At 41.6% G+C, this 144,179-nt stretch overlaps 1 protein-coding gene across 1 annotated transcript; it reads left to right on the forward strand.

The window, feature by feature from the left end:
• The first annotated feature begins 8,906 nt into the window (after positions 1 to 8,906).
• RUNX3 (RUNX family transcription factor 3) lies at positions 8,907 to 116,109 on the forward strand. The gene is made up of 7 exons (XM_069972509.1): positions 8,907 to 9,010; positions 9,252 to 9,358; positions 70,158 to 70,402; positions 74,743 to 74,899; positions 88,495 to 88,599; positions 103,516 to 103,683; positions 114,831 to 116,109. Exons 2-7 carry the CDS (start codon positions 9,301 to 9,303, stop codon positions 115,346 to 115,348), a joined length of 1,251 nt encoding a protein of 416 aa, XP_069828610.1. The 5' UTR covers positions 8,907 to 9,010; positions 9,252 to 9,300; the 3' UTR covers positions 115,349 to 116,109.
• The last annotated feature ends 28,070 nt before the right edge of the window (positions 116,110 to 144,179 follow it).

The raw sequence follows: 144,179 nt of genomic DNA on the forward strand, positions 1-144,179 counted from the left end.
TGACATGTCAGTTGTTTGTGGCGCCGCTAGGGGTCCCGGCCGGAGCGTATACTATGTGTATACGCTCCGGCTGGGATCCCATACACGGCAAAGTAACATATCTTTCCGTAATAATCATCCATTCATTCCAATCATCGTCCATTGTACAACGGCCCTGGTTTTATGAAAAGATGCGATGTGTGAACCTAGCCTTAGGCTATATTCACACAGTATTGTTGCTCAGTGTTTTGGTCCTCATATTGCAACCAAAACCAGGAGTGGATTGAAAACACAGAAAGGCTATGTTCACACACTGTTGAAGTTTAGTTGATGGCTGTCATTTAATGGCAAATAATTGGTGTTATCTTAGAACACTGGCTGTTGTTACGAAACAATAGCCATTATTTGTCATAAAATGAAGGCCATCCACTCAATTTCAACCGTGTGTGAACATAGCCTTTCTGTGTTTTCAATCCACTCCTGGTTTTGGTTGCAATATTAGGACCAAAATACTGAGCAAAAAATTGTGTGTGAACCCAGCCTTATACCTGATACTTTACCATGACCTCTACCGTTGGAAATAATCAGTAGGGCTCCATAAACATGAGATCATTGACTGATTACTCTGAAATCGGCAATTTCAACCTGCTTTTATCTCAAGTACTGTTATAGGGCTAGCTTACGCAAGGAATTGTACCCAAAATTATCCATCAGTTAGAATCTGTACACTTGGAGGACTTTTATTAAAGACGCTCGCCTGGCGTGTAATTGTGTAAAATAGCGGCTAATAATGATGATGATCACTCAGACACTCTTCAACCAGTTATTTTTAAGTTTTACTGTCCTCTAGTCACAGTTCTTTGAAGACAAGTTTCCACACACTCTAAATGCAGTGACGCTGTGAGGGACTGTGAGAAAGGAAAACACTACGCTTGCTTTCCAGTAAATTAATGCATATACTGAGCTGACTTCATACAAGATGTCAACTGCTCTTAGGAGGATGGCAGACAGGTACCATTGCTTGTTTCAGTTTCATATTTAACCATATGAATGATACATTTTTTGCTTATTAAATACAGATAACGTGTGAGGACCTAATCTCATATTACTTTCAGACAAACTATATGTAAATATTATGTTGATTTAATAAAACAATAATATAATAGGTAATTGACTTTGCAATAATCTATTAAACAAAAAAAAGAAAACATACTTCCACTTTTTGGAAAGAGTAAATTTATCAAATTGCCCTCTTTGCCAGAAGTTTCCTCCAGCACGGGCTTCATTCAGTCATTAACATCAACTGGGAAAAATATTTCTCACATGTTCATGGATAACCTTTATGCTGGATGATTTTTAAGGCTATGTTCACACTACGTATATTGCAACAACGGCCGTGATTAATACGAAAATATATGAAAAGTTGCCGCCTATGGAATCCCAGGCAGAGTGTATACACAGGATATACACTCCGGCCAGGATCCCTAGCGGCGCCACGAAAAAATGACATGTCAGTTTTCTGCGGCCGCTATTCATTAAATAGCGGCCACAGAAAACCCTGTCAGTGCACACTGTGGAGCTAGCAGCTCCGGCCGCACGCTCCATAATGTGCAGTATTGAGTTCTGATGCGGGCACTCACGGGTGCACCCGCATCAGAACTAAGCGGCGCTAAAGATTATATTTTCTGAGAGCGGCCGTTCCTTGACCTGGCCGGGTCACGGAACAGCTAGTCTCTTACAAGGTCTCTTTCCAGTCTGACACAGTGCTCTCTGCTGCCACCTCTATCCATGTCAGGAACTGTCCAGAGCAGGAGAGTTTTTTATGGTGATTTTCTACTACTCTGGACAGTTTCTGACATGGACAGAGGTGGCAGCAGAGAGCACTGTGTCAGACTGGAAAGAAACAACACTTTCTGCAAGACATACAGCAGCTGATAAGTAAAGGGAGACTTGATTGGTATCTTGTATAAGTAAATGGAATTGTGGACTGTTTCATAGAAACCTGTTGGTAGGGCTTTGGAGTTTCAGGAGCCATAAAGAGAGTGCTAAGACCCAAATGTGCCCCCCGAATCATAGTGTGCATTATATAATGTGCTAATATGCCATCTCAGCTCTAATAATAGGGAGCGTTACAAATGGGGGGTCTGTCTTTTGGGGTATGTTCACACTGAGTTAACGCAGGGGGAATTGGTTCGCCAGCCTCTTTGTCAATGGGATGCCTCGCGCGCCTCTGCTCTCCGCCGCTCTCTACTGAAAGAATTTACATGTCAATTCTTTGAGCGGAGAGCGGCGGAGAACGGAGGCACATGGAGCATCCCATTCAGACACAGAGGCAGATGGGATTCCGAGTGGAGTCACACCCAAACTGAGGACAAGCAAGATGCTGTTTCTGGAAGAAAGAGATCACACTTTTCTTGGCCTGCTAACGCCTTTGAAAAGAGAAATCCTGTGAACTTGAAAAAGGAGGGGGGGCAGGAAAATAATAAACAAAGTACCCATCCCTGTGCCCCACAGTGCCGCTCCCAGGTCCTGTTGACAATTGCCGGACACCTGCAGCTCTTCCAGCTGCAGAGTCATGTACCCAGGGATCAATTGTCTGCTCAGCCAATCAGTGACTGGGGAAGAACACTGCCCCAGTCACTGATTAGCTGAGCGGGCAATCGCTTAGCCAGTCCATGACGCTGCAGCTTAAAGAGTTGGGTATGTGACGTGTGGATTCCAGCTGAAAAGGGCAGCTAGCAGTGAGACCCAGGAGTGGCAATACAAAGGTACGGGGATGGATAAGTCTATTTTGCTTATTTCCCGCACCACCCTGCCTTCCTCCCTTTTTTCAAATTCACAGGACTTCTCCTTTAACTATATTCTAAGAAACTAAACATACCACATATTTTATACCTTTTGAAAAATAACATTCGCACAGATTAGAGTAAGTTTTATCCTAAACAAGGCATTCTGTGGGCTGTTATATTTGTTAGACTTGATACTCAGAAACCGAAAGAGAGGGTGTTACACCTCATCTACTTTCAGTCAGTTAGAAGAAGCATAATAGCAAAACTCTCCCCCGAGTTTTTAAAAAATGCAACAGGTAACAACAAGAACTAAGGAATCATTCACACTACCATAGTTATGATTCACTTTACATTATTGAACACTAAATTAATGGGGGGGGGATAACAATGGGGTGGGGGGATGGCAAACAGTATGAGGGATTAACTATGAGGGGACATCCAGTACAGAGGGTCTAACTACAGAGTAGGAGGGCATACAATATGGGGGGTATGGGCATAAATTAAAAATAAAAAGTGTGGGCCTACTTACCGGGGTGACGTACAGTAGGGGGGCAAACTATGGAGGCAAACAGTATGGGTCCTATCTACAGAGGGGGGGAGACAAACTACTGGGGGGACATAGAGTATACGGGTCTAGCTAGAGGGGAGAATGACATACAGAATGGAGACATAACCACTGTGGGGACGTACAACTTGAAGGCCTAACTATAAAGAAGGGAGGCATAATGTATGGGGCCCTAACTACCGGGTGGGCATAAATAAGGGGCCTAACTATCAGGGGGCACACAGCATGGGGGCTTAGTTACAGAGGGGGCAAAAACAGAATGGGGGCCCAACCACTGGGTGTACAGATATTGGGACTAACTGCGGAGGAGGGACATGCAGAATTGGCTCCTTACTACTGGGGGGCAGACAGATAGCCTGGCTGCTGGTGAGTAATAGAGCATGGGGCCAAATTACAGAGAAGGGACAAACAAAATTGTGTCTTTACTACAGGGGGATACAGTATTAGAGACAAACTATGGAAGGCAGATAGTATGAGGTCCTATTCCTGGAGGCTCCAGTCTGTGCATTCACTGCTGATGTCAATGATGATGGCGAATGCAGGAGGCCCACCTGGAACATGGAACTGGAAAATTTAGGTTGTCTAGGGATTTAAACAAAATGGACTGTTCAATAACTTTCTAATTTTAGTAACTTTCTAAATCATTTTTTTCCCATCATTGAGTTCCCCATTAAGGCTATGTTCCCACACAGTATTTTTGCTCAGTATTTTGGACAGTATTTTGCAACCAAAACCAGGACTGGATTCAAAACACAGACAGGTTATGTTAACACACTGTTGAAATCGAGTGGATGATTGTCATTTAATTGTCGTTATTTTAAAACAACGGCCGTCGTTTTAAAATAATGGCAGTTATTTGCCATTAAAGGCAAATTTTTTATTTTATTTTAAAATCCAGCATAGGCAGGGTGGAATATCATAAGGAACAGCTACTTACCTCTCTGCGAATTGCTGTGCCAGAAGGTCCGGGACCCCCACCTGGAGGCATTTTCTGATAATGTCGTGTTCTTATAACATTACGTCTTGAGGGAAAATGCCTGATCTGGCTGATGAATGCCCCATCAGCCAATCAGTGACTACAGCAGTGTCCCGCCCCAGTCACTGATTGGCTGAGAGGGACATACATCAACTGGGTCGTGATGTGGAAGAGGGGAGAGCGGGAGAGTGCTAGCAGGTGCCCTTGGAGCGGGACGCAGTGCAGGCACAGTTGAAGTGAATATTTGTTGCCCCGTCGGACTTTTCCTCAAAATTACGGATATCCACTCAATTTTTACAGTGTGTGAACATAGCCTTTCTGTGTTTTTAATCTACTCCTGGTTTTGGTTGCAAAATACTGACTAAAATACTGAAACACAATTAAAAAATATATATATATATTATTTTTTTTTAACATGGATTGTACTCTTTTTATTGGGCTGGAATGAAAGACGGGTTAACCTAACAAAACCATAGGGTTTAAAATAATTTTAAAATGAAAGCTACACTTTAAATGAAATATATTTTAAGACATGATAACAAGAGAATAGTGTTGTGCTATAACCATATAATATACAAATACTGTACATATGTAACTGTTATATGATATGATTTCTTAGATGGTACAGTCTGACATTTTTGTGGATAGAAAGCTGAGTTTGGTTTGTAGCCTCTGAAATTCTTCTGTGTCTTACCCATCACAAGTCAGACCTCAAATCTATCTCTGGTGGCTCTTAACCCAACTTGGAACCACACTTCACACTTTGAAGAGCAACATATAAACCTCAGGTTTAGGTTATGAAAGATTTTTTCACTACCACTTCTTTCTACAACTGCGAGACTTATTAAAAGGACGCAGATGTGTGCTACAAAAACTAAAAGTTTGAACACAATATAGTTGCTTATGCTACACTTACATACAAATCAAAATGTACTTTTTTCTTGTAGTTTATATTTGTATATATAGCGCTTAACCGAGCTTGATGAACATGCCACATTTATTCACGAGCCTGTAAAAGTGGTTGACATGATACCAGAAAACCCCCAAATCCCAGATGTAATGAGCAGACCTTCACACATGCAGGACACAACTTATGAATGTCAACCACTTTATTAGAACAATAGGTTTGAGGGACGTCAATGTAACTCCTTGTAGTGCAAAGGGCTTTATCCTCATCCTAAAATTTAGGGTCCACTTACACAGAAAGATTGTCTGGCAGATATTTGAAGCCAAAGCCAGAAACAGACTATAAACAGAGATCAGGTCATAAAGGAAATTCCTGGCATTGGCTTTAAATCTTTGGCAGATAATCTGTCAGATAATCTTTCTGTGTAAATGGACCCTAGCTTGACATTTGTCACCTAGCACCTTCAACTGTCAGTATATACAGTGAGTGCACTTACTAAGGCCATGTTCACACTACGCATGAGACCAGCCGTTCCGTGACCTGGCCGGGTCACTGAACGGCCGGTCTCTGCCCGGATCATCCTGGCCGGTACTTAAGTACCGGCTGAATGATCTTTCCCGCCGCAGGGTTCTGCTGTGGGCGCATCAGCGCGAGTCAGCATCAGAACCTCCCACAGCACACAATGAAGCAAGCGGCCAGAGCCGCTCGCTTTATTGTGTGAACTGACAGGGTTTCCTATGGCCGAACTTCATTGAATTGCGGCCGCAGAAAACTGACATGTCAGTTATTTGCGGGTCCGCACGGGATCCCGGCCGGAGCGTATACTGTGTGTAAACGCTCCAGGCGGGATCCCATAGAAATGTTCCACACTGCATAAAGTACGGCCGTTGTTGCCGTAGTGTGAACATAGCCTAATACTGTACGCTGAACTATTTTACTACAAAGTGGCCAGCCCCTATAAAATATGTCCCAAAAGCTCTTTTAAATGTAGCTTAAAAATTATCAAAATATATTCAATAAAAAAAAATCTTTACAAGTTTTAATTTAACTATGTGTGTGGGTGGTAGGCCCATCCTGAAACCCTATTTTGCCAGGTCTGTGTCTGGAATAACCTTCATAAATGTGGGCCTTTACCTCTGGCTGTCAGGACATTGAAAAAGAGATTTTACAAGAACAGACAAACAGGTTGTGAAGAAGTCAGTGTTGTCTGACATAACATGTGGGTTTAGTCAACCTCAGATCCATATCATTCAGTCGAAAGTTGGAAAATGTAAATTTAAAAAAAAAACGTCAATCAGCTAGTCAATCATTCAATTTCTGCCATGGACAGTAGTGGATGTTGGTGGATCAGCGTCGTAAACTAAATTTTCTCCCAGGACACCTGTGTACATTGGTAAAAAAAAAAAAAAACACCCAGTGAATTATTGAAGGAGAAGTCCGGCCAAAATTTTTATTAAAGTATTGTATTGCCCCCCCAAAAGGTATACAAATCACCAATATACACTTATTGAGGGAAATGCTTATAAAGTGCTTTTTTCCCTGCACTTACTACTGCATCGAGGCTTCACTTCCTGGATAAAACGGTGATGTCACGACCCGACTCCCAGAGCTGTGCGGGCTGTGGCTGCTGGAGAGGATGATGGCAGGGGGACACTGAGGGACACAGGGCACTGGAGGGACACTGAGCATCCCTCTGTCATCATCCTCTCCAGCAGCCACAGCCCGCACAGCTCTGGAAGTCGGGTCGTGACATCACCATTTTATCCAGGAAGTGACATCACCATTTTATCCAGGAAGTGACATCACCATGTTATCCAGGAAGTGACATCACCATGTTATCCAGAAAGTGAAGCCTCAATGCAGTAGTAAGTGCAGGGAAAAAAGCACTTTATAAGCATTTCCCGTAATAAGTGTATAATGGTGATTGTATAACTTTTGGGGGGCAATACAATACTTTAATAAAACATTTCGACAGACTTCTCTAAGATGGACACTGTGTGTTCGCTATTGCAGCCACCATGTTTAGCAAATTTGCGAAGCGAATCTGACAAGTTCGCAAATCGCAACGAGGTGAATTAAACACCCAATTTGCTGCAATCTGAATTTATCAGATTTGCCTCGCTCATCCCTATATATAGATATATAATCTGTTATGTCTGGTGTTGCATAGCATAAAGCATCTGCATTTTATATTTATATTCATATTTATGTGGCTTGTTCACTGTGGCTATATACTCATTGGGTATAGTGCAATATTATATCTTAGATTCTATGGAGTGTTGATATCTTCTCTAAAGTTTACAGTCCGTGGGCTTGTCATAACACTACAAAGTTACGGTTGGGGGGGATTTATCACATTCTGCACTAAAATAGCAATTTTTCTGCCTGCTACAATCTTGCACAAACACTTTGTGATTCGTTCCTTACACTTTGTGCCGCACTCGCTGAGTGCAGTAGTGGATTATAATAGGTCCTGTTCGGGTGGTAGCCCGGGGCCCTAAGCTCCTGGGGGGCCCATGGCCACCCAAACAGACTTATTCTTTCAGTGGGGTATTGTCCCTGGCTACAGTTCTCCCATGATTTGCAAAAAATTTTACTGCAATTTTGCACAGATCAGGGCAGCATGACATTATCTATGCTGTACTATGAACATTACGCTAGTGCTACCATATGTACAGGGTGGAGAGGGGGGCCCAGACTTGGTGAACAGCCCGGGGCCTATGGTAAAGTTAATCCGCCCCTGGCTGAGTGGGCAGAGGGTGGCATAAAGGGGGCATAACAGGAGGCTAGCTCAGAGCTAGCATAGATTTTAGAACAGCCTACACCATTGCCTGATATCAGAAGCATGTGCCTCACAATAACTCTATATTATTATTTAAGGGGCACGCACCTCTCAATAAATTAGGGATTAATATTATTATTAGCTGAAGAAGACATGGGGGAGATTTATCAAATGTGGTGTAAACTGGCTCTGTGGCCTCTAGCAACCAATCAGATTCCACATTTTATTTTCCAAAGAGTCTGTGAGAAATAAAAGGTGGAATCTGATTGGTTGCTAGGGGCAACTGAGCCAGTTTCACTTTACACCATGTCTAATAAATCTCCTCCAATATATATATACAAATATAATCAATATATATATATATATATAATCAAAATTCAACTAACTCCTGATGTTAGTGGCAAATTGTGCTGGTCAGTCATTAGCATTGTGCGGCCATGTCTATTTTTTTTCTCTCCATTGAGTATATATATATATATATATATATATATATATATATATATATACATGCCATCTACATACAGCACATTCATACATTCATATTGACATTCTGTATAATACAGGTAATCCTCGCCCAGTTCTATACAAAGATATAGTACACAGTACTGCATTCATATAATACATACAACCTACATAAAGTAAAGATTTTAATAAAGTCTCTCCATCAGACCTTCACATAGGTTGTAGTCTCATTTAGAAAGCAGTATTACGTATAGTACTAGTGAATTCTTCCTCCACACGCGGTGAGTCAGCTCAGCCCCAATGAAAAAGACTGAAGAGAAAGCCACAGACACTGTACAGAGAGTTGTAGACATCAAAGATCAGGTGATCGTCCCATTTCTGCTCAGTAAATGACTGTGTTGTCTTTTTTTCTTCAGTTGACTCTTTGAGGCCTTCTACACACAACCACACGACCACAGTCAGCGCAACGTCGAAATCTTAACACTGTTCAAACCTTCAGCACCACATCTAATATTATCAAACCAACCTATTTGTTTGCGGGGAAAAAAAGGTAGTGTTACTTTATATGCTTCTCAGACGAGACCATTTGCCTCCTGCCTCTCTATTTCTCTCTATGCTTAAATATCCATGTCGTTCTTGTGTTATATTCTGTGGAAAGAAAAAAAATCATGCTGCAAATTAGTGGTTGCACATTCCTGCGGCCATCCAAACTCCGAGACACTCATTGTATTTGGGGAACTGCCTCTTATATTCTATTGAATTTATTTTTTTTCCCCTCTTCTTTCTGCCAGTTCAATCTAAACCACAAGGAATAAACTCGCCTTCAAGTAGGCCACCAGCATGGAGTCCAGTCATCCCTTTGACCAGTTTGCTGCATTTACCAATGGCTTTTTCCGTGGTGAGTTGTATTCTTTTTTTTTTTTTTTTTTTTTTTACATCTAAATAGCCGCATAGCTTTGTACAAGATTATTACCAGATGCATTCATTTTTCCTCTATATACTGTGGGGTCTGAAGTTCTTTACTAGAACCATGCCAGACTGAGGTTTAGGAAGTGGTTGGAACATAAGTCCAGGAAAAGTAAAGCAATGTCTTTGTTTCTACGTTTTTCTGCAGTGCCTTGTATTCCTTTAGTCTGTTTATTTCCTATAGACAACGTCTTCAAGCTGAAATTTTTTTGCATGCTTAATCTCAGCAGTAATGAAACTGCCTTATCGATGATAGAACTGGATGTATGGGAAAGTCTTTAGAACACAGAAATGGTAGCGGCTAAAATAATACCAGAATTGAGCAAAAAAAGCAGGGGGATATTTCTTACTTTCCACGGCTTATCTGCTCATTTTCTTGTGGTATCAATCAATGTTTTTGGCTAATGTTAACCTAACGGGATTTATTCTAATCAATCTTACTTGATATATTACCTAAATAATTCTAAAACTAGATGTACAGTTAAAAAAAAAAAAAAAAATATATATATATATATATATATATATATATATATATATATTTTTTTTTTATTTTTTTTTTTTTTACTTTTCATTAAGTAAATTAAAATGGTGAGTGTATAGCAATGGATATTGTTCAGTTAATCCATGAGAATTATCTGACTTGTCTGGGGGATCAGAAAGATATTTTTTCCCATTTGGTAATTCTTCTTCAGGGAGGTTTTCTTTCACTTTCTTGCGAATCATACGGTTAAGCACGAGGGACGATGGATTTGACACATCTTTTTTCTAAGCTAGTAATCGAGTAATAAATCTGTCGGAGCATAAATCAGTGTAAATAATTTTCAGGCTATGTTCACACTCTGTACAAACATTGGCCGATCCACCGTAAACGGCTGTTGTTTAACACTACCTACGGCCATGACCATGATCATGAATTCCGGACGTAGGTAATGTTAAACAGTGGCTGTTCACGGCAGAATGGTTGTTGTTTGTGCAGCATGTGACTATAGCCTCAAACTGACTAAAATGATGGCACTTTTTCTATATCAGGGCTTTTGTAGAATATAGCTATGTTCACACTAAGTAAAAAAAAAAAGGGGGGGGGGAAGGTGTCCGCTTTTTATTTTTAAAATAAGGTCCGTTATCGTATTTTATTTGACCTCAATGGAATACATTGAAGTCAATGGAATGATTGGTGCCCAATGCACACAGTGTATGAAATAACGGACATTGTATCAGCGGACGTCACTATAATGATCATGAAAATTATTCTCGGACATCTTTTCAAAACAATGGACGTTATTTTTTACAAGGAAACTATGTGAAGATAGCCTCGAGATACTTTTTTTCTTATTTGTGACTTTTTGAAAAAATTACCTTCATAAACATGTCTAAATCCAAGACCAAGCAGTAAGTCACGCCATTTACATGAATAGTATGTGGCACAGCAGATGAGGTACTTTGCGTAAAATGTAAACAAAAGTTAGAAATATGATCATAAATGTGAACATTTCTTTAACTAGTCCGTCTTCTATGCACAAAAACTCTGCTTGACAACATCAAGTTATTCACTTTCGGGGGGGGGGGGGGGGGGGAAACCTTTATCTTTAACCACCCATGTGGTCGGCTTCTAAGGGTTCAAATGTGTCAAAATGCAACACAGGTCTGTCAAGTTGTGGGAAGTGCAGTATGTGAACTAGGTTAGTTAGGGTAGGTTTGCATTTTCCTATGCTTTTTGAATGGGTCTATTCATCCACATGAATGGAACCTAAAAAAAAAAAAAAAAAAAACAGAATAGACGCAAGTGGAGCACCCTTCTGTTTAAATAAGTCACCATAGATTGTAATGTGCACATTTTAACATATGTTCATGTAAAAAAGTGCGAGCCACTTTTTTTCTTGTTTAAAATTTCAGTAAGTTAACATAAAAGAAGCTGAAGAAGAACTGATGATAAAAGGACACATTGAAATAATAGGACATTTTCATGATGCGTCCATGCATCACACAAACAAAGTGGGCAGACAGCTCTAAGGGCAGATGTGAATATAGCTATACCCCCTTTAAGCATTAATGTTTAGTTCCAGTTATAGGTTTGTACAAATATCAGCATTTGATATTACTAAGAACAACATTTAGTCAGCAAGGCTGTGACTTCCTATGGTTAATTTTTATCTGCGACCTATAAAAGATTTCAACTTAGGAAATTGCTGTAGATTGGGGCATTTTATTAATTGGTTAAAATGATTAAAAAAAACTAAATGTTGTGTGGTATATTTTTAGTTTTTTTTATGTTTGGTGATTGGATGCTTCTTACCATGAGATCCTGTATTGCCTCTGTGGTGCAGAATTTCTTTACAAAACGCATTGTATCTACTTGGTTGCAACTACTTTAATCAACATATGAGCTCTACTTAAAGGGACAGTGAGTAACCGATCACAGCTCAGTATAATGAAAGTTGAGCTGTGATTGGTTGTTGTTGGCAATGTACACTAGGTTCTATTTTACACAGTTTGATAAATCTGGGCCTATATGTCTCCTGGGCCTAATAGATGTCTAATAGTGTCCGCAGCCTGGAACAAGAATTGCAGCTGACATATTCCTTTTAGGGTGCCTTCACACATGCCGACTCGCAGCAAAAAACTCGCTGCGAGTTTCTGCTACGAGCCAAAGTCCTGGAAGGCCCCTATCACTACATACAAGCAGTAGTCTGAAAGACCGCTGCGTGTATGTAATGCAGCTGCCCCCTTAACCCCTTCGGCTCCCGCACCGCTGTCTCCATACATTACCTGGCTCTGGCTGCACGAGGTCCCGGCGTCTTGCTCTGCCGCCCAGCCAATCAGTGTTTTGCCTAGCCGCAGCCACTGATAGGCTGGGCGGCAGAGCAGGACCCCGGGACCCCGTGCAGCCAGAGCCAGGTAATGTATGGAGACAGCAGTGCGGGATCGGTGCGGGAGCCGAAGGGGTTAAGGGGACAGCTGCATTACATACATGCAGCGGTCTTTCAGACCACTGCTTGTATGTAGTGATAGGGGCCTTCCAGGACCTTGGCTTGTAGCAGAAACTCGCAGCAAGTTTTTTACTGCGAGTCGGTATGTGTAAAGGCACCCTTAAAGTAGAAGTCAGGATGTTTTGAAAATCCGGCAGCCAGTAGGGGCAGGAGGGAATTTGATTACAAGTATAAACTTACCTCTCCCCGTGTCTGCGGTGAGCAACGAGACTGGCCTTGGGACCCCCACTGGGCTCCGGGATCTCCGTTGCTTACAAGTCATGACCTGGCTGATGGACTGGCCACTTAGCCATGAAGGGACGCCACTCCAGTCGCTGATTGGCTGAGCAGCTAGTTCATCAGCTGTGACAGGCCTTTTCCCCAGAGTCGTGACATCATCACAACTCGGGGGAAAATGCTTTCCAATGGAGGTCCCAAGACCAGTACAGCTGCTCACTGCGGGCACGGGGAGAGGTAAGTTAGTACTTGTAATCAAATTCCCCCTTGCCCCTGCCGGCTGCCATATTTTCAAAACAGAAGGACTTCTCCTTTAGGTACCTTCCTTTTTACCTCAAGGCTATGTTTACACACTGTCATTTTTCAGGACGGCCATCAATTTGATAATTACAGTTACAAATATTGATCATGATTATTATTCATGGCTGTAATTATAAAAACAGGGCTGTCTTTTGCTGTCAAAATGACAGCTGCACAGGTCTGTGTGTGATCAAAGCCCTAAACTAAACTGCAGTTTGCACCTGAACTACTAATTTTTCAGGGTCATTTCACAGTATTTTTCTAAACATTGTATATTTCAGATTTCCCCTCTGCATGTTCTGGAAAACAATATGCAATTAACTGAAATAATTTTTATCCTTGTTCAATAGAGATTAGTAGTTTTTGCTTCTGTAATGGTTCTATGACAAGTTTTTGTGGTGTCTGGCTTAAGGTAATACCTTGGCCTATGCAAAAGAAGAGCCTCACCCAAGAGTCTCAAAACACAGGACCTGCCAGATATCCCTCCGGGAAGGAGCCAGCCAAGGGGTGGCTCCTGTAGGGAAACCACCATATTAAGTGGCCCTGTAAGTCAAAGGTATTTATCCACATACAGCTGTTTCAGGGTATTGCCCCTCATCAGTGTGGAGCAGGATTCTGGCTAGGTGGGAGCATAGCCATATAGCCATAAAGCCATAAAAGAAACAGATCACTGATCTCGGGGGGACCAGCCAAACGATAACACTGCCGGTTGCTGGTTATAGCAATCAATGCAGGGAAATCCTAGATGCATTTCTCCCTGGGAAACATGAATATGCAAAAGAAGAGCCTGTGGAGCCTCACGCAAGAGTCTCAAAACACAGGACTAGCCAGATATCCCTCCGGGAAGGACACAGCCAAGGGGTGGCTCCTGTAGGGAAACCACCAAAACCACAATATTAAGTGGCCCTTTAAGTCAATGTAATGACAAGGGAAAAACTAAGGCCAGGTCAGTGCTTGTCAGGAGGGCTTTCAGTTAAAGGGAAATTTGCTAAACCTGGGAGGCCACCTGGTGCTGCAAATAATGACAGCTCACGGGGCCCAGTGTATTGCAGGAGCAGGCCATGGGGCCCCCTGATGCGGTGGGCCCAATAGCACCCGCTATGGCTGCTACAGTGGTAGTTACGTCCCTGGGTAGTCTCCACCAGTAGCCAGGTCCCCCTTTTAGGTAGTTTCCCCAACAGCCAGGTGACCCCTGTAGCCAGCTAGTGACCATTTCCCCCTTCCTGGTGTAGATTGTCACCCCAGATGGTTGTATCCTCCCCCCCCCCCCCCCTTTACCGGGTTCTAGAAACTCCCCTGGCATGGATATTGATGGGGAAAATATCACCCAGACAGCTGTATGTTTGTCACAAAATGATCTGCCAAATAAATTTATATTAGATTTCTTAAGTAAGCCCAGCATTGCAGCAATTCAGTTATATATGTGACCTAGAAAGACACTGAATACGTGTGGAATTTATTAGGACAGTGATGGAGATGATTAAGAATGTAATATGGTCAGTGTTACATAAGTAATGGATTGCATTTGTCTTAACACTTGACATATCTTGCAAGCAGAAAAGTATGAGTGCTTATAGTTTAGAAAATATTTCTACTGAAATTTCTGCTCCAGAGATGAGTTCTCAGGTCCTGAATATAAAGCTTGTATACTACTCTGTTTTTCTCAATACAGCACGGTTATGCATATATTCCAGGTTGACAGTGTCACAAAGGTGTCTGTGACGCTGTCTGCACCCGCCTTGCTCTTCGGCCACCTCACCCTACCCAACACACACACACCGCACACACAATGTTTAAGCTTTTGGGGTGTTTCATTTTTACACCATTAATTTTTTCTTATCTAATAGTGCTCTACATTAAAGTTTATGGAAAAACAACCATTGAAAGCACAGAAAGCCTATGTTCACACAATGTTGAAATTGAGCGAATGGCCCTCATTTAATGGCAAATAGTTACCCTTCAAGACAGAGCCCTTTGATGCACGGATGTCCGGGTCAAATTAATGCAATGTCCCTGGTTTTTATTAATGTCATATTGGTGTAAGAGAAAAATTTTGATCGCTTTTTTATGAATTTTTTTTCTGATATATAATTTATTAAAATCAGCTATCCTTGAGTCTGGTTTTTTTTTTTTTTTTTGTTTGGGGGGGGGGGGTTTACGCCGTTTGCCGTGCGGGAACAATAATGTTATATTTTAAAATATAATAGATCGGGCAATTTCGCATGCTATGATGATATGTAATATGTAAATATGTTTATTTTTAATATTTTAATTTTTATAATGGGCAAGGGGGTATGTAAAACTTTTATTGTGAGGGGGGGTTTATAAGGGTTTTTTTAATGCTTTTTAAAACATTTTTTATTACACTTTTTTTCACTGTAAAAAAATGCAATCAATAGATTGCATATACCAATCTATGCTATGCCATAGCATAGCATAAATCAGTGTTATCGGCAAACTATGCATAGAGCCTGTCTGAAAGCAGACTCTATGCATGGATGGCCGATACGACAGGACAGAGGTAAGTGACTTACCCCTGTCTGTCGGCACAAGGGATCGGAATCCCGGTCACTCAGTGAAAGAAGCTTGTTCTGTCACGGTGTACCTTAAAAGCCGCGATCACTATAGAGGAGGTTAAGGGGTTATTGAGATGCAGCTGCCGGATTGCAGCTGCCTCTTATTATCTCCGGCCCCGGACACACTGATGTGTGCGGGACCGCTCTCACTGCAGCTGTCCAGCACACATCAGTAAGCCCCTGAAGTCAGGAAGGTATATATATATTTCTACAGCATGGGGTATGTGCAGTAGGAACGCATATATACAGATTGCTGACGGGAATGGCATTTTTTTAAAATAACAGCAATTATTTGCCGCTAAATGATGGCCATTTGCTCAATTTGAACAGTGTGTGAACAGAGCCATTCTGTGTTTTTAATCCACTTCTGGTTTTGGTTGCAAGATACTGAGCAAAAATACTGTTGAGAACATAGCCTAAATGTTAACCTCCCTTTCATCGAGGGTTAAGGGGAGATCACAGGCTACAGGAGACTGGTACCCACCTCCTAGATGCCATGGTTGCTATTGACAGATGACAGTGTAATACACAGTGTTGGAAAGAAGGTTATAGGAAGCAATTCTGGTTGGGTGGGGGTAAAGCTCTGGTGACTTAGAGACCCGTTCCCAAGCATCTTTATAATTATGATTCCTCTGTAAGGGCCACTTCACACAGAGTAAAACTGGCGGAATTCCACAGTAGAATTCTCCACCGCACAATTCCGCCAGCCTCCGTGTCATACAGGTTGTCTATGGGAGGCTTGCGCGCCTCCTCTCTCTGCACGGAAGAATGGACATGCCAATTCTTCTGAGCAGAGAGGAACGGAGAGAGGAGGCGCGCAAGCCTCCCATAGACTGCCAATATGACACAAAGGCTGGCGGAATTCTGCGAGTTTTACTCCATGTGAACTCAGCCTTACACTACAGTGTTTCAGAGTGAATCATACACCAGTGTAATAGGAGATCCTGTTTTATGTTCATGAAATTGATAACAGGTTCCCTTTTTCCCCAAAATAAATAAATAAATATATACATATATATATATATATATATATATATATATATATATATATAGATAGATATATAGATAGATAGATAGAAAACCTGGAGCCATAAATAATATGAGCACAGTCTGGTGATTGTTACATACCGTATTTTGCTATTATTATATAAAATATTTCAAAGGATTTCAAGGGGAATTCCAGATATTTGAAGAGATGATTGAGTGTCAATGTATTACAAAACCAGGCATCATTTCAGCACTGCCATAGGTTACAATGACTCTGGTTTCCCCCCTGATAAGCAGGCATCTGCTGGAACATATTTGTCTTGTGCTTATCTCAGTAACATACATGGATGGGCTATATTGCCATGTTAACATATTTATGCTAATTCCATATAACAGCACATGGACCCCACGTGTAGTCCAACAGTACTAGTTGTTATCAAATCCTACTTACATATGCATGTTATTGGCATATTGATAGCAGGGATTTTAACACTTGGGGGGACATTTATTAAGACCGGCATACTCGTACGCCGATCCTAAATTAGGCCCCACCCCTTTTCCCCAGTCTGAATTTACCATGAGACGCACGCCTCCTCCCAGTCCTGATTTACCATGATTTACACCTGCTAACAGATGTAAATCATGGCAGAAATCTACACCTGCTCTGAAGTAGGTGTAGATTGCTGCACCCGCCATTCAGGTCCTGCATGTGCCTTTTAGTAAATCTGGCGAAGTGAATGAGGGTGGGGCCTAATTTAAGACTGGCGTACAAGTACAGCATCTTGATAAATTTCTCCCAATGATTAAATATAACATATCTCTTTCACTTAATATGCAAAATCCTTTAAAGGGGTATTAGAAGTTGTATAATTATTCATAAAGTGTTCAGCCTGGAGCATAACAACCATACTTACCTTCTTGCTTCTGCCATGCTCCCAATATTTAGCACTTCTTTAGCTGAAGCAGGACACCTCCGTGGCCACTGATTGGCTGAGTGACAATGTATACATGCACCAAAACAAAAGCATTGTGCAATGGAACAGAGTAGTAAGGGGAGCAAGGAAACCTTTGTATAATTGTTATACACCAGGCTGAGCACATTTTTTAAATAATAATGCGACCTAGAATATCCCTTAACGAAGTGTTTCCCAATGTTTTCAAGCATGCACTACTTTTATTGCAGTGTCTACAAATGTTTAGTCAATTACCCCAAGAGTTAGGGCCATATTACATGGTCCGATCAGTAAAGTAAATGAACGACAATCTGCTAGATTGGCACTCATTTACTGAGCCTATTACACATCTCAACCATCGTGCAGCATGGCTGCACGGACATCATTAGCGATGTTTGTGCAGCCCTTGCAGTGTAAAATAATAAAATATATACATACCTCTCCATGCTTCATGTTGTCCCGCAGTCACCAGGAGAAATGCAGAGCCAGTCTCTGAAGTGACAGGTCACCCAGCCAATCACTGGCCGTGGTACTGTCATGTCATGGCTGAGAGGCCTGTCACTTCAGTGACCGGCTCTGCAGGCGGAAGCCAGGAAGAGTCCAGACAGGTATGTATAAACGTTATTATTTTCTTTACAGAATTGTCAGCCATCTTAGTCATTTTAAGTCAAGACCAAAAGACATGATCAGCCGATCGCCCATCATCGGCTGATCATTGTCTTTATTACACAGAGTGATAAGCTGCCGATTCGGCTTGATTAGGCAAATTATCACTCCATTTAACAGGACCCTTACAGAGAATTGAATTCCCTCAGTCCTTAGATTGGTTTATATCTCACAGAAATGTTTTATTGATCAGCCTCTTATAACAATTTCTAGATTTCCATAAAGTAAAAAATTATGTTGAAACTAGCTCTTCACATCTCGAATCATGCTTATATAACATTTACACTAGATAATCTGTATGCTAAGGTTAAAAAGCTGACATTGTGGTTGGGAAACCCCAATCTATGATGCCATTCAAAGATGCATACAGCATGTCATACACCTTGTAAAGCCTGAAATAATTTAACCCGATATTTTACCCTAGTAGAATCGAACATAGAGCATAGAATAAATTCCTCATTCTGCATTTATATTTGGTTCTTTTAATCCATAAATCCACTTTTTTTTTTTTTACTGCTTCTTAACTGTAGTTTTGGGTGTGTTCGTTTTTTGGGGCCAAATATTAATTTGAGATCTATAGCCGAATCTAAAATGCTTTAACACACAAAGAATTTTTGCTATGGACATTTTTGTGGCCATTCTTGCCATTTTCTCAAAACACAGAATACTCATATTTTTTGTATTTCTCTATAGGACTTGACAAACACCAGAAACAAAAAAAATCACTTTTAAATGTTGTAAAATAAAAAGCACTAAAATGCTTTTTAAAATGGCATAAAAACATTTTTTCCCATATGCGTTACAAAATGCTGCAGAGAGAGTGTGCTCTTAAAAGCCTTACATTCAGCTGGCTAATGACATGGGACACAGAGAAGAGATCACGAAAGTTCAAGGCTCTATAGGCACAGAATCTCATTTTGACTATATTTTATTCATAATTCCATATGCTTCTTATAAACCATTTACAGCACAAATCTTTATTAGCAAGAATATTTTGGATTTTTTTTTTTTTACAGCTCAGTGCAGGACACTAACACAACCTCCATGCAAATGAAGATAAAAGGCCCAATTACGTGGCCAATTATCCGCCCAAACAGGCAGATATCGCCCCATACCATCACTCGTCAATTGATAGTTCACTTTAGACTTGTAAAAAAAATAATCTGCCGTCAGCTGCACTTTCTGCTGTGTAGTTGGAGATGCTGTCGCAAAGAGTCTTAAAGGGGTTATCCAGTGGTGTCCAGATGCAGCCTCTCCAGTGTCCCCTGCTGACTGTAGCTCCGCATCCTTCGAGACAAACTTGTCTCTGGAGTGACAGCCGGATCAGCTAATCACTGGTCTTGGCACTATCCCTTCTCAGTCAGTGATTGGCAGAATGGGCTGGAGATAGCTAAAGACACCAAAGACCTGAAGGTGGACACAGAGGGAACGTGGCCTTTTTTTTTAATATATATGTGCAGACACCATCGTTCTGAACTTGTTACAAACTTTGCAAAAAGGTTGGTTTGGTTTGCAATTTTTTGCAAAGTTCGGAAGGAATCTCAGTTCGGGAAGTTCGGTTCACTCATCTCTAGTACAAAGCCTTGCTAGATCTGATTTTCAGTGCCCAGTATCTGAAACTGCATAATAACAGTATGGTAAATGTTTTATTAAAGTATTGTAATGCCCCCTAAAAGTTATACAAATCACCAATATACACTTATTACGGGAAATGCTTATAAAGTGCTTTTTTCCCTGCACTTACTACTGCATCAAGGCTTCACTTCCTGGATAACATGGTGACGTCACTTCCTGGAGAACATGGTGATGTCACTTCCTGAATAACATGGTGATGTCACGACCGGACTCCCAGAGCTGTGGCTGCTGGAGAGGATGATGGCAGAGGGATACTCAGTGTCCCTCCAGTGCCCTGTGTCCCTCAGTGTCCCCCTGCCATCATCCTCTCCAGCAGCCACAGCCTGCACAGCTCTGGGAGTCGGGTCGTGACATCACCATGTTATTGCAGTAGTAAGTGCAGGGAAAAAAGCACTTTATAAGCATTTCCCGTAATGGCTATGGTCACACAACGTTTTTTCAGCTCTGTTTAAAATGACATCCGTTATTTGAGTGTAAAATAACGGACGTCATGTTGTTGTCTGGCCTTCCCTTAGTGCAATGACTGGTGTTTGCACATTATTTTAGTTTGGGATTACTAATTGCCCTTCGGGTGTGGCTTAATTGAAAAAAAGTCCATTGAATTTAATAGTAAAAAAGGAGAAAGAACGGGGGAAAAAGAAAAACCGTGTGAACAACTAATAAAAGCGTCTGCTGTTTGCAAAAGACGTCCGAAAATAACGATCATGTTCATTATTTTGACGTCCGCGGTAAAAGCGTCCGTTATTCAATACATTGTGTGCATTGGACGCCCGTCTTCCCATTGACTTCAATGCATTGCCATTGCAGTCAGTTAAAGCGCGGCAAAAACAGACGTTTTTTTTAAATATCAAAATCGAGCATCTTTTCTTTAATTTTGACGTTGTGTGAACATAGCCAATAAGTGTATATTGTTGATTTGTATAACTTTTGGGGGGCGATACATTTCCGACGGACTTCTCCTTTAAGTGTTTTTGAACTCTATACTTATCTAATTGTACAATATGCTGTCTGATGAAAAATTATCAGTGGATTCGTCTTGGCTCAGATTTGAAGTGTCTGTTTGTATATGTCCCACATAATTGGGGTTTGTGGATCACCTTATTGTTTGTTTTTTCCTGTGTACTTATTGGAGAAAGGGATTCCATTATGATGTTTATCGTTTAGTTTTATTGTACACGGCCTGAGATCTTTCCATTTAACCCCTTACATTTAGAGCTCATTCCGTTTAATATTTTTCACGGTATAATCAGTAAAGCTGTCAGGACATTTATGTAAAAATCTCTGCAGACTGATACTTGTGACTTTATACTCAGCTCAGAGAAGTCGATATTCTGACTCTCCGTGATTAAATTTCTGAGAGCAGCAGAGAATGAAAAATATCTAGGATTGTGAAGATATGGGAAATTATCCAAACAGCCACTAGTGCGGCGGTAAAGAATTATTGACAGAATAACACACATTACAAAGTTATACAACTTAGTAATGTATGTTTTGTCTGTGAATGGCCCCCTTCCCAGTGTCCCACCACCCCCACCCGTGTACCCGGAAGTGTGGTGCGCTATACATACCTGTCACGTGCCGACTCGTCTCCGATCTTCAGTCTGCGATGTCATCTTCGGACGCGGACGCGTCATCAGCTACTCAGCCGCGATTGGCTGAGCCAAACTGTGCTCAGCCAATTGCGGCTGAGCATCTGATGACGCTGAAGAGGGCGGCCGGCACTCAGGACGCTCGGAGGGATTCGGCCCGGCCGTCCGAAGACGACATCACAGACTGAAGATCGGAGACAAGTCGACACGTGACAGGTATGTATAGCGCACCACACTTCCGGGTACACTGGTGGGGGTGGTGGATTTACGCCCTATTGCCGGTAAGGGCGTTCAGAGCGGGGCCGCGCGGCGACCCCGCTGTGAACCCCGACGGTCCTAGGTGCCGCTTGTAGCCCGGGACCGCAGGTATTAACGGGCACGGTCCGATCGCCGTGCCCGCTAATACAGTAATCAGATGCTGCTGTCAAACATGACAGCTGCATCCGAATCCCGGATTCAGCTTATCCCTGGGGTCTAGTGGCGGAGATCGCTCCCCCAGGACGTTATCCCGGAGGAGCGATCTCCCTGTCTGATGCCGGCCGGGGACTCGTCCAAGATGGCGCCGTCCCCGGCTCGGCACTCGTTTGTTTCCGGCTGCAGCAGCCGAAAGCAAACGAGTGCCGATCTCATGGATCTCTGCAGCATGTCTATGCTGCAGAGATCTCTATGAGAGATCAAAGCACTTATACTAGAAGTCCCCTAGGGGGGCTTCTAGTATAAGTGTAAAAGTAAAAAAAAAAGTGTTGTTGTCAATAAAAAGCCCCCTCCCCTAATAAAAGTCAGAATCACCCCCCTTTTCCCAGGTTATAAATAAAAGTAAATAAATAAATAAACAAACATGTTTGCTATCGCCGCGTGCGTAATCCCCCGAACTATTAATTAATCACATTCCTGATCTCGCACGGTAAACGGCGTCAGCAAAAAAAAAATCCCAAAGTAAAAAATTGCGCATTTTTGGTCGCATCAAATCCAGAAAAATTGTAATAAAAAGCGATCAAAAAGTCGTATATGCGCAATCAAGGTACCGATAGAAAGAAAACATCATGGCGCAAAAAATTACACCTGACACAGCCCCATAGACCAAAGGATAAAAGCGTTATAAGCCTGGGAATGGAGCGTTTTTAAGTGACATATATTTGTTGACAATGGTTTGAATTTTTTACAGGCCATAAGATACAATATAAGTTATACATGTTACATATCATTGTAATCGTAACGACTTGAGAAACATATATAATAAGTCAGTTTTACCCCAGGACCAATGGCGTAAAAACACATTTCACATTTCAATTTCACCACACATTTATTTTTTTTCTGGTTTCGCCGTGTACTTTATGCAAAAATTCAGCCTGTCATTGCAAATTACAATTAGTGACGCAAAAAATAAGGGCTCATGTGGGTTTCTAGGTGGAAAAATGCAACTGCTATGGCCTTGGAGGAAAAAACGAAAACGCAAAAATCGAAATTGGCTGTCTTTAAGGGGTTAATAATCAAATTACAGAAGAACATTGTCAAACTGTAACTTGCAAAGAGATTGAGATTTAAATAAAGACATACATCAATTCATTTCTCATCCTTAGAAGCTTCATAAAACTGCTCATGATGTGTTATATATATATATACCCACCATAGGTGTCAAACAGAGATGCTGAGATACAGTCAGAAAATCACTAGTATTATTATTATGAGTACTACCTGCTGTTTCCCACATGAAATATGTATGAGGTCAGAGATCAAAGCTAATGTCCAGTGGCGTAGCTATAAGGGTCGCAGGGGTCGCCATGGCGACCGGGCCCCTACGCTAGGGGGGCCCGCACGGCCCCCCTTGCCACTTCCTCCTGTGCTCCCCCAATCCGGGGGGGCCGCGGCAGGGGATATGCCCCCCGGCCCGGTCCCCCCCGTGCAGTTAAATAGCCGCGGCCGCCGGACCTCTTACAGTTCAGTGAGCTTCCAGGATGCCGGCCCTGGCCGGAAGCTCACTGATGCAGGACCGCAGCGTCGGGACTTCTCCTCCTCCTCGGCAGCTGTCAGCCGCCGTGCAGTAGAGAGGAGAAATCCGGGTGCCGCGGTCCAGCATCAGTGAGCTTCCGTCCGGGGCCGGCATCCCGGAAGCTCACTGAACTGAAGAGAAGCCGCCAGGCCTGAGGGAGATCAAGGATCCAGGTGAGGTGAGTTTATTTAGTTTTTCGTTTAGTTTTTTTCATTTTTTACATAAATGTTGCGATGTGGGGGGCTGCACAAGGGGTCTATCCTGGGGGGGGGGCTGCACAAGGGGTCTATACTGGGTTGGGGGCTGCACAAGGGGTCTATACTGGGTGGGGGGCTGCACAAGGGGTCTATACTGGGTGGGGGGCTGCACAAGGGGTCTATACTGGGTGGGGGGCTGCACAAGGGGTCTATACTGGGTGGGGGGCTGCACAAGGGGTCTATACTGGGGGGGCTGCACAAGGGGTCTATACTGGGGGGGGCTGCACAAGGAGTCTATACTGGGGGGGCTGCACAAGGGGTCTATACTGGGGGGGGGTCTGCACAAGGGGTCTATACTGGGGGGCTGCACAAGGTGTCTATACTGGGGGGGCTGCACAAGGGGTCTATACTGGGGGGGCTGCACAAGGGGTCTATACTGAGGGGGCTGCACAAGGGGTCTATACTGGGGGGGCTGCACAAGGGGTCTATACTGGGGGGCTGCACAAGGGGTCTATACTGGGGGTGCTGCACAAGGGGTCTATACTGGGGGGGCTGCACAAGGGGTCTATACTATGAGGGGGGCTGCACAAGGGGTCTATACTATGGGAGGGGGGCTACACAGGGGGTCTATACTATGGGGGGGCTACACAGGGGGTCTATATCTACATTATCTGTACTCAGAGATATCATTGTGTTATCTGTGGTGTTACATAGGACTGCAGGTGACATCTACTGCATTATCTGTACTCAGAGATATCACTGTGTTATCTGTGGTGTTACATAGGACTGCAGGTGACATCTACTACATTATCTGTACTCAGAGGGATATCACTGTGTTATCTGTGGTGTTACATAGGACTGCAGGGGACATCTACTACATTATTTGTACTCAGAGATATCACTGTGTTATCTGTGTTGTTACATAGGACTGCAGGTGACTACTACATTATCTGTACTCAGAGATATCACTGTGTTATCTGTGTTGTTACATAGGACTGCAGGTGACAGCTACTACATTATCTGTACTCAGAGGGATATCATTGTGTTATCTGTGGTGTTACATAGGACTGCAGGTGACATCTACTACATTATCTGTACTCAGAGGGATATCACTGTGTTATCTGTGGTGTTATATAGGACTGCAGGTAACATCTACTGCATTATTTGTACTCAGAGATATCACTGTTATCTGTGGTGTTACATAGGACTGCAGGTGACTACTACATTATCTGTACTCAGAGATATCACTGCGTTATCTGTGGTGTTACATAGGACTGCAGGTGACTACTACATTATCTGTACTCAGAGGGATAGCACTGTGTTATCTGTGGTGTTACATAGGACTGCAGGTGATATCAGGTGACTTCTCCAGGTTGCAGAAGTTCAAACTTCATTGTGCCCTGCTGATAGTTTATTATGGGAGTTTTGCAGCATTTGGCTCTTCAGGTTGCAGCACTACAACCCCCATCATATCCAACTGGCAGTTCATGATGAGAGTTGTAGTTTTTCAGCTGGAGAGTCAAAGATTGGAATACAATGATTAGACAATGACACAGTACAGTCCATTAATGATAGGGGGCAGTAGTGCAGTACATGAGGTGGAGGCAGTGACAGGGCAAAATCATTTATAGGGGGAAAAAGTTAAATTTTTATGCCATGCGCCAAAACTGTCATGCTATTCGTATTGTACAGAGGGGAAGGAAAGAAGATGGGCTGCCACCATTACCTATGACAAATGGTGGAACATGTGGATGACTAGCAAGTGATGTGTACAGTAGAAGCCTATTAAGAGACTCGGTGGCCAGAGGGAAAACTGCAAGATTTAAAGGTGTTCTCCAGCTCTAAAAAAAAAAAAAAACTGAGATTGGACATTGGATCAGCTTTTAGACGAAGTGAAAAATCGCTTAAAAAATCGTTATTGCAATTGCTTTAAGATCGTTTAAGCCCATCTCACACATAGGGTGAATCTATGACGACTGTTTACACGAAGCAATCTACGAATTTTTAGCTAACATCCAATGACGATTTAAGAACATGATTAATGATCACAATGAAAGATTTCTTGCTCGTCGCTTGATCGTTCGCTGTGTTCAGGGGCGGTCTTGGCATTTCTGGGGCCCCAAGCGAAGTTATGTCTGGGCCCCCCCCCCCCTCAACACGCGCTCAACAACAATAGACCGCTGTGTGCTGCCCCCAGTAGTATATACCCCTTGTGCACTACCGCCAGTAATATATACTCCTCATGTGCTGCCCCCAATAGTATATACCCCTTGTGTCCTGCACCCCAGTAGTATATAACCCTTGTGTGCTTCCCCCAGTAGTATATAGACCCCTGTGTGTTCCCCCAGTTATATATAGCCCCCCGTGTGCTTCCCAAGAAGTATATAGACCTCCTGTGTGCTGCCCCAGTTGTATATAGACCCCTGTGTGCTGCCCCCAGTCGTATATACCCACTGTGTGCTGCCCCCAGTTGTATATACCCCCTGTGTGCTCCCTCAGGGGTATTTAGCCCCCCTGTATGCTCCCTCAGGGGTATTTAGCCCCCCTGTGTGCTCCCACACTTGGATATAGACCTCCTGTGTGCTCCCCCACTTGGATATAGACCCCTGTGTGCTCCTCCAGTTGTATATAAACCCTCTGTGTGGTTCCCCCAGGAGTATATAGACCCCCTGTGTGCCCCACCAGTATTATATAGACCGCTTGTGTGCTGCCCCAGTAGTATACAGACCCCTGTGTGCTCCCCCAGTTATATATAGACCCCCTGTGTGCTGCCCCCAGCAGTATATAGACCACCTGTGTGCCTCACCAGTAGTATATAGCCCCCCTGTATGTTCCCCCAGTAGTATATAGACCCCCTGTGTGCCCCACCAGTAGTATATAGACCCCTGTGTGCTCCACCAGTAGTATATAGACCCCCTGTGTGCTCCCCCAGTAGTATATAGCCCCCCATGTGCTCCCCCACTTGGATATAGACCTCCTGTGTGCTCTCCAAGTTGTATATAGACCCCATTCTGCTGCCCCAAGTAGTATATAGACCCCCTGTGTGCTGCCCCAGTAGTATATAGACCCCTCTGTGAAGCCCCAGTAGTCTATATCCCCCCTGTGTGCTCCCCAGTTATATATAGCCCCCCGTGTGTGCTCCACCTGTTATATTGCCCCCCCTGTGTGCTCCCCCTATTTACATAGACCCCCGATGTGCGCTCCCCCAGTTAAACAGACCCCTGTGTGCTCCCCCTCCCATATAGTATATAACACAATAAAACAAACACTTATACTCACCTGTGTCCAGGTGTCTCCTCTTCTCTTCAATCTTGTGGCCGCAGGAAGGGTTTTCCCTGCGATCACAAGAGGCCGCACTCCCCTTGTCCTGGCGCCGATGCTCCAGTGATGTCACTGGAGCGCAGGCACCACAAGGACAAAGCGGCCACTTGTGACTGCAGGGAAAACACTTTCTGCAGCCACAAGAGTGACTGACAGGAAGGGAGCCAATGTCTCCCGCCCTGTCAGTGCTGCTGCAAGTAACTATGAGCGCTCATTATGAGTGCTCATAGTTACAGTTCAGATGGCAGCAGCGAGCTGGGCAGATGCCCTGTCCAGCCATCTTGAGCACAAGAGCAGGGCGTGGGGGCCCCCTTGGATGTTGGGGGCCCCAAGCGATCGCTTGGGGTGCTTGGTGCCAAAGACCGCCACTGGCTGTGTTTACACGAGCCAGTTATCGCTCTAATGCGATCGTTATTGTGAAAATTCGAACGATAATCATTCCGCTACGTAGTATGGTAGTTTTGGTGGTCTCTTTACTGGAGCCCCCCTTTGATAGGTTTTCCTGACAAATGCTACAGTACATCTGTCAGACTATGAGAGGCAATAACCCCTTCTAAAAGGCCTCACTCATTTTATTTTTTATAACAGTGGCATGTGTGATGCAGAAATTAAAAATTTAACCCCTTTAAACCTGTAAACAAGGGTAAGATCTGAGCTGCTCTTTTATGCTGGATGACATCACAATTGCAGTAATGTAAAATGAAAAAGTCCTGTTTATTATGTAGCAGCAAGAGGGGGAGAAAAGGTTAGAAAATGCCCTAATAACTAAAGGTAAACTTTCTCTTTAGTGTGGTCTGTCTCCCCAGTGTGCTGTGCCAGGTACATGTCCTAGTGCAGCAGATTAACCCTTTATAAGCAGCTATATCCTAGTCTAGCAATTTAACCCTTTGCAAATTCCCTCTGAGAAAAACCATAAAACTTTTTAATGATACACATTTGAGAATTTCATTGGATGGTGGATTTGGTAATTTATTACCAGTAAGCATATTAAGAGTACTGATCATAAGGCTCCAATAGGAAAAAAAACTATTTGTGATCAGGGGATCACAACCAATAAAGACATACTGACAGTTTTACTTTTTGTTGGACATGGCAGCCCCCCCCCCCCCCTTAATAAAGAGGGAACATGTTTTTAGTACATCATCAAAGAACTTCATACAGCCATAACATATTAAGTTTTATTAAAAAAATTTGAAAATGCAAATTACATTTTGTAGTTTATGAGAGCAAATTTCCTTTCATACTAAGACTTTATGGCAACTGTGAATTGTAAAATGTGTTAATTAACCAAAGTATAAAGCTATGAATTTATGAGTCTCTGAGCCTGAGCTAACTATATGAATTATATGTACAATAAGGAAAGAGTTCATGGAAAGATATAGTCTGAGAATGCTAACTATGAATGCTTAGGAAACTATGCTATGATTGCCTTAAAATAAATACATTTTCTTAAAAAACAAATGTATATAAACTGTGAGTTGGAAGCCATTCATTAAAGAGGTATTCCCATATAAAGTAATATAGTTAGACTCGATAGATAGATAGATAGATAGACAGATAGATAGATACTAAATATAGTATACATGTACAGTAATACCTCGGTTCCTGAACACCTCGGAATTTGAAAAATTCGGTATTCGAACTAAATTTCCCCCTGATGTTTTGCTCAGTACTCGAACATTGCTCGGTATCCGAACAAAACCAGGGAGATAACTGTAAGCTGAACTGATGTTCAGCTGTAAGAGGCAGGAGCGGGCGGCTATTCAAACTTGCCGCCGTGCTCCTGCTCCTCTCAGCTGTGGGGGACACCCTGTAAAGAAGAGGGGATTCCCCTCATTATAATGGGATACCCCACTTCTTTACAGGGTGTTCCCCACAGCTTAGAGGAGCAGGAGCACGGCGGCAAGTTTGAATAGACGTCCGCTCCTGCCTCTCAGTGCGGGGACGCCCTGTAAAAAAGCTGGCCGCACTGCTCCGTGCACTGACCTGTCTCCACATCCCCCCGCATGCCCGGAGCACTTCCTATACACTTCCCTAGCCTGTACACTTCTATAGCCTGCGGCGCTCCCATGCTGTTGCGCCTGCAGCTCCGCTCACTGGCTTCTTAGCATCTTGCTCCTGCTGCTCACAACCGCCTCTGCAGGGTGAAGGAGAGTCTGCAGAGGTGGCGGGGAGCAGCGGGAGCAAGAAGCTAAGAAGCCAGTGAGCAGAGTAGCAGGCGCAACAGCACGAGAGCGCCACAGGCTATAGAAGTGTACAGGCTGGGGAAGCGTATAGGAAGTGCTCCGGGCCGGCGCGCGGGGGGGGGGGGGGGGGCGGTGGAATGTGAAGACAGGTCAGTGCAGGGAGCAGTGCGGCCAGCTTCTTTACAGGGCGTCCCTGCAACAGTGAGAGGCAGGAGCGGGCGGCTGTTCAAACATCATAATGAGGGGAATCCCCGCTTCTTTACAGGGTGTCCCCCGCAGCTGAGAGGAGCAGGAGCATGGCGGCAAGTTTAAATAGCCGCCCGCTCCTGCCTCTCACTGTTGCGGGGAACATGGAGCGTCTTTACGCTCTGTGGGCTGGGTGCTCTGCACCTGACTCACGGAGTGTAAGAACCAATTAATTACATTAACATTGTTCCCTATGGGAACTTACAGCTCGGTTCTGGAACTGCTTGTTTCTGAAACAGCCTTCCAGAACCGATTATGTTCGAGAAAACCACTGTATAAAGTATATACACTATGGGGAAGATTTATCAAACTGGTGTAAAGTGGAATTGTCATAGTTGCCCCTAGCAACCAATCAGATTCCAGATTCAGATTCCAGATTTTTCAAAGCATTTGTGAGGAAGGAAAAGTAGAATCTGATTGGTTGCTAGGAGCAAATAAGACAATTCTACTTTACACCAGTTTGATAAGTCTCCCCCTATATCTCTATAAAATGCATCTACATTTGCATCTACATCTTCAACCCCCCCTCCCATGGGTATGGGAGGTGGGACCATAATGTAAGCAATGCTGACTATCCAATGAGCACTAGCGGGTCGGCTAGGCTGGCCAGGCTGAGTGATGTGGTGGCCTGAAGCATTGGGCCACCATTACAGGTGGATTGACACACATGCACTGGTCACATCTGATGGGAAATGTAAATGGGCAGCTATCCCCCCAAGATAGTTAGTAATCCTGCCCTTCTACCCCAGCATTTTCTACTGTGATCCCTTTGTACCCAGTCTAAGCCTGTTTTCCCTGACCATGACTAATTTTGTACCACGCTCCAATCTGTGTTTTCTGACCTTGGCTTGTTTATATGATTTTGTCTTTGTCATTTTGACCCCTTGGCTTATTATCTGACTCATTTCTGTTCTGATTTGTGGATTAGCTGTTTTGGCTTGTTGTGACGTGAACTGTTGACTTTTCTTCCCTGACAGCTCCAGTGTAGAGTGTAGAGACTGTGACCCAGTTGTGGTCTGCCACCTAGGGCAGTATGTTAAGTAGGGAGCGGTAGAGGGCTGGAATCTATTTAGTGTTTGCAGTTCCTCTTCTGACGTGAATACATTAAAGGGTATCTATCTTTAAACAAACTTCTGACATGTCATAGCAAAATGTCAGAGGTTTATATCGGTCGGGGTCTGGATGCTGAGGCCCCCACCAATTTTTAAAACGAAGGGGCAGACTCTCGCAGCAGCACGGGCTCTGCTTCTTCATCTTTGTCTGAGAGGTAAAATAGCAGTCCACGGAAATATACTAGGGATCCATAAGGCTCCATTATAATTCCATGGACTACAATTTTAGGTGTCAGACGGAGATGAAGAGGCAGAGTGCGCAGTTTGCCCCTTCATTCTAATGATCGTCAGGGGGTCTCAGCACCCAGGCTCTAGTCAGACCACACATAGAATATTATGTACAAATTTAGGTATCTGTATATAAGATAGATATGGATGAACACAGGTGTAGTGGAGGGCAACAAAGCTAACTAAGGGAATGCGTGCGGACTGCAGTTTACAAACACATTATTAAACTTTAGTTGATTATTCCATTTGGGGAAAAAATTACTTAAAGGGGGTATTCCCATCTTTACACTTTATGCCCTATACACAGTATCCAAGAAATTGGCCATGACTAAAAGATTGTGGGTGGTCCAACCATGATCTTGGGGTTGGGGATCCCAAAGTACCCACTGGATCACTGCTTTATTTATTCTTTATGGAGCCACTTTCGTCTACCTTTGACGGCTTGGCACAAAATAAATGAAAGGCCTTGTTAAGATGGGGGATACCCCTTTAAGGATAATCTTATTATGTTCAAATGTATGACCTGTAACTATGACAAAAGGATATCCTCTACATCTAGAAGAAAGGTCTTACTATCACCTTACAGAAGGGAACTGTTTACTGTGAGGAGGAGCTCTTTTCCACATTACAATGTGATGGTTGATTCATATATGTTGATACAAGGCCTGAATATCTTTCTTTAAAAATATCATACAACAAATTATTGGTACACTGTAAACAGCAAAACAGGCAGCAAAACAGTGTAAACCCACAAAGTGTGTAACATCCCTTTTAGGTGAGTTTCCCATGCTCTAGCACCACATTTCTTTCAGTAACATGAAAAGAAATTTGCATGGAAACTTTCCAGAACTTTTCAGTACAGAATCTGGTTTGAACACCTCATCCAAACCAGAAAGTGTGAACAGGCCCCAGTGTTGTCTAACTGCTGATCTAACCTCTGATTTATTCATACAATATATAGCCAATTTACCTTTGATGAACCTTTGATTAACTTTTTGATGCCCTGCCGACACTGAAAAGGGCTTTTATGTCAAAGTGAAAGCACCTATGCAGAGTAATTTCATTCCCAATGGTTGAAAGCAATGACACGCTGGTGGAGCATATACTTGCCTCCTAGGGTCCTATAAGACAAAATGATTTTTAGCGATTAATGATTAACAAGAATCGATCGCAAAAAAAGACTTTATTGTTAAGCTGAAATTGTTTACCATAACACACAGCTACAATCGCTACTATGATCGTAAACTCCATCTGATCCCAGCAAATGAAGGAACGATGTGGAATTACACTGAAAGATAAGTGATGATTTTGAGGTCAGCTCTAAATCAACGATCAACCTCACATGAACGATTTTTCGATTGTTGCCCGAATACATACGGAATGATTGTCGTTTAATTTTGAACAATATAATGATTTCCACACGATAATTGTCCTGTGTAATAGATCCCTTAGGCGGGAAAATGTACTGTGCAGTATGATATAATAATAATGTACATACATAATAGTGCTATATAAATAAATATGATTCCTTTTGTGAGTAAATTATCCAATTGTTAAAGCGAATGTACCATCACATACATTCGCTTTAACATGACCCACGGATAGTTCGGCGCCGTTGCCGCAATCAATTTTTTGAACCACTGGACGGTTCCAGTGGATAGAATGGCGGTGTACACTGGAACGGGCCACGGTTCAAAAAATGGACCGCGTCACCGACTTCCCTGCGCTGGCGCCGATCTATCCATGGGTCATGTAAAAGTGAATGAACCTGATGGTTAATTCGCTTTAATAGCTTGTGCTTACATTGGGTTTCATGGTGATATTTATGGTACAATTAAAAAAAATGTTTGCACAGAAACATGTCCTACCTCTTTACATAGACCCCATAGAACCTTTACAAAGTCTTTAGTCTAATACCTTTAATTACAAGTAATACTGTTCACATAACCCCTTAATAAACCTGCCATATAAAGACTGACCAAAGACTCCAATATAGGCCCAGATTTACTATTTGACTGTAAGCTATCAGGATCGGGATCGGAATCTCTGGGTGGTAGCTACGAAAGCTCACTATATCTGTGTCTTACTCCGCATGCAGATACAGCGAAGAAGTACCCTGTCCAACATTCATTCTCATAGATTGCAGGAACCTCTGTCCTTCAGCCGTCACCACTCACAAACCCCGACTTGACGCCTGTTTCTACCGGATTCCTGCATCATCAGGAAATACCTGCTCAGCCAGTCAGTGACTGCAACGGTGTTCAGCCCCAGTCACTGACTGGCTGACTGGGCATTTCTGAGCTGCGTTGCGGAGGCATAGAGACAGGTAAGTATAGCTTCTTTACATTTCCCCAGAGCACTTCTTTAAGAAACTCAGACGTAGTATCCCACCTATAGGACACTTGTGGTACAGTATATCCGGTTAGATTGGAATATCCCTTTAGTCATCAGGAATCTGAGGTTTAATGGCAGGTAGGAAATGGCCAGCCTGAAACTTATTATCTACTCTGAATTGTGTTTCACTGACTCGAATGTGGGATAAAAACTACAAGGTACATTATTTAACCAAGGCACAAAAGATAAGAGATTTATTGCTGTCCATTCAGGAACATCAGGCTATTCTCAGAAGTAACCACATGGTAAGATCCAGACAGCCACGACAGACAGATAAACTTATGCCTTTCAGAAAGGGGAAACAGAAAAATGTGCATGGTAGAGATAAAGAAAAAATCTTCACCACAACTTGAAGCTCGTCACGCAAGGCTGATAACCACTCTCGTTTTGTCTGCCGAAGTTCTGCATTTCTTAAGTCCTCAAGTCTACAACAACTTTCTTTCACAAAATGACAAAACGATGTGTCTGGGTTCCAGAAACAGTCAACTTGTCTGTCACATTACAGTGTCGAAGCTGAGTTAAGCAGGAATCTCCTGTCTAGCCACAAAATATATTTTTCTTACAGCAGACAATGCAATCCCGGCATGTACGAAAACTATGATTGCTGTGAGAAGTTATATACCTTGTTGTGAGTGGTAAATACAGTCCCTGGTCATTAAATAGGGGGTACCATAGTCTTGAGTAGAGATGTGCGAAGCAGCCGGAAATTTGTTTCACGAGCTTCAAAAATTTTGGGTCAAACTTGGTAAGATTCGCGAGTTCAATCTTAAAAGGGTATTCCACTCAAACATAACTTTTGATATGTTGCTGCCCCTGGCAAGACGAACAATTCCTTCCATACTTGTTATTATCTATTCAGTCTACTTCCTCTAGTTCTGAGCTGCTGAAGACACAAAAATCTGTGTGTGAGCCTTTCTCTTTGTCTCCCCCTCCTCCCTTCTGAGACAGCTGATGTAAACAAGTCCCTGGCAGGCTTTATCTGCAACATTGTAGCTTCTTTGTAATGCTGGAAGGGTTATTCTGAGGTCAAGTTGCTAATGAAATCAAAGTGATAAACCCTCCCAGCATTACAAAAAAGCTACAATGTTGCAGATAAAGCCTGACAGGGACTTGTGTACATTGGCTGTCTCAGAAGGGAGAGGGGAATGAGGGAAAGACAGAGAGAAAAGCTCACACACACACACACAGATTTTTTTCTTCAGCAGAAAGCAGCAGCTCAAAACTGGGGGAAGAAGATAGATACAGTATAGAAGGAATTGTTAGTCTTACCATAGGCAGCAACATATGAAAAGTTATGTTTGAGTAGAATACCCCTTTAAGGAATTTCATTAAACAGTCAAAACTATAGTAGCTCTAATACTGGGACTATTACAGAAGAGCCAAGTTGTTAAAGCAGGTTGTTGTAAAAGTGTCAAAAATCGGAAAATCACAATTTAAAAAATGTCAATCAGCCAGTCAGTCATCCAATTTCCGCCATTCTCCTCTCTGTCCCTATATCTCTCTGTTAGTCTCTCCCTGCTCTGCTGTAACTGCCTGCTGCCATCCTGCTCTCTCCTCCACACACAGCCGACTGGCCGCCTCCATAAATGAACCTCCTTATATAGGGGGGAGGTGCTGACATCACAGAGGGGCCTGCAGCTGATTGGAAGCGCGCTAGGGATTATGGTTAATCTCTTTCTCCCACCCAGTGACACTCCAGACAGCATGTGCAGCCACCATTTTGTTTCTTTGCGAATTAACAAATTATCGAATCAGCGGGAATTTGCTTCGCTTATCTCTAGTCTTGAGTTTACTTTAGGTATAGTATTTGAGTAATTGCTATTTGACTTTCAAACATTAGAATAAAATGTAGATAGATGCCCTTGCTTTTGGATAATCTAATATATAGTATAGGGTTTTTACATTTAATTACTACAGAGGCTAGGTGTTTTTAACAGAATTTGATAGAATATCAGTTATGCAGGCTGGTTAAAAGTCAGGTTAAAATTGTAAGGGGTTATCCAGTGTTAGAAAAACATGGCTACTTTCTTTTAGAGACAATACGACTCTTGTCTCTAGTTCAGGTGTGGTTTCCAGTTAAGCTCCATTCAGTTCAATGGAACTGAGTTGCAAACCCCACCTAAACTCCCCAAGAGTTGTGGTGTCTCTGGAAGAAAGAGACAAAGTTTTCCTATGGCAGGATAAGCCCTTGAATGTTGGCTTTGAGGGGTCAGAAAATGCTGCACAATACAGCTTGGTGGGTGGTAAGAGTTCCGACCTACATACCCCCCGGCGATCTCCATATCGGCCCATGGCTCCTTTTTTTAAAAATAGAGTCACGGATATGGCTTGTGACCCGCGGCTTTATTCACTCCTATGGAGCCATTAGAAAGAGCCAAGTGCTTTACTTGTCTCTCTCTGGAGGCCCCATAGAGAATGAATGGAGCCGCCAAAGAGACAAGATCTTCTCTTTCCGATGGCTTCATGGGAGTGAATAGAGCTGCGAGTCATGTGCCATACCCGCAGCTCTATTCAAAACAAAGAAGCCTGGTCCTGTGCATTACTGAAACTGCCAAACAAGAAGTGCCTCTGAGAAGTAAAGTATCCTTCCATTTAGAAAATTCTACTGAACAGAGTGTTTCTCCCTTGCTCTGCCTAATGAACCCCTTCTGCATTAAATGAGCCCCCAGTATTATAAATGTCATTTGGTGGTGATGGTGGGGGGGGGGGGGTCCTGCTGCAAGTTTTGCATTTGGGGATCTTTGGAGCGTCATGTCATGCCTTTGTTCACGTTAATTCGGCCATATTTGTTTTAATGCCAATGAAAGGTTGATCTTTTATAAGTCATTTACACAGCTCAACCCTCCACATAGGTCTTTTTTAGTTAACATTTCTGAGTTATGCAGCAAAGAAATCATCCAAACCATTCAGCATTTGGAAGACATTAGCGCGGTGCCAACACTATAACTAATTACCTGCTTTGCTTGGCATTAAGGAGAGAGAGGGAAATTGCGGGTTGTTTTCCAAATATTGACAACCAACCACAAGACTTTTAATTCAGTACACTGTAATAATCACTCTCTTCCTCTAATAGTGAAAGAAGGAATGGAGAGCATGGCAAGGAATACAGAATATACCGTCCGGGCTTTCTACATAAAGCTTCTATTGCATCTGTCAGTGAATACAATTAGTTTACAATAGTACATATATTACATGGCATTTTTATTATTTTTATAACCTTACAAGTTTTAATCAAATACTAAATAAAACTACTGAATAAACATACCTCCAACCATAAAATAGCCTTGCATCATCTCCCTTACTACATCACTTAAAAACAGAAGTATCCTGAAGAGTTTGGCCATTCTAAGGCCAGGTACACATTATGTATGACACCAGCCAGAAATAACCGGTGTTATTTCTGGTGAATTGAAGATTTATGCTCCATTTTGTGAACTGACATGTTCTGTGTGGCCGATAATTCAATGAATAAATATACTATGTTTATACGCTCCAGCCGGGATTCCATTCATTCAAATACAACATATGTTTAGCATAAATCGTGGCTATTGTTGCAAATTGCAACAACGGCCGTGACTTATGCTAAACATATGTTGTGTAAATATGGCTTAAGGCCTTATTCACACGTCAGTATATTTTTGCTGACTGAAATTTGCATCCGCATTTTGGCATCCACAATCTGCTAAAAACCATCCATAGTGCACATCCAGGCCCGCTTCTGCCATGAGGCGGAATGAGCCTTCCGCCTCAGGCGGCAGATTTTGTGGTCCGGCAGGGGGCGGCATTATGTCCCCCCTGCTGTCATTTTAGTTACAGTAAGTATCACTGAACAAAAATGACAGCGGACACTCACCTTTCCCTTCGCCCGTGCTCTCCACATCCCGTCAGGTCTTGTGACGGCACCCTGCAGCTGTCATCAACCTCCAGGCTGTGGTGAGTGCCTGGGATCAGTGGGGAACGCGCTGGGGCGATCGGGTCGTGCGGGGCCACTGGGGGGTTGTTGCGGTTTGATGCGATGCGGGTGGCGCATCAAAGCGCAACACACACACACACACCCCGGCGGCCCCACGTGACCCGATCGCCCCACTAACTCACCACAGCCTGGAGGTCCATGACAGCTGCAGGGTGACGTCGCGGGACCTGATGGGATGTGGAGACATTGGAGAGCGCGGGCCGGCTGTGACGTGGGACAGGTGAGCGGCTGGCTGCGAGGGGGGGCGATGTCGGCCGTCACTGAGGGGGCGGCAGCCTGAGGTGTGCCTCAGGCAGCAGAGACCCCAGAATCGGCCCTGTGCACATCTGTAGCATCCGTGTGTTTTTTTGCTGATATGCAGAAATTGTACAGTGTTTTGAAATAGTTGTGTTCTGTTTGGCATTTTTGGCGGACAGTTGGCGGATGGTTTGCAGATCGTATAGACTACAATAGATTTCTATGGGGATTTGTGCTGCAATTGCGGTCCACACTACAACATGTCCTATTTTTTTTGTGGAATGCAAATGTGGAGACAAACAATGCGGACGTGTGAATAGCCCTATTAAAAGCAATGTGATCTATCTTTGCCAACAACTGCAGATCCACAAATGCAGACACCTTTTGCGGATTTGTGAATGAGGCGTAAGACATCATTCACAAAGTAAATTACAAATCTGTGTTGTATGGATCCATATTACACTGCCAACTATGCGTTATTTACTATAACTTTGTATGCCTCTTATTTTGGCATCATGAAATTTTTATACACCTAACAGCATGCTATATTACAAAGATTTGGTTACTTTTCAAAGGCACCATCTGACAGCATGAACTGTGCATAAGGGTCTGTATGTACTGCCAGAATGGATCTCTACAACCAACAAGGCTGTGTGCATCCTAAAGTAAAAGGGGTACTCTGGCCCAGGGGTATTTTTAAGCTATGGCCGTGGAGGGGGTGGTTATGGACATCAGAGGTCACCGGGTCCCGGATCACGCCGCCCGGTAGACCCGTCCCGCGGCCGCTTCCTGTTGTGAGCTGCCGCATAAGACGTGACATCTCAAGGCAGCTCAGCCATTCATCGGCCGAGGCGGGACTCCGCTATGAATTAATTAGGACTGGCACGTAGGGAATTGAAGATTATGCCCACAACAGAAAGTTCCCTTTTACACATGCACTACTCCCGCCAGGCCAAGTCAATACCTGAGAATGCGGCATTTGATTTCCGGTAGCTGAGAAGTTGGATGCAGCCCTAAGGCTGTCTGGAAAACAGGGGTACAGCCATAAGCAATAGGCTGTAACCATATTTCCCAGGACTCCCTAGGGCTGCATCCAACTTCTTCTGCCACAGGTAATCAAGGTATAAAATACCCTTTTAAAAACTTATACAAATTTAAGTACTTACATTTTTTAAGGATGCGCAGTTGCTTTAATTATTTTTGTTAGAATTTCACCTTAGGTTTCTCGGTTTCACTTTTTTTTTTTACCAGTACAATATTTTTCGTTCTTTACAAATGAGTGGTTTATGTTAAAATTCCTACAACTTCCCACCCACAATGAGTCGCAAATTATAAGTTGCTAATGGAATGCTTTGGCTCAAATGACCACATGAGGTTTCCTCTAGTTGCTTTGTCAGGGAATTTACTTAATACAAGAAGGCTTCGTGGGGTAAGACCTCTACTAGATCTTTCCAACTGAACCAAAACTATAGGAAGTCTGTGGTATAGTCATCATAGCTAAATAGCTTTTTTTTTTCTTCTATGCACTATGATGTGACATAGGCAAACTTTGATGTCATGTCTGTACTTATCAATACTTGTTCCTGCCTACTTTGATGTGCTATCCTAGGCGGCAGACCCCAACTGGGCGATGGTCCCTACACCGCTATGTGCATGGTCAATTAGGGAGAGAAGTCAGCAGTCCATGTCAGCAATAACTGGGAACATATCAGCCACACATCAGAACCAAAAGACATGTCAGATGCCAAAGCCAAGGGTCAAAACTGAGAGAGCAAATAGAGGACAAAATCAGAGCCGAGATTAGAAACGTTACACAAGCCAAGGTCAAAAACACAGACAGGAGCAGAGTACAAAGGTTGTGACAGGAGCAAGGTCATGGAAAAAGCCAAGGGTTAGTGTGGTACTTGGCCAGTAGTCTTGATGTTGTTTGTCGTGACACCAGCACTGTAGTAGTGCACAGGTGTGATGTTGGTACCTGCTTTGGGTCAGTTTATGACCCCAAATGGTTGAGAACCTCAACACTTGTTGCGGGTCCCTTGGGCACTTGTCATGACAAGCTGGAGTGGTAGGAGACCCACCCGGGATGTCGGTACCACCACTCACAGAAAAGGGGAAAAATAACCCAAGCTAAACATTGGTGTACGTGTGGGTGCAGGTGCAAACAGAGTCCTGTGTGTTTCGTATAAAAATAGAACAGTTTACTGAATGGAATTGCCAGGGAACAGTATGTGGTGGGCTGCTCGGCTGGTGATGTAAGTTTGTTATGACGCCAGTGCTAGGTCAGCACACAGGTGTGATGTTGGTAGCTGTTTTGTATATGGCCGGTTTATATCCCCAAATGATCAGTAACCTCCGGGTTTGTTGTGGGCCCCTTGGGCTCCTGTCACGGCAACCTTGAGTGGCATTTGACCCACCCAGGATGTAGGTACCGCCACCCACAGAGAAGGGGGAAAATAACGTAAGGTGTGGTGTGTGCATAGGTGCAGGTGCAGACAGAGGAAGCAGAGTCCTGTGCGCTTTGTATAAAAATATAACAGTTTACTGTAGAACTTGGCAAATAAACAGGAGTGCAAATCTTAACACAGACTCAAGTGCTGACTTAGTGCTTCAGAAGTGCTTGGAAAGAGTAGGAGCTTTGGTAGAAGTAGTAGTAGTGCTTTGCAGAGGTAGAAAGAGGAGAGGAGTTTGCCAGAGGAGCCCTTGCCCAGTGTAGATTCTGTACTCTGCCAAAACTGTAGTCTAGATATATAAGTAGTGAAGTGATCCTCGTACTCACATTTAGACCTATGTCTGACCGCCTTCTGCCCTGCAGTTGCGATCTACTAAGGTAGTATGAGTCCCAGTCGTCGGTTATCTGGGGGTGGCAAGGGGCCCGAGTGTTCCCAGTCTACCTGAACTGCGCAGTAGGATACGTAGACCTTTTAAATACTGGTAGCTTTGTCCTACTGGGGGTCAGCTCCTCTTGGTTGAGGAGTCTGCCCTGAACTTTTTTTAGAGGTTCCAGGTGTGGGCTAGGGTATTTCTTGGTGGATGCTCTCCTGTACAGTAACTTAGCACTGCAGCATAGAAATAGTGGTTGCTTGTCTTGAAATTGTCTTTAGTTGCATGAGTCCTTGGTCCCTGTCAGGGGTACTGGAAAAAGCCAGGCCCTGGCTTAACTTCTGCAGCAATGTGGTTTGCTGTCTCCTCTTTCACTAGAAACTGACTAGAGACTGACTAAACTTATTTCCTCCACCAGTGTAACTCCTCCTACAGGGGTACTATCTAAATTCTCCTGTGAGTGGTGGGAATGAGTGTGTGTAGAGGGAGGGAGAAGAGGATAAGATAGAGAAGAAAGAGCACCTACCAGTGTCCAACACATGGTACAGAAACACTAAACCCATGACCTTTAGCTGTGCAAAAAATTAATACATATAAGGAATACTGACACCTAGTGGGGAAACAAGATGTACTATATCCACCACTTAACCTGAGTGTGAACTTTAGGACAGGTACACAAGAAAAACACCAATGGTGGGACACCACAAGTACACTCAATACAGATAGTACAAATCTTGACAAACTTGGTTGCTGACAATAGAGTAGAATCAGGGCTTTTTGGAATAGGTGCTTTAAAAAGTAAGTGCTTTGTAACGGTAGAGAGAAGAGGAGAGGTTTTGCCAAAGGAGCACTGCCCAACGTAGATCCTGTGCTCTGCTGGAACTGAAGTGTAAATAGAGGTAGATAAGTGATACTTGTACTCACGTTTACACTAAGTCTGACTGCCTTCTGCCCCCTAGGAGCCCCAGTCATCGGTTATCTGGTTGTCGCAGACTTCCAAGGTTACCCGGTTGTCTTGCACTGCGCGGTAGGATTCGTAAACCTTTACTTTTGGTAGCTTTGTCCCACTGGGGTCGATTTTGCTTACTTTTGGGAGATCGCCCTGCACTTTTTTGAGAGGTTCCTGGTGTGGGCTAGGCTGGTCGTAGGTGGTCTGACTTTTTACACCTAGAATATATTTGCTTCCTTTTTTTCAGATGGTAATATTTTATTCTGGAAACAACCACTGGTCTGGGTCTTATCTCTTCTCTATTGCTTATTACTTGCTATAGATTAATGTATAGTTATTTTAATAGTATTTTAGGTTATTGCCTGTTTCGGCTGTAAAAGTCCAGTCACTACATGTTGGCAGATCTGAGGCATAAAAGATAGTTTGTTATTTTGTTCTGTTATGATAGTATACTATATAATTACACTGTGTATTGCTGATTGTACAACACGCAAAAAAAAAGCCCAGTGCCAGACCACACTACTAGCTCAGCATTTCTATATTCATTTATGGGGTCTCAATATGTTATATCTTCAAAGGCTTGAGAAAACCTATATACAGACTCAGTCCTTTGTGTGGTTCTCCAAACGTTTAACAATAGAGTATGTAATTTAAAGCAAAGATATTTTATTTCATCTAGTGACCTGCTTCTGGATGTAGCCATGGTGGTCCATATAGCTAGTGATTTTGTTGGACATTGACAGGGACAGATTTGCTTTTAGACAAAGAAGACTTTTGACTTTTGGAATTCCTGTAGGAAGGTCTGCTGAAGTAGAAATGGTTGCTGAGGGTCTAGGCATTCAGACTCCCTACCTTATTATTAGATATGGCTGCCTTTTCTGTTTCACTGCAGGAGAGGATTTACACTGTTAGTGAGCTGGGGAGTGAATCGGTTGGCGGAGTGCTTCTCTTTTCTCTATATTAGGGTATGTTCACACTGAGTAAAACAGGCGGAAAGTTCCGCTGCGGAATCCCGCCTGTCTCAGTGTGCCATAGCCCGTCTATGGGAGAGTGTGCGCTCCACCGCAGGCGCTGCTCTCCGCTCAAAGAAGTGACATGTCACTTCTTTGAGCGGAGAGCGGCGGCAGAGGCGGAGTGCCCGCCCTCTCATTCACTCACATCGGGACACTGAGCACGGGGGGATCTCTCCACTGCGGAAATTAGCTGTATTTGCTCAGTGTGAACATACCCTAACGATGGGTCAGAGGTTTTCACATAACTCTGGAACACTGCACATGAGTAGCAGCAATACTTATGTTCCTGAACTCACGATTATCCAGACTTAGTAAAGCATAGCTGTTTTTTTCCAGAAATAGCACCACTCTAGTTCTCAGTGTTGCAGCTCAGTTCCATTAAACTAAATGGAGTTAAGTTGTAATACCATACAGAAACTAAGGACATGGGTAGTGCAGTGCTTTTTAGAAGACAGTAGTTATGTTTTTCTAGTCCTGGATCACCCTTTTAATGAATTTAGGAAAATAAAGACATGCTGGTGGTTTAACCCCTTAACGACAAAGGGCGTATATTTACGCCCTATTGCCGGTAAGAGTGTTCAGAGCGGGGCCGTGCGGCGACCCCGCTCTGAACTGCCGCGATCCCGGGTGATGCATGTAGCCCGGGACCGCGGGTATTAGCGGACACGGTCCAAACGCTGATTACCGGATGTAGCACTTCCCTGGTGTCTAGTGTCGGAGATCGTTACCCCGGGACGTTGTCCCGGAGGAGCGATCTCCGTGACTGATGCAGGCCGGGGTCCGCTCCAAGATGGCGCCGACCCCGGCTCAGCACTCGTTTGTTTTCGGCTGCAGCAGCCGAAAGCAAATGAGTGCCAATCTCATTGATCTTTGCTGTATAACTATACAGCAAAGATCTCAATGAGAGATCAGAGTGCATATACTAGAAGTCCCCCAGGGGGGCTTCTAGTATATGTGTAAAAAAAAATAAAAAAAGTGTTGTTGTCAATCAAAAGCCCCCTCCCCTAACAAAAATCTGAATCACCCCCCTTTTCCCAGGTTATAAATAAAAGTAAATAAATAAACATGTTTGCCATCGCCGCGTGCGTAATCGCCCTAACTATTAATTAATCACATTACTGATCTCGCACGGTAAACGGCGTCAGCGCCAAAAAATCCCAAAGTGCAAAATTGCGCATTTTTGGTCGCATCAAATCCAGAAAAATTGTAATAAAAAGCGATCAAAAAGTCGTATATGCGCAATCAAGGTACCGATAGAAAGTTAACATCATGGTGCAAAAAATGACACCTCACACAGCCCGATAGACCAAAGGATAAAAGCGTTATAAGCCTGGGAATGGAGCCATTTTAAGGAACATATATTTGTTAACAATGGTTTGAATTTTTTCCAGGCCATCAGATGCAATAAAAGGTACACGTTACATATCGCTGTAATCGTAACAACTTGAGGAACATGGATAACAAGTCAGTTGTACCCCAGGGCGAACGGCGTAAAAACACATACCCCCCAAATAAACAAAATGCGGGGTTTTTTTCAATTTCACCACACATTTATTTTTTTTCTGGTTTTGCAGTGTACTTTATGCAAAAATTCAGCCTGTCATTGCAAAGTACAATTAGTGACGCAAGAAATAAGGGCTCATGTGGGTCTCTAGGTGGAAAAAACACAAGGAGGAAAAAACGAAAACACAAAAATCGAAATTGGCTCTGTCTTTAAGGGGTTAATGTCCCAAAGCATAGCGATAGACTCAACTTACTTTTGCTGCACAATAGCTACACAAATTTTCATAAAGCTTAGTGTGAGACAAGAAACATTTGCAGAGAATTCACAAGCCTCACCTGTGGTCATAGCCCATGCCAATTTTTTTTCCTTAAATGGAATCTGTCAGTAGATTTGTGCTGCCGTTATTTAAGGCAGTAACAAACTAGTGACAGAAATACTCAACAGAGCAATGTATTACTTAAATCATTCTGTTCAGCCATTCTCTAATGTGCAAGAGAATGGGCTTTATGCTGCACCCCTCCCTCCACCTCCCAGCTGCTGATTGACAGCTATCTGCCTATACACAGTATATATCCACAGCATAGGAAGACAACTGCCAATCAGCGGCTGGTGGGCAGAGTGTACTGGTGCTCATGAATATCTAGGAGTACAGAGTATTATTCTTGTTATTTAGGAGGATATCTCTGAATCAGCTGCACAGACCATTTTAGTGATACGTCATTCTGTTCAGCTTCTCTGTCGCTACTTTATGCTACCCTTAGATAAGGCAGAATAAACCTACTTATAGAGTCTCTTTGAAATCCCTCTCCTGAAACCAGTGGAACATTAAAACAAGCACTAAATAATTACATAGGGTTTGTAAACCACAAATTGCTACAGCCTGAGAATGGCCTTTGCAGCACACAAAGAGCCTCATTTAGTAAGATTGTCTCAGTTTCAACAACCCTACACATCAACGCATTACCTTTCTAAGTCGTCAGATTTATTAATGTGTCTTATGTCCTTAGTAAATCTAGCGGGTTTTTCACATAACAAAACTAAAACCCGACCATCCCACCACAGTAGGAGTCGCCAGTTTTCAGAATTGAAACCCTGGTAAAAATGTTATGGTTTGTTTGATAAATATGTTGGTTATAATGGGTTTAAAAGGACACACCCACTATTCTTCGGGGGGGGGGGGGGGGAGGGGGAGGGGGGTTAAAGATAAACAATGCGTAAGTCAAGTTTTTGGCATTTTTGTGTTGCACACCATTATTAGACAAGGCAGAATAGTAGGCAGGGAAAAATGGACAAAAAAAACAAAATTTTTCTGACAGAAAAATATCAGTAAATCCCCCTGAAATTAAAAATTGTTTGTTTTTTTTGTTTTTCAAATTTACTGTGCAGATCATTTTCTTCCAGTTTCGCAGCATTTTTTATAGGAAAAGTAAGTTGGTCATTGCATAGCGCAATTGGTGTCTCAAAAAACAAGGGCTCATGTGGGTCTGTATGTGAAAAAATGCAAGCGATATGACCTTTTACACGAGGAGGAAAAACGAATGTGCAAAAATTAAAAATGGCCCGGTCCTTGAGGGGTTAAACTTTGGATACCTTATATTTTACATAGGATCCCAGAGACATTATGGCCTATGACTAAAAGAACTTCAAATTTTTGGAATCAATAAATAAGGCACATAATACAGTTTGATGAACTTGTACCCAGGGCCGGACTGGGGCTGAAAAGCAGCCCTGGCACACAAACCCCACCAGCCCACATATATATTCCCCACACACCTATTGCACTATGTTGAGCAGAATTTTTTTTAGCTTTACTACTGTCACATTATTTTCTTACATATGTAAAGTATTACTCCCTGCAGACTATAGAAGAGTATACAGCAGTGATATCCCATAGCAGGTGTACACAGATGCTGAGAGTATACAGCAGTGGTCAGACAGTCACAGGTAGAATACAGAGCCATTACAGAGGATCTTTCCCCACTCCTGTCATTGTGCTGTTCCCCTATCCGACGCCTAAATAAATTATCTCAGTCTGCTGACTAAATGGAGTTCACAGACGCTGAAATAAATTCATAACCTGGACCCCAAAAAAATGTATGACACAGGCCTAAAATGCATACCCCAACATGTAACTTCACACCCCAGGCCACATTAACTTATACTGCAAACACCAAAGGAAACACAGATCCAAGACTGCCTCTCCCCACACAGCTCAATCCCCTCAACCTCCAATCTCTCGAGTGCACCTCCTCCGTACTCCTCCATTCTCTATAGTGTGCACCACCTCCGTACTCCTCCATTCTCTATAGTGTGCACCACCTCCGTACTCCTCCATTCTCTATAGTGTGCACCACCTCTGTACTCCTCCATTCTCTATAGTGTGCACCCCCTCTGTACTCCTCCATTCTCTATAGTGTGCACCCCCTCGTACTCCTCCATTCTCTATAGTGTGCACCCCCTCCGTACTCCTCCATTCTCTATAGTGTGCACCCCCTCCGTACTCCTCCATTCTCTATAGTGTGCACCTCCTCCAGGTAACAGAGGGGACACAACCAGAGTGACACTGCCAGGAGCCACACTGTGTGACAATGTGAGTGCGATGTGCTGCATCACCGGCTCTCACACACACCTGTCCTAGCTGATCTGCCTCTTTCTTGCACAGTAAACGCTTAGGGGAAGATTTATGAAAGGGTGTAAATATACACCTGGTGTAAACTGCCCACAGCAACCAATCACAGCTCAGCTTCCAGCTCTGGTAAAATATAAGAGGAGCTGTTATTGGTTGCTGTGGGCAGTTTACACCACGTGTATATTTACATCCTTCTTCTATCTCCCATATTTTTCACTTCAAGTCCGATCTGTGCCCCATATATTTGATTAAAGCCCCTCTATGCTCCAATTACTAGTGTCCCCCCACAGTGCCCCCACCAGAGAAAAAAACAAACAAACAACTCTCCTGTGACCCGTTCCTGCAGCTCCTCTCCCGGCAGCGCGTGTCTTTTCTCTATCAGGCATCAGTGTGACTTCTGGTGCTGCATGGTTTTGCTGATGGCTTTGTAGTCCTAGTCCTACACACTACTTACCCCACCTGACCCCTCCCCCCTACACACACACTAGAATCCCCTGCTGTGCTCCGATATAATAATAAGGCCACCTGTGCAGTGCCCCAATAGTAATAATCCCCCCTGTGCTCTGTCCCATAGTAGTTATCCCCCCTGTGCTGTCCCCATAGTACTCCCCCTGTTCTGCACCCCCATAGTAATCCCCCCGTGCTGCACCCCCACAGTAATCCCCCTGTGCTCTGCTCCATAATACAGCCCCCATTCCCCCCCCCCCACCCCGCATTGCCAAACAAAGACATTATACTCACCTTATTCTGAAATACAGCGGGTCCTTCTCTCTTCTGATCTCCTCGCAGGCCGTATCCTCCCAATAAACTTGCGGTCCCGTGGGCTGTGGGTGGGCGGCACTATCGTCAGTCTGAGCATGAAGTTTCGGAGGGGCGGCCGCTGACAGGGGCACACTAATTAAGATCCCCCCCCACACTTACACACTACCCTACCTGCCCCCCCCCCACACACACACACACTCACACATTAGCCCACCTGACAAATCCCCCCACACTCACTACCCCACCTGACACTCCACACACACTCACACACTACCCCACCACACTCACACACTACCCCACCTGACAAATCCCCCCCACACACTCACACTATCCCACCTGACAAATCCCCCCCACACACACTATGCCACCTGCCAAATCCCCCCACACACACTCACACTCTCCCACCTGACAAATCCCCCCCACACACACTATGCCACCTGCCAAATCCCCCCCCACACACTCACACTCTCCCACCTGACAAATCCCCCCCCCACACACACTATGCCACCTGCCAAATCCCCCCCCACACACTCACACTCTCCCACCTGACAAATCCCCCCACACACACACTATGCCACCTGCCAAATCCCCCCCCCACACACTCACACTCTCCCACCTGACAAATCCCCCCCACACACACTCACACTATCCCACCTGACAAATCCCCCCCCCACACACACTATGCCACCTGCCAAATCCCCCACACACACACTCACACTATGCCACCTGCCAAATCCCCCCCCACACACTCACACTATGCCACCTGCCAAATCCCCCCCCCACACACTCACACTCTCCCACCTGACAAATCCCCCCCACACACACACTATGCCACCTGCCAAATCCCCCCCCACACACTCACACTCTCCCACCTGACAAATCCCCCCCCACACACACTATGCCACCTGCCAAATCCCCCCCCACACACTCACACTCTCCCACCTGACAAATCCCCCCCACACACACTCACACTATCCCACCTGACAAATCCCCCCCCCCCACACACACTATGCCACCTGCCAAATCCCCCCCCCACACACTCACACTATGCCACCTGCCAAATCCCCCCCCACACACTCACACGCTTTTTTCCGTGCGGCCCGCTCCTCCCACCGCAGCCCGCTTTTTTCCGTGAGGCCCGCTCCTTCCACCGCAGCTTGTCCCGTCCTGGCCCGCTCCTTTCACCGCAGCCCGTCCCTGCTCCTGGCGTGCTCAACCAATCAATGTGGAACAGGAGCGTGGGGCCGCTGCGACTGGCTGTTGTGCATGTACAACGCGTGCGCCACAGCCAGTCGCAGCGGCCCCACGCTCCTGCTCCAAGTTGATTGGATGAGCACGTCAGGAGCAGGGGCGGGCTGCGGTGGAAGGAGCGGGCCAGGACGGGACGGGCTGCGGTGGAAGGAGCGGGCCGGGAGGAGAGGAGCTGGCTGCGCGGTGGGAGGAGCGGGCCGCATCGGTGATTTTTTTTTTTTTTTTATTGTGCAACCCGGGCGGCCCACGGACTGGTAATCCGGCCAGCCCAGCGGGCATTTGCCCGGCTTGCCAGATTACCAGTCCGGGCCTGCTTGTACCTGAAGGTTTATTTTACATTAAAGGGGTATTCCACTCAAACATAACTTATCATATGTTGCTGTCCATGGTGAGACTAACAATTCCTTCCATACTTGTTATTATCTATTCAGTCTCCTTCCCACAGTTCTGAGCTGCTGCTTTCTGGTGAAGAAACAAAAACTGTGCATGAGCTTTTCTCTCTGTTTCCCCCTTCTTATACATCCCTTCCAAGAAGGCTGATGTAAACAAGTCATTGGCAGGCTTTATCTGCAACATTGTAACTTCTAAGTAATGCCGGGGGGAATCTCTGTTAGAAGCAATGGTTCTATGGAAGAATACAGTCTTACAGAATCCAACAGACGTCAGGACAGTAACCCCCTAGAAGAGAGCCAGAGGGTCTGATCACTAGGGACGAGCGAACTTCGCTCAATTGCTATGCCTGCGATCCTGGGTGCATAGTTGGGCTCCCGGGAATCTGCGGGCAGGATCTTCCAGGGAATGTATCTTGAATTCCCTGGAAGATCCCGGCCGCAGATTTCCGGGAGCGCAATTATGCACCCAGGATCACAGGCATCGCGCTGGAGTGAGCGGCTTTCGGAACGAAAGTCCGAAAGTTCCGCTCATCTCTACTGATCACCAGTTAGACTAAGTTAGACTTAGTTGCACTAAGCACCGGTGAGAAGTTACCTACTGTGTGTTTTTGTATTGGACCAAAGTTTCCTAAGTAAAGTATCAACTATTGCTCAATCTGCACCCTCACACCTCACTATTGTTCTACCAAAGGACCGGTACTGTGTGTCCGGGGGTGGGCACTGCCACTCTTGGCCACTGTGACAAGGTTACCCCAAAACACCACAGGCCACCAGCTGCCACAACACCTGCTCACAGCACCCGGGTCACGGCATTATTATGACTCCACATTAGATTCTTTACTATTCATACAGATTGATAGAAAACACTCCAATTTTTCCGAAGGTTCAAGAAGATTTGTGAACTGTAACAAGTAATTTATGAAACTTGACAGTAAAAGGTTTATAACTTTTGGGAAAGAAATTTGTGAAAAACACTTAGACACTTAGATGGACGTAGATTTGGGTTTGTGACTTAGTTTCTGAGATTTGTTATTTTTTTTTTAATTCTTTGTGGTTTCATTTCTTGCATAAAGCAAAAGGATGTGGTGATCTTCTGACTGCTTAGTCCAAGCATTAGGATAAGTGATGAGATCTTTAGGCGGGCATCTTGTCACAGTGAGAATGTAGTTAGTATCATACTACCTAATCGTGGTCAAAGTGTGAAAGGGGTAGAGAGGTGTTTTTCCAAAGATTAGTGTTGTAGACATCAATGTTTATTTAATGTGAACTCACCACATGCCACTTCTTTCTTTGTCTTGGTATTCTAGCGGATGGAGATACCACCCAGTTTATACCAGTGATTACCAGTGGGATATATTGCATACATTGTTTGAGAAGTTTATATTGCTGCTTTAGGTAAAAAAAAAAAAAAATTATATATATATATATATATATATATATATATATATATATAGTATACTGTATATATATTAAAGGGTTAGGTGACAATTATTATTATTATTATTTTTATTTTTTTATTTTTTTTTTTCAAATCAACTGGTACCAGCAAGTACCAGATATTTGTAATTTACTTCTATTAAAAATCAGCTTATCAGCTGCTGTATGTCCTGCAGGAAGTGGTGTATTCTTTTCAGTCTGACACAGTGCTCTCTGCTGCCACCTCTGTCCATCACAGGAGCTGTCAGAGCAGCAGCAAATCCCCATAGAAAACCTCTCCTGCTCTGGACAGTTCCTATCACGGACAGAGGTGGCAGCAGAGAGCACTGTGCCAGACACACCATTTTCAGCAGGACATACAGCAGCTGATAAGTACTGAAAGACTTGAGGTTTTCTTAATAAAAGTAAATTACAAATCTCTGGTACTTTCGGGTACCAGTTGATTGTGACCTACCCTATGAATGTGCAAACTAATACTTTCATTGTATTTTATGGACTGAAGGACTGGTTGAATCTCCTACACTTGAGTCTAGTATAAAGGACTTGTTGACCAATATTATATAGAATTAAGAACAAATTGAAAACAAAATATACTGACATAATCACCATGAAATAAAAGGACCTGGGTAGTTTTGAAAAGTTAAAGGGGAACTCCAGCAGGAAAAAAAACCTCTCACATCAACAGGTGTCAGTAAGTGCCAGAGATTTGTAATTTACTTCTATAAAAGAATTTCAAGTATTCCACTACTTATCAGCTGCTGTAAGTCCTGCAGTGGTGTATTCTTTCCAGTTTGGAGAGCAGGTGAAGTTTTCTAAGAGGATCTCCTACTCTCCTGGACAGTTCCTGTAACAGACAAAGGTGGCAGCAGAGAGCACTATGTCAGACTGGAAAGAATACACCACTTCCTGCAGGACATACAGCAGCTAATAAGTACTGGAATATTTTTAACTAGTTGATTTGAAAGAAGTTCGCTGGAGTACCCCTTTAAGTATTTCGAAAGTGCACTAAAGAATCATCTTTTTTATGGTCGGACAGCAACTTAAAAAGAAAAACCAAACATCGATAACCACACCAAAACTTATGTTTGCCTTTTAAATCAGATAATAAAAATGCTACAAATAGGCCTTCTACAGAGCCTGGTGCAAGTACCAGGACAAATGCCTGTCCCGGGGGCCTGTGATATTATTTGGAACTCTGTAATATAAGCTCAGAAGACAACTGCGACCACAAAGTCACATATGTCTATGCATATAAAAAATAGGAAGAATGCTCCAGACTAGCCAATTTCCTTGAAAGGACCAGCTATTTAGGAAGGAACTGAAAATACTGAGTATGTTCCTTATTTTAAAACATTGTGCTTTGTATTGAGAATTACACTACTGCCAGGGTGCACAGCGATTGGCTGTGATGCCACATCACATTGGTTGATCTATTTAATGGATCTGCCATTGCAGTGTACTGGAACCCCATTTTGTGTGCTGCTGAAGTGTGTATATGTAAGGCGGCTTTGTTCTTATCTTTATAAGTAGTCTCATGGGTATTCTGTGTCATGTGTATAGACCAAACTGCATTTCTGTGTACTTTACTGTGGTTTCTATTCAGTGACAGCCAGCATATGGTGACGGAATGTCTGTATTCTGCATGTACAAGTCTACCACCTGTTTGTTGGAGCTGGTCTGCCTGGGTTCCTCCTCTCTATAAGCCTATCAGGGCCTTGCTAACGTCGCCTCATTCTCCTGACCCAATGGGCTCACTAGTTAGCTCAGGCTTCTCTTCACCAAAAGGATACAAGCCCCTTTGAGTCTATATGTAGAGGTGGAGATGGCTCAGAGTAGTCCAGTGTAGCTGTGGAGGAGTATAGACTACTGCGCTTTCTTGTGTTCCTTAGCTCCTGTAGCATGCATAGCTAATTCATCAAGGCTGGGTTCACACTATGTATATTTCAGTCTGTATTGTGGTCCTCATATTGCAACCAAAACCAGGAGTGGATTAAAAACACAGAAAGGATCTGTTCACACAATGTTGAAATTGAGTGGATGGCCGCCATATAACAGTAAATAACGGCCATTATTTCAATATAACAGCCGTTGTTTTAAAATAACAGCAAATATTTGCCATTAAATGGCGGCCATCCACTCAATTTCAACATTGTGTGATCATAGCCTTTCTGTGTTTTTAATCCACTCCTGGTTTTGGTTGCAATATGAGGACCACAATACTGACTGAAATATACGTAGTGTGAACCCAGCCCAAAGATGCAACTACCACTAAGGGATCCAGCCAGTTCACCCTTGTTGGGGGGTGAATGATGTATAAGTTTGTCTGTTTGTGTCTGTGTCTTTCTCTTACTTTCTTTCTCTGCTGGCCAGCAAAACCTCTTTCTATCCACTGTTATTTCTGCAGACAGACAAGGGCAGCATTTCCCACCAGCACACACATCCACCAGCATACAAACAGCATCACAGCTTACCAGGAGGAACCAGAGGGGAGGGGTGCTGGGTTTTTATGGAGCACTGAGCTGATTACTGCCAGGTGAGGCTGAGCTGGAGCTATGCAGCTATACTGGGTTTTGTATTCCTGGTTATTTTGTATATTTCTATGCTATTTATTTTCACATTATGTATTATAATTTTATGCTGTGTAAGAAAAGGACAAGTTTGTAGCACTTTTATGTTTGAATCTAGACTGATGTGTATATTTCTTTAAGAGTGTTGCATTTTGGGTAAATTGGGTATAAAGACACCTGGAATCCCTAGGTTTAGAGAGTCTGGCTCAAAGTATGTGAGCTGGGAAAGCAGGGTGCTGCTTGATACCAAGGCAGCTGCAACGAACTCTGATTTGCTGTATATTATTTGTTTTGTTATTTTGCTTAAAATAAAGAAGGAGATTTTTTTTTTTTTTTGCTATGACTGAGCGACATTGCTTCTTTTTGTGACCTCAACAAATCCCACACCTCAACAACCCTACAAGGGTCATTGTCTCTACTGGAGTCCTGCTATCCATAATAGTACTACAAGGTCCAGCCAGGGGAGGAGAAGCTGCCTCTTGCCGAAGGGCATCCCTGCTCCAACCAAGTCCTGTTTCATAGTATTGCCAAGGACAGCTCCAATCAGCTTGCAAGTTGACACTAAATACTCCTGGATGCACCCCACAGGTGTTGTGTCACAGTAATGTTGAATTCTCCATGAGTACTGGTTTACCCAATATCCAATAGTCCAATACTTACTGGACAGTGCCCCTCAAATAGTCACCCTGCTTCATCTGCCCACCCTAGTTGGAGACTGTATATCTGTAAACTCAAAGGGGGCCATTTATCATGCCAAAAAGATGTATTTTTCGGCAGAAAATGGCCAGATGCGAATAAATTTATTCGCAAATGGCCGTTTCGCAAATAAATTTCCACATCTGGCCATTTTCACCAGGAGGGCGGTGACTCTGGGTCCTCTTAATTCATAATTTTACTCGCCGAAAAATGATAAGGAAACCTACACCAGCTCTCAGCTGGCATAGGTTTCCTCGGCGCACACAATGGTGCGCACAGGATTTATGTAAAGGCAGTGCATCTCTACATAAATCAGCGTACTGTTGGCACTGCGGGGACATTTTTAAGCCCGGCGCAGAACACGCCAGACTTAATAAATGTCCCCCAAAGTCTTTGTAAACCCCCAGTCAACCTGTGTACCGCAGAGGCACTCTATCTTAAAGGGGGAAAACCTGACAGACCCGCTCCCAAGCTTTATCACCTTGCGTATAAGGACTGTGAATGGGTATGGAAAGCTCAAGGCTTGAACACACTTCATACCACCACATTGCTTGTGCACATGTTCGGCACAAAGGGTTGAGGGGTAATTATGTGATTCAAGGATTTCTCAACAACCGCCACAAAAAAATGTGCAACACATATATACACATACAAATATTTCAACAGGAAAAACGCGGTGGTCTGTGGGAAGTTTCACAAAGGGTGTTTTTCATAAAAACTATTAGATGGTTCAGTGGGGGACCCAAAGACATTACAGGAGGACCCTGGAGGAGTGTGTTAAAAATATGAATGTCTGGAGTACCCCTTTAAGTCTTTCCAGATATGCTTTATGCCACACACCCTCCACCATTTTTGTAGCCCGTCCTTGGACCCGTTCTATTTTATCTATATATATTTTTTGAGGTGAGGTCTCCAGAACTGGACACAGTATTCCAGATGTGGTCTCACTAGATCTCTATACAGCAGGATCAATCTCCCTCTTCCTACTGGTTATACCTCTAGCTATACAGCCCAGCATACCAATAATTACTGAACTGAAGTTTCCATTTTTAGTAAAGCTAAATCATTTTTATATTCCTGACAACTCCAGGAACACCTAACTCTATTGCACAGTTTTGTGTCGTCATCATCAGCAAACAGACAAATCTTACCTACTAACCTTCTCCTATGTCACTTACGAACATATTAAAAAGAATAGGACCCAGAACAGACCCTTGTGGACACCACTTGTAACCAATCTCTTCTCGGAATATACACCATTAACAACCACCCTCTGATATCTATCTTCTGATCTGCCATGCTTGGTTGGATCTATTAGGTTGTTGATTTTTAGATTTAGAAGAGTTTCCATCATTTTTTCCACTACAGATGTTAAGCTAACTGGCCTGTAGTTACTAGGCTCATTTCTACTCCTCTTCTTGTGGATGGGTATAACATTGGCTGTTCTCCAATCACTAGGAACATCTCTTGTTAGGAGGGATTGGTTATACAGATCTGTCAGGAGGGATTGGTTATACAGATCTGTCAGGGAGGCAGAAATCACAGCTCCCAGTTTTTTAATAACTCTGGGGAATCTGGGAAGAAGGTTGGAGAAGAGAAATGTTAGGAAATATTTCGGTCTACCTGCTGTTTTACAAACTTTATGGCAAATTGCCCATTTTAAGTGAAAATATACACATAAAGTCTAGTAGATACAGTAGGTACAAAGTGTATGCAAACTCTATGTGGTTTCTACTGATTGCTGGAATGCAAGCAGCATAGCAGCTGTGACCATATAAAACAGCCATAATATTTATAAGCCTCCAGACATCTATCATATAGGTAGCACCAGTAAAGATGTTCATATTTTTACTACTCTACATGTCTGATTGTAACTTAAGGTTATGACAGTGCCAATTTATGAAGAGTCTGGGATGATCTTTACTAGTGTATGCAAGAGATTGGGTTAGGACTGTGCCACATGCAGTCCACAAGTGCATACGCTTACAACTGTGAATTAGTATATACTTTATGATATGGATGTTAACCTTGTTTCACAGGTGTCGTTGTTGCAGTTAGTAAAAAGGCACTTTAATTTCTTGTAAAAAAAATTTTTCATCTTCTCATGGTTTGGGTTCACAAACAATGTGGTTTTCCACTGTTTCAAGAAAAAGAAGCTGCTACAGCTGTGGAGAACAGCTGTTACTCATTATATAAAGGAGCCACTATATAAAGGGGTATAGGAATAGATAACAGTTTAGTTTGTATGGCTATGTTCACACAACGTTTTTTCAGCTCCGTTTAAAATGACGTCCGTTAGTTTGAGTCTAAAATAACGGACGTCACTTAGCAGCCTTGCCTTCCCTTAGTGCAATGACTGGTGTTTGCACGTTATTTTAGTTTAGATTACTAATTGGACTTTGGGTGCGGCTTAATTGAAAAGTCCATTGAATTTAATAGTAAAAATGGAGAAAGAACAGTGACAAAAGGAAAAGTGTGTGTGAACTATAAATGAAGAACGGCCGCTGTTTGCAAAAGACGTCCGAAAATAATGATCGTGTTCATTATTTTGACGGCTGCGGCAAAAACGTCCGTTATTCAATACACTGTGTGTATTGGATGTCCGTCTTTCCTTAACCCCTTAAAGACAGAGCCAATTTCGATTTTTGCATTTTCGGTTTTTCCTCCTTGTGCTTAAAAGGCCATAGCACTTGCATTTTTCCACCTAGAGACTCACATGAGCCCTTATTTTTTGTGTCACTAATTGTACTTTGCAATGACAGGCTGAATTTTTGCATAAAGTACACTGCGAAACCAGAAAAAAATTCAAAGTGTGGTGAAATTGAAAAAAAAAACACATTTTGTTTATTTGGGGGAAATGTGTTTTTACGCCATTCGCCCTGGGGTAAAACTGACTTGTTATATATGTTCCTCAAGTCGTTACGATTAAAACGATATATAACATGTATAACTTATATTGTATCTGATGGCCTGTTTAAAATTCAAACCATTGTCAACAAATATACGTCACTTAAAATCGCTCCATTCCCAGGCTTATAGCACTTTTATCCTTTGGTCTATGGGGCTGTGTGAGGTGTCATTTTTTGCGCCATGATGTGTACTTTCTATCGATACCTTGATTGCGCATATACGACTTTTTGATCGCTTTTTAATACAATTTTTCTGGAGTTGATGCAACCAAAAATGCTCAATTTTGCACTTTGGGATTTTTTTTGCGCTGACGCCGTTTACCGTGCGAGATCAGGAATGGGATTAATTAATAGTTCGGGCGATTACGCACTCGGCGATACCAAACATGTTTATTTATTTATTTATTTACTTTTATTTATAACCTGGGAAAAGGGGGGTGATTCAGACTTTTATTAGGGGAGGGGGCTTTTTATTAACAATGACACTTTTTTTTTACTTTTACACTTATACTAGAAGCCCCCCTAGGGGACTTCTAGTATAAGTGCACTGATCTCTCATAGAGATCTCTGCAGCATAGATATGCTGCAGAGATCCATGAGATCGGCACTCGTTTGCTTTCGGCTGCTGCAGCAGGAACTAAACGAGTGCCGAGCCGGGGACGGCGCCATCTTGGAGCGGTCCCCGGCCGGCTTCAGAAACGGAGATCGCTCCTCCGGGATAACATCCTGGAGAAGCGATCTCCTCCACTAGACACCAGGGAACGGCTGAATCCGGTAATCGGATGCAGCTGTCATGTTTGACAGCTGCATCTGATTACTGTATTAGCAGGCACGGCGATCGGACCGTGCCCGTTAATACCTGCGGTCCCGGGCTACAAGCGGCACCCGGGACCGCCACAGTTCAGAGCGGAGTCGCCGCGCGGCCCCGCTCTGAACGTCCTTAACGGCAACAGGGCATTGCAGTCAGTTAAGGACTGCAAGGATGTTTTTTTAAATATAAAAAACTCTCCGCCTTTATAATATTTTTGACGTTGTGTGAACATAGCCTGTTAGTGTGATCATAATGTATAATTGAGTCATTCAGGCTGTTGGGAAACACTGTGTACACCCTTCATACTAAAGCACAGTGTTACCCACTCACAACCACTAAGTAGGCTCACATGTCTGCATTACTCTGTTCCTTAGAATATTCTGAAGCACTTCCCGTTTAATGGGAAAACCCCACTGTTGATTGCCAAACCTCTGTCTATGTGTGCTGTATCTCTCTGTCTCGATATTTAGTTTGTCCAGCTAGATACCTGCATATAACATAGATACAGATCCAACATTAAAGGGGTATTCTGTCCCAACTAACATAGTTATACTTGTAGAACTCTTCAAGGTAAATATTTTTGCAAATGCATTCATTTAGCAAACTTGTTTTCCTCTGATATGCTGCTCTTTCCCTCCCATTGTTAATACAGTAGCTCATAGTCTAGGTTGCCGACCAACATTCCGGACTAAAAGTAGTGGTCTGTGACTAAACACATCATGACATAGCAGTAGGTCTATGAAACAGAGCTGAGCTCACTCCACTGACTGTGAGGACTGGCTGTTATTAGCAGCTAGAGGGGAGTGAAGCGAATATGGCGAATCAAGATTCGCAGTGAATCGTGCTGTCAATTTGCTTAATTCTGCGAAGCTAATTCCCGACAATTCGTTAAAAAAAAAATGGCAGCTGCACATGCTTTCTGAAGCTGCACTGGGTGGGAGAAAGGGATTAACCATAATCCCTAGCACCCATCCATTCAGCTGCAGGCCCTTCTGTGATGTCAGCACCTCTCCTCCCCTCTATATAAGTTGTTTCGGTAACGGAGGTGACCAGCCGGCTGTGTGTGGAGGAGAGAGCAGGATGGCACCAGGCAGTTACAGCAGAGCAGGGAGAGACTAACAGAGCGATTTTGGAACAGAGAGAAGAGGAAAAGAGGAGAAAGGGATAGGACAGAAGGGCTGATTGTGGGTGATGTCAGCACCTCCCCCTCTATATAAGGAGGTTCGGTAACGGAGGTTGCCAATCGGCTGTGTGTGGAGGAGAGAGCAGGATGGCAGCAGACAGTTAGAGCAGAGCAGGGAGAGACTAACAGAGTGATATAGGGACAGAGAGGAGAGGAATTGCAGAAATTGGATGATTGACTTTTTTTAAATTATAATTTTCCAATTTTTGACACTTACAACAACAACAACATGCTTTAACAAATTCATCCTTCTGTAATAGTCTTAGTATTGTAGCTACTATAGTTTGTCTGTTTTAATGAAAGTCATTAAGATTTGCGAAGTTTGACAGAAAACTTGCGAAGCTGCTGCTTCGCTCAGCTCTATTAGCAGCCAACATCACAGTCAATGACAGACAATAGAAATCACACTGCTGTCTGCCATAAACCCCATAAATTCTGCAATCTAAAGAAATTGCAGTTTTAGTGTGTCAGTGACAGGAGTGGCACCTGTCACTGACCGATCGGCTTTCGATCGCTTTCCCTGACAGCTGGAGGTCTCAAATTTACCTACATGCTGCATCAAGATAACATGTCAGTTTTACCATAAAGTTAACTGCCCAAAAATTAAAAACCCTCAAATATTGCATTACTGATTTTATTTTATAATTTTACCCAACAATTATTTTTTTTTTTCATTTGTTCTATATTTTTTTTAAATTAAAGTTATAATAACGATTCCACAAAAAAATAAGACCCCATACAGCTTGGCACATGGAAATTTACACAGAGAGTTATGGCCCCTAGAAGGCAAAGGGGAAAAAGAAATTGCAAAAAAGTTTAAAATTGGCTGCGTCCACAAGGCCAAAATAGTCTGCGTCATTAAAAGTTTAAATTTACATGAAAATATCATCATTTAATTTTCTAAATATATTCAGAAGAAAGAAGGAAAAACTTATTGTTTAGCAACAAGAAAATGTGAAGAAGATGGGGGGTGGGGAATCATCTCAAGGATTTCCATGGATTATTTGCTTTCTGAGGATACATTTATCCTTAAAGGGATGTATCTCACCAGTCCTCTGCTTTTATAGAAATCTGTAGGTTCTTAATTCTCAATCCAAATCTTTTACAGGACAGTGTCATTTCATGGGAAACAAACATCAATAATATATTAGAGGGCAAAGAACCAGCATTGTACAGTACTTAAATGCTTTACAGAAAGCAGTGGAACTGTGAATTATTAATACAAAATCTGCTTTGCTGGAGTATTTTTACAAATTACATGAAAAACAGGGAGTGATATTAACTCTTACAGTATACCATTATTACAGCTCGCATGTATATTTCACTAATGGTTCAATAGACAGTCATTTAACATCAAGCAATAGACATTAATGGGATTATCGGAGGTAACCACTCAGGGTGGCTTGTGTTGTAGTGCTATTTATCTACTGAAATCCATGTTGTGTTATTTGACAGGTCCCAGAGACATCCCAATATGACATCTGTGAATGTCTAGAAGCTTGGAAATCCCAGATTCCCACGCTGATAGGGTTACAGTGATCTCTAAAGCCCTCAAAGTGCTAAAGAGAAAAGCCACTGGAAATCTCCAGCACAAAGCGCGTGCGGCTGCCATACCACTGTGCCACATGCCCACCAGGACTGGTGTGATAGAGATGTTCTGTACATGGTAAAGAGCTTGTGCTATAATATAGATATTATAGGGGGTTCTCATCTTGAAAGCCACTGGAGAATGGGTATCTAAGATGCCCAATCCTTTTTTCTGCTGACATCTGGCATTGGGGAAGAAACAGAAGGGGGCACATTTATCCATGCGCACCCCTGACTTAGGACCCTATTCCACCAGACGATTATCGTTCGCATAATCGTTAACGATTAACGATCTCAAACAACCGCTATTGCGAAAGACCTGAAAGCGTTCACTCATTTCCATGGAACAATAATCGTTACTTATGATCGTATTTGCGATAGTTTTTTCTTCGCTATTTCTTCACTATTGCGTTCGTATCTACTGTGAACGACCGAACGACGTCTTATTCAATGCGAACGATTTGCAAACGTTTTGCAAACGAGCAACAATAAAAATAGGTCCAGGTCTCATAAAGCGATCAACAATTTCTCGTTCGGTCGTTAATCGTTAACTGCATTTCAACCAAACGATTATTGTTTCGATTCGAACGATTGAACGATAATCGTCCGGTGGAATAGGGCCCTTACACGCATATTTTTTGCCTTTTCAATGGCCAGGTGTGAGCCCTGCTTGCCTGATGGATGGGCAGGGGATGGCAAGGCCTCCTCCCATACCTAATTTATCGTTTATGTCTGGAAACTAAAAAGCTGCCTTCAGGAGACTGGATACAAGTAAGTATAGCTTTGTTTTACAGCATGATAACAACAACAAAAAAAAATAATAATAATAATGAATGCAAATTGCAAACTTGCAACATCGACAACAAAGGTCGAAACACGGGCACAAGTAGTCTTCTGTTTTCACGTTTTCAGCATTCTACTTCTTCTTCTTCTTCTTCTTCTTCTTCTTCTAAAGTTCCGGCACAGCACACTTCTACCCTGGGTTGGGACTCTCAGCACAAACTCCTCTCTATTACTCTAAACTCTCAACACAAACTCCTCTCTACTACTCGAAGCTTGCTCTACCTCTCAGCACACAACCAAGTCAGTTCAACTCTCCTGCTCCAAAAGCTCTTAACGCAGATTGGGGGAGATTTATCAAACATGGTGTGAAGTGAAACTGGCGCAGTTGCCCCTAGAAACCAGATTCCACCTTTCATTTTCCAAAGAGTCTGTAATAAATGAAAGGTGGAATCTGATTGGTTGCTAGGGGCAACTGAGCCAGTTTCACTTTACACCATGTTTGATGAATCTCCTCCATTGTGTCTAGTCAGAAGTTTATTATCTGCTGCTGTATCAAGTATTGCTGCAGTAAAGAAGATTTTATTCATGGTAACAGGACTCAGGGATTATTGTTCCGGCACCTACACAGTCACTATTCCATCCTTTGGTCATTATCCCTTTCTGTAGGTGGTGGAACCAATAGTCCGGGTGGGTCACACCTCCATTTTTGACCACCATGATAAGTACCCAAGAGACCCCCTTGCAGTCTGGCAGGTCACCGACCACAGGGGAAAGGGTATAGCCAGCCACCCTAAAATCAACGCAGGTGTGCCTTCATACCTGTGTGCTCCGACCGACCACTATAGTGGTGGCGTCACACAGCAACATTTGGCAAGTGACCGGTTGAGCATCCGGGCACCACACGCCCACTAGGCCTGAAACTAAGCTGAGTCTTCCTGTTCTGTACAGATCATTTCCCAGCAGTGTCCTTTTTATCAACACAGACAGGAGCACTGAAGCCTTTCTCATTTATCTGTATAGTACAGCTCAGGCAAGATATTTTCAAAATATGTTCAAAAAATATACAGTAGAAAAAAAACTACAATCAGAAAATAGAAATTGATCAGAAAAAATGAACATGCTTCAGTGCTAGGCTGTGATCTAGACGATATATTAAACGGGTATTGTAGGAAAAATTCACTTTTCCCCTATCCACAGGATAGGGGGGAAAAGTAGGAGTTTACGGGGGATCCAACCCGTAAACCCCCGGCAATTTTCGTACTGGACCCCACCAGCTCTGTTATGAATAGAGCAACCCGCGGCTCTATTCATTCCTATGGAGCGACAGAAAGAGCCAAGTACCGCGCACGCTTTTCTGCCGTCCTTGGCTCTTTCTGCTGCTCCATAGGAATGAATAGAGCTGCGAGTCGCATGCCAACCCAGGGCTCTATTCATAACAGAGCCGGAGAGGTCAACACCCCCCCCCCCCCCCCCCCCCCCCCCGATCTCCTACGTTTCTCCCTATCCTGTGGAAAGTTAATTTTTTTCCAGGATACCCCTTTAATTTTAAGTGATTTTGGAGCCATACAAAGCTTCTTCATTTGCATTTACTGGAGCTAAAGTTTTGCTGCTGGTGTTTTTTAACAGTTGCAAATTACATATCAGACAATGCATTTGCACAAGCATTTTTCTTTAAAAGAATAGTAAAGATTTTTAATCCAAGTTTAATCCAATATTGTATGGATTTATGTGCACATTATATGGTGTAAATATGCATATCTTATATGGCATGTAGAATAATGTTATACACACACACGTGTGTGTGTGTGTGTGTGTGTGTGTGTGTGTGTGTGTGTGTGTTTGTATGGTATACTTTTGGTATATGGTATATGGATGGTGTGCATTCAGTCATGCCCAATACATTATTTCTGTGAATATGATGTGTGCATTGTATGTATGTACACATAAGTGTATATGATATATGTATACAGTATAAGTGTAAGCATATGTTCATACTTACCGTACTTGCAGTGGATATCACACACAAAAATCCGCAGGTAATGTCACAGCATGTACTCATCGAGTTTTTGTGCATAAAATTTCACAGAAAGTAAGCTAGGCCTGAATACAACCTTATAAGCAATGTATGTGTCATAGCTGCCATGCTGACGTATACACTGGGGTCACTTTGGTAAATGTGGGAGAAGGAAAGGTATAGCTGGTGCCCCCTGAAATCACTCACATGTCAGTTCTCATTTTCAAAGGCAATTTGTAAGAACATATACTGTATATATATATATATATATATATATATATATATATACTGAGGCACTGCTGTGCCCTCTACCAGCACTTCATGTAAGGGCTGTGTGTGCTGTAGTCCCTGACATGGTGCATAACACTTCAGGAATTCACATGAAATCCCCCCCCAAAAAAAAAAACCTTATAGACATATGAAGTCTATAGGCTCCAATTTATAATTTTATGAAGCTATAGTACGCTGGAGGCCTAATAGATACTTGCAGGCTTTTATATATTTATCAATCTTTTTTTAACATGAAGCATTCTTTTATCAAACTCTGCTAGTAAAGATGTTACTGCAGTGACAACTAGTGGCCAGAAATGTTAAAGCAATAGAACATGCACAGTAGATTGTGTTGCTTCTAATCCACTCTAATACATATACAATGGGCACATGATAATACATGCATAAACTGATACAATTATGAAAGAAAGAAAATATTATCTATCTAATAACAATAATAATAATATTTATTTGTACAGCGCCAACAGATTCCACAGCGCTTATCTAAGATATTAAATTGAGATGAGAATGATGGCTTTATATTAAACAGAATTCAGATAGCTACACATATAAATGAAATATAGCATATACAGATGTATACAATTAGATACATATAATAACATGTAAAACAGATGAAACAAACATCTACAAACAGCTGAATATGTGATATTATAAGTTACTGTACAGTATAGCAATCAGCATGTGGAGTATAATGTATAGTAAGTGCATACACCTGATAACACAGCAGCAGTTTGTAGATACAGGATGGGGCTGCAGATCCCCATAATGCAGTAGTGTAGTACAACAGGCCAGAATAGAGAGCAGGGCTGCTGTCAGAGGTCTGTGTGGTCACATGACAGCAAGGGGGAAGGGGTGTTTGTTCGGCACAGACCAATCAGGAAGTGAGAATCACAGAGCTGTGCAGGAGGACAGCAGTGTGTATAGCTGAGTGTAAGTGAAGGCAGATTATAGCAGCAGTGTGTATAGCTGAGTGTAAGTGCAGGCACATTACAGCACCAGTGTGTATAGCTGAGTGTAAGTGAAGGCTACCACTGTACCACTGTATTAGAAAGCTAGGTAGACATATCAGATTAAGAGACAGAGAAGTGATGGTAGAGGCAGAAGAAGAGGTAGATTATCCAGTCCCAACAAAATTTTACAACTAGCATAGAGTGACAGAGAAAAAATAAATAAATAAAAAATATATATATATATATATATATATGTGTGTATCATGTCTGCTCCATTTGCCCACGCTGTAGGGTCACACAACTAGCAACTGACGCATTATCCTTGATGGATTTTCAGTGACTGCGGCATCGCAATGTAACTGTATTCACTTGTATGAGAACCAGGCAGCACAACATGCAGTGCGACACAGTGTAGCCCTAGCCTTACAGCAGTCCTGGAAATAAGTTCATGAACCAGCAGGAGCAGGATGAACAACTTTATTGGTTCCACAAGTAGAGAAAAGTGCTGCAAGGCACAGAATGAGTATTACTGTACAATAAGGACATTATTTTTATGAATGAAAACAGGAAGAAAGAAATGGCTGAATAGAATAGTAACTGAGAGCACAAGGCACTAACCTATGTTTGCAGCAAATATTTTATTTGAATAAAAATGATAACCTTATGACTGGGCAGACATTTATTCATTTATTTATTCCTTCATGGAGGATTGTGTAGATTGGATACAATTGTAGCAAACCCTCAGCTGTGAAGAGTATTTAGACTGTGGATATATTCAGGGTATAAGCAAGTGGACACAGGGATCCTAACAAAGTGTAAATCAAAAAGTAAATTTATCAATGCACTCCAGATTTTCCCGGGTGCCCCCCGTCTCATGATTTTGACAATATAATTATATCAAGAGATGGCTAACCTTGTATCATAAGAACTTTAGTACTTAACTTTGTAGTTTTTTAATATCTGGGGTTACGTAGGCAACAATTCAAGAAAAAGGCGCTAACAAAATAAAATTGTTTGTTAAAATTTATGTGACAACAAAATGTTAAAATTTTCATATTATATTACATAATATTAACTTAGAACGTTGTACTTTTTAAAGTCCATAAAAGAATTTAAACATTGTAGCTATAGAAAACACTGAATAGATAGAAGATGATAGATAATAGATAGAGAGAGTGAGAGAGAGAGAGCTAGGAGATAGATAGATAGATAGGAGAGATAGATAGATAATGGATAGATAGATAGATAGATAGATAGATAGATAGATAGATAGATAGATAGGAGATAGATAGATAGATAGATAGATAGATAGATAGATAGATAGATAGATAGATAGGAGATAGATAGATAGATAGATAGATAGATAGATAGATAGATAGATAGATAGGAGATGATAGATAGGAGATGATAGAAAGACAGACAGACAGACAGACAGACAGACAGATAGATAGATAGATAGATAGATAGATAGATAATAGATAGATAGATAGGAGATGATAGATAGATAGATAGATAGATAGATAGATAGATAGATAGATAGATAGATAGAGAGTTTGTATCTTGGAGCAGCACTACCAGATAACGTGATGTGGGTGCCAGCGGGCAGCCGAGACCACGGCTTCCAACTTGAGTATACGTAGAAATTCCCACAGCACTCCAGGTTAGCAAAAGCAAACGTGATTTATTGCATAGTGAAACAGCACAAAGTAGTCAGAAGCAAATAGATAGATAGATAGATAGATAGATAGATAGATAGATAGATAGATAGATAGATAGGAGATAGGGAGATAGATAGATAGGAGATAAAGATAGATAGATAGATAGATAGATAGATAGATAGATAGATAGATAGATAGATAGATAGATAGATAGATCACAAGACATTTCCTTTGCTAAATGGCAAAGCAGCGTTCCCTTTTTCCCAGGCTTAAATGATTATACCGTGAAGTAATTCTCCTTCAATGCAAACGCTTGGTAGCATAAATTATTCATTACACAAAATACAGAGGAACAAAGTGACAACAAGACAAATAACGAGTCGTATTCCGATTTCTTATTCTGTGAAAAATTTGTAAAAACCTAATTGAAGGCTTTTGAAAGTTATTCTGTGGGACAGATTGATATTTAGTAAATTTTCTTAATTTTAAGAAATCTGCGCCATATGGTAAGAATTCAGACAGATTAAACATTTTTATTATCAAAGTTTCTATCTAATCTATTTGTTTCCTTATCTAATCAGTATTTCAGTGGAATAGCCATTTAACTGCAATGTTAACCTCCAATCTATCTGTTTAAAATAAATTCTATCCATCTATCTTTCTATTTCTCTGTGTATCTAGATGTATCTATCTCTTCTATTAAATCAGCTTTACTGGCAGGTCTAAATAACATATTGGCATTGCCAAAGGAAATTATTGGGGATGGGTAGGGATAGGGGGTAGGGACAGAAGTCTGTGGTATATCATAGGTGGTGGGATGGGGAGATACTGGGGTAAGGGTCCATGGCAAATCACACTCCTCTCAGTCTATGGCAGGCAGTGACATATTGCACATCTATCTATCTATCTATCTATCTCTCTCTCTTTTATCGTCTATCATATGTTTATGTATGTATATCTTATCTATCTATTTATTTATTTATCTATTCTGTCTATCTATCTATCTATCTATCTATCTATCTTCTATCTGTCTATCTCCTATCTATCTATCTATCTATCTATCTATCTATCTCCTATCTATCTTCTATCTCCTATCTATCTTCTATCTATTGCTCATCTATCTATCTATCTATCTATCTATCTATCTATCTCTTCTATCTAACTATCTTACTATCTATCTATTTATGTATATCTTATATTTATTTATTTATTTATTTATCTCATCTATCTTTCATAAATCTATTTCTCTATCTCCTATCTATCTATCTATCTATTGTTTATATCTACCTATCTCTTGAAAAGGATTCTGTAAGGGAATTTAAACATTGGCGATTTGTGCACATTTGATGGAATAAACACGCTTTATTGACTTTCTACCTATTGGAGTGCTGCTGCTTTGGAATCTTCTTTTTTTCATTGCTAAATTTGGGTCCTATCTCCTATCTTTCTTTCTAACTCCTATCTATCTATCATCAGTCTATCAATGAAAATCTCTCACTTGACTATTTATATATTTTAGCGTTTCCCAATCTATTCAGAATTTTGATGTAATAACCATTAAATTGCAACCTGTAACTTACTCTCTATTTATCATCACCTCCTATCTCTCTGTGTGTGTTCTGTCTATGTATCTATCCTTTAATTTATATGCATCAATCAATTTTATATCTGTCCTCCTTATTATATTTGTTTATCTATTAATCTGTCCATCTTGTCTCTGTACCTACCTCTATCTAACTATCACTCTCTGTTTCCTATTTGATATCAACCTATTATCTCATCTGTCTCTTAATTTTCCTTAGCTTTCTAATACTTCACTTCATATTGAATAATATACACATATGTATATATATTATCTATGTTTCATCTATATATCTATCCTGTTAATACCCATGCATCACTTCTATAACCTTTATTTTATTTATCTATTATAAATATAACTATCTATCATCTCTCTAGCTCAGTAGCTCAAATCTGTCTATTTATCATATCTATCTTCTATCTATCATCTATCTGTTATCTATCTGTCTATCTATCTCCTTTCTGTCATCTATCTATCTCCTATTTATCTATCATCTATCTATCTATCTATCTATCTATCTATCTATCTGTCTATCTATCTCCTTTCTGTCATCTATCTATCTCCTATTTATCTATCATCTATCTATCTATCTATCTATCTATCTATCTCCTATCTATCTATCTATCTATCTATCTATCTATCTATCTATCTATCTATCTATCATCTTTATCTCTCTATCTATCTATCTATCTATCTATCTATCTATCTATCTCCTATCTATCTATCTATCTATCTATCTCTATCATCTATCTATTTATCTATCTATCTATCTATCTCCTATCTATCTATCTATCTATCTATCTATCTATCTATCTATCATCTTCATCTATCTATCTATCTATTTATCTATATCCTATCTATCTATCTATCTATCTATCTATCTATTTATCTATCTCCTATCTATCTATCTATCTATCTATCTCTATCATCTATCTATCTATCTTCTATCTATCTATCTATCTTCTATCTATCTGTCTATCTATCTCCTTTCTATCATCTATCTATCTATCATCATCTATCTATATATCTCCTATCTATCTCTATCATCTATCTATCTATCTATCTATCTATCTATCTATCTATCTATCTCCTATCTATCTATCTCTATTATCTATCTATCTATCTATCTATCTATCTATCTATCTATCTATCTATCTATCTATCTATATCTATCTATTTATCTATCTATCTATCTATCTATCTATCTATTATCTATCTATCTATCTATCTATCTTCTATCTATCTTCTATATATCTAGCTCAGTAGCTCAAATCTGTCAATTTATCATATCTATCTATCTCCTATCTATCTTCTATCTATCATCTATCTATCTTCTATCTCTCTTCTATCGATTGATCTATTTTAAATCTATTTATTTATTTATCTATCTATAATCTCTAGCTATCTATATATCTATCATCTATCTATTTATTTATCTATCTTTCTATCTACAGTATCTATCTATACATCTATCTATCTCCTATCTACCTGTCATCTATGTAATATCTATCTTCTATCCACTATCTATCTATCTATCTATCTATCTATCTATCTACAGTATCTATCTCCTATCCATTATCCATTTATTTATCTATCTAGCTAGCTAGCTGTTATATATCTGTCTGTCTGTCTGTCTGTCTGTCTGTCTGTCTATCTATCTATCTATCTATCTATCAATGTATCTATCTATCTATCTATCTATTATCTATCTATCTATCTATCTATCTATCAACTTCATCTATCCATTCATCTATCTATCTGCCTTCTATCTGATTCTTTTATAATTGTACCAATGTATGTATATATATATATATATATATATATATATATATATGTATTTTATCTTTATTCAGTCATATATTAACTAGCTCTTTCTGTCAATTTGAGTATATATATACACCTATATAGATAGATAGATAGATAGATAGATAGATAGATAGATAGATAGATATGTGAAGTTGCTATATTATCAGTGATCAGTTACTTATTGTGCTAGGAAATAACTGCATATACTTTTTATACTAAGTGTGGCACTGTATATTGAACAAGAGTCACATGATACTATCTCAGCCATGCTTTCAGATATTTTTATATATCTAGATTGTTTTATATCTTCCAGCATATCCACGTCTCTGTCTATCGTCCCAGCTAAATCTGCAGGGGGGAGTAGTCCTGGCAGGCACACCCTTCTGTCAGCTTCTGCTCTCCTATAGACAGGGCTTGCACTGTTGATTTGCTGCTCACACTTACTCTCTCCTCCCCCTCCCTGTCACAGCTTTGGTGTAAATACTGGATGACAGAGCACGACTACTGCACTTTTTTTCTAGGCAGATGAGTAGGGAGGAAACTGTTGGGATTATGACATTCATCAGCACATGAGATGATAGGAGACTCCTGACACTTCATGGTGACTGGGAATGAAGTGAACTTTCTTTTTCCCCCTTCCTTGGACTTTCTGTAGCTCCAGGATTGTTCCATAAGTACATTGAGGTCTATAGAGGAACCTTTAACCACCCCCACATCTTTTTTACGCTGACAGTGCTCGTTTCACGACCATCAGGAAGAAGACAGATGTGTGCGAACTTCTGTTTTCTCATGCATTTTTTTCACATTTCATAGACTTTCTGGACTGTGATATAAAGAAAACTACTGTTCTAAGTCATCTGAGCCACTGAATCCATGTAACAGCCTTAGATCTGACTTGTGCCTCTTCTGCTCCTTCACAAGGGACCATTGCGAGAGAACCAGCTGCAATATCACACAACTCGGTGCTTGTAAAGTGTTGTTTCTGAGCAGTGCTACTTGGACCGCTCTCGTAGCTTGTAGACTTTGTACCATTTTCTTTGTGGTTTTGGTGCTCTTAAGGAGGGTGCGGAAACTCGAGGAGACGAGTTGGGCGCTGAGTTTCTTCACATGCAACACCCCTTCTCCACCAGCCCTGCAGATTTCAGATCAGACAGTCACTTCCTGAGCTACAGATCTCTCAACTCTTTTTTTTTTTTTTCGTCAGTGATAACCAACCTTCAATGAGAGTTTAGTGCCTTGTCTTGTATACTGCGGGTTAGAGTTTGTGAAAGAGACACTAAACTTGTAGTTTAAACCCAGCGGCTGGCACTTTTTTAACTTTTCTTGTTGTAATGCGTATTCCAGTAGACCCGAGCACCAGCCGGCGCTTCACTCCTCCATCCACCACCTTCTCCTGCGGTAAAATGGGAGACAGCAACGGAGCCATCAGCTCTTCTGGCCCTGGACGGACAAGAACGGAAATACGAACGGTAGTGGATGTCCTTGCTGATCATGCTGGAGAACTGGTCCGGACTGACAGCCCCAACTTTTTATGCTCTGTCCTGCCTTCACACTGGAGATGCAACAAGACCCTTCCAGTAGCGTTCAAGGTAAATTGGGGAAGGGGGTGCACTTATGTGCACAATTAAGTATTATTTTCATATTTATATTATGTATGTACGGTATGTTGAATACATTTACTAAGGAGTCTAATAAGTGCAACTATTCTAATGGGGATTGGTGTGTATTTTGCTCTAATATCTTGTGACTGATTCATTAACATGTAGCACTGTCATAGTAAATGCATCTAAATAAAAAGGCGCAACTATGAAAAAATTGTGCAGTTTTATTCACCTGGGACTGACCAGACGTAAGCTTGCGCCTGTTTATGCGACTTCTTAAAAAGTCGCAAATGATAAATTGGCCGCTAATCCCGGATTATGCGAACTTTTGGGTGAATACTTAAAACAGGCAGATTAAAAAAAAGTCGCATCTAAAAATATTCACCTGTCAAATACTGGTTCATAAATAGAATTTAGACCAAAAATGGGTGAAAAATCCAATTATTCACCAAAAATTAGGAGCAAACCCCTTGATAAATGTCCCCCATAGTGACTATTGCACCTGCTAACTGAACCTTGTAACAGGCAACATTTGCCATGTCCTATATACTGAGTGTACAGGTTAGTGTGATGTATTCGAGCAATTCTTTAACTCTTTATACCTACATACATCTTTCGGGTATGATGATCAACACTGTAGGTTTCTCTAGGTTGAACCTGATGGACTCTTGTCTTCTTTCAACCTTATTAACTATGTTACTATGATAGCTAACCGGGATGAAATAATGCAATAGTCCTATATAAAACTGCACATAATATGAATTAAAACCTGCGTTGTATCTGCGCAATAATTCGGTGACTTAAAATAAATTTCTGCAATTCAGATGAAAGAGAATCAGATAAAAGACGAAACAGGAATTTAATAAAGAAGGGGCCAGACCTTTAAATTTGACAGTCATATTCTACTTTATGGTTTATTCTGTAGGTATTGCCTAACCAAATGTACAGTGTCAGGAATGGTTATAGCGTACGGTTTGGTATGGTTGGTACACCACTTCACAAACTGTCTCTTAACCTCATTGTCACTCTCTTCTCTTCTGAAGATTATCAAGTGTACAGATCAGGAACAAAAAAGAACTACATTAACCATAGAATTCTTTAAAACGTATCCACCTCTATATAGCTGCATCCACCTGTGTTACTAGAATAATTCTTTTACTGTTGTATTACCCTATATTTTATTACTATTGTTATCTGTGCATAGTTTACTTTGTGTTTAGCATTCCTATTCTTACACTACATTTTAATGTGTTATTCCATATTATAATCTGCAATACATATCTAAAGGTCAAACTACTACAGACACACAATATTCACCTGAAAATGGTAGATTGTGTTTTGTGTAAGCTAGACAACTAACACAGAGTACTTACAATAATTTGTGCAACTGCAACATTGTATATAAGAAATGGTATAAAGTGTCAGGTTTGTGTGAAGTGCCATAGCGGATGATGGGAAATCAGTGGGCTGCTGCTTAACACATTCAAGAACATGAGATATCTGTGGTCAGAGACTGAAGAGAAGCGATAGAACACACATCTGAAGAAAAGTTCTGTTGGAAAATAAAATACAATAACCAAGTTAACACAGTAATAAACATGAAGGTTTGAGGTTTCGTATAGTTTGTTCCACTACAAAGAAATGTAAACGTCCCCATTAGTGGCTGCTACACTTGGCTATTATTTTATCATGGTAAAGGAATTAGAAAATGATAATAAGAGCGTATTTGATCCTCAAAAATAATAATAATAATAATAATAATAATAATAATAATATTAACAATAACAATCATATAATAATAACAATATAAGATTATAATAACCATAGTTACGTATGATTTATCAATTCCATATCAATAATCAATGACTATTCTATTGTTTTCTGTTCATTGCGGTTAATAATAGAATAGAATAATAAATATTTATCCCATTTAATAAATTATCAGAAAAATCTGCTAATCTTACCTTGTATAAATTCATGTTGCCATAACAAGATACCTAATAGATCTATTAGAAATTTACAAGTGAAAAAAAAAAAATATATATATATATATATATATATATATATGTGTGTTATTTTTATTAAGTTTAAGTTTTTATTATTTCACAAAAGGCAGGAACCATAAATGTTAAATATATTTAATAAATTTATACTATAAATGGCATGATGGCATGATGTAGGGTAAAATACAAACAATACAGAGCAGGTATAGAAAGGATAAGATACTGAGTAAAGACGGGTGTTTTTAAATAAGAGTTTAAAAGCCAAAATGAGAAAGTAAATGACTCAGGATTGTAAAAACATATAGGGAAAAACACATAGGGAAGAAGCATCTTAATGAGAAAAAGAAAATAAACAATGGGAAAAACAAAGCAGAAAGAACAATACATTTAAACCAGTGTACATGTATTCTCTGTACAATAGAATGTGCATATGTCAGTGCTAACAATAACAGTTATTCATCAAGTAAAATTTATGCATATTATAAGTTACTTATATTGATAAGAACTCATGAAGCATCCAGAAACATATATTTATCTTTAAAAATTGTATATAAAATTTAACAAAAAAATCCCTATAGAAAGCACAATTGTTGCGAATTTACAGGAAAATATTTACTATCGAATATCAAATGAAGAAATTAAACATTTATTCTGCATAATTTATGACTGCAAATCTGTATGATATATTATATGATTGTCAAAGTGCTATACAATATTACTTAAAACCCTTAAATCCAGGTAACCAGTCCGTCATCATTAGTAAAGATGATCATTAATACTGTTCTCTGACTGAGGACTTTATATATTGGAGCGCTCTGTGATATCAATAATATCATAAAGTCACCTAACATATCAGCCCAGATTTACTTAGGACAATGCAGCAAATTTTTGGCTTCTCATACAACAAAGACTGGTAAATGATAATTTTGATAATTTTACAAATTTTTTATTTTTTTCCAAAAAAGGGGCATGGCTTTGAAAGACTTGTAAAACATGAGTCTTTAGCTATGTGTGACCCAGTTTTGGCACAGATGTTTGACAAAGATGACACCTTATGGCTATGTTCACACTAAGTAAAGAAAAGGAAAAAGGTGTCCACTTTTTGTTTAAAAAAAAAAATCCATTATTGCATCCTTTTAATCGGCTTCAATGAATTGCATCGAAGTCTATGGAATAACTGATGTCATTTTCACACAGTGTATTAAATGATGGACGTCCTTTGAGTCGGACGTCAAATAATGATGATGACAATTATTTTCGGATGTCTTTTGCAAACAACGGACGTTATTTTTAAGTTGTTCACACACAGTTTTTCTTTTTTCACCATCCTTTCACCATCTTGACTAATAAAATTCAACTGACTTTTCAATGAAAGACACAACCAATAGGCAATCAGTCCACCTAAACTAGAATAATGTACCGACAGCCGTCATTGCACTGACGATCGGCCAAACCATAAAATAACGCACATTATTTTGGCCTCAAAATGATAAATATCATTTTAAAAAATTATAAATGGGCAAGAAAAAACTTAGTAGGAACTTAGCCTGAAGATAGTGTAGGGAAATATTAAAACAGCAGAACACATGACAATGGCCCAAATCTAACAACTAAATAGTAAATATAGCATAAATATGCAAACAAAGATTTCCACTTAGTAGTCATAAAACCAGTTATTAGTACATACTTCCCACCATATCCAAATGATTCTGGATAACAAAATATCGGTAGCTTGAAATTGTCAGACTACATAGAGATTAGAGATGAGCAATTTACTATAATTACAAAGCGAATTGTTATCTCGTAAATCCGGTCAGCAGCCGGCGGCCTTTTAACTCAGTGCCACTTCGGGTGCTGGGAAAAGATAGATTCAGTGTTAGGAAACTAGGAGAAGTTTCCCAGGACTGGATCCAGTTTTTCCATGCACTTGGGGAGGAAGCAAACTTCAAGTATGTTCGGCTTGTCCAAACTTGACCTCTCTGCATTTGATTACCGGTGGCTGAAGAAGTTTGATTTAACCCAAAAGAGTCCTGGAAAAGATGGGTACAACCTAGGGCCTATGGCTGGATCCATGTTTTCCAGGCAGCTTTAGGTCTTCATCCAATAAAAAAGAAATTTGCCAAATAAGCAGTAATTGTTTTATTCCCATACATAGAACAATATATGGAAGGCCAATACAATATATACGTCATAATCCATGCAAAATCATTTTTCAAGGTACCCTATTTACATGACAATCCTATTCTCGAGTGTTATTGGTTTACCAGATGAATCTTATCCATACATTGTGTCTCTATACCTGGCTGAACACATGTTTTCCTGCAGGTCGTGGCATTGGGTGACGTGGCGGATGGGACAGTAGTAACGGTGATGGCTGGAAATGATGAGAACTATTCAGCTGAGTTGAGAAACGCGTCTGCTGTCATGAAGAATCAAGTAGCTCGATTCAATGATCTGCGATTTGTTGGTAGAAGTGGAAGAGGTAGGCCTCCCTCTTACTATTGTAGTAATAATCCACCATTAATAACTGTTCTTATTGAGAGATGTCAGAAGGGAAATATAATACTATTATTAAGGTGCATTATACTATATTGCTATTCTTACAGGTGGGTTAACTCTTCTTCATAATGGATTCTCCATACATATCATACAACTATGTACATTGTATCCTGAATGGTATATTGGGTATGTGAAAGAAATCATGTTGTTCCACACTGACACTGACGTGCATCTAATATTGGAGACGTCATGCTCTTTTCCTGACTGCCAGTTTCAGTAGATGGTTTGTTATGGTGTCTAGACCGGGCAGTACATATCACAATAGATGTAGAATAACCTACTAGAAATGAGCGTACCTGGCCGGGGTTCGGGTTTGTACGAACCTCAACCATTGATATTTGAATCCTGCTGACTTCCCATTCCGTGGGGAAGGTGGAGACAGCCCGAGTCCTTCCTGGAAAACAGGAATACAGCCTAGGTCATAGGCTGTATCCCTGTTTTCCAGATGGGACTCAGGCTGTCTCCACCTTCCCCACAGAACAGGAAGACAGCGGGATTCAAATGCCGATGGTTCGGGTTTGTCCGAACCTGAACCTCGGTCAGGTTCGCTCATCTCTATAACCTACTACATAACCTAAAATTAAAATTTCCTACTTGAAAGCTGAGGATGCTAAAAATAGGAAAACATTTAAACATATTGAACCAGATTTATGAATAAAAAATCAGGCAAGTTTCAACCAATCACAGCTTAGCTTTTCGTTTCGGTTGGTTGCTCTCTGCGCGACTTTATTAGTACAGTCTCGCAAAGATTTTAACTGATTCGGGGCTCCCTGCATCATATAATATATACTGCCAGGAGTCCAAATAATCTGTTCCATTGCACACCATCTGTATATAAGGACCATGCAGAGAATGTGTACATGAGGCCTAAAGCCATATTGTTAGTGTCAGCGTCTTCTGGCTAGGATAGAAAATAAAACAATAAAGAATATTCCTCCATCCTTATCTTTGGTTTTATCTCAAATCAACCATGTTAAAGGGATAATAGGACTGAAAAGGTTAGATAACACTGGAAACCATGAGAATCCATGACCTGGGAAGCCTGGTCTGACAAACCTTGTAGTCGGCATGATCCCACAGAACACTTTTGTAAGTAATTGATCCTTGATTAAGAAAAGCTTGCAGGGATTTCTTCCAACACATGGCATAGTTTGGCATTCCGCAGACCATGGGAGTTGTAATACTTAAGAAATTAATATAAGTTTTGAAGTTGCTATGTTAAAAATGACCAGTGAGCCCACTGGTTATATATTTCATTATGTGAACTAAAGGCTCCATCTTTTCACAGCAATTTTGAGTGATCGCTAGAAATGAAAGAATCTCGAGCATGCTCGGGCTTGTCCAAACCCGAAACCTCTGCATTTCATTACTGGTGGCTGAAGAAGTTGGATGCAGCCCTAAAGCTGCCTGGAAAACATGCATATAGCCATACTGTCAGGGCCGTATTAACAGCTGCTGCTGCCCTAGGCACTAACCTGCCCCATCTTCACCCATTAGCATCAGGATTTTCTAGTTTCTGAACATCATATTGATATCTGATTAGTCTTAGGCCGCGTTCCTACATTTACGGTACGTCACCACATGCAGCCGAAGCCAGGCCCTCATGCGGTAACCAATAGTCGTATGGCCAATAATCCTGGTAACAGCACATGACTACTGGGGAAGAAATGGGAGCCTGGTTTCGGTCACATGCATTTCTTTACCTGCAGAAACTTTATCTGAATCCCATTTTTCATGGTTTTTAACTGCCTAAAACATAAACAAATTTCCACACTGTGACAGGATAACACCACCATACCAGACATGACTAATACCGCCATACTGTGACTGGATAACACCGCCACACCAGACCTGAACAATACCGCCTTACTGTGACTGGATAACACCGCCATACCAGACCGGACGAATACCGCCATATCCCCTCCTCCCCTTCGAGAAGACACCAGATTTACTGGCAAGTCTAAACAGGAGGTGGGACACTAATAAAAACAAAAAAAAATTCTTCCCTGCTCCCTGGTGCTGCCCCCCTGCACGGTGCTGCCTAGGCACCGGACCACGGGTGCCTAGTGGTAAATACGGCCCTGCATACAGTAGGCGGTATCCATGTTTCCAGGACTCCCTAGGGCTGCATCTAACTTCTTCAGTCACCAGTAATCAAATCCTGCACGCTCAAGTTCAGACGAACCCGGGTGTGCTCGAGGTTCACTCATCTCTAGTGATCACCTAAAAAAAGAATACATAAATACTTATATTTTAACTTTTGCATATAATTTAATGAAGGAACCCCAGGAACCTCTAGATCAGCACCCCAGCTCCTTGGTTATTAATGCAGGCATGGGTCAGCTTGCAACCCGCAGCTCCATTAATTCTCTATAGAGCTGCTGGAAAGAGTTGAGAGCTGCAATCGGCTGTCTCCAGTAGCTCTATAGAGAATGAAAGGAGCTGCGGGTCACCTGGTGACCCACGGCTCCATTCATAACAAAGGATCCGGGATGTCGATCTAGAGATCCCCGGGGGCACAGAGGTCAGATCCTTCACAATCTCATACTGACAAGGGACAGGTAAATTTAAATTGGAAAAAAACTTTAACTGTGATTCACAGAATTCTATGTTGATAGATCCAGATTATTTTTTGTCACATAGTTTTTATTGGCAATGTCTGTAATATACAACATATGGACCAAATCACATTTATAAAACAAGAACAAACCCCCCTCTTAACCTCCAATGGAAGGTCAAACATTTAACCTACCCGCCTCCCCCACCCCTCAGCTGTATAGATCTTATTAACAAAATTACTCATTTACATAGGAGTGAATAAATAAACAGTCACAGGGAGATCAGGTTGCCCAAGGCAAGCAGAACAACTTTCTCGAAAACTATGAAAATGTAACTAATCCCGACCACTTCTCAGCCATTGTGGGGCACTGACTAGTGACATCTTCACAAAGCCTTTTCCATCCCTCGAGTTAGTAGAGCAGACCACAGAGCCGACAAAGCACCACCCCTCCCACCCATTCTGAGCTACTGAGAAAATCGAAACAGTTCTTAGACTTCTGTCCTTACTCATAAGTTTCAGGTTTAGTATAAGGCAATATTATAGGTCATGAGAGAAATCCTTAAACGGTTAATTGGGGGGGGGGCATATGAGACAATTCTATAACAATGGAAAAAAAATATACTGAGTTCATAAGCAAATAAAAACAAATATAAAAAAAAAGCTCAGAGATGTCATTACTTAAAGATGTTAAAGTGTCGTCAACAGTAGATGTGATATAAAGCAAGTTTGCAATATACATTTATTATTTATTTTTATCATGGAAAACACTTCTGACCTTCTTTTTTTCCCAAAGAGTCAGAAAACAGAAAGTCCGGTGTTTCCCAGGTGATCTGCTCGCTCACAGAGAGGAGGCAGTCATGTGATTGATGGACACACTGAGCCGTGACTCTCTGTACTGGCTGGAGTTCCTGTGTTTAGTCTCTTTTTTTCAACCAGCAGAAGACTAAAAAGCTTCTGGAGACTGGACCTGGATATAAGTAAGTATAGCTTTGTTTTACAAGCATGATAACAACAACAAAAATAATTAATGAATATTGCAAACTTGCTTTATATTACATTGACTGTTGATTTATACTTTGAAAGTTATACAGACGCTTGTGACACTTTAAGGCTCTTATTCATACCACATTTAAGTATTCACCCAAAAGTTCGCATAATCTGGGATTAGCGCCCAATTAATCATTTGCTACTTTTTAAAAAGTCGCATAAACAGGCACAAGCTTACATCTGGTCAGTACCAGGTGAATAAAATGGCGCAATTTTTTCATAGTGGCGCCTTTTTTGCGCCTTTTTATTTAGATGCATTTACTATGGCAGTGCTACATGTTAATGAATCAGTCACAAGATATTAGAACAAAATACACACCAATTAGAAGAGTTGCACTTATTAGACTCCTTAGTTAATGTCCCACAAGATGTTTACTCCATTTCCTGAAAGTATACTTTTTTAATTTTTTATTTATTTATTTTTTTTGCAAGGTCAAAAGCATGGTCATTTCTGACCACCGAGTATGGACCAAACATAGTCACCAATAGACTTTTTTCAGTCCATTAAAGTCAAGTACATTGTGGTATATGTTGGCATTATCTTTTTGCTAGTATTCCAACATATACCTTAGAAATATCATCAAAACATGATGTGAATAGGACCAAACAAATGTGCTTGTATTTAGTACTAGGTAGAGCAATTTTACCTGTAAACAGCTTCCCGAGTCACCAGTCAGTTGGATTTAAATGGCTTACCAAGATGCTTAGATGGCCCACCTCTCTGGAGCTAGTTGTTAATTGCAGCCCCCCTACTGTTAATTTGGAATCCATTTATTGAGTACATCTTCCCATATTTGCTAAGCTCTCATAGTGTGTTGTATATGGGCTGCATAACACGGGCGTATTAAACAAATTTTGACCATAATTTGCGCATTACGGCTATGTTCACACAACGTCTTATTAAGCAAAATAATGTCCGTTGTTTGATAATGTTCAACGCTGTCATTATTTTCAAAACAACAGCTGTTATTTTGCATGAAAAGACATTGTCAACATAGCCTATACCTGTGTTTTGGCACCAAAATGATTGCCTTGCATAAAGACGGCTGTAAAATGGCCCCAAAAAAAGACATTGAGGTAATGTAGCCTTAGGGTACAAACCCACACACCGTATACACAGCAGATACGCAACAAATACGCAGCAAATACGCAGCAGATTTGTTGGTACAGATTTGATGCTGTGTTCAGTTATTTAGATATAATTTGCTGCGTTTTTGCTGCGTATTTGCTGCGTGTTTGCTGCGTATTTGCTGCGTATCGCAGCAGTAAATACGCTGCTTATACGGTGTGTGGGTTTATACCCTTAGGCTGCGTTCACACTACGTATATTTCAGTCAGTATATTTCAGTCAGTATTGCAACCCAAACCAGGAGTGGATTAAAAACACAGAAAGGATCTGTTCACACAATGTTGAAATTAAGTGGATGGCCGCCATATAACAGTAAATAACGGCCATTATTTCAATATAACAGCTGTTGTTTTAAAATAACAGCAAATATTTGCCATTAAATGGCGGCCATCCACTCAATTACAACATTATGTGAACAGATCCTTTCTGTGTTTTTAATCCACTCCTGGTTTTGGTTGCAATAATGACTGAAATATACTGACTGAAATATACATATACTGACTGAAATATACGTAGTGTGAACCCAGCCTTAGACTGCTTTAAAGTGTCACTGTCATTATAACTTAAAAAATCTAAATCTAAAGATGTGATATAAAGCAAGTATGCAATCTACATTCATTATTATTATTGTTTAAGTTATCATGTTGTAAAACAAAGCTATACTTACTTGTATCCAGGTCCAGTCTCCTGAAAGCAGATTTACTGACTTGTGCTGGTTGTAAAAAACGACTAAAGTCCCGGTCTGTACAGAGTGTCACTGCTCCATCAGTCACATGACTTCTCTGTGAGCGGCAGATGACCTGGGAAACACTGGACTTCCTGTTTAGACTCTTTAGGGAAAAAAAGAGTGAGAACACAGGAAGTGCCGTGTTTTCCATGATAAAATAAATAAATAATTAAAACAGCAAACTTGCTATTGTTGATTTAGAACAGTGACACTTTAAGATGTTATGTTGATTTGTCACAAGGTGACTATTATTTGGCTATGTTCACACATAGTATTTTGCCCAGTATTTCAGTCATGGTTATGAATATTGTGTATAAATTTAAAGTTTGGAATGTAAATTGCACTTGACAGATTACCTTTAAAGGAGAAGCTCAGCTTCAGGGCTTTCTTTAAAATGGCAGGGCACGGGAAAAACAACAAACGGCACTAACTTACCCCATGCCCGCAATCCGCCATCAGAATGGCCCCAGGGCCCCCACAGGAAGGCATTTTCCTCTGAGTTGAGATGACATCACGACTCGGGGAAAAGGTCTGTCCCACCTGATTGGACAGCCTGCTCAGCTAATCAGTGACTGGAGCAAGATCCTGCCCTATTCATTGACTGGCAGAGTGGCCAACCATCAGCTGGGTTCTGATGTCGGCAGCACTGGAGATCCCAGAGCCTGGCAGGGGTCCTGGGGCCAGTCAGATGGCAGATTGTGGGCACAGGGAGAGGTAAGTTAGTGCCATTTGTCGTTTACTAGACCCATTATGCCATGACAATTTGCTGCTTTCCTCAGCATGCCAGGTTTCGTCATTTCACAACAGTTGAAGTAGCCCCAAATGCAGACCATTGAAGACATTTCTGTTAAAATGTTTCCCTTTTCTGTCTACTTCAAGCTAATAATAGCTTCCATGCAAAGCAAAGACATTACGACATTAAAAGACGTTACGACATAAGGCATATCTGTGGACATAAAGAATTAGGCAAACTAAGTGTATCAGTCCTGTGACAGACTGTCCTGTGTAACCTAAATAAAGTCATTGACTGCCTCAGTGAATATCATCTGAACTGTAGGTTCTACTACACTACACTTTTTTTTAAATTAAAATAATGGCCGTTGTATTCAGTCTTCAATGATTTCCATTGAAGCCTATGGTAACAATAACCGTTAGTTCACATAACGCATAGAATAATGGCGGCCATTATTTAGCCAACAATGGATGTTAGTTAAAGTTGTTAACGCACTTTCTTTTTTTCTTTTTTTTTGCTGTCCTTTCCCTGTCTTTTCAACAAAGTTCAATGGCCCGTTATAATAGCCAAACCCAAAAAGGTGCTGGAAGCGGCCATCACTCAACATAAACCTAAATAATGTACTAACACCCGCCAAAGTATGTTAAACAATTTGGTACTCAAAACACGGCCGTTATTTTGAGTATTAAATAACGGCCGTTGAAAATTATTGTGTGAATATCAGTATATTCTTATTTACAAATAGGAATAGTTCATACTATATACAATCACTGCTTAGATGTTGAAGTGTTAACATTTTTTTTTAACATTTCCGTTTAGATTTTTTAGTTTCCTAAAATGCATACTTTTTTTTTTATATTTTTTTCCCCTAAATCTGTACTTAACTGAGTGCAGATTGGCGATGGAAAATCGGCCCTTTTATGAATTAAGCTTTTATTTCTGTACTTAATTATCCTGTTAGAGTTTTTTTTCATGCTTCCAAAACAAATTTCCAAACCGGAATGCTTTATAATTCTAAGTCTGGTCTTTGAACTGATTCATCTTGAGTGTATTGATGTCATTTCAAAACTCCAAATAAGGGACTATAATAGCTTCATGTATATCCAAAAGTTTTGCACACAATAATGGTTTAACGGTCTTCCGGGAAACTACTGGAAAACAAATTTACAGAATGTGTAAAGGTATCTAATATGTCATTTTTAGGGCGTAAAATGAAAGGAAACCTCCAGTAGGATAATGAAGACTTTCCTGCTGGTTTTACAATACTTTTTGTTCCGACAGCCATATCCTCATAGTCAATGGAGTGGAGCTTTATGGTCACCTTAGTTTTTAGATAAAGCATAATTTTTGAGAGAGAGTTACCTATAGAAATGATATAGTCCAAAGGATTCCCTACTCCATAACAATTGGAATCAGCATTTTATAAAAACATTTTTACAAAACATTGTGCCCTTTCCATACATAAAGTGTCATCAGTGGCTCACTTAGGCTATGTTCCCACAACATATTTTTTGTCCTTTTTACAGCCACCTTTCTGGACGGCTATCATTTTGAGCTTAGGCTATGTGCCCACAATGACTTTCCTTGGTTGCATTTTAGCCATCTTTTTGGACAGCCATCCACTTGAAGGAAAAATACTCGTAATAAATGCTCTAATTTGCTTAATACATACGTATTTTGGTTTTAAAATGGTAGCCATCTTGAAAAATACGTTGTGGGAACATAGCCTTAGGATGCTTTGGGCTATGTTCCCACATAGTATTTGGGCCACTGTTTCTGTCAGTATTTCTAACCAAAATATCGAATAAAACTGACAGAGACATATTATAATGGAAAGATTTGCACAGTTTCTATGTTTTCAACCCACTCCTGGTTTTGGTTGAAGAAATACTGACCAAAATGCGGAACGAAATACTGTGAACATAGCCTTAAGATGTTATGGTGATGTGTCACTAAGTCTAGGTGACTATTATTTCTCACATAGTATTTTGGTAAGTATTTCAGTCGTGGTTATGAGTATAGGGTATAAATTATAATTTAAAGGAAATTCCCTTTATGGGGAATAGCAGGGATTATATTCTTACCATGAAAATAATACTTCCTACTCCTAACATGTGTTGCACATTTTTCTTCTTCTGGCACAACATCTTAAGTATACTATGGTTCATATACGCATAAGAGATTTCAAGGAAATGATTACATTTTTGGCACATAAGAGATAACAAAGTCGTGACATATTATTTAGACCATGTATTGCCAAATTCCGTCTGCCCAGCGTGATCCATCTGATGCTAAAATTAATTACTTAAACCAGTAACCTGTGCTCTTAGACTTCATTTTTCTGTCTGAGCCTTTGTGAGTTGATATATGCTTCCCATGTGAAAGATAATCCACACAATTCATAAATAGTCATCTTTTTGTGCAGTTTAGACCAAGATCACAGCTAATTATTAAAAGGCAGCTACTACACCTGATGAAAATAATGGAATCGCCACACCTATCATTGGTTAAGCCTATGTTTCCACCACTGTATCATTGCGGGGAAAGGCGGCCATCTCGTAATATTGATGGCCTTAAATGATGATCAATATCGGTAATACTGATGGCTGCCTTTCCCTGAAATGATCCCATAGTGGAAACATAGTCTAAGGGTGTGTTCACACAGCGGAAAACAGGTGGAAAACAAATTGAAAACATGTCAATTCTTTGAGTGGAGAGCAGCAGAGATTAACAGATTACATTGAGGCACTGAGGCAGGTGGAATTCTGAGTGGAGTCTGTGGCGGTGGTTCTTGCTTGGAATTTCCACCTGTTTTCCTCAGTGTGAACGTACCCTAAGGCTGTGTTCACACATTGCTCTATTGTTGTGGCACTGCCTCTTTTCAGGGAAAGCGTTGCTGTACTACGACAGTACTGTAATGAAAGTGCAACTTGTGTGAACACAGACTAAGCGTACTATTTAACTCAAACAAGTGAATGTAAACTCCCATATTTTCCGGCGTATAAGACGATTGGGCGTACAAGACGACCCCCAACTTTTCCAGTTAAGATATAGAGTTTGGGATATACTCGCTCTATAACACTACCTCTCTTCCAACGTACAGCGAGATCTGAGAGACAGAGAAGGAGGTACAGTAGTACCGGTAGGAAACAAGGGTGGGCCAGACGGGTGAAAGAGGTGTGTTTTTCTGGGAACAGCGCCACTTTACCGTATCTCTTCTTTTCCATACCCTGGACGCCTGCAGCTTGCTCTGCCCTTCATACGGTCGCTGCATATGGCGGGGATGCGACTCTTTTTAACCCCTTAACGACATAGGGCGTATATTTACGCCCTGATGCCGTTAAGGACGTTCAGAGCGAGGCCGCGCGGCGACCCCGCTCTGAACCGCGGCGGTCCCGGGAGCCGCTTGTAGCCCGGGACCGCTGGTATTAGCGGGCACGGTCCGATCGCCGTGCCTGCTAATACAGTAATCAGATGCAGCTGTCAAACATGACAGCTGCATCCAATTACCGGACGCAGCACTTCCCTGGTGTCTAGTGGAGGAGATCGAAGCGATCTCCGTTTCTGAAGCCGGCCCGGGGACCGCTCCAAGATGGCGCCGTCCCCGGCTCGGCACTCGTTTACTTCCGGCTGCAGCAGCCGGAAGTAAACGAGTGCCTATCTCATGGATCTCTGCAGCATATCTATGCTGCAGAGATCTCTATGAGAGATCAGTGCACTTATACTAGAAGTCCCCCAGGGAGGCTTCTAGTATAAGTGTAAAAGTTAAAAAAAAAATGTTGTTAATAGTAAAAAGCCCCCTCCCCTAATAAAAGTCTGAATCACCCCCCTTTTCCCAGGTTATAAATAAAAGTAAATAAATAAATAAATAAACAAACATATTTGCTATCGCCGCGTGCATAATCGCCCGAACTATTAATTAATCACATTACTGATCTCGCACGGTAAATGGCGTCAGTGCAAAAAAATCCCAAAGTGCAAAATTGCGCATTTTTGGTCGCATCAAATCCAGAAAAATTGTAATAAAAAGCGATCAAAAAGTCGTATATGTGCAATCAAGGTACCGATAGAAAGATCACATCATGGCGCAAAAAATGACACCTCACACAGCCCCATAGACCAAAGGATAAAAGCGCTATAAGCCTGGGAACGGAGAGGTTTTAAGTGACGTATATTTGTTGACAATAGTTTGAATTTTTTACAGGCCATCCGATACAATATAAGTTATACATGTTACATATCATTTTAATCGTAACAACTTGAGGAACATATATAACAAGTCAGTTTTACCCCAGGGCGAATGGCGTAAAAACACATTTCCCCCAAATAAACAAAATGAGGGTTTTTTTTTTTCAATTTCACCATACATTTATTTTTTTTCTGGATTCACAGTGTACTTTATGCAAAAATTCAGCCTGTCATTGCAAAGTACAATTAGTGATGCAAAAAATAAGGGCTCATGTGGGTTTCTAGGTGGAAAAATGCAAGTGCTATGGCCTTTTAAGCACAAGGAGGAAAAAACGAAAACGCAAAAATCTAAATTGGCTCTGTCCTTAAGGGGTTAAATCTCCCCCCACTGTATGTGGCGACCGCAGATTCTCCAGTCCAGTTACAAAGTTTTTAAGGACCCACTGTATAAGACGACCCCTGACTTTTAAGAAGATTTCCCTGGGTTAAAAAGTAGTCTTATACGCAGGAAAATACAGTATGTTAATTAGGATATGTTTTTTTTTAGAAAACAAACCAAGGTAAAATTATGGAATCATTAAAAATATAAAATATTGTACATTGTGGCTTCTCCTCAGGTTTTATGTCATCCTGAGTGCTTTGTAGTATGGACTTCAGCAATGAAAAATGAAAATTGTTTATCAAGCTGCTTCCAACATTCTTGCAAAACAATTAACAGATCTGCTATACAGGATGAAGCCTTGTCATTGACTGATTTTCTTTTTCCACTTTCCACCATAAATTTTTAATCGAATTAGCTTCCGAACAGTTTGCTGGCCATGACATTGAGTAGATATGTGTTTTCTGCAGAAAAGCTCCTGGGACACGTCTAATAAATGACTGTGCCACCTACAAACAAATCCATGTACCTGGAATGTAAACTAGAGACGTCTGGCTACCAAACATTATGCCTCCCCACATTATAATCCAGGGAGTAGAACCTATGTGAGATTTCCTCATGAAGGCCTTTTCATGGAGTTGCCCACATCGTCTCAAAGTCATTTGGGGAGATATATTAAACTGGTGTAAAGTAGAATTGTCTTAGTTGTCCCTAGCAACCAGATTCCACCTTTGAATTTTGCAAAGAATCTTTAAGGAATGAAAAGTGAAATCTGATTGGTTGCTAGGGGCAACTAAGACAATTCTACTTTACACCAGTTTGATAAATCTCCCCCATTGTGTCCGAAACAAAAGCGAGATTCATCACTGACGAGGATAGACTTTAATAGCCTTCGAGAGCGGTGGCATGAGATCAATGAAACACTTGTAGCTGGATGTCTGGCTCATAGCCCAGGGTCATTCAAGCACCTTCTGATGGATCTTGTAGACACTGTTTGATGCCCTAGGCTTGGTATGTGATGTCCAATTTTACTTGCAGTACAGAATGGATCAGTACACCACAATCTGATGATCCATCTTGATCCTACTGAACCACTCAGTTTATTGAATCCCAACCCTAATTCATTCCGCCTGTTTCTCATGTTTTTCTATTCTGACACTTTGGTGTCTTACTTGGACTATCCATATGTTTTCCTCTTATAATCTTAGTACACTTCTATCAAACTTTACACACAACTGACTGGGAACAACCAGCATCTTTTGCTGGTTGTTTGATAATCTTTTCTACTATTTCAGTTGACAACTTTCTAGTCTTGTTTTGTTTAAAGTCACTCTGTACCCACAATCTGCCCTCCCCAAACCGCTTGTACCGTCGGATAGCTGCTTTTAATCCAAGATCTGTCCTGCGGTCTGTTCGGCAGGGGATGCAGTTATTGTCCTAAAAAACAACTTTTAAACTTGCAGCCCTGTGTCAAATTGGCGATTATTGCTTGGAGCCCTGTGTTTAGCGATTATTTTGTGTGCAGATTCTAGAATACATTTTTTTTCCCAAGGGTTATACCTTATACTAAAATATCTACCACAGTGGCAGAACACATACTTAAGTAAAAAAAAAATAAGAATGATACCAAATCTAATTTATTATTTAAAGAACATTTGAAGAGCATTAAGGCCCTATTACAGCAAGCGATTATCAGCCATATTTGGCCGATTACTGGCCGCTAAGGCCGATAATCATTTGGTGTAAAAGCTCATGTTCAAAAGCAACGATCAGCTGAAATGCACAATGTCGGCTGATCGTTGTCTTTGAACATGTTAAAAAAGAATGACAGCAATGGCAATGGTCTGCTGGCCATTGTTCCGTGCAACAAGAGCGGTGGCAGCAGACAGCCACTATCTTTTATGAGCCACCTGGATGAGCTAAAGGTCATCAGGGTGGCCCCTCCAGCAGCTCCCCACTCCCCCAGCTCCTCCCTGCTGCTGTCTGTGCATGTAATAGCCCACACAGCGAGCAGGGAACAAGGACAGGTCAGCACAAGCTTGTTCCTTAAAGTGGGGGGGGGGGGGGGAAATCATTACGGGCAGGGGGTGGGGGGGAAATAGAAAAGGCACTATGCTTACTGCTCCCAGTGCTTGCGCTGTGCAGCATCACGGAGCTCCCAGACCCCACCGTCATCTTCTCCCTGGTTCTGGGTACGTCACGACCCAGGTTTCACGTCACAGTTGGGTGGAATTCAACCCACTCAGCCAATCAGTGACTGCAGTAGTGTCCCACGCAAGTCACTGACTGGCTAAGCGAGGCATCCATTAGCTGGGTCGTGACGTAGCCAGCAGGGAGTTCAGAAGTCAGCCAGCGGGGTCCAGGAGCGGGGCCCGGCTCTGTGCGGGCACAGGGACAGGTGACTATATCTTGTTTTTTATTTCCCCACCCCCTGTCAGGTTTTTGTACTTTCCTGCTAAACTTCTCCTTTAAAATTGGGCTGTGCAATAGGGCCCTTAGAAGCTTTATCAGGCTATATTTATACATAGTATTTCCATCAGTATTTCTGTCATTTTTTTCAACCAAAACCAGAAGTGGAACTAACAGGGCAAAATTATATTGAAAAGATTTGCACAGTTTCTGCGTTTTCAACCCACTCCTGGTTTTGGTTAAAAAAAAATGACCAAAAGACAGTGTGAGCCTAGCCACCTAGTGATTTGAAATGCATGTATGTCAGTTGTGTACAATAAACTGATATGTTTCTTTGTATCCCCAGGCAAGAGTTTTACCCTGACAATCACAGTGTTTACAAGCCCTACGCAGGTGGCCACATATCACCGAGCTATTAAAGTGACCGTTGATGGACCACGAGAACCTAGAAGTAAGTCCTAAAAAATGTTTAGAATGAACATTGTACGGCTACGTTCACACACCATAGCTTTTATTCTACGGCGCGTGAACCTAGCCTAGAAGTGTTTAATGCATAAACATGCAGGAAGAGTTTACCAAATTGTCAGAGAGGTTTCAGAATAATTTGTCATTTATTCAAGAAAATCTTAGCTCATTCTTTTCCCACAAAACTATATACAGTGCCCCCCCCCCCCCCCCCGATACAGGATGACTTTGACATATAATTGATTTCATTTACTATGGCTTCTCAAAGGCCGCCCACTTTATTGTGTTGGGGCCATCACTGTACTAAAGCAGTGTTTCGGCAGGGCTGGTTAAATCACATGCCACCAAGCTGCTTTAGTGTTTTACTACTGCGTACCGTCGCTGCCGCCGCACATCTTGTGTGGTAGGGACAGAGTAGGTGTGCAGATGTTCCGCACCTTGTGTCTGCACAGCATTGGACAGCAATGGACAATCCATCCAACTGTATAGCTGTACAATGGGATACACTGGCAGCCTGCGTTATACATATGATTTACAAAACTCTAATACTAATAATATACACAGAACAAAAATAGGATAAAAAAATTGTACATCATGGATCGAAAACCACATACAGTATTAACTAACATCATTATTGTTTTGCACGGCCACACCAAACAAGGTCTGTTGTCGGTGCGGTGTGTGCATGAAACGGCGGCATTGCATTGATTTCAATGCAATGCCACCCAGGCTGAGAACGGCCGCTGTTTTTATTCAAAACAGCAGCCGTTCTATTTTTTTAAAAAGTACCTTGTGTGTACATATCCTTAAAGAGAATGTACCACTAGGTACATCACTTTGTGTTTTTTTACATGGAAAGACTAGCACCGGCACTGGGGTGCTGGTGCCATGGTCCATTTTTTTAATTGCTGCCTGGTTCCCCCACACAGCACCAGTCTATTCCAGAGCACCAGCCGGGCATGAAGCACTGGGGGGTGGCTTGCTGGGCCCCAGTGTAATGAAACCCACTGCCCTCTGTGACACGTCACAGAGGGGGTTTCGTCACACTGGGGGGCAGCAGGCCCACCCCCCTGTACTTCATGCCCGGCTGGTGCTCTGGAATAGACTGGCGCCGTGTGGGGGAACCAGGCAGCAGTTCAAAAAATGGACCGCACCGGTATCCCCGTGCCTGTACCGGTCTTTCCATGTAAAAAAACACAAAGTGATGTACCTAGTGGTATATTCATTTTAAACAACATGCAATTTCTGAGGAGGTGTAGCGTGAATTAGGAACCTATATGCAAATTGTATGATGTAGCATATTTCTTATGTTGGTTCCTTTTCTCAAGACTTTGCTATACACAGGATTCTGTTTAGGTCACATTGGGTCAGGTTTAGAAGCAGAAGTAGATTGATTCTGAACATATATTTTATATATATATATATATATATATATATATATATATATATATATATATATTTGCATTGCATCATCTGGAGTTGTATAATTTGCCACTTAATTGTATGCAGAAAAGGAAAGGCCTTTCTCCTTTTAGATAGAAAAATAGCAGCCTAATATAAGCGCCAGCTGAGAAAATTGGTGGTTGTTAAAAGAAGCCATTACATGGTTCAATTAGACTAAGGCTACACAGAAACTTTGATCTTGTCTGCAACTTGCTGTTGCACAACTTTATTACCATTGCAAATTAACCGTTAAAAAAAAAATCTTGTAGAGAAGTTGCAAGCAGGTCGCAGTCACATGCTATATACATAGCATAGGTCATTGGTGGAAAAGTCACCTGTGCAACCTGTCGTAACCTGTTCTAAACCTAACCCAATGTCTTGAAATGAGAATTTCTTGAAGTACCAAGCATCTTAGCCCAGAGATAGCGATCCCATGAGGTAACTTACCGCTATTGAAATATACTGCAAGGAAATTTGATGCAGACAGAAATATGCAGACAAAAATATAGGAAGAAAGAGGAAGTTATGCAGCAAAAATAAGAAAATGATGCCGCCTAGAAATAATCAGAAATCCTGGTCCTGGTTTTATTTAATGAGAACATAACATGAAACAGCGGGCTGGCAGCCTGTGGTCATAGTGTGGTTTCCTAAGGAAAGAAAATCACTACTGTTCTGCTTGCAAAACTGTATGGAGAATTTCTTCTAAAAATTCATACTTTTTGTTGTACTGTTTGCGTGTTTAAGTGATTTTATTCAGTATTCTAGAACTCCCGTAACCTGATCTTCTGTACCTAGTAGTCATCACAGCTTACTATATAGTGTATGTTTTTTTTTGTTTGTTTGTTTTTGTCATATTGCTCTGTGCTAGTATGGTCTTATTGGCACATTAGGTAATTGCAGCTTTTCTGCAATGTGATATGATCATTCCATGCTAATTCTCACAATACGTATTGTCTTTTCCAGTGTATAAGGCGCCTGGCGCCTAAGATGACTCCTGACTTTCAAGAAGGTTGTCAGGGGTTCACCTTATATGCCGGAAAAAGGTTAACCCCTGCCTGACTGCAGCAGGTTTTACAAACTGGAGCCCTGCTGCGGTCAGGCAGGGGTTAAAGTGTCACTGTCGTGAATTTTTTTTTTGCAGAAATCAATAGTCCAGGCGATTTTAAGAAACTTTGTAATTGGGTTTATTATCCGAAAAATGCATTTTTATCATGAAAAAGCAGTTTGAAGCTCTCCCCCCTGTCTTCATTGTTCTCCTATGGAGAGAGCTAAAGAAAAGACCAAAACAGGATAACAAAGAGTTAATCTACAAATCCCTCATGGGATATCTCCTGTGACAGTCACCAGTGACCTGTCTGAGCTCAGATTACAGCTGTCACCCAGCTCCGTGCCTGTAATCCTCTGTTATCTGCTTTCTGCTGCCGGCTAACTCCCTCCTTCCTCCTCCCCCCCCCCTCCCCTCTCCCTAGAGCAGACAGGGGACGACTCCTGCAACAAGTCACAATTTTCTGATTTTTCAGAGTGGATGAAAAAGAGGAAGGAGGGGGGGACCTGGGAAAAGGCTTTTTACATGCAGATAATGGCAGATTTGGCTAATAAACCCAATTACAAAGTTTCTTAAAATCGCCTGGACTATTGATTTCTGAAAAAAAAAAAAATACGACAGTGACTCTTTAACTGCAGTTAAAGAAAAGAAAAAAACAGCAGTTAACTCACCTGTCTCCCATCCCTTTCCCGGCGCAGTTCCCGGCAGTGTGACGTAAACTGTCTGCGCCAGAGATCCCCGAAGCTCTCCCGGGCAGCCAAGCGTCTCATCGGAGAAGCTCGGCTGCCGGGGGAATGACAGAGGCTTCGGGGACTACCGGAGCCTCTGTTATTCTCTCAAAGCTCTCCCGACAACCAAGATTCTCCGAGCTACTCGGGTGAGACGCTCGGCTGCCCGGGAGAGCTTCAGGGACCTCCGGCACAGGCAGTATACATCACAATGCCGGGAACTGCGCCGGGAAAGGGATGGGAGACGCGTGGCTGCCGGGAACGGGTAACAGGTGAGTTATCTGGGTTTTTTTTTTATAGTGGTCACTGCATAGGGTGGGGATGCAGCCATTTTTTTTAGCTCCCCCACTGTATGCGTCGACCATACCCAGCGTATGAGACGACTCCCGACTTCTGAGATTTCTCGTCTTATACGCTGGAAAATACAAATGTTAAATTTTGCTATGGCCATTCTCTTAATATAATTCCCAGAGTTTAGCATTTTTTTTTTACAATATTTTTACATTTATTTTCAGTTTTATTTTCTGCTGCACCAACATATTCTTGCAGCACTCTACAGAGATGATGAACATTCACATCTTTTCCAGTCCCCATTGCACCTTGTAGTTTTATCTCATGTAAAATAGGAACAATTTAATCAGAAGCTAATTACAATAAAGGAAGAAAGAAAATAATAGTGACCTTACTTTGAGCAACTCATAAAACTAAAAATTATTAACAAAAAAAATACTAAAAAAGCTTTTTAGAAAAAAAAAACTTGATGCTTGGTTTTTCTCTGTTATACCTTAAGAAGGTCCTGGCTGGCAGTGGGTTGTTCATGTATATAAAGTAACAAAAGGCTCTGTTGACATCAACATTGTTCTGCTGTGGCGTTTTCTATAGACAGTGATGCAATGTTTATGTACAGCAGATTTTTTCTGATCTCCATCAATTCACTGTTTAATGAGCCCATTCCAAGGCTCGACCATTGTGCAGGGAGGGCCATACTAACAATTACTGGTTCATTTGTGCTGCCCTCTGCTTCCATCATTATTTGGCCACACATCCCCTATTTCACTGGGAGATGTGCAACCAACCCATTTTTTTAGCAGTTGAAATGGAGGCAATCAGCTGATGAATTAATGTTTGCCCTTTAGCTGATCCCTGGCCCTATTACGCAGAGCAATTGCCTATTCGGCTGATAATCCCTTTGTATATATACTCTTGTATATTGACTTGAGAATTCTCAGAAAATATAATAATGTTAAAGGTGTTTTCACACATTCCGTTTTTTTTAACTTCAATTACTGAATAAGGCAGGAGATGGATTTCAGACTACTCCAGATTCCCTACTGTGGTCCTCAGACACTCGCAGTGGATTTGGGTGTCAATCAAGGTGTATGGGGTTCTCCCGAACAACCACCGACAGATGATGTTGAGCCCATACATGACTCCATTATCATGCAGCAAGGGCTGCACGGCCAATGTCTGTGCAGCCCTTGCTTTGGTTTAAAAATAATAAAGAGATGTACTTACCTGTTCAGGCTCTCCCCCAATGTCCTTCAGCCTTGTTCCTGTTTTTTCCGCTCTCGGCAGCCACCTCAGGGACCTTTGATCCCGTCTCTAAAGTAACAGGCTGGTCAGCTAATCACTGGCCGAGACAAGACAATGCCACTGCCAGTGATTGGCTGATAGTTACTTCACAGATAGGTTCGGAAGTGCCATAGAGAGCTGCAGTGAATGAAGAACACAGCAACAAGGCAGCAGGACCCCGGGGGAGCCTGGACAGGTAATTATAATCTTTATTTTTTTCTCTACCCTAGCGCCAGCCACCACCCGAGCATCGCTATTACATGTAGCGATTAGAGATGAGTGAGCATGAAAATACTCGAATGCTCATTACTCAAGTCAAGTTTTTTTTAATACTCAAGTGCTCGAAGTAACAAAGTAATTGTTTCAGCTCCTATAAAAGATCTTAAAAGATAATAAAAAGTTAATACCATATCTATAACTATTTAGATGTTCATGAACACAAAATCACATTATATCCATCAGAGGAGTTGTTACATTTTATGAAATCTTTAAGGGCTACAAAAACTAAGCTTCTGCTCAGTATTTTTTTTTTAAATTCAAGAAAACGTGTGAACAAATTTGTATAAGACTTTCACACTTATATTAAAATTTATAGTCCAAAACATGAGAAGTTTGCACATGTTAAACCGAAGTGTTGACACAGGAAGAACTGAATTTCCTGTTTAATTTTGCTCCTTAGTATTTCTAATAGATGGCCAATCTCCATTTCATCCGCATTTACTAATTGTTGAAGGAGAATAAATATTATGAAATTCTGTCAAATTTAGGAAAAATGCCTTAGAGGAATTGTCTATAGTCCATGATATCCACTGAAATCAATGGACTATGCATGAGAGACAACTACTCTCCCACTTGGTTAACACCCATATGCCCTAACCTGCATCTGGACATATTTATCAGCTCAGGTCAGTGCTATGCCTTTTCACTTTTCCAAGTGGGTGGCAACTACAGTAATGACACTGTACAATGTCATGCATTAAACATAAAAAAAATTTGGAACGAGATTTGATAGTTTTGATGGCACAGTCTTTATCAAACAGTCTCTGTCATTGTTGGCTGATCTAAAAACATTTTTACCAAATGCTGTTTTTTGGCTTTACTGCTTACACTTGGTAAACAGATGTTACAAGGATGAATCAACTTCACAGGAAATGTGGGACACAGCATGTGCTTTTAATCGCATTAAAATTATCAATTAACTTCCTCTTGGTGTAATATTTGACACTATGCAAGTCAAAATTTTAAATTTATGAAATTGTTTTTTTCACCTTTCAGTTTGTTCTTCTAATCGCAAATGTTTTCAGGAGCAGACTCTGCTCACTATTCCCCACCCAGTTGTATTGGTCCATCCCTTTTTTCCTGTTTTTATCTTATTTTTGCAAATACTGCTCCAGTAATAGGCTATGTTCACATGACATTTTTTCTTTCCGTTTTTTTTATTTTTTTTATGATATCTCTCATTTTGAGTTTTAAATGACATCAGTCCTTATAATGATGGCCTTTGGTTCAATATTTTAGTTCAGGCCTTTTTGGGTGTGGGGTTTTTTTTTTTTGAAGGTCCATTGAATTTAATAATAAAGACAGTGAAAGGATGGTGAGAAAAAAATATGTGTAAACAACTAAAAATAATGTCCGTTGTTTGCAAAAAAAAAAAAAAAAAAGTCAGTCAATAATTGTCACGATCATTAATATGATGTCCATGCAAACATCTGTTATTAATACACTATGTGCATTAAGGGCGACCATCTTAACTTCAATGAATTCCAATTGACATCAAATAAAATGCGGTAATAAAAAAGTATTTTTTATTTATTTTTATTTTTTTTAAAAGCAGACGTTATATCTTATTTTTTTTACTTAGTATGAATATAGCCCTAGAGAGAAAAGGGCTCTGCTTTACTTTAAAATAAAAATACATATTCACCTGCCTAATCCCATAGTGCTCCATCCTCCATCCTCCCTGTTTCCTAATCCACATCTCCATATTTAGGAAATGTGCACTTAGCCAGTCACTGTTGGCAGCAATTAACCTTCCCCTCTCCATATGTCAAAACATTCACAAGGAAGGACAGGGGATTGGACCTACTGGACACCTATCTACCTACTTGGGTGCAAATACCTAATTACCATTTGGGGCACTATGGGTAGGGAAAAGAATGTTGAAAGGATGTCAATGTTGGAAAAGTGCAGAGGCTAAGATGTTCATCCATCATGGTTGGCTGGAAGGGGAAGAAAAGAAAAGAGAGTGTCTACAGTCAGAGAAAATGCCCTCTGTGAGTCACTGGATGTAACTATATGTAATATTATATACAGGTAATATTCAGACACTTTGTTGTTATGATATGTGGTCATGATGTGGCAGTATTATTTGTTCCTTGTATAATGATATTATTGTAAATGTTTGGTCTTGATATTGTCAGGAATGTGAAGTAGCCTGGTGTGAACTGGGCCTGGTGTTTGCTTTTGTGTGCAACACCCAATTACTTCTCAGCTTCTGGCAATTCATGAGTTAAGCTGAGTTCTGCTGGACTTAATTATGCAGCTGAGTAGTCTGTGTGATTGACTGGTTTCTCTGCCTGTCTGCAACCTGGAAGATCAGAGCGCCGGTCCAATGGGGATCAGGACCGGGCTCTTGATCAGCATAAAAAAAAAGCTGAAGCAGTGTCCCAGCGCTGGCTATTTAGGTTTCATACCCTGGTCCCAGCTCCCCCTGTCTATTCCTGTGATCCCCGTCCTAACTCCCTCTGTTTGCTCGACTTCGTTACCTGATCTCTGGCCTGACTTTTGACTATCCGATTGTTACTTGATTCTGTACTACGCTGCCCGTTTGGTTCTGACCTTGCCTGTTTGACTATCCCATATTGTGTTTGTTTGTTTGTTTGTCTGTCTTGTTCTGTGTGCATGCATTTAGCACAGGGTCTTCGTGGTTGACCACGGCCGCCAAGGGCCGGTTGAGGCAAGTAGGTAGGGACAGTTGGTGGGCTCAGCATTAGGGCTCACTGTCGTGTCTTGTCCCTGCTTCCCCTTTCCTGACAGATATAGTGATTTTTGTAGCATTATAGTGGTATTATTCAGTCACGGACATAGTATGGTAGTATAGTGATAATATAGTGGTACCTTGGTTTTCAAACTGGTCGGTTCTCAAACTGCTTGGAACTCAAACTGTATCTTCAAGGAAAGTTTGCTTTGGTTCCCAAACTGTTGCTCAATTCGGAAACACTTTTCTGGCACCCAGTCTTGAAGTACTCGGTATCTGAGCGTTTTTGCGATGGTGGGTTGTACCTGGTGAGTTTAGCACTGGAGAGGCTTCACATACAGTACAGTACTGTATAAGACTGCTGGAGTCCATATACAGTACAGTAGTAGTACAGTCAGTGCACCACCATCTCCCATCCGTTACAGTGCTGGGATGGGGGGTGGGGGACTCTTTACAGTAAAGGATAAGTGAGGAGTTAGTGACTACTGTACTATAATTGCTGGTTTTGTTGAATGTTTCTTGTGTATAATGTCCTGTACAGTATATAGTGCTGTTCTGTCCTGTACTGTAGGGATTATACTGGGAGCTATACAATGTAATATATGGGTACTGTAGGTAATTATTGGTGAGTGCTGGAACCAATTAAACACATTTACATTATTTCCTATGGGAAAACGCTGCTTGGTTCTCAAACTGCTCGGTTCTCAAACTGCCTTCCGGAACCAATTAAGTTCGAGAACCGAGGTACCACTGTATTTTATCTTTATGAAAATAGTCTATCTTTATGAAAAGAGGTGATTTTCATATAAATGGTGGGCAGAATTCTATTTCTTACTTATTTCTTTCTTATTTTCTTACAAAAAAAGATTCTGCAGTAGATGAGGTATGTATCACAAGAAATTATGTACTTGTACTCCTACTGCATATTATAAACCTCTTGGAGGTTACATGAAGTTGCCATCATGCTTTTATATAGTAACTAATTTTGAACAGTACACCACTTAACAAATTATGACTTTATATTATTATACAAATAAGCTGAAATAAGGTACAGTTAAAGGAAAAATCCAGTGGATTATAAAATTCAGCAGCCGGCAGGGGCTGGGAGGGAAATTGATTACAAGTACTAACTTACCTCTTCCCGTGCCTCCAGTGAGTGGTGAGACTGGCCACGGGACCCCCGTCGGGTTCCGGGATCTCTGGAGCTGAAATGTCATGACTTGGCTGATGGACTGGTCGCTCAGCCAGTCAGTGACTGGGGTGGGATGCCGGCTCAGTCACTGATTGGCTGATCGGCCAGTCCATCAGCCGGGACAGGCCTTTTCCCCCGAGTTATGACGTCATCACAACTCAGGGGAAAATGCCTTCTGGCAGGGGTCCCATATGGAAACTGGACGGATCCCATTGACTTTAATGTCCATTAAGCAACAGACAGTTCAGCTCTATTTTGAGCAGTAAATGAAAACTGTGGCAGAGGTGAAGGACCCCATAGATCTGAATATCGTTGTACAGAGCAGAAAAAATTAGAACTGGCATTTTTTTTTTGTCTTGTTGCATTCTATTTCAATAGTATATTTGATCAACCAAAAAAATAGTAAGTTCCAAAATGAAATGTGAAAGTTTTAGGGTTCTGAGATCAGGGCTGTCAAAGACCAAAGAACTGCACTGTCAAAAAAAAAAAAAAAAACTTTTGGCATGTTTCAGAGCCATTTCAAAAATTTTTATCAATTGGGGTCATGTTACTCAGATAAGTTTGTGGGACTGCCAGACTCCAATTGATCTAAGCATCTGCCATGACGACATGTATGGCAGGTACACTTTCAGTTTGATTCGGGGTGAAATTAAGAGGCAAAGTTTTATCTCTAATACTATGAAAAAGGTTAGCTTAATACTGACCCTTATGACTGTAGTTGTTGTAGATAAATCAAAGGAAATCACAACCTCAAACGATGAGTAATACACTATGTATTAAAAAAATTACGTTTGAGTGTCAGTACTAAGCAATTTTATCAAAAGATTTAAAACATATATTTTCCTTCCGTTAGAAACCCAATATTTCTGTAATTGGCCAGACTGCTTAAGGGAAATATTAAAAGATTCCCACTGCCTGTCATCTCAAGCAAAATAATTTAGTGTGACCAACTCATTTCATCCTTTTGGTATACATCTTCCCACTTCAGAGGTGGGAACATGAATCTCTCTGCAGGCAATGTGGTTGACAAAGAGCCTGTAGAAAATTCGGGAAAGATAAATAGACAGAAGATTGACGTCAAAGAACCCTTATAAGTGGCGTATAAGTACAAGTTGGAGTTTAGGATACTCTTAAGGTTTTGCTAAAGCTACTTACAGAAAATCCATTTTCCATTTATGTTTTAATTCCCAATGGTCATATGAGCATATTTGTGAGCGTGACTAGCTCATATAACTGCACTCACACCACCAGCACTGGTGACGAGGACTTTAATAACGAAAAAAAAAATGCAAGTATGGCTAGGTTCACAGCATGTTGAGTCTTTACATCACTGGTATACTTCAAGATATCCTGACCAGAAGTGGGCCTACTCACTTCAATGGACTGAGCATACTCTACAAGTGACTATGCTCCTTCCTTTTCTCAAACAGTAAATCATGCTTTTGAATCCTACAAAATGAAATTATATGGTTGGGAAATGGACCAAATGTAGTCACTAGCAGCATATGGACATTCCAATGTACAAATGTGCCAGCCGGCAGAGGCAGGGGGGAAGGCAATAAATGATCACTACTTACCTTTCCCCTTTCCTTTGCAGCAGTCTCAATAATCTGGGACTCCCGGTGGGCTCTGAGCATCTCCTTCAGCTGCAATGTCACAACCTGGTTGACATACCACCCACTCAGCCATTCAGTGACTGGGGCGGTACATCACTGCAGTCATTGATTGGCTGATCAGTGGGGCAATCCAACAGATGGGACAGGAATTTTGACGTTGTGACGACAACGGAACTTGGGGGAAAATGCCTTCCTTGAGGGGGGCATAACTGGGCCTCTGACATGGTACTTCGCAGGCACGGGGAGAGGGGAGTAGTGATTGTTTATTATGTCGCTCCCTGCCCTTGCCGGCTGACAATTTTTTGAAATCACCAGACTTCTCCTTTAAGTGAATGTGCCTGGTGTGGTATAGGTCAACATACCTCCTTGCTGCCATCCCAACATAAACTGGTGATGTAGCATCCAACCATGGCGTGAATAGAGCTTAGCTCTCTTTTTGTTATAAATTGTTTTCAATGGACACCAGTTCTGCACTAGAGAGCCCCATGTGGCCCGTATTTTAATTTTAACTGGTAGGGAAGGATCAGGGGGCTCCTACCTCATCCTACACATAGGACAAACACAAATAGGACAAATGAGAAGGTGTTATCTACTGATTCAACAACAAAGACCTATAATAATAATGATGTTCTAAATAACTTTTCCTATATTATATTATGGATATGCGAGAACATATGACGTCACAGAGCTCCCTACTGGATTATTGATTGCAGAACAAGACTACAATTTAATTTGCTTGTTCCTAATAAGACATAGCTAGCATTACATTTTAGCATACAGAATTTCACCCAACTAATTCCAGGAATAAACCCAAACTTTTTCCCTTATTATTGACAATACTGTCTGCTGTAGATGTCAAGAACATTTGATGTGGAATAGATATTGATTAAGTATTAGATTGAAACGGATACAATGCTTTACTGTTTACTAAACATTAGCCATACAAGAGTCATATCCAGGCTTGCACTCTGATGATATTTGATATATTTAATAAGCGATTTTGACAGCATTCTGATTACTCAAAATTCTACAGTCAATCACTGGCTCAGAAGAGTGTGGATAATGCATGGAGACATGTTGTACTAAATAATCTTACTAAGTAAAAAAAAACAAACAGCACTATTGGAAATACATAAAAAAGCTATGCCAAATAAAATAGGCAGTTTTATAATTTATTTATTTTTACCTTGTACCCCTTAAAAGAGTTTTTTCTGTTTTCTATTTAGTTGCCTATAGGAGAAATACTAGAAAAAAAAAACTATACCTTGAACTCATATGTAATTAAAAAAACACACTGCATAAACATTCTGTATAAATGCATAAATAAGGCACTATAAATGGTAAAGTAACATCTGGATACATAAACAAACACTAATCAAATGCCACTAAAACACTATGAAGAATGACAAACACTGTTATCTATTCAGATTTTTTGAACCAGTGCATGATGTTCCTTCTTTATATTTCCTGTTCATTTTGAATGCAATTCTTGATCCAGCCTAAAACAAACTCCATGTTTAGGGAAGCTCCAGTTATAAGGGAGGTTTAGCCATTGTGATGTACTGTAAGCTGGTACTTTGGTCTAAAGGCAAAGGGGTCGGAGACAAAATGTTAGGACCAGACGACCAGGGAGATTAGGCAGGGAAGACAAAGTAGTGAGCTCTTGTTCTAGGCCCCCCAAGACTACATATCCATGAGAAAAGACACAAAACTAGAGTGCACTCTAGTAGAGACCCCCCAAGACTGTCCTTGCCTACTTGCTGGCCCGTCCCTAGGCGGTCATTGACAACTGGTTGACAGTCCCTTGCTATGCCAAAGTGCACACAGAGACAAACACTAGAAATGGGTCAGAAAACCAAGCAGGCAAGAACAGTGCCAAGTCAGCAGAGAAATGGAAAGTAAGATAAGGGTAAGCCAGAGGTCAGAAGATCCAAAATAACAATACGGATGAACACCAGCCAAATCCAAATAAGACTTATAGCAAGTACTGAATATAGGGCCAGAGAAATACGTATGTGATTTCAGAGTCCAGGGCGTGATTTGACCAGTCCTCTGACATCCAGACCACACAGATCACAGAATGGTAAGGAAGGAATATGAGTGGTGAAGGTACTGCCAAAAGGTAGAATAGAGCAGGGTTTAGACCAGTGGCAGACAAAATACAATGGGGGAGATTTATCAAACATGGTGTAAAGTGAAACTGGCTCAGTTGCCCCTAGCAACCAATCAGATTCCACCTTTTATTCCTCACAGACTATTTGGAAAATAAAAGGTGGAATCTTAATAGTCGTAAGAATGTTAATTATTTTGTCACATCTACAATTCTGTATGTGCGGCACACAAAAATTTACAAGAAAACTGGCATACTTGACTTCATTATTTCCCCACAGTTTATTCTATCTTCTTTTGAATCTATGGAAGTAAGGAATAGAACTTGATCTCATATGTGGACCAGATGCTTGCGCATACAATTTAACAATCTGATTATATAACTGTTCTAATTTTAGATTTCAAAATAGTTTCATTTTACGCCAAAAAAAAGAAAAAAAAATTAGGCTATGTTCCCACAACGTTTTTTTCTTGTCCATTTATATTTTTTTGAAATGACATCCGTCAATGCAATAACAGCTGTAGGTGGATTGATTTGGCCTTTGGGTGTGTCTTCATTGAAAAGTCCATTAAATTTAATAGTAAGAACAGTGACAGGATGGTAAAAATAATAACTGTGTGTGAAGAACTAAAAATTTTAGTCCGTTTTAAAAAAAAAAACGTTGAAAATAATTGTCATGAACATTATTTGATGGCTGCCTCAAAAGACATGCGCCATAGTTACATAGTACAGTGGAAAAAAAAACATGTCCATCAAGTTCAACCAAGGAGGAGATGGATGAGGGGAAGGGGTGGGTGATGGGTCATTTAATACACTGTGTGCAAATGACGTCCGTTATTCCATAGACTTTGATGCAATTCATAGCGATTAAACTGATGTTTGTTTTTTTTGCTGTTTTTTCTTACTTAGTGTGAACATAGCCTTAGCATGCAATTGTCATTAATATTAGGCATTTTAAGATTCTGATTCTTTTATCATCCTATTATAACCATAAATAAACCGACTGCTATAAGATTAGTTGCAGAAATTTCTGCAACTGTCTCATTCAACTGAACAGGGTTTGCAGAATTTCCTGCACAAGCTGCAGAAATTACCGATGTAGGGAATAGATCTTTCTGCTACAAAACTGTTGGGTATGAACACACACTTGGTGCTATGTTCACACAAGGTACTTTAAAAAAAAAAAAAAAAAAAGAACCGCTGTTATTTTCCATTAAAACATCGGCCATTCTTTTCATACTGCAACGATATGAATTGAAGTCAATGCAATGTTTTGAGTGCCAAACAACAGCCGTTGTTGCATTCAATGCAAATGATTGAAGCATGAAAAGAACAGTACAATGTGAACATAGCCAAACAGGTCCTAGAGGTTTGCCCACCAGTAGAGATGAGCCAACTTACAGTAAGTTTGGGTTTGTTTGATCCTGAATGCTCTGCATTTGATTAGCGGTGGCTGGAGAATATGGATGCAGCCCTAATGAGTCCTGGAAAGCATGGACACAGCAAATGGCCTATGGCTGTATCCATGTTTTCCAGGACTTCCTAGGGCTGCATCCATATTATTCAGCCACTGGGAATTAAATGTTGAACGTTCAGTGTTAAAGGGAACCTGTCACCTGGCATTACGGCGCAGAGCCCGCCCGACCCCCCGGTGGAGCCCTGGATACTTACCCTTTTCTGCAAGTCCTGCTCCTGGACCCAGTCCTGGGACGGAGATCTCGCCTTCGGTAGCGATGCACACTGCAGAGATGAGTCCGACGACCATAGAGAATGATGGCTCCAGTCATTCTCTATGGGCATCTGACTCATCTCCGGTTATTTGCTTACAGCGCACGCCCATCTTCCGGCGCCGATATCTCCGTCTGGGACACGGATCCAGAAGCGAGACTTGCAGGAAAAGGTAAGTATCCAGGGCTCCACCAGGGGGTCGGGCAGGCTCTGCTCTATAATGCCTGGTGACAGGTTCCCTTTAAACGCTCATCTCTACTGACCAATTTCTTAAATTCTAAACTGCAAATTGCAAATTTGCAATTTGAGGAATTGGGAAAGTTAGATGAGAGACCCTGTGGAATCTATAATAGTTGGCATGATGGTTGCTATGCACTTTGAGAGAAATCTGTATGATTACAGAATAGGATATAACAACAGCTATTATGTACTGTTGGCTTCTTCAATTCAGAGGTAAATGCTCTTTCACTGATCGTATCTGGATGTTGCAGGGCATCGGCAAAAGCATGAAGAGCAAGCAAGCAAGCATTTCCCTGAACGCTACAGTGATTTGGAGCTTATACGGAGGCAGGGGATAAGGGTACAGACCAATCCTAACTCAAGACCCTCACTGACTAACCCAAACCCATTTAGCAACCAAGGTCAAACACAAATACAAGGTAAGATGATCAGATATTGCTCTGAAACATATTTACCATATCCCTTTATGTGAGAAATATGAGTAGAAAGACTTAAAAAGATGCATTCATGGCATACCTTGGACAATGCTTATGGTTGTTCTTATTTAGAATGTGATTGATGGGTGAAAAGACTGTCTGCAGCCTTGCATATTTACTCTATAATAAGATGGTATTGAATACAGTATTCAGCACCACGACTATAACGCATGTTTGCAATTTATTTATATTTTTTTTTATGCTTTAAAACAAAGCTATGCTTACTTGTATCCAGGTCCAGTCTCCTGAAGCAGCTTTTTAGTGCTGGTTGAAAAAAAGAAGCTAAATGCAGTAAGTCCTGGTCGTCTGTGCTCTTACAGAGAAGGCAGTCATGTGATTGATGGACATTTTAAGCCGTGACTATCTGTACTGGCCGGGACTTCATGTGTTTAGTCTCTTTATTTCAACCAGCACAAGAATAAAAAGCTTCAGGAGACTAGACCTGAACAGAAGTAAGTATAACTTTGTTTGACAGCATGATAACAAAAAAAATAATTAAAGTAAATTACAAACATGCTTTATATCACATCTACTGTTGTTTTAAGTTTTAAAAGTTATAACAAGAGTTACCCTTAAAACATTTAAAAAATGTACAGAAAAGTATTGCTCTTTTAATTATTCTTGATCACTCTGCAGCATTTCATACTGTAGACCACAACCTAAAAATTAAAGTGAAAGCATACTCCTCTTCCCTGATTCCTCACTGTAGTTCTGATGTCTACTTATTCCAACCAGTCACAGCTGTTTCCTGGTCCCTGTGATGTGTCTTCTCCACAGGAACTGCCTGCTTGGCCAATCACTAACTGCAGCAGTGACCTGCCTCAATCAGTGACTGGCCGGGCGAGCAGTTCCTGCAGGGATAGTGTATCAAAGGAACTATGTGAGTGACAAGGACAATGCAGCAGAGAGGGATCAGGGCAGGTGACTATACAGTCTTTTATCATTTCCTATCACCCTGACTCACTATTAAAATGTTTTTCTGGTGCTAGAATATCCCATTTAAGGATACTGCTCTCTCTTGCTTTTCTTCCTACTTCTTATGCCATTCAGGATAACTTTTGCAGATCCTACTTCTTCCCCTCTTTCTCTTGCTGTTGGTGGTCCTCAGGGATATGTCCTGGGTTCTCTTTTCTCTTCTATGTACACAACCCCTGTTGGACAAACTATCAACAGATTTGATTCTCAGTATAATCTCTACTAATAACACCCAGCTAAGCCAGCTAATGTACTGGAGCAATGGGAAGAAGATTCACTTCATAGAGGGACCTCCGACCTTGTGCCTTCACTATAGGCAGTGTTGCAACTCAATGAGGTGAAACATTGATTACATATAGGGGGAGATAAATCAAACATGGTGTAACGTGAAACTGTGATAAGTGTGTGAAACTATGATAAGTGTGAGAAATTACATATAACTACATATATATATATACATTTATATACATCAATGTTTTACTGATTTGCAACAATATGTATAATGAAGGTGTGAGATGATGGAAGGTCCCTCTGCGAGGTCAATCTTCTTCCCATTGATATCTTGTACTGTTTCAACACAGTTAGGACTTAAAAAAAAGACGACAGGGAGCATAAAAACGCATTATCTATGCCCAGAAAGGCTTTCTATTTGAACATATACAACATCGTTTTTTATCCAATAAAACCTTTATTCTCTACATCTCTCTAAGGGGAAAATACAAGCAAAGGCTATCTGCCCCAGAATCCTGCTCTTTTCTATGCTGTCTAAAGGGAAACTTGTGTAAAAGAGACAATGATCGGTTGAGGATTAGGAATCTGATGGTATCTTTAGAGAAAGCGTCAAAATATATTATTATTTGCCTCACATCTTTCTGTGTAAACAGGAGATGTGCTGCCGATAGCAAAAGGAAATTGATAGCATTGGATATGCATACATCCGTGTTTAGTTTCCAGATCACACATGCTGTGCATACTTACCATCAGCGCTGCTGTGTGACCCAGCAATGTCAGCTCCTGGCTGAGCCTTAAGGCTACCTCTGCCTCCTATGGCTGTCAATTATTCTGGAAGAGGTGGGGCAGCAGCCTGTAGTTACAGCAGCAGCAGAAAGAGAGCTGATGGTGCCGGATTACACCAGCGCTGATGGTAAGTATGCACTGCATTTTTGATCAGATTCATGCATATCTGTGCTGTCAGTTTCCATGAAAAACTTAAGGATTAATTGTGCTGCATTAAGGCACTTGCAAACATGCACCGATCTCGCTGATTGATGCTCATTTGCGTCCTTGCTAGGCTTCATGTCAGGTTGTGTAAAAGAACCCTTAGAGTGAATTGAAAGGGTACTCTAGTGTCAGAAAACGGCAAAGACTTGTAATTTATTTCTGTTAAAAATCTCTAGTCCTCCAGTACTTGTCAGCTGCTGCATGTCCTGCATGAAGTGGTGTATTCTTTCCAGCTCTCTTTCCACCTCTGTCTGTTACAGCATAAAACACCTCTCCTACTCTCCAGCCTGGAAAGAATTGGAAAGAATACACCACCTACTTCCTGCAGGACATACAGCAGCTGATAAATACTGTAAGACTGGAGATTTTTTTTCAATAAAAGTAAATTACAAATCTCTGGCACTTTCTTGCACCAGTTGATTTATTTTTTTTTCTTGCTGGGGTACCCCTTTAACTAATGCCAAATTCTTTGTGGCTGCTCTGCTTTAGTTGAAAAGATTCCCAGGATACAGGGATTATTTACTGGGTCTTTATTCAGTCCATTGACACATAATTACAATCATACCCATCCTACAGTCTGAAAGTCTCATTGCTCAGTATACACAAGGTCTATGGTAACTTTCAGCAACTATCCCACACTACCTTCTCAAAGTTAAAACATGCCTGTTGTCACTTTTGCTGGCAGTGTAACTGTTAACAAGATTTGTGGATTGGAAACAAGAGGGTTTTCATCTCTATGGGAAATGCCCCAAGGCTGGAGGCATTTGGCATGCAATTAAAGGAAACACTGCCGAGCTGTCATAGGAAAGCCTGTGCTACCGAGAGGCAAGCATGTGAATGGGTGTGCATCTGTGTGTGTACAGGCCCACATGTATTTCACATTCTGTGGTCACACTCAATGCAGCATTATGTTAAGTTGGTTCCACAATATTTTCTCCTGTGGCAAGGGAGCACTTCATCTGATTTAATGCCCTGAATAAGCTATTGTAGTTACTGGTCTCCCCCCCATGAGAATAAAAAATCAAGGATTTTGAAAAAGTAAACTAAATAATATGTACAATAATATCATCAGTTCTATCACTTAAAGGGAATCTGCCGTTCTCCTGGTACAGGTTCCATTGTACAGCGCTGAGTTTGGGGTTGGCAATTTCACTGCCCACTCAACCAATCAGCATCTGCAGAAGTGTCCCGCCTCAGCTGCTGATTGGCTGGATGGGCAGTGCATGCTCTTACCCCCAAAACAGCAAGTGCTGTGCAATGGGATCAGCTTGGGCAAACAGTGGTGAGGGAAGAGGATAAGAATAGACTTTTTTTTTTAATTCTGTTTCCCCGAAGGATGAGCACATTACAGTTTTTTTTTGGTGAATACATTGTATGGACACTGCATGTTATAACACATTAGGGGAGATTTATCAAACATGGTGTAAAGTGAAACCAGCTCAGTTTCCCCTAGCAACCAATCAGATTCCACCTTTCATTTTCCAAAGAGTCTGTGAGGAATGAAAGGTGGAATCTGATTGGTTGCTAGGGGCAACTGAGCCAGTTTCATTTTACACCATGTTTGTTAAATCTCCCCCATTGTATATGTTATTAAAGGGAACCTGTCACCCACCCGTGCCGGGGCAGAGCTCAGCCGACCCCCCACTAGAAACACTTATACTTACACCGTGCACGAAGTCCCGCTCCTGGATCCGCTCCCGCCGCCAAGATATCACCGTCTGAAGCCCGGCGCACGCGCATCAGAGATGAGTCTGACGCTCATAGAGAATGAATGGAGCCGTAATTCTCTATGAGCATTGGACTCATCTCTGATGCGCGTGCGCCGGGCTTCAGACGGTGATATCTTGGCGGCGGGAGCGGATCCAGGAGCGGGACTTCGTGCACGGTGTAAGTATAAGTGTTTCTAGTGGGGGGTCGGCTGGGCTCTGCCCCGGCACAGGGGGTGACAGGTTCCCTATAAACAAGCATGCATTGTACATATGTCTGTTGGAAGAGAACTTCATTCTGTCTAGGGTTTGGTCATGATTATGGACTAAAAGCAAGGAAGTAAACTCTAGTGTCCACTAAGTAGTGTTTAATATATATCCTGCAAAATCTCTAACAAAATAGTGAAATGAATGAGTGATTCAAAGCTGGAGATTCTACTTTGGATGGCATTATTAGAGATCACTGATTTCACCTAGTTAAAGGGGCACTCCAGCAATATTTTTCTTTCAAATCAACTGGTTTCAGAAAATTAGATTTGTAATTTACTTTTATTTAAAAATCTTAAGTCTTCCAGGACTTACCAGCTGCTGTATGTCCTGCAGGAAGTGGTGTATTCTTTCCAGTCTGACACAGTGCTGCCATCTGCCGCTCTCTGCTGCCACCTCTGTCTGTGGCAGGAACTGACCAGAACAGTTGCAAATCCCAATTGAAAACCTCTCCTGCTCTGGACAGTTCTTGACATGGACATGGAGGTGGCAGCAGAGAGCACAGTGTCAGACTGGAAAGCATAGGCCACTTCCTGCAGGATATACAGCAGTTGATAAGTACTGGAAGACTTGAGAAACAAAATTTGGCTTTTAATCTAGAAATAATGTTGGAGCTCATACCGAGCAACCTACATAGAAGAAGAGAAAAATTGAGAATAGCACTTAGTTGAAGGTGAAAAGGTATATAGCGTGCAACTTAGAAAAGGTGAGAAATAAACAAGGAAAAGGAAATAGTATATAAAATTGTAATGAGTAATCAGTAGCTGAAGCTGTGAAGTTCATGGGTGGAGCTGTCATCTGGGCAAGAGCTAGGAAATAGAGATTCTACAGATATGCTAACATACTGAACCTTCTACTATATATCTTCAAATATTTTTTTACAGCAGATAGTTTCCACTTGATACTGTAATCCAATGGTGCCATGATATCTGATGATGAACATACAAACTGCACATAACATAAAAGTGGGAATAAATAGTAAAAAGAAGGAAATCTTGGGCAGGAGATTGTTTGTGGCAAGACTCATGATCGTGCGGAGTTGGAATTCAAATGAGATATTACGAGTGGGGACTTGGAGTAACTTGGTAAAACAGTATGTCAAGTATGAAAAGGTATGGGAAAGAGGGAGAGAATAGTGGAGGAAGACAGTTGGAGTGAATTACAGGATATGAAGAGTTGGTTCTTCTTTGTTTGAGCATCTGAGGTCCACCTGGGGAGGGGGGGGGGAGGGGAAAAGAGGGGGGAAATTTTGTAAAGGAAAAATGTGATAACTCGTTCTTGTATGGAAATTTTATTGATGTGATCATAAAGATTTTTTGAAAAGAAAAAAAAAACTGCACATAACATAATGCAACATAAATAACATCAGAAACATTGTATGGCTATGTTCACACTACGTAAAACTACGGCTGTAGTTCTCGCCGCAGAACTACAGCCGTAGTTTTGTGATGTGTGACATGTTGAATGGGATCCTGGATCAGAGCCCCGCGGCCGGGGTCACGGAATGACCGGTCTGTTCCGTAGTGTGAACATAGCCTATTACTGTATGTAGTAAAGAGGAGTACCTCTGTCCATGTCAGGAACTGTCCAGAGCAGTAGCAGATCGCCATAGAAAACCTCTCCTGCTCTCCAGACTGGAAAGAATACACCACTTTCTGCAGAACATACAGAAGTGGATAAGTACTGGAAAACTTGAGATTTTTTTTAATAGAAGTAAATATCTGCAACTTGCTAGGACCAGTTTATTTGAAAGATTTTTTATGTGTTTGTGTACACATAGCCAAATGGAAGTTGTAGGTCGCAGTAACATATGACTTGCTTTCAGGTCAACTTTCTTCGGGTGACTGCCTTATCGCAGTCGTGTTATGTTACAAGTTGCGATGCACCCACATTGGTAATTACTAGAAGCAATTCCACTCTTCAGGTGGCATAGCCTAAAGGCCATATTCCACGGAACGAGTATTGGCCGTATTCGGCCGATATCGACCATTACAGCCGATAATCGTCCTGTGGTATAGAAGACAACGATCAGCAGACATCGTTCATGTCGGCTGATCGTTGCGTCGTTTGTGTTTCAAACATGTTGAAAAACAAACGACTGTGATAGCAGCGATCTGCTGCCGTCGCGCCGAGGAATAGGAGCGGCGGCAGCAGAGCGCCACTATCCTCTATGGGCTGCCCGGACGATCTAGCGATCGTTGGCTTAGACCAGTGGTGTCTGAGTGCCTTCCAGTCACCATGACCAAGAAGAGGAAACTATTGGTTTATTGTCATTTCTGTGTTCAGACAATTCAGTCGTTTGAACAAATGCGAAAAGATTTTCCTGCTATATCTAGTACATAATACTCACCCACCCCCTACCCCCACGGCGGTATTCTTAGCATGCAGGACTGCTCTGCCGCGCTACATCCAATTTAGATGTTTTTACACGGTTTGATTTCAGTGGAAACTTTAAAAAGCTTGTCCTTTTAGGATAACGTGGGCCTGAAGATTGTACGGCTGCCTTACTGTAATTGTGTCTGACATCTAGTAGCAAACATTGGAATTTCCAGTTCCCCACAAGAATCTAACTATAAGAGACACAATATACACCGTTATTTTAGGACCCATATCTTATGTCAGCACGAGCTGGAAATTTCCAGAATCTTAGCAAAATATCACGGCAAAGGATTTAACTACTTTGAGACTTTAAACTGGGTTATCCGGCGAAAATCTTTTTCTTTCATATCAACTGGTTTCAGAAAGTTATATAGATTTGTATTTTACTTCTATTTAAAAATCTATTTCGAAAACCTCTCCTGCTCTGGACAGTTCCTGTCTCTGACAGAGGTGGCAGCAGAGAGCGCTGTGTCAGACTGGAAAGTATACACCACTTCCTGCAGGACATACAGCAGCTGATAAGTACTAGAAGACTTGAGATTTTTAAATTGAGGTAAATTACAAATCTATATAGGCAGTTGATTTGAAAGAAAAAAACTAATTTGCTGTATTTCCAGAGCATACAGCTTAGAGGAATTAGAGTATGGACCTATTTAAGTATACACTATGGGGAGAGTTATCAAACATGGTGTAAAGTGAGACTGGCTCAGTTACCCCTAGCAACCAATCAGATTCCACCTTTGATTTTCTGTGAGGAATGAAAGGTGGAATCTGATTGGTTGCTAGGGGCAACTGGGCCAGTCTCACTTTACACCATGTTTGATAAATCTCCCCATTTGTCATTGTATTCACATAGAGCAGGAATGGGGAACCTTCGGCTCCCCAGTTGTTGCTAAAACTACAATTCCCATCATGCCTGGACAGCCGAAGCTAAAGCTTCGGCTGTCCAGGCATGATGGGAATTGTAGTTTTGCAACAGCTGGAGGGCCGAAGGTTCCCCATCCCTGGCATAGTGTATCATGCTGTCTGAGATTGTGAACATGTATTTAGGAAACCTAATAAATAGCATGTAAAAGTTGTGTGCTGGTGTAACAGCCCATGCCACGGCGTATGTGGCTCCAGTTCCCAGTCCCAAGCAGTTAAATTGCTAATGAATTCCATATATCGAACTATTCAGCAAAGCATTGTGGAACCACAGAAAAGCAAGCCTATGGTTTGGGTGAGATCCAACCGAATGGGGGAACAGGAATTCTGCAAAATGTCTTTACTCTGAGAGCTTGAAAGGGTAGAGAAAATAAACCGAGTTATAATAACAGTCTGCCAGCATCCCACTTTATTAAAATATTGGGATATTCCTGCTCTTTGCTTCGGATTTTTCTGTCATGTAACATCAGTACATTAGACTCAGCTTATGAGTCAGACATTTTTTAAATTAAATAAAAATAAGGAGTATTATTGGTACCTTAGAATCATACCACAAACCTGAACTTCTACTTTTCACCATTATGTAATGGTGACTATTTTTCTGATTGTCGTGCATGTTAGTTAAAGGGATACTGTGACAAAAGAAAATCCTTTCAAATCAACTAGTGTCAATAAATTATACAGATTTGTAATTTACTTACCTATTTAAAAATCTCAAGTCTTCCAGTACTTATCAGCTGCTGTATGTCCTGCAGGAAGTGGTATATTCTTTCCAGTCTGACACAGTGCTCTCTGCTGCCACCTCTGGCCATGTCAGGAACTGTCTAGAGCAGGAGATGGGGATTTGTTGGTGCTCTGGACACAGGATAGGGGACAAGTAAGAGATCACGAGGGTCAGACCTCCAAATCCCCCTCGTCGATCTCGGTATCAGCCCCCTGCATCTGTGTTATAAATAGAGCCGTGGGTATGTGGTTCTATTCATTCCAGAGGGAGAACAAGTCCTGTACATCGGAAACATCCCATTTGTTTTGTGTAAGACATATGAGTGCAGTCATGTGAGGAACAAGCATTTTAGATGTATTTTGAGCCTGTTAAGCATCCTAATCCAAGAACACGGCCATTACTAATGAGAAATAGTGACCTCTCCGTGGCTTGTGATTTATATACATACCGTACCTCAACCTCTCTGCCAATCCAAAATATTGACATTTCCGTAGATAGATCAGGTCAGATTTGGAAGTTCTCCGTCCCTGGGCTCAGTCTTACAATGGGCAAATTCTTATAGTATAAATGGGCTCATTCACTTAGTGAAGCAGCTGGTGTGATTTCGAGAAGAAAATAAACATATCCTTGAAATATTTTGGTTGGCAAAATGAAAGTGCAATTCAACAGTCCAGCCAGTAGGTTGTACTATATGGGACAATGTTGGAGCGGGCAAGGCAAGGTATAGGAGAACACAATGTGCACCTACCCGCACATCACAGATGGCTCGTCTCTTTGAATGTTAGATTGATGCGTGATTGCGCTGTCTGAAGTATGAAGCACTGGGACAACGTACAAGCGTGCATTGTAGTGTCATCTATAAGTCCTTCTACTTTGTGGGAATTCTTCTGATTAAGTATGAAATGGTGAATCACGCAACGGAGTGAACAAACTTCCCAGTGTGCAATTATTGGGACATTTTCCTTTGGTTTTGCCGTATAATCCTTTACATGGGGTGGTAGCGGAAATTCCGACTTATCAATGGGAGCACTGTACCAGCTCGTCCACATAAGAAAAAAGGCACATGACACTTGACAACAGTAAAGCTGTAAAATTTGGATAGCAATTAGTGGTCGCTGTAACTCTTTATTTTATTTTTTTTTTACGTTTGTCTACTAAACCGCTATAATTTATGCTGGTTTTTGCTCCTTTTCTTTTTCCTTTGCTTATATCTTCTCCGAGGTTGTGAGATAATTATACAGATTCTGCTCTACAACAATTGGGGACGTAATTGCCATTTACATCGCACGGCTTGTGACCATGAGCTGCTTTATGCTATACTTATTGTTTGTATATAAGCACCCCCACAAGGAGTGGAACAATGGGGGGGATTTATCAAACATGGTGTAAAGTGAAACTGGCTCAGTTGCCCCTAGCAACCAATCAGATTCCACTTTTCATTCCTCACAGACTCTTTGGAAAATGAAAGGTGGAATCTGATTGGTTGCTGGGGCAACTGAGCCAATTCTACTTTACACCAGTTTGATAAATCTTCCCCAATATCCTTATAGCACTGATAACACTATCAGGTAGCAGGTTGTCAGTGTGACATTCTGTCATCTCTCCAGTGCAATGGCATGGATAGAGTTTGGAGATCTTATATAGTAAATCGGTAAACGTCTCCATCTCTTTTTTTTTTTTTTTTTAACTAAAACGACACTTCTTGCAGGCAGAACTTAACCAAAGAAGTGACATCAAAAAATATAAATAAGTGGAAAAATTCACAAAACAACCTGATTAGGGATGAGCGAATTTACAGTTTCCCAGGACTGGATCCAGCTTTTCCCAACACCTGGAGCGGAGTGGCACCTAGTTTAAAGGCAGAGGGCTGAGCTTAACAAAGCGCTTCGCTAATACTGTAATTTCGCTCATCTCTAGTTAGAAACATGTAGCTTGAGTGGCAGGGCACATGGTGTGCTACCACTCCATTTACTATATCCACAGACCTTCCAAACAGCTCAGCATGAATAGATTTGGAAGACCAGCAGCAGAGTATGTGCCCTGCCACTCCATTCCCTCGGGGGACACCTGTGACCACTTGGGGTCCCATGGGTTGGACCCCCACTGACCAGCTAGTTATCCCCTATCCTGTGGTTACGGGGATTATTATTTTTATCTTGGGCTAAACTTTTTAAAGACCAAGGATTTTCTATATGTATTGTTTATATTATAGCAACTGTTCAGATGTACATATCATTATTTACAGTCAAACCTTGGATTACAAGTAACTTGGTTTGAGAGGGTTTTGCAAGACAAGATGACTATGTAAAAAAATTGTGTAACTCTCTAAGCAAGCAATATTTCATTATACAAGCCCCCTAGTGCCCCATCCTGATACTGTACTGGGTAGAAAGCCCTCTAATTCTAACCTTCTGTTACCTGATTAACTCTGCTGATGATTGGACCCCGTCCGGCTCTCCTCCAGAGCCCGTCCGTGTCCCTGCTGCTTCCTTCTGACCTCTTCACTGATAGCTGCTCCAGGCAGCCTGCACTAGTACCAGCTTGTACCAGCACCAGCAGGTTTGCAACCACCTGGGCAGTTGTGTGTGTGTGGAGGGAGAGTTAACTGATTAACCCCTTCTTTACTCATACAGTGTTCTTTATTGATACAGAACACCTTACCTACCTTATTTTGGGGTTTTAGAATGAATTGTATGCGTTTCAATTATTTCTTACGGGAAAATTTGCTTTGCTATAAAAGTGATTTGGATTACAAGCACGTTCCCGAAACGAATTATGCTTGTAATTCAAGGTTTCTTTGTACTTTTAAACCTTCGGGAGTCTCTTACTTTAATAAACGTATTAGTATTTTATCGAGACAATTTACTGTTTTTTTCTTTTCTTTTTCACTTTAGCAACCGATCTTAGTCCATTCTCAGACCCTCGACAATTCGACCGCTCCTTCCCCAATTTAACATCTCTCACGGAGTCCAGATTTTCCGATACTCGTGTGCACTACCCTGCCGCCATGTCCTCTGCCTTTTCCTATACCGCATCTCCCTCATCAACTGGAATTGGAGGAATTAGTGTCACCGGTATGCCTACCACCACACGTTTCCATCCCACTTACCTTCCACCTCCATATCCCGGATCATCACAAAATCAAAGTGGACCATTCCAAACCAACGCATCTCCATACCATTTATACTACGGCACATCTTCTGGATCATATCAATTCTCTATGGTTGCAGGTGAACGTTCTCCTTCAAGAATGCTATCTTCTTGCACTAGTGTGGCGGCTGGGAACAACTTGATGAACCACAACTTGACCAACCAGAATGATGGAGTGGATGCAGATGGAAGTCATAGCAATTCTCCCACAAGCCTAACAAGTAGTGGAAGAATGGATGAGTCTGTTTGGAGGCCATACTAAGCATGCTTTCAAAGTAACTAGACTGATGCTAAACTAATGTTACATCTCCAGAAAAGACTGGTCGATATATAGAAAAGGCATAGTTATAATAATTTGACGGTACTTATTGTAGCATAATACACATATGTATTACAGGCTAGAATACCTACTAGATACATCTGCAAATGCAGATCTTAACCATAGAAGGTACAAATATTCTTACTGTTTGAGCATTATCATTTCAACATGAAGACCACATTACTTATGAGGATGGAGGATTTAAAGAGAGTTGTGGAATACAAGGAGAACCTTTTTGGGCTCCTGTGTATTCAAGAATATTCCATGAACAGAGGAACATATAGAGTTATAGAGTGTGATAAGACTATAGCAATTGAAAATGAAGAAAAGCAGAACCAAGAAGAATCGGGTACTGTAGGGGTTTTAGTGGGAGTTTACAAATACAGACCAAATTAGAGGGGTCAAATATTTTTTGTTTTTTTTAATTGTATTTAAGATGTAGTAATTTAAGACATGTCTATTTTCTTACTTAGGGAGAAATCTTTAAGCTTTCCAATGTACATTTTATTTTTTTTATTTTTTTTTGGCTACCGGGGTGTGTCTGCCTCAACTATCGGTAAGGAATATATATTATATTTATTGGATTAAAGACGTCTTTTTGATTATTTTTTTTTTAGCCTTGAAAGATGATGATACGATGTGGGTGAGCAAAAGCTTTAGTTACACATAATACTTGCTCTTATTGCATAGTGTTATGCTATGTGCAGAGACTCTCACACCCTGATCATAAAATGGCTTATAACAGAAGCATCACATTGTAAAGTTAATTAACGGTAAATTAACGGTAAATTGATTGGGTGGGCATCTATATATCACAGCTGATATAAATGACTATGTTTATTAGTTTTTGAAAAATTATACTCTAATGAGTGATAAATGATTTACACATTGAATGGGGTTGTCCAGACTTAAAAAAACATGGCCGCTTTATTCCAGAAACAGGGCCACTCTTGTTTCCAAATTGTTATTTTGCAGTTAAAGCCAATGTACCATCAGGTAGATCGCTTTAAGATTTTTACATCAAAAGACCGGCGGCGATGCAGCGATGCCAATGCCATAGTCCTTTTCTTGAACCATGACCCAGTTCCCGTGCACAGGGCTAGTGTATTTAAAGGCACCGGCCTGGGCCGAAGCACTGGAGGGGGCCTTCCCCCACCCAGTGTGACGAAACCCCTCCCCTCTGTGATGCGGCTCCATTGATTCTAATGGAGCCGTATCACAGAGGGGAGGGCAGAAGGTCACACTGGGGGCTGTCCGGACCGCCTCTAATGCTTCAGGCTGGTCCGGTGCCTTTGAATACACCAGCCCTGTGCATGGGAACTGGGTCGCGGTTCAAGAAAATGACTGTGGCATCGGCATCCCTGCGCTGGTGCCGGTCTATTGATGTGATAATCTTAAAGCGATCTACCTGATGGTACATTTGCTTTAAGCTCTATTCACTTCAATGGAACCGAGTCGTAGAACCCCACCCAAACTTGAGACAAGAGTGGTACTGTTTATGGAAGAAAGCGGACATCTTTTTCAATAACCCCTTTAATATAGACAATTAAATCAAATCAATTGAGCTTTAGTTTTTCCCTTTTAGGAACTTTGGGGTAATGTAGCAAGTGTGTCTAGCTTTGCATCATCTTTTTCCTAAGACTGTCAGGCAGAATCAAGCTTTTAAAGGATGTCAAATTTGTGTAGTTTTTGTCATTATTTATGCCAAAGGAGCCCCCCCCCTTATGTTTTATATTTTTCTTTTATAAATTGTTTATTTTTGTTGCCCTGAATCAACCCAGCATTTTATCTCAGCAGAGCAAGCGGCTTTTCATTCCAACACGTCCATTATATTGTTTCTATATTTATCTTATCATTTCGGATTAGCAAGGACTGTAGTCGTGGTGTAACCCTCATATGTCCCAATTTTTACTGTCAATACACTGTAGTTGCGACCCTGACTCTGAGTATAGGTAACACTTTCATATCGGGATGTGTTCGGCACAGGTAATGTGTCAATATTAATATATTGTTTCGCTTGATTTCAAAGATGAAATATTAAAATATTTTCTTAAATATAATAATAATTGCTTTGCACTATTTTGCCTGCTTTGAAGATGCATTATTTTGAAGAGATGGAAAAGTTTTTATTTATGCGTTTGTATATAGGTATTACTATTTTTAAAGAATTTTTTTTAACATTGTTTCATAGATTGCATTATATATTCACAAACATTTTATTTATTTGGTGCTGAGAAAACAAACATATCTCTTGTTAACCCACAATGGTAAAGAAGATTTTGTAACTATTGGAAAGGCTAATTCTTGCCTCTAAAGGCTGTACAGAGGCAGCCGCATGTGTGTTCCATGTATCTTCATGTGGAGAATAAATCAGTGATCCAGCATTCAATGGGGTATGCTATATAATAGGTCTCAGTTACATTTCTACGGAACCTGTACTGAATTGACACTGTATATAAAACTTGTCTTTTATTAAAGTAACCAACCATGTGACTAACCCAGAAAAAAACATATTTGTACGAAATAAGTGACATAAAGTGGGTTCCTACAGAAGTGTGTGCTGTGTTATGACACCATAAATCAAAGGTTTTACTGAGTTGAATAATATTTGTTTGACGCCTTCTGGTGTGCACTAAGGGTATGTCCACGCTAAAATTCTCAGTTTTTTGGGGATGTCCACACTACGGAAATCACGCGAAGACTTCCCTGCGGATTCCTCCGATTGTCCCATGCGCTCCCGCTTCACTCTTTGCCGGTCCTATAGACTCCATTCTATGGTTAGGCAGATTCCGCCGTCCCCCAGAAAAATTAACGGGTTTATTCTTCGGGCGGACAGCGAAATCTGCCTGACCATAGAATGGAGTCTATAGGACGGGCAAACAGGGAAGAAGGAGCGCAACGGACAAGTGGCGGAATCCTTGGGGAGTTCTCTGCCGTAGTTTGGACATAACCTTAGAGCTGTGTGATTTCTAAATTGACATTTCAGTTCTTTGGATATGTTCCCACAACATCTTTTTAGGTGAAAATGATGGATGTTAATGATGATCATTATATTTTTTACCCTTAAAATACATAGCCTAAATCTGTTCACGCAAAGTAATTTCAGCACGGGGATTACAGACACAAATTTGAATTCCTCCTAAGGCTTTGTTCACATACAGTATTTTTGTTTCAGTATTTTGCAACCAAACCAGGAGTGGATTGAAAACACAGAAAGGCTATGTTCACACAATGTTGAAATTGAGTGGATGGCCATCCTTTAATGGCAAATGATAGCCGTTATTGTAACACAATGGCAGTTATTTGTCGTTAAGTGGCGCCATCCACTCAATTTCAACAGTGTGTGTGAACAGAGCCCTTCTGCGTTTTCAATCCACTCCTGGTTTTGGTTGCAAAATACTGTCCAAAATACTGAGCAACAATACTGTGTGGGAACATAACCTCAGGTGGAATTCAAATCAGTGTCGGTAATCTCCATGCAGAAATGACTGTGCGTGAACAGATTTAGGCTATGTTCAAACGATGTAAAAACAACGGCCATATGTCATTGTGTAAGTAACATCCATAGTTTCAAAAATAACGGTCACTGCTGGCACAACTACGGCCGTTGTTATGGAATACAGCTGTTGTTTTTACATAGTGTGAACATAGCCTTAATGAAAATCGCATTGAATTCAATTGGAGACCTAGGCCAGGTAGAATTCACTTTGATTTGGAGGTGGAATTTGCCTCAAAATCAGCTTGAATTTTGGCTGAGTGTGCACTATTCCTAAAGAAACACCATCTATAAACACATTGAAATGACAGATATTAGTGATCATTTATTAAGAGCAGTAAAATGTGTTCACACCTACAAGTGCTTGACTAATGTATTTTTTTCTTGTGTGTCGGATACAGTATGTTATAGACAAAGTATATAACCGCTTGTGTTTATGAGACAATTCCTAGCATTATTTATTGTACTGTCGATCTCAACCTCTGCAGTGTGTTACAGTCAGTATACGGCATATCGCCATCTTGATGCTATTAAATGGACAATAAGGAAGCAACGTTATCAAAACAGTGGAAAGATTTCAGGCGGGCAATTTCTTTACTAGTCTCAAAGTGTTTCAAGATGTCTTCAGCGCTGTTCTCTCTAAGCTGTCTGCAGGGTTCAGCATTTTAAAGAGACTAGGTTTTTGTCACTAGGTTTTTGCTGTCCTATTTAAAGGGGTTGTCCGGCGATAAAAAATTATTCACAGAATAACACACATTACAAAGTTATACAACTTTGTAATGTATGTTATGTCTGTGAATGGCCCCCTTCCCCGTGTTTCCCCCCACCCACGCTAGACCCGGAAGTGTGGTGCATTATACTCACCGCATCTCGTGTCGTCCACGGTCTCCGATCCTCAGCAGTGACGTCTTCTTCGGGCGGCCGGCGGATCTTGGCCGCGTCATCAGCCGCTCAGCCGCGATTGGCTGAGCACAGTTATGCTCAGCCAATCGCGGCTGAGCGTCGGATGACGCTGCAGAGGGCGGCCGGCACTCGGGAAGATCCGCCGGCCTCCCGAAGAAGACGTCACTGCTGAGGATCGGAGACCGTGGTCGGCACGTGACAGGTAATGTATAGCGCACCACACGTCCGGGTACACGGGTGGGGGTGGTGGGACACGGGGAAGGGGGCCATTCACAGACATAACATACATTACAAAGTTGTATAACTTTGTAATGTGTGTTATTCTGTGAATAATTTTTTATCGCCGGACAACCCCTTTAAGCAGGTTATTTCAGTGTTGTATTACGTAGGATGGTATTTAGAGATGAGCAAACCTGGAGCATGCTCGAGTCCATCCGAACCCGAACGTTCGGCATTTGATTAGCGGTGGCTGCTGAAGTTGGATAAAGCCCTAAGGCTATGTGGAAAACATGGATATAGTCATTGGCTGTATCCATGTTTTCCAGACAACCTTAGAGCTTTATCCAAGTTCAGCAGCCCCAGCTAATCAAATGCCGAACGTTCGGGTTCGGATGAACCCTGAACCCTGAACCCGGTTCGCTTATCTCTAATGGTATTACATGGGGCAATTTTTCGGCGATTAACGATAAACGGTTTCAAATGACCGCTATGACAAATGATCTTAAAACATTCACATTATTACACAGGACGATGATCGTTACTTATGGTCGTTCTTGCGCTCGTCCTTTCCTGGCTGATAGACCAGGGATCGACTGAACAACGTGTTATTACACCGAACGATTTTCAAACGATCAATAATGAAAATAGGTCCAGATTTTATTAAACGATCAACGATTTCTCTTCGGTCGTTCAATTGTTGCTTGCTATTCAACAAAATGCCCTGTGTAATACGGCCCGTAGTGTAGTGCATAAATTGTTGGTTTTGAAGACACCAAGTGCAGTGAAGTAGTCCTTCCAGTATGAGGCTATGTTCACACCAAGTAAGTTCTATTGTAATCTCGGCCGTTGTTGCCGATTTGCAACAACGGCCGTGATTACTATGGAACTGACGTACTGCTACAGCTGAGGGAATCCCCGCCACACTGTATACACATGGTATACACTCCGGCCAGGATCCTTAGCGGTGCTGCAAAAAACTGAAATTGAACAACGGCCGCAGAAAACCTGTCAGTGCACACAACGGAGTGTACGTCTCCGGCCGCACGCTCCATTGTGTGCAGCGGGGAATTCAGATTAAGGCGCACACTGATGTGCCCGCATCTGTATTCAGCGGCAGTGAAGATTATCCGGCTGGTACTGCAGTACCGTGGGGATGATCTTCGCTAACATCGGCTATTCCATGACCCGTTCCATGACCTGAATATGCTGCAGACCAAACCCTTAACTTCCCTTAGTATGTCCCTTATTATCTTCAATACAGATTTAGACCATGTTCACACAACGTATGTTTAGCAAAAATAGCAATTTGCAACAACGGCCGTGATTTGTGCTAAACATACGTTGTATTGGAATGAATGGAATCTCGGACAGAGCGTATACACATAGGGCCACATGTATCATCCGGTGAATGGATGATTTTCGGCGGAAAGTGCCGATTTGCGTCTTTTTTTAAGCAAAAATGGCGGATTTGCGAATAAAATATTCGCAAATCGCCACTTTCCGCCGAGTACGCCAGGGGGCGGAAAGGGGGCGGAAAAGGGGCGGAGAGTGGGCGGAACGGAGGGCGCGGACTCAGAGTCCGCGCGATTTATCATCCGTTCCGCCAAAATGTACGCCGAAAACCTACTCCAGTCCTCAGCTGGCGTAGGTTTTCGGCGGTGCGCAACGGCGCGCACGGGATTTATGTAGAGGCAGTCCGCCTCTACATAAATCTCCGTAGCGCCGGAGCTGCGGGGGCATTTTTATGTCCGGCGTAAAAAACGCCGGACTTAATAAATGCCTCCCATAGTGTACACTTCGGCCCGGATTCCATCATGTCAGTTTTCAGACAAATAGAAGTCAATGCCTTAGACAGGCTCCATTCTACTCTCCTACTACGGTATATAGAAGACGGATGCATAATTTTTGCCATATGCATTGTTTCTCCTAAGGTCCTGGAATAAAAACTGAGGTGTAGATGAGGCCTAACATCTGTCAGCCTTCCTCACTGCTTAGACTTATACAATACAGAAGAATAAAATCATAATGGACATGACATAAAAAAAATATCAAAAGATTTTGTTACAATATTGAGTAATTTTTCCCAGTGACAATCAATGCGTTTTGTGCATATTTGACATAAATATATATATATAGCAAGTCAGGAAATAAATGACTACGATCAGGGAACTGTACTGGTATATAGATTGTTTAATGTGTATATTTTCCTTTTTTTTATTAAGCTTTAAATTGGAAAAATATCATTTAAATAATGTAAATATGGCTTGTTAATTATTACATGCTGGAAAGAGAAGTGTACAAATTTTAATGAATAATAAGTTAAATAAATGTGACAATCATATTAAACCATGGGGGTCTTATCTGTGTGTCATTTACTGTAATAATAAAAAAGTGCAGTATGTGTCATGTATGTGAGTGGGGCATGTGTGGTATGTGTCCTGTATGTGAGTGGGGCATGTGTGGTATGTGTCATGTATGTGAGTGGGGCATGTGTAGTATGTGTCCTGTATGTGAGTGGGGCATGTGTGGTATGTGTCCTGTATGTGAGTGGGGCATGTGTGGTATGTGTCATGTATGTGAGTGGGGCATGTGTGGTATGTGTCATGTATGTGAGTGGGGCATGTGTGGTATGTGTCCTGTATGTGAGTGGGGCATGTGTGGTATGTGTCCTGTATGTGAGTGGGGCATGTGTGGTATGTGTCCTGTATGTGAGCGGGGCATGTGTGGTATGTGTCCTGTATGTGAGTGGGGCATGTGTGGTATGTGTCCTGTATGTGAGTGGGGCATGTGTGGTATGTGTCCTGTATGTGAGTGGGGCATGTGTGGTATGTGTCCTGTATGTGAGCGGAGCATGTGTGGTATGTGTTCTGTATGTGAGCGGGGCATGTGTGGTATGTGTCCTGTATGTGAGTGGGGCATGTGTAGTATGTGTCCTGTATCTGAGTGGGGCATGTGTGGTATGTGTCCTGTATCTGAGTGGGGCATGTGTGGTATGTGTCATGTATGTGAGTGGGGCATGTGTAGTATGTGTCCTGTATCTGAGTGGGGCATGTGTGGTATGTGTCATGTATGTGAGTGGGGCATGTGTAGTATGTGTCCTGTATCTGAGTGGGGCATGTGTAGTATGTGTCCTGTATCTGAGTGGGGCATGTGTGGTATGTGTCCTGTATCTGAGTGGGGCATGTGTGGTATGTGTCCTGTATCTGAGTGGGGCATGTGTGGTATGTGTCATGTATGTGAGTGGGGCATGTGTGGTATGTGTCCTGTATCTGAGTGGGGCATGTGTGTTATGTGTTCTGTATATGAGTGGGGCATGTGTGGTATGTGTTCTGTATGTGAGTGGGGCATGTGTGGTATGTGTTCTGTATGTGAGTGGGGCATGTGAGGTATTTGTCATATATGTAAGGGGTGCATATGCAGTGGCATATCTCTAGCATGTGTCCTATTTGCTGGTGGTTCATGTGTGGCATTTGTCCTATGTGTGAGTGGCACGTATCTGGCATGTGTCCAGTATGTGAGTGACGTGACAGGAATAACCCTGAAGGGGACAGAACATTGAGGTGGGAGGAGAAGGGTCCTGTGGGGGGAGGATAAGACCAGTGGATAGGGAGAGCCATATGTTGCGGATGAACAGTGGGGATGATTGTAGCCACAGCACTGTAATTAATCCTATTTCTTATAATGTAGCGGTTAAACTCAATGGTAATATAAAATGTATGGTTACTAATGCCAGAAGTCTAGCCAGCAAGATGGGGGAGCTAGAGGCCTTGGTTCTGGAGGAGTCTATTGATGTGGTTGGTGTGACTGAGACATGGCTGGACTCCTCACATGACTGGGCTGTCAATATTCAGGGATTTGCGTTGTTCAGAAGGGACCGGGTGGGCAGAAGGGGAGGAGGAGTATGTCTGTATGTCAGAAATGATATTAAAGTGAGTGTAAAAGATGCAATAGTGGGCGATGACTGTGATGATGTGGAAGCATTATGGGTAGAACTACAGAAGGAGGTAAAGAGTGAAAAAATTATTCTTGGTGTAATCTATAGACCCCCCAATATTACTGAGGAGGTAGATGGCCAGTTGAATAGACAAATAGAGCGGGCTGCCCGGGAGGGAACAGTAGTGATAATGGGGGACCTCAACTACCCAGATATAGATTGGGGTCACGGTTCAGCTAAAACCACAAAGGGGAGGGAATTTCTTAACCTCCTGCAGGATAATTTTCTGGGCCAGTTTGTGGAGGAGCCAACTAGAAGTGATGCCTTGTTGGATCTGGTTATTTCTAACAACGCTGAGCTGGTTGGGGATGTCACTGTCCATGAACACCTGGGTAATAGTGACCACAATATAGTGACTTTTAGCTTAAAGTGTAGAAAAGAAAAACATGTTGGGAGGGCAAAAACTCTTAATTTTAAAAGGGCCAATTTTCCTGGGTTAAGGGCTGAACTTCAGGGCATAGACTGGGAGCGGCTGCTGTCACATACTGATACAGCTAATAAATGGGAAATCTTCAAATCCACATAATAATGATACTAACAAATATATTCCTATGGGTAACAAATATAAACGGTTAAAATCCAATCCCACATGGCTTACAACCGAGGTTAGAAGGGCTATAAATGAGAAAAAAGGGGCATTCGAAAAAATATAAATCAGAGGGGTCAGCTGTAGCATTTAAACATTACAAAGAAGTCAACAAAACCTGTAAAAATGTAATAAAAGCAGCAAAAATTCACAATGAAAGACAGGTAGCTATAGAAAGGAAAATACTGGCATAAGCATGACAACGGCATCCCCGCAGCGGCGCAGATAGATTAAGGTAAAAAAACAAAGCAGTAATGTACCTGATTGTACATCCACTTTAAGGAAAAGTGCTGTACATGTATGAAATACTTCCCAGACAGTGAGTACCTTAGTTTCCCTGAAAATAAGACATCCTCCAGAAATAAGGCATATTGGAGGATTTACAGGATAGCTTAAAAGAAGGCATCCCCTGAAAATAAGGCATCCCCGAAAATAAAGCATTGCCCCCATGTCCTTTCCCACGCCCAAGGTCCCGCTGCTGGGTGTCATCAAGCAAGCACATACTGAGGACCCAGGTGAGTATTCTTGAGTATCCTTCTTCATGGAAAGATAAGACATCCCCTGAAAGTAAGACACAGCACATCTTTGGGAGCAAAAATTTACATAAGTCACTGTTTTACTGTATTTTCATGGAAACAGAGTATCACTGATATATGATATAAATCAGATATATCAGATATATAAGATACATAAGATACATATAGATAATAATCCTTTACAGTAAATTATATTTATATATATATATATATATATATATATATATATATATATATATAAATAAAATGAACCCGGCGCTGCCCGGGTATAAAGTGTCAGTGTGTTAATTAGATTTGTTCTAAGGTGCCCAGGAGGCCAATCTAAAGGTATTGTTTCATCAGTGGAATTAGTGTATACCTGTAGTGCATAGTTGGAGGGGTTCTGTATACCTACAGTGTATAGTTTTTAGGGGTCCCGCATATCTGTAGTGCATAGTTAGGGAGTGGGGGGGCTGTATACCTATAGTGTATAGTTGGGGGAGTCCTGTATACCTGTAGTGTATAGTTGAGGGAGGTCCTGTATACCAGTAGTGTATAGTTGGGGGGGCTGTATACCTGTACTGTATAGTTTGGGAAGTCCTGTATACCTGCAGTGTATAGTTGGTGAAGGTCCTGTATACCTGTACTGTATAGTTCGTGGGTCCTGTATACCTGTAGTAAATAGTTGGTGCTGTATACCTGTAAAGTATAGTTGGTGGAGGTTTTGTATACCTGTAGTTTATAGTTTGAGGCTCCTGTATACCTGTAGTGTATAGTTGGTGGAGGTCTTGTATACCTGTAGTATATAGTTCGGGGGTCCTGTATACCTGTAGTGTATAGTTTGAGGGTCCTGTATACCTGTAGTATGTAGTTGGTGGAGGTCCTGTATACCTGTAGTGTAAAGTTTGGGGGTCCTGTATATCTGTAGTATATAGTTGGTGGAGTTCCTGTATACCTGTAGTGTATAGTTTTGGGGTCCTGTATACCTGTAGTGTATAGTTTGGGGTCCTGTATACCTGTAGTATAGAGTTGGTGGGGGGTGCTGTATACCTGTATTATAGAGTTGGTGAAGGTCCTGTATACCTGTAGTGTATAGTTTGGGGTTTCTGTAAACCTGTAGTGTATAGTTTGGGGTCCTGTATACCTGTAGTATATAGTTGGTGGAGGTCCAGTATAGCTGTAGTTTAAAGTTTGGGGGTCCTGTATACCTGTATTATAGAGTTGGTGAAGGTTCTGTATACCTGTAGTGTATAGTTTGGGGTTTCTGTAAACTAGTAGTGTATAGTTTGGGGTCCTGTATACCTGTAGTATATAGTTGGTAGAGGTCCGGTATACCTGTAGTGTAAAGTTTGGGGTCCTGTATACCTGTAGTATAGAGTTGGTGAAGGTGCTGTATACCTGTAGTATAGAGTTGGTGGAGGTCCTGTATACCTGTAGTGTATAGTTTTGGGGTCCTGTATACCGGTAGTGTATAGTTTGGGGTCCTATATACCTGTAGTATATAGTTGGTGGAGTTCCTGTATACTTGTAGTATATAGTGTGCGTCCTGTATACCTGTAGTGTAAAGTTTGGGGTCCTGTATACCTGCAGTATATAGTTAGTGGAGGTCTTGTACACCTGTAGTGTATAGTTTTGGGGTCCTGTATACCTGTAGTGTCCTGTATACCTGCAGGGTCATATATACCATTAGGCACCCATGGTCTGGTGCCTAGGGTAGCACCTTGCAGAGGGGCAGTACCCTCCCGTTCATAAAATCTGGTGTCTTTTCGAGGGGGGGTATGGCAGTATTGGTCAGGTCTGGTATAGCGGTGTTATCCAGTCACAGTATGGCGGTATTGGTCAGATCTGGTATGGCAGTGTTATTCAGTCACAGTGTGTCGGTATTGGTCAGGTCTGGTATAGTGGTGTTATCCAGTCGCAGTATGGCGGTATTGGTCAGGTCTGGTATAGCGCTGTTATCTAGTCACAGTATGGCGGTATTGGTCAGGTCTGGTATAGCGGTGTTATCCAGTCACAGTATGGTGGTATTGGTCAGGTCTGGTGTGGTGGTGTTATCCAGTCACAGTATAGCGGTATTTGTCAGGTCTGGTGTGGTGGTGTTATCCAGTTACAGTAAGGCGGTATTGGTCAGGTCTGGCAGTGTTATCCAGTCACAGTATGGCGGTATTGGTCAGGTCTGGTGTGGCAGTGTTATCCAGTCACAGTATGGCGGTATTGGTCAGGTCTGGTATGGCAGTGTTATCCAGTCACAGTAAGGTGATATTGGTCAGGTCTGGTGTGGCAGTGTTATCCAGTCACAGTATGGCAGTATTGGTCAGGTCTGGTGCGGCGGTGTTAAATGTGACGTCTGGAGCTATTACTTGTTGCTGATTGGTGAGTGAGGATCGGGCGTCTTCAGGTTTAGTGCTTAGGGCAGCAGCAGCTGGTAATACTGCCCTGTATACCTGTATAGATGGAGTAGGGGGTCCTGTATACATGTACTGTATAGATGGAGTAGGGGGTCTACCAGTTATTTCTGTGGATCTGTTGTGAGGCAGCTGGCCCTAGCAACCAATCAGATTCCAGCTCCCTGTGAAAGTAGTAATCCTATTGGTTGCTAAGGCCCCCAACTGCCAACTGCTGGGCAGCTGCAGCTAATTATGTCACCTGTGTGTGCAGTGTGGAGATTTTCCCATTCATCTCTATGGGGCGCCGCTCTTCCCCCTCCCCCTCCTCTCCTGTACATCTGGCGGGGACGGGACCTTTGCAATAACCTTCCCGGGCACCCAATGTATCTGTGGGCCAAATTTGGGGTCAAACGGTTCAGGCGTTTGGAAGTCTATTTGGGACAGACAGACAGACTTTCATTTTTATTATATAAGATATATATATATATATATATATATTATATATATTTTATATATATATATATATATATATATATATCACATATATATCACATACAATCATTGTTGAAGTTGAGCTTAGCACAATAAATCTGCATCCTTGAAGTCCGACAATCTCTTGATCTCTTGATCTGGTCTACCCATATGCTTTGCACATAGAATTCCTCTACACGCTATCTATCTATATGTACTCCCGTGCAACCCTACAATTAACAATGTTACAAACAAAATACAAGGATTGTTTTCATTTATTTATGGCGTATTAAAGATAATTATATCAGGAACAATATCAATCAGAGAGGAAAAGCATGAGTACGTTTCAGGCCAAGCAGCAAAGCCATTCATGTACATGTGCTGTTCAATCGTATTGCATCTGGAATCCATATGGAGCTGTGGAGTGCAAAAAGCTGAAGGACATTAGACAAGTGACGGAAACGGATATATGAATCAACAGGAGAAACAAAGATTAACGCATGCAATTTAACTCAAAGGCCTTCACCAACAGAGTCCATGTTGGTATCTTCCGGGGTAATATAACTGCAGAAATAAAAAACCTCTACAGACTTATGGGACTTCATAAACAACTATAATATAATTGCAAAGACAAGATTATGGGGGAGATTTATCAAACATGGTGTAAAGTGAAACTGGCTCAGTTGCCCCTAGCAACCAATCAGATTCCACCTTTCATTTTCCAGAGGGTCTGTGAGGAATGAAAGGTGAAAGCTGATTGGTTGCTAGGGGCAACTGAGCCAGTTCCACTTTACACCATGTTTGATAAATCTCCCCCTATATTTCAAAGACATTGTACAAATTTGTGAAAAATTTTTTATACATAGACAACTCAGGATAAGCTGCCGTGTGTGTGTACATAAAGATTAGCACCAGATCTGGTCATCATATCTCTAAAGGCCCTATTACATGGCGCGATTATCGTTTAAAAATTCGCTATAACGATCAAAAATTAGCAATTATCTGTCCATGTAATAACACCCGGCAATCAAACAACAGACGTAAAATCGTTAATCTTTGTCATTTACAAATCTGCAAAAACTGATGCCACACATATGGTCTCTTACTTTTAGAGCTGTCTCTAAGGCTAGGTTCACACTGCGTTTTTGCAATCCGTTTTTGTCATCCAATTTTTGCAAAAAACGGATGCATTTGTGTGCATCCGTTTTGATCCGTTTCTCCATTGACTTCCATTGTCAAAAAAAAAGGATCAAAACGGATACAAAAGTAGTGCCAGCTATGTTTTTTTTTCCGTAAAAAAAAAAATTATCCTTTTTGAACCGTTTTTTTACAATGGAAGTCAATGGAAAAACGGATCAAAACGGAGGCACACAAATGCATCCGTTTTTTTCATCCGTTTTTTGCAAAAAAAGGGTGAAAAAAACGGATTGCAAAAGTGCAGTGTAAACCTAGCCCTAGCTGTCTAAATCTCTGCCTGTATACCAAGCTACCATGGAAGGCGGCATAAACCTAGTGACAGATTCTTTGCAGAAAAAAAAAAAATCAAGAAAATTAGTCCAGGCTGGAAGAAATATTCTAGTAGCTTTAAATCAGGGCTGTTTTCATGTCAGAAGATTCACCGCTCATGTGGCAGGACTCCCATGGTGGGGGATCGGCCATTTAACCCCTAGATGACCAATGCCATACAGATACGGCATGGGCACCTGTGACCAGAACATCTATGTCGTAAAAACAAAAATTTTAAATATGCCAAATCCCCTCCCCTAACAAAAGTTAAATGCAATCCCTTTTCCCATTATACAAATAAAAAATTAGAAAATAATTAAATAAACATATTACCTATCATAGTCTGCGTAATTTTCTGAGCTATTAAAATCTATCAATATTATTCCCATACAGTGAATGGTGTAAACTAAAAGGGGGGGGGGGGGGAGCCAGGATTGATGATTTTTTTTGTTACATTATAAATAAAAAAAATTATAAAAAGTAAAAAGAGATAAAAAGACATCTGCTATACACAAATATGATACTAATAAAAACTAGAGATTATGGCGCAAGAAATGATGTCCCATACAGCTCTGTAGGTGAAAAAATAAAACCATTATAAGAGTCACAATAGAGTAATTTTAAATCATGATTTAAAACATGGCTATTGTGGTGTTCAGAATGACATATACAATAAAAATATACTGTCAATTTTATCATGAAGTGCATTGCATTGACACGGGAACCCCCCAAAAGTTGCAAAATCACAGGTTTTTTTTCAATTTCACCCCATAAATAATTTTTGGGGTGTTCAGTCATACATTTTATGAGAGATTTTAAGGCGCCACTACAAGGTACGCTTTTTCCTGAAAAAAAAGCAAGCCCTTACATGGCCTTGGAGAAATGGAGATGGAGAAATAAAAGCACTATAGCTCTTAGGGCCCGTTCACACTGTGGAAAACAGGCGGAAAAATTAGAGCAGAATCCGTGGCGAGGATTCTGCTCGGAATTTCCGTCTGTTTTTCGCAGTGTGAACGTACCCTTATAAGACAAGGAGGGAAAAACGAAAATGCAAAAATTAAAACTGGTGCGGTCATTTGAGCCATTTTGGGCTGTGTCATGAAAGGGTCTGACTGCTGGCTGAGTGCAATGTGCAAGGTATATTTTTTGTGTTTAAGGAAGCAAGTAATAGTGGTCGACACTTCCTAGTATATATAGCTAGCACCACAGCATGAACAGAGTCTGGTGAATGTTTCCTAGTGGTGCAATGTCCAATTCCATCCAATGAACTATGGAGAAGAAATAGGAGAGCACTCACCAACATATAGAAAACATGCAATCTTTATTCCATCGGACAATAAAATCCATAGGACAACAGGCTAAGATGCCAGACACATGCTTCAAGCAGAGTGACAGCTGTTTCAGGCAATCAGACCTGATGCAGGACTTGATTGCCCAAAACAGCTGTCACTCTGCTTGAAGCATGTGTCTGGCGTCTTAGCTCTCCTATATCTACCTCATATTTTTTTGAGTTTAGTTTTTTGTCTTTATGTATTATCCGGCCAAGATGTACAATAATTGATGGCTCTTATTTTTGGGGGTAGCTCAGCCACAAACCTTTTGCATTAGTACATTCATCAGAAAACATCCATCCCTCTATTCAGGCATGTAAATGTCTATAAAAAGTCATCCGAGTAGTGTAGAATATTAGGAAATGATAGGTAAAGAACAACCATTGGAGGGGACAAGAATGTGCAAACTAGCATATCCCCCCCCCCCTCCTCCCCAGTAGGTAGTTGTCCCCTGTAGGTAGCCAGGTGCTCCTATAGGCTTAGACAAAACAGAATGACGTAATGTAGCATTCAGGCAAAAGATGCTTCAAAACTGTGGAATCTCATGGAAAGGATTTACTAAAATAGACATGCTAGGGAAAATAGCAGGCAATCTTTACAGAGCACCTGTCACTAGAAAAAACTTTTAAAATGTCACAGAGAGGGTCAGGGTCTGAGTGTTCATGCATTTCTCTTTTTGCTCTGTTTTCATCCATTCTGCCCCAAATGCTTAAATGCCCCTCTAATGGGTCCCCAGTGGGTTGCCATAGGTGCCTGTAGGTAGATATGTGCTTCCAGCAAACTGAAGCCTCCCCACTAGGTAGTTGCCCCTGTAGGTAGCCAGGTGTCCAACCCCACAGGTAAATAGGTGTGCCCCAGTAGGTTAGGTTGTGGCCCCAGTAGGTACATGCCCCCCTTAAGTATTTGTCCACCCGTAGGTAGCCTGGTGCCACTCCTCTGTAGGTAGATAAGGCCCCCCCATTATGTAGTCGGTGTCCCCAGTAGGTACATGCTCCCCTATAGGTAGTTGCCCACCCGTAGGTTGCTAGGTGTCTCTCACCTATAGTTAGATAGATGCCCCCCAATAGGTATTTGGTCTTCCCAGTGTATGTAGGAGCCCCCCCTTAAAAGTGGCCATGTGCCTTCCTCGTATACTTAGGAAGGTGTCCCCCCTTTTTTTTGTGTTCTTTTACTGTACTTATTCTTTCAATATTTGGTAAACAGCAATACCGACACAGGGTGTCATGCAATTTGTAAAATATGATATACCTGATACGATATTCTCGTGCACGTGGGGGGGGGGGGTCTCTACTTGTTTAAGTTTTGTTTGTTTGGTTAGGAGGAAAATGTAGAAAATGGTGGATTCATTGCAGATATTGCTTACTGCTCCTTACATGTATAAAGTACACGTGGTATTGTATGTTAAACACTTTAATGCTGTCCATACTTGAACTACTGTGTCGGCTTAAAATATGTACCAGCTATGTCTTGACTGCGTGACTGTACCGCAATGAACGTGTTAATAAAAAACTACCTGATTAAAAAAAAAAGAAAAAAAAAGGTGTCCCCCTTTATGGAGCTGTTAACCCCAGTAGGTATTTTCTGCCCTGTAGGTAGCCAGATGCCACCTCCTCAAGGTGTCCCACTCTAGGTAAATAGTGCTTCCAGTAGGTATATGCCTCCTGAAGGTACCCAGGTGCCACCCCCTCATAGGTAGATAGGTGACCCCTTGTAGGTAGCTGGTTGCCCCAGAAGGTATTTGTCCCCTGTAAGTAGATGCCCCCCTTCAGCTATAAAAATTAAACATTACATACTAATTTCTTTTACACTCCCTCACAGCAAAGCCCGCTCCTCCACAGGAGTTGACAGTAGCGACACACATGTACTACAAGTTATGTCATAGTGCATGCGTCGTAAAGGGCACAGAGAACCTGCGCTGCTCCTGCTTTCCTGTAGACCACAAGTTCAATATAGCCTGCAGCCTACAGGGTAAGTGATGGAGCGGAGTACCAGGACTTGGCAATAGGAGAAGGCGACATAGCAGGCTGACCCCTACTTTTTGTAACAATACTTCAATTACTCATTGATGCTGAATGTTAAACTGGTTAAGTCTGGTGAAAAAGTTTATTAAAGTATTGTAGTGCCCCCAATAGTTCTAGAAATCCCCAATATACACTTATTACTGAAAATGCACATGAAGTTCTTTTTTCCCTGCACTTACTACTGCATCAAGGCTTCACTTCCTGGATAACATGGTGATGTCACTTCCTGGATAACATGGTGATGTCACGACCCGACTTCCAGAGCTGTGCGGGCTGTGGCTGCTGGAGAGGATGATGGCAGGGGGACACTGAGGGACACAGAGCACTGGAGGGACACTGAGCATCCCTCTGCCATCATCCTCTCCAACAGCCACAGCCCGCACAGCTCTGGGAGTCGGGTCGTGACATCACCATGTTATCCAGGAAGTAAAGCCTTGATGTAGTATTAAGTGCAGAAAAAGCACTTTATAAGCATTTCCAGTAATAAGTGTATATTGGTTATTTGTATAACTTTTGGGGCACAATACAATACTTTACTAAAAATTTTCGCCAGACTTTTCCTCTAAGAGATTACTCAGTATTCTAAAACATAGAATCCCCAGCAATGGTGCCAGTTAGCTTTATCAAGAGATAAAAACGTATGTAAAATGCAAGGGACATTTATTGCTAATCCCAAAAAGCTTTCTTCTTGAAGTAACATAAAAATGATGGAAATGACAACCTTCTGGGCAGTGACGAGGAGGCAACTTGGTGAACATCAAAGCTCCAGAAGTGGAATGCATAAAAAACAATTATTCTCATTAACTGTTGCCTTTTGGAGGCCATTAAAGGATGGGAAATATTCATGGTTTTAATTAAGGAAGTTGAAACAGGCCCAGAAAGTGGTTATAAATATGCATGATGAGAATAACCAAATACTAAAATAGACATCAGAGGTGAAACCCGCTGAGCATTTAATTGTGGAGTCAAAACTTAGTTTATCTAATACCTTGTACATTGTAAGAAACAACTTGTCCAAAACCATGGTACACTGAATTGGAATAATATGTTGGAGTGCAAATAATTACATCTTCAAGACAAATAAATGAAACTGAATAACTAACCAAGGCTGTGTGTGGTAAGAAAGCCAGCACAAAATGATTATAAAAAACATAAACTAATAACCCACCAGGCGTAAAAACAACCATCTGTCTACATCGTTTTAGGTCTCAGCAAGACAAAACAGGCGGAATCTGCAACACCTGTGGGAAATTCATGAAGGCTGCTGTAGATTTGCCCCTTCTCTCTGGAGTATGCCTGCCATATCCTATGCTCGCCTGATGGGTGGGCAGAGGGGGGGGGCACGGCAAGGTGGGGAGGAGGAGTGGCCTTCTACCGCGTCTGACTTATCATCATTTACGCCTGAAATCATGTCAGAAAAATCATAGCAAAAATCTACACCTAATTTAAGACTGGCGTACGGCGGGTATGCTGGTCTTCATACATTTTCCCCCTACTGGTTTATGCATAGTATTAAACAAAAGGCATGAGAACATGTTGGCGCTACATAAATAACATTTTTACTATTATTAATATTCCTGGGTTAACACAGTGCATTTTTTTCTTTTATTACAATTTAACGGTCAAGTACAAAACCACATTGTGTTTGTTCTGCAAAGATTTTACATTTTTAGGCCATGTTCACATGCTGTAAAACAGCGGCCACTTTCTGTGATGTTTATACCGGCCGGGTGAACATCACTTCTTTTTAATTCGGGTGTGCCTGCACTCCAGTCAGCCACAGCAATGTAAAGTATGGCCAGAGTCGCACTTTACATTGTCTGCACATGGCAGTTTTCTGTGCGGTGGCATGGAATTCCGGTCGGAGTGTATACATTGTGTACACACTACGGCCATGATTCCATAGTAGTTAATGCGATCGGCCGCTGTGATTAAACAACGGACGCTGTTTAATAAAGAAAATAAAGTGTGTGAACTAGGCCTCAGGCTAGGTTCACACTAAGTAAAAACAACGACCATATTTTATAACAACGTTGTTATGAAATACAGCCGTTGTTTTTACATAGTGTGAACCTAGCCTTACTGTAAATTACATTGTTTTTTGGCAGTTATTGGCAGTGTAGTTTCAACAGGTAAAAAAAAAACACATTTGTAGATGGAAGGATAGAATATGTGGTTTAGACTTCCCTCCTTTAATGGAATTTTTCTCAGTTTGGGATAGGATCAGAAAGAAGTACTTGTTGGTGAAGAAAAATGGCCCACTCACGCCTGTATTCCAAAATCCAGCTTTTCCGCCAGGGTTAAATGATAGGAGGTTCATGTGTTGGTCGCAAAATGAGGAGCCTAGATTCTATCATGTGTTGAGGGGGTCTCCCTTCCCAACCTGGGAGGTTTTTAAAACTTTGCATGCTGAGGTATCCGCATCTTGGTTATCTTATAGGCAATTGTTATCTTTTGTTAAAGCAGTTAGTAGAAGTAGACTTGACAGCTCCACCTACTAGATTGGAGAGTCTGTTTCTTCTATCCTCCCCCCCTGCTCATGCTCTTTCCTTGTTTTATGTTTGTATACATTGTTTTTCTGTGTGGGGGTATGGATGTTAATATATGATTTTATTTTTATTGTGTTAACTAATAAAAATGGTGTGAAAATAAAGATTATAAAGAAAAAAACACATTTGAAACACTTTTGTTCAAATGTTTCACCTGTTATAAATGAGCTGTCAGCAAGCACATTGCATAACTGTGGGGATTCACAGTAAAAAAATAAAATAATAATAATGGATCCATCACTAAAGAGAAGTACAAGTCTTTCCTTTATATTTTCCATCCCATTTGAATCTGCTTCTGGCTTTGGCACAAAAACTGCCATGTATGATTCCAGCAAAAGAGAAACTAAAAACAGGTTCATACACATGAACCTGCTAATATGAACCTGTAGCAGCAGCACCGGTCTTTTTATTTCCCTCTGTAGCACTGTTTTTGTGTAGTTAGATCCAAAATCAACCTGTAAATTATCCCGTTTGGTGCACTGGTGCCGGCGGGTAGTGCCCCTCCTACTTGCATATTCATCTATGCACAAGTAGCCACTACAGATGAAAAAATCTTAAGCAAGTTTAGTTTTTCTTAATATACTATATATTTATTTTTTATTTTTCTCATCATCATATTTGGGAAATGTTTTAGGCTACAAACCCACTTGGCAGGTCTGCAGCGAGTCCCCTTGCTGCGTATTTGCAGCGAGACTCGCTGCAGATCCCGGCCCTATACTTTTAATGGCAGACAAACACGCAGCAGGGATGTACATCTCTGCTGCGAGTTTGTCTGCAGCCCACCCCATTAACCCCGCCGGAGCTGATACTTCACCTGATCCCGGCTCCGGTGGTACCCGATGTCTTCAGCAAGCCGGAGCGGGGACCAGATGAAGTATATGCTCCAGCCAGCCGGCCGCAGCCCCTTTAACACCTCCCGCAGCCCAGGCCGCCCGATCGCCCCGCCCCCCCCGCAGTACCGATCGCACGCCCCCCCGCAGCACCGATCACTCGCACGCCCCCCCAAATCGCCCCCCTGCAGCCCCGCCCGCTCGATCGCCCCCCGGCAGCACCGATCGCTCGCACGCCCCCCCAATCGCCCCCCCGCAGCACCGATCGCTCGCACGCCCCCCCAATTGCCCCCCTGCAGCCCCGGCCGCTCGATCGCCCCCCGGCAGCACCGATCGCCCCCCTGCGAGCCTGCGGGCGTGCGAGCGATCGGTGCTGCGGGGGGGCGATTGGGGGGGCGTGCGATCGGTGATGCGGGGGGGGCGATCGGGCGGCCTGGGCTGCGGGAGGTGTTAAAGGGGCTGCGGGCAGCTGGCTGGAGCATATACTTCACCTGGTCCCCGCTCCGGCTTGCTGAAGACATCGGGAACCGCCGGAGCCGGGATCAGGTGAAGTATCAGCTCCGGCGGGGTTAATGGGGTGGGCTGCAGACAAACTCGCAGCAGGGATGTACATCTCTGCTGCGTGTTTGTCTGCCATTAAAAGTATAGGGCCGGGATCTGCAGCGAGTCCCCTCGCCCAAGTGGGTTTGTAGCCTTATAGTAGGTTCTTAGATGCGGGAATAAATATGTCCACACACAATAAGAAGTGAATAAAGTTTACTTGAGTAATAAAAGCAATAAAAATATAATACAAGATTCAAAGCCAGATATAGAAGATACAAATACAAAGCTAAGTCAGATACAAATACAAAGCTAAGTCAAATACAGGAAAATATACTTAGCTATCCCAGGTGAGGGCCCCATCCGTTCTTCTGGGCACCTGGGAGAGATGACCATACACACCATCTTCTTCTGCTGTTCCACCAAAATGCCCCCCCCCCCCCCCTCTGCTTGTGTGCATCAGCTTTTATAGTCCCCTGAGTGTCATGCATCTATACACTAAGGATGACCAAAACTCCAGCAAGGCCCTTAGCCCCCTGTACTTTGGGCAAGCGTAGATCAGCATCATGTTCTCATTGGGGGAGAATAACAATATATATAACACAGTTAGAACAATAGTGAATTAAATGAATTCACACCTAATCCAGGATGACTGTCTCAGGGTCTTATATAATACACTATATACTACACTAGATGCTACATTATACATAGAGATTCACTGTGCTAATTATTTAATTGATAAAACCACATAAATATTTATATAGTATACAATAAAACACAAATTTTAAATCTAATTGGGAATTCTTTGCACTTTTAAAATTATACAATAATGATACAATAATAATAATAATACAATAATTAGTTAAAAAAAAAAAAACATTTCATTTCCATGAGGAGAATCGAACCAAAGAAAAAAAACTGTTGCTGGCCTCAAGACAGGTGATTTACCCCTAGACCACAGCTCCAACACAGGCCAGGAGATGCAACTATATCTGATTGCCAATCGGTTCTCTGTTGGCAGGTACTGACAGAAAGCGTGAATGAGCAGGAGGCCGGGCAGCATTTATTATTCATGGAGAAAAGGTTGGAGAAAGGAGTAGTGAGGTGTGCTAAAGTGCAGTACAAATGCTGAGCCACAACTCCTATTTGACTCTTCATTACAGTAGGAGACCAAAAGGTAACATGCTCACTAAGGGACTGCCAGCTCCAGCACACTGTCAGCACCTCGGGTAGTGCTGACAGATTCCCTTTAAGCCTGCATAGCCCCTTTAGGATCCTGTGATACATATTACTAGAGTTGTAAGCAGAAAGTCCATCTTGTATACTAGACTTGCAGGTGCCCTGATATGCTTGCACAGTGTGAATGGTCGTGTGCGCACAGAAAAAAAAATTTGTTACTAGGTTGAGGGCTGTCTGGAGGCCAAAAAAACAAAAAACTAGGTGAATGGAGAAGATTTAATATCCAAAACCCATGCATGTAGGTTTAATAAATAACATGTGCGATACCTGTAGTCGAAGCTAGAGGGAGCATGGCATACATGAAAGTCAATAAGAGGACAGTATGCAGTAAGCTTTTAAATGTATGCCTATGCATGAGTGTAGGAGCTCTGTATTATAATAATATTTTGGAGGTGAAAGTGACATGGGGATAAATTTTGGAGAATCACTTTAACCCTTTCACGACCATAGGTCATTGATCATAATGATCCCATAGGCTGAAGTCTCTAGCTCTGCCCCCTCTCTTGTGTCCCCTGCTGCTGTTAGAAGGAGGTAAGGCCACATGCCGGCCTTACCTCCCTCCCTTTCCCGTCATTCTCCATTGCCAGGACACTGGGAGCCTAAGGCTACCATGGCTTCCATCAGGGCCATGGCTACCCCAAAGGTTACCAGACAGAATTCTCCCTCTGTAGAGGGAGAATTCTCTGTCTGAAGCACTATAGATGCTGCCAACCGTCGTGCCAACCGCAGTATTTATAGGGTTAATTGTCACAGTTGCGGTGCATCCCCAGCTATCACTGACAGCCAGGACCTGCCACGGATGACACAGGCACAGCTTCTGTGTCTATGTCATCCTGCATCATAAATTAACAATGCTGCAGTATCGAACATAGGCTGCAGAAACGTTAATTTACTGTGCAGCAGTGAAGTCTATGAAAACAATGGCTGTTAATTCACACAATGTATAAAATAACGGTCATTGTTCATACAATGTATAAAATAACGTCCATTGTCCACACAATGGATAAAATTAACATCCGTTTTTCCCGGCGGCCATATTAATGTTCGTGTCATTAATTCGCTGACGTTATTTTATGTTGTTCACACATAAAAAATTTTTGACCGTTCTTTCAGTGAAATTTTCACAATATTAAATGGAGTTTTAAAATACCCACATCCAAAAGGGTGTTAAATAGCAGCCATGTCGGAACTAAACTTGAATCAAGTACCTGCGCCTGTCATTGCAATGACAGCTGCCAAAGTATATTAAACCACGGTCGTTATTTGATACTCAAAACAACAACTGTTATTTTGACTTTTTATCAAATAACGGCCACTGAAAATCGTTGTGCGAACATAGCCTAAAGCCACATTCTGTCCACCCTGTTTTGGTACCAGATGATAAAACATGGACATTACTCTTTGTTTTGTCAAGGATAGGTGTATAAACATGTACTTATTTTTTTTTAATTTTTTGGCGCCTTTTACATGTTGATATTGGTGTAGAGCAGAGAACAGATGATTCTTTGATGGCATTGCCTAATAATCTATTTCTGGACACATTATATGGAGAGTGCTATACTGAACAAAAAATATATATATCCATGATGATTAACAGCCCTAACGTTCTCTGATACCGGCTAATGCACTTGTGTTTTTACAGCAAACTTAATTAAAACTATTAACAGAACTCCGAGGGCTTAAAGAAAAAAAATTATAGACATACACTGTCTCCATTTATATGGGAACAAAGAATTACTGTCTTGAGTTAGCATTTCCAAGCTGCGATCTTGTAGGAAAATTTCCTTATGCCCCCTTTTAAACAAATAAAAAGACTATGAAAAAATATTATTTGTTACTTTTTGGCCTGCTTTTAGAATGCCAGTATTTTCTTTAGTCGACTTCGTGCCTTTTAGAACATGCCCTTATTAAAAGAGAGTGTTAATTTTAAGTCCCTATAGAATTAATTCTTGGGTAAGATGGAAAAGTGGTCCCTCTCTTGACTGACTTTTCTGAATCCTATTTGTTTTTATTACAAAAGCTTGTTCTACATCAATTTCTGCTTATAAAAAAACAATCAAGGTTATAAAAAAAAAAAAAATTAGCTGTATATTTTGTGTGTTCCTTCAGGCTGCCTCTGAGTTTGTTCTCCCATTGACATTGCTGAATAAAATCACTTGTTATCATTTGAAATGGTAGCGCTGATTTGACAGTTTTGACTTGTAAAAATAATCAGGCTGATTTTTAACATCTAAAAAAGTATTCAATATCTCGCTATTATCCAAACGGAGGTGGAGAGTAAAGTTGCCAAGTTTAAGATTCTTAGCAAAATTATGCAGGTCATAGCATATACAACCAAATGTAAATTAAACATCTTGTCCAATCTTATTTAAATAGAATTGAGCAATTGTATAAGAGTTGTGCTATTCTCACATACAGTTTTAGCGAATGGCCCATGAGGTATATCGCTGCTTTTTTTTGTACCCTAATTGATAGGCACCAGTACAGAAATGCTGGTGGGGTGGTCCTTTTTTTTAAAAAAAAAAAACACCAGTTCCCGCACTCGGCGTCTGTCTTTTCCTGGGCACTGACCAGCTCCTTTTCCCAAGCACCAGCCCACCCCAGAGCACTGGGGCAGGTCCGGCGCCCCCAGTGTGGCAATATCCTCTCCCCTCTGTGGCGCGGCTCCAATGGAACCATGTTACAGAGGGAAGGGGGTTTTGTCACACTGGGGGTGGCAGGCCTCCCTCCAGTGCTCTGTGGTGGGCCGGTGCCATTTACAGATCTATAATGAGTGGAAAAATTTGTGTTTAACCCCTTAAGGTCAAAGCCAATTTTCATTTTTGCTTTTTCCACTTTATGTTTAAAAGGCCATAGCACTTGCATTTTTTCACCTAGAGACCCACATGAGCCCTTATTTTTTGCGACACCAATTGTACTTTGCAATTTTCCCATAAAATATGCTGCGAAAGTGAAAAAAAAATCATTTGCGCTGTCAAATTGAAAAAAACAAGAATTTGTTTTTATTTCAGGGAGTTTCATGTTTACACCGCTCGCCCTGGGGTAAAACTGACTTGTTATTTATGTTCCTCAAGTCGTTGCGATTACAACGATATATAACATGTATAACTTTTATTTTATTTGATGGCTTGTAAAAAAAATCAAACCATTGTTAACAAACGCTTTTATCCTTTGGTCTATGGGGCTGTGTGAGGTGTCAATTTTTGCGCCATGACATGTACTTTCTATCGGTACCTTGATTGCGCATATGCGACTTTTTGATCGCTTTTTATTACATTTTTTCTGGATTTGATGCGACCAAAAATGCGCAGTTTTGCACTTCGAAATTTTTTGGCGCTGACGCCGTTTACCGTGCGAGATCAGGAATGTGATCATTTAACAATTCGGGTGATTACGCGTGCGGCGATACTAAATATGTTTATTTATTTGTTTATTTATATTTATAAAATGGAAAAAGGGGGGTGATTTACATTAACCAGAAGTCCCCCTGGGGGACTTGTATATACACAGCACTGATCTCTCATAGAGATCAATGCTGTGTATATACACAGCAAAGATCCATCAGATCGGTAATACATTGCACTGGCCTGCTGCAGGCCAGTGCAATGTATTGCCGAGCTGGGATTAGCGTCACTGCGACGCTGAGTCCCGCGCCGGCTAATAGACCCCTCTCTGAACTCCCCCCGCGGCACCATGACGTACCGTGACGTACAGTCTAGGAAACACTCTGTAAGCTAAATAAATCAGCAGCACAAATCACATTTCCATTACTGTGTGCAGCATGCATCAGTCTGGAGTTTCAGTCATATAGATCTCAGGTTCTCTAAGCCAGTTCCCAAACTGGTTTCAGATATTTTGATTATTCATATAATCACTACAGGGGTCACATCTTTGTAGCACCTGGTGCTGGGAAAGTTAGAGGTTTTTTTGGGGACCTTTACAGTGATGGCTTATCCTCAAGACACTAGGCACCCACATCAATCATCTGTCCAGACAGTAGGCCGTCAATGTATCCTCATGAGTTAAGAATACTCAAGACTTGAGTAACTCGGTTCAGTAATTTATGTACCCCTGGTTGTATTATTAAAGGGATTTTCCGACCTAAAAAATTTCTTTATATTAGTGACTGTCAGGATGGGAACTACTTATACTTACAGTATCTCCTGGGTTCATGCCACCACCTTCGGTCACCTGCACCAGAATCAGTAGACAGCAATTGCTATGTTTGGCGCCGACACATGCAGCCACTGCTCGGCCAATCAGCAGCTCCAGTAGTGTCCTGGCTGGTCAAAGACTGCACAAGCCAACCCCAAACACAGCAAGCGCTGTCAACAGAGTTTGGTATAGGCGAATGGAGGTGGAGGCATGAGCCCAAGAGGTAAATATAAGTAACCTCCTCCCAACAGGCACCAATATAGAGCATTTTTTATGTCAGGAAACCCCTTTAAGAGATTCTTTGGTGACTGTGATAATGCCGACTGACTAGAGCTAGGCAAAGGTTGTGTTGATCCTCAAATAGTGTCTCCACCAGGTAACTATAGACCAGTAAGTATAAGGGCCAGTTCACACGGAGTAAAAGAGGCGGAATTCAGCGCCGCAACTCTCCGCCGTGCAATCCCGCCCGCCTGCATGTCATGGGAGGGCTCACATGCCTCCTCTCCGTGCCTCTATGGTCCGTACACTATGGACGCACTGCGGAACAAAATTTGCTGAGCATTAAATTCTTCCTTGAAATTATATTGACGTGTGAATGCGGCCTCGCTGGTAGAGAAGGATCTGGGTGTTCTCATAGACTACAGAACAGCGCATAATGTCAGTCAGCTGCTTCTAAGGCCAGCAGGATATTGTCATGTATTAAAACAGGCATGGACTCTCAGATATAATATTACCGCTTTATAAAGCTTTGGTGCGGCCTCATCTGGAGTATGCTGTTCAGTACTGGGTACCAGTTCTTATAAAGCATGTGCTGGAAAAGGTACAAAGTCAGGTGATGTCAAATTATACCTAGGTCGCCATGTTACATGCTCTTGATTTGATGAATTCTTAACTGGGAAAACCATATCTGGGACTAATGTGTGACATGTTATGCACTGTAAACTGTACTGCTTTACCTCTATTGCTGCTGTGTAATATGACTCTACATATACATTTTTGTGCTTAAATGACACCTAAATTTTGTTTTCTGATGAATCATATGTCATTGCTATGCCACATTAGAATACCTACATTGGAGCAAGTTATCATCGCTCCACATTACTATTAGCTTCTGTTACTATGTAGGACATCATCCCCTCCCATTGCTGTGGTCACCTGGGCTGCCTACTGCAAGCAGTGATGTGGGGTAGATTCAAGGATCGAGCTGCTGCCTCTAAAAGTGTCGCTGACGTTATAATTTTATAAATCTAAATCAACAGTAGATGTGATATAAAGCAAGTTTGCAATTTACATTATTTCTTTTTAGGTATCATGCTCTAAAACAAAGCTATACTTACTTGTATCCAGGTCCAGTCTTCTGAAGCTTTTTAGTCTTGTGCTGGTTGAAAAATAGAGACTAAACGCAGGAATTCCAGGCCAGTACAGAGAATCACGGCTTAATGTGTCCGTCAGTCACATGACTGAGACCGCAAGACTCCCTGTGTTTAGTCTCTTTCTTTTTAGGGTGCGTTTACACGTACAGGATCTGCAGCAGATCCGCAGCAGATTTGATGGCCCAGAATTGATTTGCTTTTAATCTGCAGCTTCAAATCTGTGCCATCAAATCTGCTGCAGATCCTGTACATGTGAACGCACCCTTAGGCTGGGTTCACACTATGTATATTTCAGTCAGTATTGTGGTCCTCATATTGCAACCAAAACCAGGAGTGGATTAAAAACACAGAAAGGCTCTGTTCACACAATGGTGAAATTGAGTGGATGGCCGCCATATAACACTAAATAATTACCATTATTTCAATATAACAGCCGTTGTTTTAAAATAACAGCAAATATTTGCCATTAAATGGCGGCCATCCACTCAATTTCACCATTGTGTGAACAGAGCCTTTCTGTGTTTTCAATCCACTCCTGGTTTTGGTTGCAATATGAGGACCACAATACTGACTGAAATATACGTAGTGTAAACCCAGCCCTAACCAGCACAAGACTAAAAAGCTGATTTCAGGAGACTGGACCTGGGGGAAAACAAAAA

This window comes from Dendropsophus ebraccatus, chromosome 5 (genome assembly GCF_027789765.1).
Source record: "Dendropsophus ebraccatus isolate aDenEbr1 chromosome 5, aDenEbr1.pat, whole genome shotgun sequence".
NCBI lineage: Eukaryota > Metazoa > Chordata > Amphibia > Anura > Hylidae > Dendropsophus > Dendropsophus ebraccatus.

Coding starts and splice junctions, on each gene's coding strand:
- RUNX3 (XM_069972509.1), top strand. CDS start 9,301: ATGGAGTCCAGTCATCCCTTTGACCAGTTTGCTGCATTTACCAATGGC. Junction 70,403..74,742: donor CCCTTCCAGTAGCGTTCAAG/GTAAATTGGGGA, acceptor GTTTTCCTGCAG/GTCGTGGCATTGGGTGACGT. Junction 88,600..103,515: donor TGGACCACGAGAACCTAGAA/GTAAGTCCTAAA, acceptor TGGATGTTGCAG/GGCATCGGCAAAAGCATGAA.